At 36.4% G+C, this 138606-nt stretch overlaps 21 protein-coding genes, 1 long non-coding RNA gene and 2 pseudogenes across 29 annotated transcripts in view; 11 read left to right on the top strand and 13 right to left on the bottom strand.

Moving 5' to 3' along the window:
* Nucleotides 1-6566, top strand: part of LOC113781643 (agamous-like MADS-box protein AGL19) — a 10762-nt gene extending 4196 nt beyond the window's left edge. Inside the window, exons 3-8 of the mRNA XM_027327601.1 lie at nt 4303-4378; nt 5197-5258; nt 5389-5488; nt 5575-5616; nt 5737-5778; nt 6145-6566. Coding sequence (XP_027183402.1) covers nt 4303-4378; nt 5197-5258; nt 5389-5488; nt 5575-5616; nt 5737-5778; nt 6145-6249 — 427 coding nt within the window. The 3' untranslated portion in view covers nt 6250-6566. The remainder of the gene's footprint in view (nt 1-4302; nt 4379-5196; nt 5259-5388; nt 5489-5574; nt 5617-5736; nt 5779-6144) is intronic.
* Nucleotides 6567-9547: 2981 nt separating this feature from the next.
* LOC113779728 (protein STAY-GREEN, chloroplastic-like) lies at nt 9548-11661 on the top strand. Its single transcript, XM_027325427.1, has 4 exons — nt 9548-10045; nt 10178-10351; nt 10799-10966; nt 11054-11661. Exons 1-4 carry the CDS (start codon nt 9911-9913, stop codon nt 11399-11401), a joined length of 825 nt encoding a protein of 274 aa, XP_027181228.1. The 5' UTR covers nt 9548-9910; the 3' UTR covers nt 11402-11661.
* Nucleotides 11662-16955: 5294 nt separating this feature from the next.
* On the bottom strand, nt 16956-21464 carry LOC113779841 (protein FIZZY-RELATED 2-like). Its single transcript, XM_027325585.1, has 10 exons — nt 20746-21464; nt 20393-20515; nt 20194-20298; nt 19062-19241; nt 18887-18949; nt 18588-18782; nt 18155-18256; nt 17998-18060; nt 17852-17920; nt 16956-17413 (listed from the first exon to the last, which is right to left on the bottom strand). Exons 1-10 carry the CDS (start codon nt 21244-21246, stop codon nt 17360-17362), a joined length of 1455 nt encoding a protein of 484 aa, XP_027181386.1. The 5' UTR covers nt 21247-21464; the 3' UTR covers nt 16956-17359.
* A 3177-nt stretch (nt 21465-24641) lies between these two features.
* LOC113781272 lies at nt 24642-26244 on the bottom strand. Its single transcript, XM_027327181.1, has one exon. The coding sequence runs from the start codon at nt 25794-25796 to the stop codon at nt 24873-24875; it is 924 nt and encodes a 307-aa protein (XP_027182982.1). The 5' UTR covers nt 25797-26244; the 3' UTR covers nt 24642-24872.
* A 1275-nt stretch (nt 26245-27519) lies between these two features.
* On the bottom strand, nt 27520-28855 carry LOC113780872 (expansin-A18). The gene is made up of 3 exons (XM_027326655.1): nt 28681-28855; nt 27971-28286; nt 27520-27880 (listed from the first exon to the last, which is right to left on the bottom strand). The coding sequence occupies exons 1-3, from the start codon at nt 28853-28855 to the stop codon at nt 27568-27570; spliced, it is 804 nt and encodes a 267-aa protein (XP_027182456.1). The 3' UTR covers nt 27520-27567.
* A 1246-nt stretch (nt 28856-30101) lies between these two features.
* Nucleotides 30102-36890, bottom strand: LOC113779388 (PGR5-like protein 1B, chloroplastic). The gene is made up of 11 exons (XM_027324957.1): nt 36605-36890; nt 35545-35660; nt 35131-35227; nt 34910-35010; nt 34488-34544; nt 33604-33680; nt 33288-33339; nt 31574-31684; nt 31387-31484; nt 31214-31298; nt 30102-30445 (listed from the first exon to the last, which is right to left on the bottom strand). Exons 1-10 carry the CDS (start codon nt 36810-36812, stop codon nt 31238-31240), a joined length of 978 nt encoding a protein of 325 aa, XP_027180758.1. The 5' UTR covers nt 36813-36890; the 3' UTR covers nt 30102-30445; nt 31214-31237.
* A 5850-nt stretch (nt 36891-42740) lies between these two features.
* Nucleotides 42741-44483, top strand: LOC113781733 (leucoanthocyanidin dioxygenase). The gene is made up of 2 exons (XM_027327716.1): nt 42741-43369; nt 43644-44483. The coding sequence occupies exons 1-2, from the start codon at nt 42864-42866 to the stop codon at nt 44269-44271; spliced, it is 1134 nt and encodes a 377-aa protein (XP_027183517.1). The 5' UTR covers nt 42741-42863; the 3' UTR covers nt 44272-44483.
* Nucleotides 44484-44783: 300 nt separating this feature from the next.
* On the bottom strand, nt 44784-46439 carry LOC113781734 (transcription factor bHLH118-like). 3 transcript variants are annotated; one of them, XM_027327719.1, is made up of 3 exons: nt 45962-46439; nt 45444-45785; nt 44784-45339 (listed from the first exon to the last, which is right to left on the bottom strand). In XM_027327719.1, the coding sequence occupies exons 1-3, from the start codon at nt 46259-46261 to the stop codon at nt 45337-45339; spliced, it is 645 nt and encodes a 214-aa protein (XP_027183520.1). In that variant the 5' UTR covers nt 46262-46439; the 3' UTR covers nt 44784-45336. The 3 variants fall into 3 exon arrangements, with proteins under 3 accessions (XP_027183520.1, XP_027183519.1, XP_027183518.1); XM_027327718.1 differs by having other exon boundaries at nt 44784-45326; XM_027327717.1 differs by having other exon boundaries at nt 44784-45311.
* A 3900-nt stretch (nt 46440-50339) lies between these two features.
* LOC113779090 lies at nt 50340-52048 on the top strand (annotated as a pseudogene).
* A 391-nt stretch (nt 52049-52439) lies between these two features.
* Nucleotides 52440-53573, top strand: LOC113779092. The gene is made up of 3 exons (XR_003469436.1): nt 52440-52477; nt 52646-52715; nt 53427-53573. It is a non-coding gene; the product is annotated as an uncharacterized LOC113779092 (long non-coding RNA).
* Nucleotides 53574-57493: 3920 nt separating this feature from the next.
* On the bottom strand, nt 57494-59062 carry LOC113780871 (transcription factor bHLH118-like). Its single transcript, XM_027326654.1, has 3 exons — nt 58748-59062; nt 57681-58028; nt 57494-57571 (listed from the first exon to the last, which is right to left on the bottom strand). The coding sequence occupies exons 1-3, from the start codon at nt 59060-59062 to the stop codon at nt 57494-57496; spliced, it is 741 nt and encodes a 246-aa protein (XP_027182455.1).
* Nucleotides 59063-65059: 5997 nt separating this feature from the next.
* On the top strand, nt 65060-71544 carry LOC113781738 (YTH domain-containing protein 1-like). 4 transcript variants are annotated; one of them, XM_027327726.1, is made up of 11 exons: nt 65060-65272; nt 66667-66768; nt 67842-68080; nt 68164-68415; nt 68535-68611; nt 68694-68872; nt 68944-69065; nt 69942-69998; nt 70256-70313; nt 70552-70613; nt 70692-71544. In XM_027327726.1, exons 2-10 carry the CDS (start codon nt 66681-66683, stop codon nt 70590-70592), a joined length of 1113 nt encoding a protein of 370 aa, XP_027183527.1. In that variant the 5' UTR covers nt 65060-65272; nt 66667-66680; the 3' UTR covers nt 70593-70613; nt 70692-71544. The 4 variants fall into 4 exon arrangements, with proteins under 4 accessions (XP_027183527.1, XP_027183525.1, XP_027183526.1 ...); XM_027327724.1 differs by lacking the exon at nt 70256-70313 and having other exon boundaries at nt 65061-65272; nt 66637-66768; nt 70692-71540; XM_027327725.1 differs by lacking the exon at nt 70256-70313 and having other exon boundaries at nt 65062-65272; nt 67851-68080; nt 70692-71540.
* Nucleotides 71545-73171: 1627 nt separating this feature from the next.
* Nucleotides 73172-75298, top strand: LOC113781128. The gene is made up of 3 exons (XM_027326982.1): nt 73172-73421; nt 74211-74326; nt 74551-75298. Exons 1-3 carry the CDS (start codon nt 73308-73310, stop codon nt 75059-75061), a joined length of 741 nt encoding a protein of 246 aa, XP_027182783.1. The 5' UTR covers nt 73172-73307; the 3' UTR covers nt 75062-75298.
* A 1211-nt stretch (nt 75299-76509) lies between these two features.
* On the bottom strand, nt 76510-78928 carry LOC113781488 (annotated as a pseudogene).
* A 1635-nt stretch (nt 78929-80563) lies between these two features.
* Nucleotides 80564-82828, bottom strand: LOC113780870 (subtilisin-like protease SBT1.7). Its single transcript, XM_027326653.1, has one exon. It carries the CDS (start codon nt 82826-82828, stop codon nt 80564-80566), a length of 2265 nt encoding a protein of 754 aa, XP_027182454.1.
* A 4654-nt stretch (nt 82829-87482) lies between these two features.
* LOC113780869 (subtilisin-like protease SBT1.7) lies at nt 87483-89723 on the bottom strand. The gene has a single exon (XM_027326651.1). It carries the CDS (start codon nt 89721-89723, stop codon nt 87483-87485), a length of 2241 nt encoding a protein of 746 aa, XP_027182452.1.
* A 2814-nt stretch (nt 89724-92537) lies between these two features.
* Nucleotides 92538-94796, bottom strand: LOC113780868 (subtilisin-like protease SBT1.7). The gene has a single exon (XM_027326650.1). It carries the CDS (start codon nt 94794-94796, stop codon nt 92538-92540), a length of 2259 nt encoding a protein of 752 aa, XP_027182451.1.
* A 2944-nt stretch (nt 94797-97740) lies between these two features.
* On the top strand, nt 97741-101013 carry LOC113781551 (copper chaperone for superoxide dismutase, chloroplastic). Its single transcript, XM_027327507.1, has 6 exons — nt 97741-98112; nt 98250-98276; nt 98491-98563; nt 98656-98790; nt 99108-99328; nt 100610-101013. Exons 1-6 carry the CDS (start codon nt 97849-97851, stop codon nt 100841-100843), a joined length of 954 nt encoding a protein of 317 aa, XP_027183308.1. The 5' UTR covers nt 97741-97848; the 3' UTR covers nt 100844-101013.
* A 785-nt stretch (nt 101014-101798) lies between these two features.
* On the bottom strand, nt 101799-104813 carry LOC113781003 (nudix hydrolase 14, chloroplastic). Its single transcript, XM_027326824.1, has 7 exons — nt 104256-104813; nt 103893-103998; nt 103696-103773; nt 103475-103567; nt 103245-103337; nt 102936-103034; nt 101799-102195 (listed from the first exon to the last, which is right to left on the bottom strand). The coding sequence occupies exons 1-7, from the start codon at nt 104501-104503 to the stop codon at nt 101959-101961; spliced, it is 954 nt and encodes a 317-aa protein (XP_027182625.1). The 5' UTR covers nt 104504-104813; the 3' UTR covers nt 101799-101958.
* Nucleotides 104814-107761: 2948 nt separating this feature from the next.
* On the top strand, nt 107762-109864 carry LOC113780867 (geraniol 8-hydroxylase-like). Its single transcript, XM_027326649.1, has 3 exons — nt 107762-108397; nt 108494-108655; nt 109250-109864. Exons 1-3 carry the CDS (start codon nt 107762-107764, stop codon nt 109862-109864), a joined length of 1413 nt encoding a protein of 470 aa, XP_027182450.1.
* A 3901-nt stretch (nt 109865-113765) lies between these two features.
* On the top strand, nt 113766-115705 carry LOC113780865 (geraniol 8-hydroxylase-like). The gene is made up of 2 exons (XM_027326648.1): nt 113766-114659; nt 115094-115705. Exons 1-2 carry the CDS (start codon nt 113766-113768, stop codon nt 115703-115705), a joined length of 1506 nt encoding a protein of 501 aa, XP_027182449.1.
* Nucleotides 115706-121200: 5495 nt separating this feature from the next.
* Nucleotides 121201-124355, top strand: LOC113779550 (probable sugar phosphate/phosphate translocator At1g12500). Of its 3 annotated transcripts, none has more exons than XM_027325153.1 (2): nt 121201-122509; nt 124251-124355. In XM_027325153.1, exon 1 carries the CDS (start codon nt 121405-121407, stop codon nt 122458-122460), a length of 1056 nt encoding a protein of 351 aa, XP_027180954.1. In that variant the 5' UTR covers nt 121201-121404; the 3' UTR covers nt 122461-122509; nt 124251-124355. The 3 variants fall into 3 exon arrangements, with proteins under 3 accessions (XP_027180954.1, XP_027180953.1, XP_027180952.1); XM_027325152.1 differs by lacking the exon at nt 124251-124355 and adding an exon at nt 123539-124027; XM_027325151.1 differs by lacking the exon at nt 124251-124355 and adding an exon at nt 122895-123356.
* A 440-nt stretch (nt 124356-124795) lies between these two features.
* Nucleotides 124796-125832, bottom strand: LOC113780864 (mavicyanin-like). The gene is made up of 2 exons (XM_027326647.1): nt 125670-125832; nt 124796-125139 (listed from the first exon to the last, which is right to left on the bottom strand). Exons 1-2 carry the CDS (start codon nt 125830-125832, stop codon nt 124796-124798), a joined length of 507 nt encoding a protein of 168 aa, XP_027182448.1.
* A 2623-nt stretch (nt 125833-128455) lies between these two features.
* LOC113780863 (basic blue protein-like) lies at nt 128456-129626 on the bottom strand. Its single transcript, XM_027326646.1, has 2 exons — nt 129464-129626; nt 128456-128748 (listed from the first exon to the last, which is right to left on the bottom strand). Exons 1-2 carry the CDS (start codon nt 129624-129626, stop codon nt 128456-128458), a joined length of 456 nt encoding a protein of 151 aa, XP_027182447.1.
* Nucleotides 129627-138606: the final 8980 nt, after the last annotated feature.

Here is a 138606-nt window from a genome sequence, read left to right as displayed (position 1 = left end):
GCACTATTGGGGCAAAATTTGATAATCAATTTCATTTTTTCTAAATTTGTATACGCATATATATATAAATATATATATAGAATGGCAAGCGCTAGAGATCAAATGGATAAAGTAAATGTGTGAAACTACTTCTAAGTATGGTCTTAAGTTTTCCCATTAGAAGAATATGCACTCGTTTATTAGTTATTTGGCCTTTTTCCATGCACTGCCAAGTAATTTCATCAATATTCTCTCTCATTTCCTTTCTTGCTATTGAACCTATAGCTTTGGCCATTTGTTCTCTCATTTTCTCTCCATCTCAGCCGCTCTTTCTTTCTCTTTATGTGATTAGCAAAAAGGATGTATAGATAATGCAATAATGCAATAATGCAAGAAGTGGTAGGATTCTTCTCCTCCCATGTACTTGGTCTATTGTGGTCAACTTAGAGCTACAGATCCAGAAACTTAACATTGTCCTTCTTTTTTTTGGTAATAAAAAGTTTTTCCTTCTATTGGCCATGGAGAACTCATGTTTCCTTCGTGATTGACGTCCATTATATCAATATGGACACAATGTTTTCTAGGGGTCTTTTGAAACCTAATTTATAAGTCAAAGGACATAATAGACTCTTAATAACCTTAAAGAAACAAAATAGGATGATGAGTTAACAGTGAGGGACAAATGAGGTCATTTATCTTAGAAAGTTTTCTTTAAGTTTTTATCATTCCATCTCGCTCTCTTTAGTTATATACTCCCTCCCTTTTTTTATAACTGACGTTTAAGAAATTTGCTCTTAAGTACTTTTATCTGTCGTTTTACTATCCCCATGCAGCATTAATTATTTTTTCACAATTTTACCCTTTTATCTCTCTTTTCCAATACAGGGTTCTTAATTACTACTCCTAGTTAGTTTGCATTGCTTTTGGCCTAGTAAAACAGCACCATTTAGTACTCTAGTGAGAGAAAACATGGGTGAATTGGACAATTAATGAGGGTACAAAAGGAAAGTAGTGTATAGATTTAAACAATGAAAAACTTTTCTTAATTGGTGTGCAAAACCTTAAACGTCAGTTATAAAAAAAGGGAGGTAGTATATGTGTGTATATATATCTCTTTTCTCTTCTCTCCATCTCATTTCATCCCAAACAGCTATTAATGACATCGAGAACTGTTTATCCTCAAACGGCATATTGAAATGACTAGGTTCTAGTGCATGGGCAGCAGGTCTCCATATTATTAGCAGGCATTTTCCTCCGCTGACCCAAAAAAATACATATTAAATATGACATTTTCAAAATAAAGTTTGTTTTAACATCATTAATTTGTTAATGTGCCCAAACTGGTCAAAGAAAATTTTTTAATTAGGTATTAGATTTTAGAAGAATTTATAGTTTTTTCTTTCACTATTTTGTAGAAGGTCAATATGCAGGTGTCTTTTGATAACAACTGTTATTAAAATTACATGTATAATCCATATGTTTGATTATCATTACAATTGAAACCATTGTTTTAAGGGGTTATAGACCGCTAGTAAGTAACAAAAACTTTAGTAATTTGATAAGTTCATAAGACATTAGTGAGTTTCTTTTATTTGTGCCCCTAATATTTTCCTGGCTCCTACGGTGTAATATGGGGTGCATGTCTTTGCTTTATTGGTTTCAACTGTGTACTTGGTCTTAATGAAGAAATCTACTCTACTGCACTACCATTGCTGCCAAATGCCAACCTAAGGACTGAAATAGTGAACTGATTTGCTTTTGTGAGATATTTAAGTTTGATGACGAAGAAAGTAAAGTTTGACGGGCAGAAGTAAGTTTCTTGACAACAGTTAGAGAACTGATAACGAGAGGAAAAAAAAAAGAAACAAAATCTGGGGATAAAAGTTAGTTTAAAGTCTCTAGATCCATTAGAGAACTGATACAATGTCGGAAATCTGGATTAGAAACTTTATTTTAAAATTATGGGTAAAAAATAAAAAAGCTCCCCGTAGTAAACCCAATATACAAAAAAGCCTCCCGTGATTTCAAAACGTACAACACGACACCCCATATTTTGAACTAAATTGAAAAAGTGACGGAATCCGTTAAATTTAACGGAAATAGACGAAATGACCAAAATGCCCTGATATAATTAAACAAAAGATAGTTCAAAAAAATCATTTGTTTTATTCTCTAGATAGAGAGAATTAAGGGTTAAGGGGAAGAACAGATATATTTGTTAAAAATTAGGGATAAAAATTTTTTTTTAGGTTCCAATAAATCATTTCCGTTGAATTTAACGGATTCCGTCACCTTTACAATTTAGTTCAAAGCATGATGTGTCATGTTGTACGTTTTGAAACCATAGGGTGTATTTCTGTATATTAGATTTACCACAGAGATTTTTTTGTTTTTTACCCTAAAATTATTCCCTGAATAATACTAGTGCGTTGATGTAATTGCGTTAGTGTGATTTTACCCAAAATTTCTCCTGCTATTATTAGCATATTTCCTTTTACTAGTTGTCCCATTAAACAACAAAAACTAGAAGAAGAATTTGTTACCACGCTTAGGAACATGTCAGTTTTAAGTACGTGGATGTACCTTTAGCGTTCAAATAACACTGTTCGCAAATTTGCAAGTTCAAATCCTCTATCTGATGGTGAAGGATCTTCTCGATAGAAACTAGATGAAAGGCTAGATTTGGTTCACCACCCCAGTTTAGTTGATTTTAACATCACTGCTCAGTTTTAATCCTCTGTAGTGAAGTATAATACATATTTTAATCAATTTTCACTAAATTTGATCTTTCCGTCGTGTCGTGCAGTTTCATTTAGGGTCCGTTTGTTTCGGGTGAAAATGTTTTCCAGGAAAATATTTTCCTAATTTCCCGTGTTTGGTTGCACAAAAGTTACTGAAAACATTTTCCTATGTAAAATATTTTCACTCATCTTATGGAAAACAACTTCCCTTCCAAACTTACTGAAGTTGTTTTCCGAAATGCATGCATCCCGCCTGTAGTATGTTCCAAACTTACTGAAAACATCTTGTAGTATGTTCTTTTTTTTTTTTTAGTGTAAACAGGAGGACTCGAACCCAAGACCTCTTCCTTACACTCCCTCCCCCGTACCACCCAACCCAACTCTCCCCCTAGTATATTCAAAATAAAAAAAAATCTCATCCTGTTCATCCTATGTTAGTAATTAATTATGTATAATAGGGACATTCTTTTCTAGAGAAATTTTTAGCAGTGAGAGTGCAAGATATATGTCATAATAAGCATTGCATGTGATTGATATTTGACACTAAATGGCCAGCAATTTGTTTATTGCTTAAGGAGATATTTTTTATTCATATATACATTTCTCCAAGATTTTTTAAAGTTAAACAATGAGATAAATTTTCTTATTTTGCATGGGAAGAAGTATGTAGTTATAATGTGTAGAAAGTAAAGATAGAGATAAAAGTGAAAATATTTCAAAAGTTAAACAAACACCAGAAAAATGAAGTAAGAAAATATTTTCAATAAGCTAACCAAACACCTGAAAATGATGAAAGGGAAATGATTTTCATGGAAAATTACTTCCACGGAAAATATTTTCCCAAGGAAAACATTTTACATCCAACCAAACAGACCCTTAATGTGGTTTCTTTTAATTTTTGATAACAAAGTAAGAATGGCTGATTACTGTCTTTACTAAGCTTTGTTTAGATGGTTTGTGATTTTCACATACAATTTTTCAGAAGTTCCAATACATTCAACAAAGCAACTAGTACTATTATTTTCTACTTTAAATAAGCTACAAGTAGTAAGATGATACATCGAAATAACCTGAAATTTGAACTAAAAACTATAATTAGCTCATTTTTTAGTAATCCAAAAGAAGCCTTAAAAGGTAAAATGACTGTACGTATACATGTGTATCGGTGTAAAGGATAATTTTGAGGTACCTTGAAGGAACCAAGCAACCCCAACATGAGTGGCAAATTTTGTCAAGTATAGCAAGCTTTTTTCCTAGTTATGACGAAATTAGTTTCTTTTTTTGGTGATAAGTGGGTATATCCTGTCGTTCAATGAGACTTGCTAGTTGCATAACCCAACTTACTATCTTCTAAACAAAACAATCATTTGTTGTTAAGCAGTAAGCACCATATCATTTTCCTCGCGTTAAAGTACATACACATTTGTATCTTGAATTTCATAGGATTTGGGTCTTGCCGAATGGAAACTGAATCAAACCATTGATTGCTCTTTTGTTATTACATAAATTGCTACACAAGAAATAGTTTATTACTTGCAACTTGTCCCTTTGACCTCATGGCGGTTCCCTCAAATGCTTTTAGTGCCACAAGTACAATACAGCGCTACCAGAAGAATATCAAGAATCTATGTCCGAGCAGAAGAATGGAACAAGCACAGGTCAGAAATTGATCAGCATATCTAAGAAATCTCTTTCCATATATGATTTGCTGCTGCAGTTTAGTGGATATGGCTGCAACTGTTTTTCACTTGCGTTGTTTTATGGAGAATGATCATGTAAGCAGTAGCAACGGTATCTTTTTATGCTTATGGGATTAATCAGTATCTATAAATATTTTACACGGAGAAAGTTTCGTACTGAGAAAATTCTTCTCTCCACACCGTCCCCACACCCCATCCCCTTGACTGAACATATGTGCTTTTTGTGCGTCTGCTCTATGTGTTTACCATTTTGATGATATATAACTTGCTTTGTTTTTGGGGAAGAATGTCATCTTGTTGAGTTTTATGCACCATGTGAAATGACCTTTTGAATTTTCTTTGAACAGCGCATATTAAGGTTCAATTGTGTCCTGACATTGAGTTTCAAGAAATTAGAGGTCCTGAGTTTAAATCTACTTTTCCCTCTGGTACCAAATTTTAGTTGCATGAAAGCCTATGAATTGCGTTCAATGTCCAAAATAAGCTATTCCTTGACATTCACCTTCTGGCCCTCTCGAAATGGGAGGCAAGATCCTGTTGAACTATTATTGAATAGCGGTAATGTCTTGCATTCAAGATCCTTTTGGACCGGCGAAAACAACTATTGTTGAATAGCCGCAATGTCTTACATTCACTTGATCTCTTGATTCTGGGAATCTCATTCAAGATCATGGATGTTTACAGTGCCAACTGATTCTTTGACTTAAAGAATCTTGTGTACGAATTTATTCTGCTACCTTTTTGGATTCGTGCTGAGCTTATTCTTATGCGTGCAGCATTTCGAAGAAGAGGTTGCAATCCTGAGAAAAAAAATTGAGATCCTTGAGGAAACTCGACGGTTGTTGTCCTAACATTGACACATTTGTTTAAGTTTTTAAGCACGATTCATCCTTATTGTGTAACACCATGAATGATTACAGTTTTTGGTGATTACAAAAACCAATAAATGTAAATTTTTTATGTTGCAGAAGGTTCTTGGGAGATGGTTTAGATTCCTCCAGTGTTGATGAATTGCAACAGATAGAAAATCGGCTGGAGAAAAGTTTAAGCATCATCAGGTCAAGAAAGGTACGTTTTGCAATAGGCATCTCTACAATGATTTGATCAGAATGTAGAATTTGACGGTCAAAATCGAACATCCAATTCTTCTGCAGAGTTTATTGTTCAGGGAGCGAATGGATCAGCTGAAAGAAGAGGTAAAAAATACGCCTTTGAGTTGCTTATTCATTTATTGACATTTTGGTCAGGAATATAGTTTATGCATAACATGTTAATCGCCATTGTTAATCTTCTTTGCATGTCTTCTCAAAATTCAGGAGAAAATTCTCAGAAAGGAAAATGCAGAATTGCGGGGAAAGGTGGATTACTCTTTTTACTCATGACGTTATTAATTTATATATACCCTAAATGAAAAGTCTATTTTAACTTTGTGATGTTGGGTAAGTATGGATATATAATAGAAGCGAGTAAATTCATTTTAGAATAGTCTTTTTAACTGAATATCCAAATATTTTTTTTTTCAAATAAAAGAATTCCCACATATGGAAAAACTTGGGGGAAAAAGATATTACGTATGGTCTAGATCTATAAATTTCTATCTTAAATTCACCTCTTTTACAAGTTTTAGTGCTAACAGTAAAATTATAAATGCACCTTGTGTAGGCCAAATTAACCTATTTATTGAGTAACTTACATTTTTTTTTGAAAAAAAATAAAATTTGCAGTACGAAGAGCAACAATTGGAACTATCGATTAGTCCACAACCCTTGCCACTGAGACAGGTAAAGGAGGTAGAAACACAACTCTTTATCGGACCTCCCAAAAGTTAGAATTGTTCCCCCCAAAGAAAAAAGAACAATTTATCAGTCTATGTAATATTGTATGATTTGTTTTTCTTTACTTCTTTTATTGTTTTTCTTGCTTTTTTTTTAATTTCTAAAACACATTTTATTTCATGCTGGCTGGAAATTATAAAATATAAGGCAACAGCAACGTCTACATAATTGATAGATGGAGTATTGTATAGGCTACTTGTATTGCAACTGGTGATGTGTATGTAACATCAAAATTGTAGATTCTATGTATTGGTGTTGTAAAACTAATAAAATAAGCTATTATAGTAGGGATTGAAATATTAGAGAAAGAAGTAGAGGAATAGAGAATAATATGCTTATTATTCCTACTAATCAAAACCATCCCAAGAAGTGCCAGGGTACCTATATATATATATATATATATATATAAATATATAGGTACTACAAAATCACAAGTACATCATTTCTATTAAACATTCATTATAGGAATAGTCCTATGAATTGAAACCGTTCATCCAATACATGAATAGTTTTTTGGATTGAAACGGTTCATTCAATATAACTCCTTTACTTAATGTACTAATGAATCATGAATTAATCCTCTTGATAATACAAATGGACATTCACACCTTTTGTTATTTCATAACAATTGGTACAATTTTAAGGTAATTTTAGGGGCATGACATAATGCTTGGAAGATAAGAAGTATCTAATATGGGATAAAACAAAGTCGTGTTTGGCTACGTGCTTTTTGTTTTTGTTTTTTTTTTAAAGCCCATTGGCCTGTTGGGTTATTATGCCGTCAAAGCTTATTTTACAGAATTAATATTAAAATGATCAAGATGCAATAGCTTTAAAAATTGTGCTTTTTTCCTTCAAAAAAAGAAATTTTGTGCAAACTTTTATAGCCAATAAAAATGAGGGTGCAATGTGTCCCGGAAGATTGAGACAAAAAAAATGAATAAACAATTTCTACAGGATTAGGATGGACATTGCTAGAAGTTTCAAGGGCCACGTGTGGCATTTTGTCTTTTTCGCGGTTTATAATATAATTTGTTAAATTTAGAAAATTATCCATCGATTAGGTAGCCAAATCTTCTTCTCTAGTATCATATTCCCGTCATTAGGCACTCCAATGAATGAGAAAAGAAACAATATTATTTTTTTTTTCAGTTTCTACAATTAGGAAAAAGAGAATCCAAAAAAAGTTACCATGTACAAAATGCTTTTATGATACAAAAGCAAACCGAGCATGTCAAATTTTTCTTGGAGTCAATTTTACCTCCAAAAAAAAAAACAAAATTAATTTTCTATCGGATACGTAATAATAAGCCATCGTTAACACGCTTAAATAACACCCAATTTACCTAATACACACATTAAAATTGTTACCTTCCCTTACGTTTATACGCTTTTCCTAACTAACTTTACTTTTTTAAAAAATTTAACATCAAAACTGAACATCTTAATAAGTGTCCGACAGACACTCATAAAATATACCCAATAAGCATTAATAATGCCAACCCATTTGAATATGCAAAATCTTTTTCATTATTTGGTAACTACGTTTTCTAACAATCCTTTTTTTTTTTTTTTCAAGTAATCTTTAACTGAAACGTAAATGTACGTGATTGGATTTTAATTGAATGCAGTGGGACCTTACTCGCGGGAATAAATCAGTTAGGGGATTGGACAAAACACGCCTAACGTGTCTCACTTGGATCGTAACCGCCCACAATTCCCGCTACGACGTGTTCCAGTTTCCTTATTAGATAAAAAACTAAAAAAATAATAATAACAGACAATCAATAATTCGTCATAATTCTGCGTTATCAATTATAGGTAATCCATCAAAAAACTGTCAAATTTTATAGAATTCCCTGAATAGTCCAGAATTATGAAATTGAACCGCCCAAATATTGCCGCCGGCAACATCCTCGTTATTCCTAGCATTCTCAGGCCCACGGCTGCCGCTTTTGCTTTTCTTTTTGCTGATTCTGGCCGTTGTTGTTGGGCTACTAAAGGCTAAAGAAAAGTTGTGCATGTGAAGTAGTGTAAAAATGTATCAACAATAATCATGTGATCACGCACCATGCTTATACAATCTATCATGAATTAATTAACGTTAATTTTCTATGTTTTCTAGATTTCACTGCTAATGTTTTTTTTTTTTCCGTAAGTGAGAGGACTCGAGGTCACGATCTCTTGTTTACACTCCCTTTCACGTACGTACCACCCAACCCATCTCTCCCCCTTATTGCTAATGTTTGAATTGTTATTTTTTCTAAAAAAAAAAAATTTACTTTTTATTTTATATATATATATATATGAAATCGTTACAGTGTATTTTTTTTTTCACAAAAACGACGGAAAATAGCAATTCAAATGGGCTGGAAAATAGCACCAAATGTACTTTTACTCATGATTTGTCCTCTGTGTCATTACCTGGAGTTGTATATTAACGTGTAGTGGAGAATTCAATGCAAGAGCATTTCTTCAAACCGCAGAATAGTGTAGTTTTGGCAGCATACTACTTTGTACATCTCCTAATATACTAACTGTTTACATAAAGTAGGAGGTGTGAAGCACAAATTGCATGTGGAAATTGCATAAAAACAAAACGCGGGGCTATACCGACACATAGAGGGACAAAGTTCAAAGGAAAAAAAAGAAGGAAAAAGAAAAGGTATCCCAAATGTTCATCGCGATGGGCGCAAATTGCCAGAATTAAAGTGGGTTTTGGGTACTAAAGTTAAAAAAAAAAAAAAGAAAAAAAAGTGTCCACTCATTTCCCAGATGGTGAAACTAATTAGAGACAGCAAAATCCATATTCTGAGTTCATTTTCCGCTCAAGTGGTTGTTAAAAGTGGTTTCCATTCGCTAATTCATTAACTGATCCATAGACAATTATTAACGGTCCGTTATTAGTCAAAATCAGAAAAATGTTACGAATGTTTGGGTAGCAAATTTTTTTAAATAATATTTTGCTTACATCATAAATACATTTTCGAATCCACCTTTTATATTTTTAATTATTTTTTATCTCACATACGTCACATCACAAAAAATACATCAATAATTATTCTATCCAAACAAAAGCAATACTCTATTCAACCATTAATTCTAGAGTAGATTCTAGTCAAAATGAACAAAGTGACGTTAGTGCGACAAAAGCAAAGTCAAACTACAACTGAAACCCAACTAAACTACAAAAAAGGTGTAAGAAAAACAAAGATGCCATGCAACAAGAAGGAAGAAGTTTCATGCCCTCAAGCAACCTTTGCTTCACTTTGTAGTATTATATTCTTCATGCTTATACGCTATTCTCAGCGTCTCCGTCATTTTCCACAACTGTGTCCATTTTTCTACCGCTAAAACTCTTCTGATACACGTAATAACACATACTCAAAACACTTTCACATGCCTTGAAAGATACGCTCGCCTGCTTGCTTCGAAGAAAAGTTGATATCCAAAGCTTTCAAGCTGCAAAAGGTGAAGCATCGAAGCAAAGCAAACCAAACCAAACTGCCCCAAAATTCCCTAAAAAAGATTCTCGCCACCTATAACTAATAATCTGATGTACATGAGATATTTGATATATTGTTTGGGAGGGTGTCCTGTAATATTGGAGATTTAATTCAGAGAAGGGAGTCCAAGCTCAACAGAACTAGAAGATATGGGCACTTTGAGTACCAGTCCTCTGCTTCCAAAAGAGCTAAGGCCTTCTTCACTCTACAGAGAACACCGAAGCTCTGTTCTTGTGTACCCAACAACAAGAAGAAAATCCAAGAAAAGCCAATCCTTGAACCCTGTAAGTCTTACCATTATCACGTTCTGAATTAAAATTCTTAACTTTATAAACAAAGATCAAAAAGGGGCTCTCTTTGTGTTTATTTATTTTTATTATTATTATGTATTTTAATTATGGTGAGTTTTGGATCAGGTTGCCAGGTTATTTGGACCTGCTATTTTTGAAGCATCCAAGTTGCAGGTTGTTTTCTTAGGAGTTGATGAGGAGAAGCATCCAGGACAGCTACCTAGAGCCTATACATTTACACATAGTGATGTAACCTCAAAGCTCACTCTGGCTATCTCTCAAACCATAAATAACTCTCAGGTAATCCTTATCTTCTGGTTTAACACCACACTAGCGGTGAAGCGGTCAAGAACAGAGTACAACAGGGGAACCCATGTGAACTCCGCACTTGATTTTATTTGATATTATCTATTTTTGAACCTAAAACTGCAAATTAACAGCAGTTTAAGGGTTAAAACATTTTCTTGTTATTGTTTTTATAGTTCTTTTTTGGGGAGTTGTTATTATTATTATTATTTTTTGTAAACAAAAAAGGGTGGGAACAACGGAGGCATAGCGAACATCGAAATTCTGTTTATCTTTAGAACCCTCTTAACTATCTTGATTAGTCCTAATTTTCTCAGATTTTACTGCTAATTGCTGAGGGAATAGGAAGCTGGCTATGTTGTCACACTAACCATCCTGGGTTGATGAATTCTTTCAATAGATATTTACAGCAAAAGAGAACATGGGATTTTTGTGTTGCAGATACAGGGGTGGTACAGCAAATTACAGAGAGATGAAGTGGTTGCAGAATGGAAGAAAGTGAAAGGAAAGATGTCTCTTCATGTTCACTGTCACATAAGTGGTGGTCATTTCCTATTAGACTTGTGTGCTAGGCTCAGATACTGGATCTTCTGCAAAGAACTCCCTGTGGTAATTAAGCCCAAAAAGAATAAAATGATCATTCCATTACCATACCCCCAAAAAAGCTATTCATTAACTGGGGTGAAATCTGATCAGGTGTTGAAGGCTTTCGTCTATGCTGACGGAGGGTTGCTGAATAACTATCCAGAATTACAGGAAGCTTTGGTTTGGGTATATTTTCACTCAAACATTCCAGAATTCAACAAGGTAGAATGCTGGGGTCCACTTCAGGCTGCTGCTTCTCCTTCTAGCGGGATCCAGATGGAGAACAAGGAAATCCCAGCCAGCAATTGCTGGGATATGCCAAAACCATGCCAAGAGGCCTGTTCATGCTGCTTTCCACCCATGAGCCTGATTCCTTGGTCACAATCCTTCTCCTCTGGCTCTAAGGAGAATGATGGAACGAAGCCACAAGGCAAGAGCTTGCAGCAGCAGCAAAGCTGAGATACCCTATTTTTATGGGTTTAATCTCCAAGTGACTACTCCACGGATGATTGATTATGCAGGTGATTTGTTGAAAATGTAAATAGTACACAGAAGCAGACGCCCGTGCCCCCCTAATAGTGCAGCTAGATACTAGAACATAGCTTACCAATTTTTTCTTTATTTTGGGCCTTTGGGGAATGTGATACTTGAAAACTTTGGTACATAGTTCCAATATTTGTTATGAATGAAAGTAGTTCCAATATTTGTTATGAATAAAAGGGGATGTTGTTATTTTTCAAGTAAAAATGAAGGGGAATTGATGTTTGAAGTCAATTATGCTTCTTGAATAACTTACAGGGATAATTTCAGAAACCTCCACTGGGGTTTCTAATAGTTTCACTGCCATTGTTCGAAATTTTTGAAACTATCACTAACTTCCTTTAAAAACTATATCCTTGTAACTATTTATCCCATTCCCAAAAAAAAATGCAATAATAAAAAAAATGAATTTAGGTGTGAGAACATCATTTGATTCTAAAGAGTGCCTCTTACCTATAATATTAGTTAATTTAATCATTCGATCTGACTTATTATTTCATTTATCGAGTAGTAATTACACATGATTAACAAAAAAAATTCATCATTTGTAACCAAAAAGTAACAACTTTCGAAATTTAACAAAACAAAGTTTTTTCTTACCTTAAGACTATTGTTATCATCGTGGTGATAAGAAGAAGAAACAACGAACCGAAGTCTCCTCACGTCCAATTTGTTTTAATCTTCAAGTACATTAAAAAAAAAAAAAAGAAGAGCTAGCCTGGTATTGGAGCCCTTTTCTAAAGCTACATTAATTTTTCTAACATAATCAAATTATGATTAATTTATTTTGTAAATGACTCAATTATTTTTTATGTTTGAATCATTTTATTTATAAGGTACATCATATATGATTCCTTTTATCTGTCAAGTACATTAATAGAAAATGTGCATTAGTTCCCTTTTTATATAGCAATTAGTTGTTCTTTAAATTACAAAGTATGGTTAATTTAGTTAGCAAATGTTTTGATTGTTTCTCTCCATGAATATGTGTAAAATATCTTAAGTTGTAAGGATGGTAAAGTCATTTCATCGCCAATGAGGCAAGTGTTAGGTTCTAAAAGAATTGGAATGCAAAACATGTTATCTGAATGCTGCTTGAAGTGGAGGGGGCTTGTACGTCCACAGGTATTTCAATATTTTCAAGAATGTATGCTTTTTTTTTTTGTTCGTAACAGCATATCTATCATAGTCTACTCCGACTCGTACTCGTACTTTAATCTATTTTAAGGAGGTGGTTCAATTAAATCGAGAGAATCGACGATGATTGGACTATTATCGGATCATCCGAATGCACCACGTACCCGTATAGATCTAAAAGAAATCACATGTAATGACACGTTGATAGAAATAAGATTTGAACTCTTAACCTCTAATCTCACAATACACGTGGGGCCAATATATTTAAGATCTCTTCCGAACAGCACGTTTTTCCTGCCAAATAAGTTGGCTAAATTGTGAGGTAGACCTAAATGCTGCCGCCGACCGCTTTAGAGTTTAGACAAGCGTGGTGTGCTAAATTGGGATGGTGTCGCCATTAGATTCGGTCCCTCTGCCAAGTGTCAACCGCAGAGGAAAGGAAGTGCACAGATCTATGGACAGCTGAGATTCGGGACTCTATCGCAGTCGTCTACTTGAAAATTAGGAATTTGGGTTGCACTTGTTCGGTATTCATTTGAAAATCTGTATCACAAGTAAGAACCAGATACTTGAATCGAATTCAACTTAGTATAAGCTTAATTCACCAATTAATCAAACTAAGTTTGAATAGCATTTTGTATTCAATAAATATTTAAGTTCTGTTTAACTTTGACTTGTTAGCATAAAATTGAAATTTATAAGTTAAAAATTCAAATTGCTGGAACTTTACTTAAATTATGCTCGATAGAAGTTCGTTTGAATTCAGCTCCATCGATAAATAAACCAAACTTGAGCGGAATTTCAAGTACTATAAAATAATCAAATAAACTTAAATACTAGGATACTCGATTTGATCGGACTCGTTTACACCTGTAATGCCAATGAGCAAAAACACCTAAAAGAAAAACAAACACGAACGAGGCGGAGATGGCGCTAGGACTAGTGCTGCTGCCGTCCTCAATCCCTTTGAACGCGGTAGAGATCCGTGTATGTTATTGCTGCTTGTCAATCGTCATAATTCATGCAGGATTGTTAGATATCAGCGATTGAAGAACGAAGGCAGATTTTAGGGGTACGCCATTGCAAATTTTGTCAAACAAGTGGAAAATGACATTCGAAACTCCAAACTTCAATAGACGCCGCCCAAAAGGTACCTTGTGACTTCAAAGAAATTTTGCTCAATTTTCATGTGGCAAAACAATTAGACTCAACTAGAGGTGTTTCGCGAATCGAGCCGCTCGCGATCGAGTACGAGCTCGACTCGAACTCGTCAATATCGAGCTCGAGTCGAGCTCGAGCTAATTAAGTCGATCTCGAGCTCGAGCTCGAGCTCAAAAACATTAAGCTCGTTGGCTCGCGAGCTCAATTATATATTTATTTTTTATTTTTTATTTTTTATTTTAACAGTAAAATTACATATATATCCCTAATATTTTATTATTTGTTAAAAAAATTATTGTTTTATTCATTTTTTTTTAAAAATTTTTTTTTTAAAAAATAAAATAATAATAATTTTTTTTTTATTTTTTAAGCTCGAGCTCGAGCTCGAGTTCGACTCGAGATTTGACTCGAGCTCGAGCTCGAGTTCGAGCTTCACAAAATTAACTCGAGCTCGGCTCGATTAGCCAAAACTCGACTCGAGCTCGGCTCGTTTGCACCCCTATGACTCAACAATGGTACGTGATATCTGGCAAATTGTCATTGGACCGTCAAATCATGCTTGGAATATACAAGTGTCGAGGCCTAAAAATCCCTTGCTGCTGGATCTCGAAGGCCCTATCTTTTTTTTTTTTGTCAGCAACGATACATTTGTATAACCTACTCTATCCTAATCTAGAAGGAGGGGGAGCCTAAGGAGACTGTGATAGGGGGCTAGTGGGTATACAGATCCAACTAGACCAAGAGAGTGCTATGACACAATCCTTAGATTTTTTTCGCTGCAGGTGAGGTTTGAACCTTCACCTACAACCTAAGGAGGGACTTAAACCCCTCCGTGGTGGCCACTGGCCCAGTGGTTTGAAGCTGTGTTTTAAAACTCGGATCGGATCGGCCGGTTTGACCGGTCGAATCGGGAACCGGCCAAATGTCCGGTCCAAGTCATGCTTAAAAATCGGGCAAGTAAAAATCCGGTCAAAAATTGGGTTTGACCAGAAAAAAACCGGATTTTCCGGTTCAAACAGCATTTAAAAAAAAGGGCAAATTATCCAATTGGCCCTTTAACTCTTTGTCTAGGTAAAATTAAGCCCCTCATCTATTTTTTGCTGATTTTAAGCCCTCGAACTTGTAAAATGGGGAACCCGTGACCCTTTCAGCCAATTTCTCCGATTTTACAACTGGAGGACCAATTCACACGAACGCCAGTGTACTTCTTTCAAGGGCATTTTTGTCCTCATATTCTAAGCAAAAAGGGCACACATAGTCCACCTTTCTATTTAATTTCTCTCACCTCCCTTACTCTTCCCTGCGCAACCCCCACGCAATCCCATGGCCGTCTTTGTCGCCACCGCAGCAGCCGCGGCCGCCGCGACCTCCCAGAAGCTCTCTCCGCTTACAACCCCTCCTCATGACAAGCCCTTCTGCTCTTCCTTCTCAAAAATCCTCCTAAAACCCTGCCACCCCGTCACCCACACCCGCAAAGTCCACTGGACCGGTGTCTCGGCCGCTTCCAAGAATCATATCTCCGACGTCGTCTCCGATGTCTCCGACGATTATGACGACAAACCCAGAGAGGAGTGAGGCAAGCATAATTCAATTAACAAGCGCTTTGATTTGTTAAGTTTTTAAGCTGAAATCCCAAGTTGTTCATTGGAAAAAAAAAAAAAAACCTCATCCTCTTTTGTCAAACAAACTTCGTTGCCTGTTTTCGCGATCAAATTAGTGACTTGGCATGACATGAAAATAAAGAAAAGAAAAGAAAAGAAAAAAGAAAAAGGGTGCAGTTGAAGCAAATGATCGGCTCCACAAATCCTTAAAAGGAACAGAAAAGAAAGATAGGGAAAAAGCCAGCCATGGTTTTTTTACCTGCTGTAGCAAAATCAGCAGGCCAGCAATGGCTGAAGCAAAAATCGAAGCCCATTTCATCTTCTCAACAACTGCTTTTTCACCTCAAGAAATTCAATATATATCCACACGAAGAATGGAATCGCCAGAGTGTTCGAACCCTGATTTTGCAGTCTACTTCTGATTCCGTCAAGCTTCACAAACTCGATGACTTCGATTCCGGTAACTCCATTTTCCTTGCACGCTTTTAGCCATCAGTATGGTAAAAATACGATCTTTGTCTCTGAGTTCATCTTTTTTCAAAGCCCTTTTGCCCATTGGATGTAATGTTCAGTTTCTTTAATTTAATTGTTTTTTTTTTTTGAATTATTTGTTTACTTTATTGTCATGGGTCATATGCCTGCTACAGGCTCCATGAGTAAGGGAGGGATTAGCAGCATTTTGTTTTTTTTTTGTCCTTTTTTGTTAGAACGTCTACTATGTGTGCCCTTTTTGCTTAGAATATGAGGACAAAAATGCCCTTGAAAGAAGTACACTGGCGTTAGTGTGAATTGATCCTCCGGTTGCAAAACCGGAGAAACTGGCTAAAAGGGCCACGAATTTCCCATTTTACAAGTTCAAGGGCTTAAAGCCAGCAAAAAATAGACGAGGGGCTTAATTTTACCTAGACAAAGAGTTAAAGGGCCAATTGGATAATTTGCCCTAAAAAAAAACTCAAACTTTTTCAATATTATGTTTTGACCTCTAGATTGTTAAAAATTATTAATATACCTCAAATATTTTAGACTTTATCAATATTTTCTTAAAGTTTGGTATTATTTTTCAATTAAATCCATAATTTTAATTCTAAACTTGTTAATGCTCATTAAATAATATAAATTGTTACTTGATTGTTCTAATTTCTTTGTATTTTCTTGTTAAATATATTTAAAATATCAAATATATATGAATATACATTTATTAATATTTACATGTTATTAGGTATTTTACATATAATATTTTAATTTTTAAATAATTTTTATTTATGACGTCATCCGGTTCAACCCGTATCGAATCCGATTGAACCCATTGACCCCTGAGGTTGACCGAGTCGATACCCGGTTCGGTTCTGAAAACATAGGTTTGAAGGCCCTATCAAGCAGTCGAAATTTCAACTTTTGCTATTAGAATTAGGTGCAGTTTCTCTGAACTGCTGATATTTCATGAAATGGCATTGCATATGATAATTCCAGACACAGCAAAATTAGACCCGAAAAGGGACAGAATTTTCCAATGGTTACCAAACTAAAAGTGCTTGTCTTCTTTCCAAGAGGAAAAGGAGGACAACACACACGGAGGTGGCTAATTTGAGCAGTCTTGAATCTTGAATAACTTGTGAATTATTTACAATGTCAGCATTGAGTTCCATGCTACAGTTAATTTCCCGTACATAATAAGCTCTCTCTATCATACACAAGGCGAGGGAGAGTGCTATTGAGCATTAAATAACATCTCTCACTGTACAATTGGGATTAAAAAAACTAATAAATCAAGTTGTCACTTTGCCAGAATCTAGGCCTCTACTATATCTGGGCACTGGTGCTTGTTTGCTGCTGCAAAGCTAGGCTCCAAGAGGTAATTTTATACAACTTTTCCAGCTTCCTTCACTTAATGGCAAACAGACGAAAACCTCTGCTTGTTTGCATCAACATGACAACAAATAATTATCAAAGAGTGTGACACCTGAAAAACTTGCTAGAGTCACCGAATCTGAGTTCTTCCCAAAGATGATGCTCCAATTTCACTCTCCGTGTTCTGCACAGACAAGAAGCATGAGAACGTTAACCTTCACCACCACATTACAAAACAAGGTACTTCTCAGTCTGCAATTTTGGGGGTCTTCTTGTTTATGTATGGGTTGGGGGATGGGGTGGGCATTAGTCCTCATTCATCTGATGAGGTGCTGATAAGCATCCATAGCAACTTCATTTTAAAACCCCGAGTTATCAAAAATGGAAAATTAGTTTAAGGAAAACCAACTGCATTTTGTGCTGCAGTCTAGCACAGTGCCAGGAAAAGCTCCAACCAGCTCAATTTATCATGCAGATTACAGGATCAGCTTATTTTTATTAAACAACAAGGTTCAGCTAGACCAGTACCAATTATTGTCACCGTTTGTTTTTTGCAACTCAAATATCTCATACAGCATAGAGTATACAGGAAAGCGATTCTATTCATGCCTAGATTGCTCACCTGAGATTTTGGTGAAGGGAACACATTCCAGAATCTAAGTGTTTCATCTCCTGCTCCAGTAACAATTGTCTACAATAACAAACAAATAATAAGCAATTGAAATGTCAGCCAGTATGAAACTTAAAAATCATGGCATTGCACTTTACCTGTCCGTCTGGTGAGATGGCAAGATAAAGAACTCTGTAAGTGTGCCCCGTGAGGGTAGCCAACTGTAAAATTGACATGAGGTTACAAAATATCAACAGCAGGAAAAAAAAATTACACAGAAGTAGTAGATAATAAGTCATGGTTAGAGTACAGTACCTTTGACATTGTAGGATATCTCCACACTATTATTTGGTTTTGAGAGTACCCATGAGTGCTGACAAGTTCATTGACATTCTTAGACCACACAAGATTGCACACCTGCCAAGATCAACAAAAATTGAATGCCACAAGTAGTTATTAAGAGGACAAATGAGAGGTCTAAATTATCTGCAAGCACAGTATGGCAATTATGTATAGCCTTGATTGTACCATGTTTCCAGTATCAACATCATCAGAATACAAAGTTTTGACTTATTACAATAAGCAAGAATATGAAGTGATTTCTATAAGTAATCCTTTCATGATGTCATGCAACAACATACTTTTTTTTTAAGCCCAAAAAACATCTCTTGTGAATTCCAGATGCATGAGAAAGTAGCGCACACCTTAAATCTTAATAATGAACCAATCCAAAAAGAATCATGAATACCTGACTGCCTGTGTCCATACAGCTGAGATGTGAGTTAGTGGTGGTGTTCCAGAACCGTATGCAACGGTCAGCTGTCCCACCACCAGAAGCAAGAAGTCCATGCATATGTGGGGACCAAGCAATTGCTTTAACAGCAGCAGTGTGCTCACAGTATTTCAATACGGGTTGTGTTGAGTGCTGGTTCCAAACAAAAAGCTGCATTTTGCAAAAGGAAATTTTCATGAGTTAAAAAGTATAGAGCTTAAAGGAAAAGTATAAGAGATGCCACTATATTGCAAGCATAATAGGGGACTACATACTCGATTATCATTTCCACCTGATGCCAATTCTCGGTTGTCATAAGACCACTTCAGTCCACAAACCTAGACATAAAATGGTTGATATTCAGGTTACAGAATGTTGAGCACCGGTAAGAGGAACAAGATTAATAAATGATGTTCATAGGTTGATCCAAATGAGGAGGGGAAGCCTGACCTCTGACTTGTGTCCACTTAGCTTACTAACAAAATCTTCTTGAGCTCGTATATCACGTTGAAGAATGCTTTTGTCACGGCTTCCTGAAGACAACAAAGACGTACTCCAGGCTAATGCACCAACTCTCAAACGATGTCCCTCCATTGTTCTTACTCTCTTGCAACGAGAGGCATCCCAAATCTACATGCAGCAATGCCAAAGATTTGTCAGTTAGAAGCAAGACGCTAAAAAAATGTGACATTTTTTCAACTCTCATATTGTAAAAAATGCAGCTTAAAGATAAAATTTAACTCAATTGACAAAGCTAAAGCAACCCAAGACAGAATTTTGCATCTCACCAAGACATTTCAAATTGAGAAGCAGAACCAAAACCAGTTAAAGATGCAAAGCTAAAGAAAGATTGATTTCTTAAAAAAAGAACTTCTAGAGCAACTAAAGCTGAGAACAAGAAATTCATACAACGCTATTTGCCGCTCAATTTGGGCTCTCACCTCAGGGCATGCTTTATGATGATGAGTTCAAATGATTGTCTATGCACATTTTCCAGCGAGCTATTGCATTATATGTACTAGCATTCTTGCGATTTCTAACTAGAAGGAATTAAGAATCCTTATCAAGGCAAACTTAAGAAATAATCACAAAATAGAACTTGAAACTTGGTCTGTGTGGTTCTATGGTGTTAGATAGAGTCTAAAGGGGAATCATAGTTTCCTTAAGTACATCATGATCCTTGGTGTAGTAAATAGATGAACCCATGCCATACGCTAAATTATAGCTTCATTAGCAATTCAAAGTAATCGCATAAAAAGGATTGCAAACACGAGTTTTAATTAATGGACTTAAGAATGCAATTTTCACTCAGTTTCATACATTCATGTGCCTATCCTTTTCTACCACCTCATAATGCATTGACAAGTACTTACAGTCAGGAACGCTAAAAACTAATCCAAATTTGTAGTCCAATTCAAGGTTAATGGGAAAATGAAAACCAAGTCGAATTCTGATGCTCATAATGAAGAGGCATCCTACAATTAGAGAGAACATCGAAGCATGCTTAAGCTCAGTCCCTTCCAACAAGAATTCTTCAATAGATGTGTATCACTAGTAACAACATATAGCAATTCTGGATTACCTGGAGCTTCCCATTGCTAGTTCCAACAGCAAGATGTGTACCACGCTGTGCCCAGCCAACTGAACACACACTATCATCTATTCCCAAATCACACAACTTCACTACCTGCACAAAGAAACACCACAACAAGTTTAATCGCAGCATTTCATAAATCACGTGTCAAAGTCCAACCCCGAGAATTCGTATATCAAAGACTGACCTTGCTGCTAGAAGCATGCCACAAATAAACACAGTTCCCTAATCCCACAGCCAATACATTATGCGAGGACCAGTCCACAAGATTCAGATAAAAATCATCTTGCAATGCTGGTGCATCAAGAACCTATCCAAAAACAACCACACAACTTCAATTTCAAGCATCCCACATCACAAAAAGCAGCAAAACAACATCTTGTCCCTGAACTAAGGAAACCAAAAATTCTAACAATTTAACGCAATCCCTATATTTAATCAACATACAAACCCAAAATATGGCATCAAAAACAGATAAAAGCAACAAATTCAAGAAACCCAAATCAAGCAATCGCAAACAGAAGTAATCCAAAAGACTACCTTGTAAGGAGACCTAGGGACTTTTCTTGGAGTCTTAACAGGGCTATGGGAGACACCGGGGAGCTGATCATCAAACCCGAAAGGGGACAAAGAATGCAAAGACTTCCGGGTCTCAGTCTTAAACTTGAAAATATTACAATTAGGAGGATTAATCTGCAAATTCTTTCCATTTATCCCAGATAATTTATCCGGCGTGACAGGGGGCACGACTCCAGCTGAGTCAGGGCCGAAAAGGGCCGTGCGGAGGAGGGCAGTGTAGGCATTGGTAGAGTCATCGGAGGTGGAGGAATGCGAGGACGGAGAGAGGTTGAAGAGGGCGAAATTGGAAGAAGATCGACTGGGAATGAAGCGGTCACTGTAGATGGTCCGCGAGGGGGAGGGGTGGTAGGAATTGAGGTTTGGGATCAGGTGGTTTTTTAATGGGGTCTTAGGAGGAGGAGGAGGAGTGGTGGAGGTGGTAATGTCAGAAGTGGAGGTGGACGGTGGTGTTGTGCCGTCCATGGTGGTGGTGGAAGAGCGGGAAGAGCCCTAGACTGTGGGGGAGCAGGGGAAGCTGAAGAGGGTTGTGGGTACTGTTTTGATGGAGTAGGTGGGGAATGCTATGGGGGTGAAGGGGCTTGATTTTCTCGACGGAGTTAAAATTTCCCGGGAAAATTAGTAACAGAAGGGGGAATTTTGCGGGAAAATTGACCGGATTAGTGAAGTTCTAGTTTCTGGTATTACTGGTGGATCCCGGGAACTACTAAGGTTAGTGTGTGTGTGTGTGTTTTTTTTATAATAAATGGAAGGTATTGAATAAAAAACTTTCTATTTACAATTCTTTTCATTTTATTAATTAATCTATAATTTTTTGTTGATCTTTCCATCGCTGTGTTTGAATTTCACTACTGTTATTTTAAAACTATTAAAAGGAATTATTTTATAACTCAATCTAACTTTCCATCAGTCTCTCCGTTGACTGTGTGTTAGAATCCTCCTATTGATTTAAAAAACAATAAGAATTATTGACAACAGGTGATGTAAAACATAAAAATTATTGATAACAAGTGACATGAAAACTGTGTCACTGATTAAAAAAAAAAATCAATAGTTGATAATATCTCTAACTCTAAATCTATAAAATGACTGGAGTATGATCCCATTCCTTTACCTTTTCCAGGCGGAGGATGGATATCATTGAGTTCAATTTATAGAGAGAAGCTTGTTGGCCAGAAAAGCTAATAATTCTTTTTTGCATTTTATTTAATCGTTGATTCTTTCTTATAGGTTGATAGTAGAGGTGGCAAAATGGGCGGGATTTGCTTGGGTTTAAGATGGAACCGAGTCATATGGGTTTGGATCCAACCTTACCCATATGTGTTTTGAGACTAATTTGGGCGGGATCACTTTGGGATGGGTTTAGATTAATCCCGCCCAATACCCAAATCTATTTTCTATATATATATTTTCCTTTAATTCATTTTTATTTTTTATATAACTTTAATATTTTTGATTTATTAAATTTCTTTTAGTTTTATTAAATAAACATGCAAGTGCTTTATACTCAGGATTCCCACAAAAAATTGGATTAACAAATAAAGGAAAAGATAGATATAATACAACCATATTCCAACATATATCAAGATGGCCAAGGCACTTAGCGTGTTGAATATTTATCCTCATCATTGTCCAAGGATGACAGGTCTAAATTGACTGAAATGCTGGAAATTCTTATGAATAATGACTAGGAAGACTGCTAGATTATATTCGCTGGTATGACTATAAAAATTGTTAAAGATAATTTTTGAATCTAAGACTCCGTTTGGATTGACTATATTTTCAAAAAATAAAATTTTCAAATACAATGTTACAATAATATACAATAACTCAAAAAATATCTCATTCATATTAGTATATCAAATATTTCAAAAAAAATTTATAGTAAAAATTTTTCATATACACTGCAACAATAAAATATTTCAAAAACATCCCAAAAAATAGCTAATCCAAACAGAGCCCTTGCTATTTGAACCCAATGGATACCCAAGTATTTTTCAAAATTTTCCATCAATTAATGGGTACAATTGGGATTTGTCCCATTTTAAATCCAATATCAAATTTCAGTACCCATCCCGCCCAAAGTCCCTATGGGCATGGGTAACCCATTGGGACTTGGGACAAATTGCCACCTCTAGTTGATAGGGACAAAAATAAGACGAAACAGGAAGTTCAATTATGGATGAGACAGGGGAGAGCATGAAATTTGTGGTAGATGTCTTGCTTACTATTTTGAATCATTAAATCGTTAAGAGGAAAAATAAAACATTTCTCGTTTGTTTGTTCCAGCAGTTTGAGAGCGGTGGCTTGTATTCCCATTTTAATTAAATAATAAATAATAAAGAGCTGTAAATTTTCGACATATGTGCTTCATACAGTCATCATATTTGGCACGTATATGCAAAGAACTTATGTTCATGGCGGGACTTGAGCGTTTTGAGGCCTCAAAAACAACACAAGGTTCAAGCATTCCAGCCATGGAACAGATGTCAAATGGGACAAATAAGGCCAACCCTGAAACCCTAATGATGCAAATGTTAGTCGTAGATGTAGCATATTTCCTAATTCTTCTTGATATTCAAAATTTTCTGGTCAACTTTGAAAGTTGAAACCTGTTATGGAGAATCCTAACTTCATCAGAAGGTGAAGGTATTTTATCAAGATGCTGTTCACTGCAAGCTCAATTATTCTCAAGGCCAGACATAAATTTGACATATTTCACGAAGAATTGAGAAATTAGAGATTCTAACAACTTTATTATTATTATGTGAGTAATTTTATATACACTAACAATATAAATACTGTTACGACTAGTGGCATATATATACACGTACGCATGGCTCTTGGTTTCTTATTGGGCTTAGAGATTTATCCTGTGTCTTTTGCTGATTTTTCATGAAGTCTTCGAATTCTTGATTCTGGGCCTTGTGGATTTCAGACTTCTCAAGTCTCCGTTTTCTCGCTTGTTAAAACTCGGGTTCAAGAATTGTGTTAATGTCTATATTTATTATTTCAGTATCTATATTTATTTTTGCTAATGTTTGCGTTGCACATTACAGTAGTCATTGACAATTATTGAGGCCCTGATTCATCTACCTCTTTTTTTTTTTTTTTTTGGGGTGGACCAGGCAATGCTTTGCTGAGTACAACCAAAGCTACCTCTATTCTTGCTCTTGGGTAAAGTATTAAATTGATTGCAAGAAATGTCAACAACAATTATAACATTTCCTAAAGACAGAACTGTCTTATTTCGTACGTCATATGAATACTTTTTTTTTTCTTTTTGAGCAAGAATCGAAGTATATTATTAACATAAGCAAGAAGAGTTTGTACACAAGGAAAAGTCCTTATGTACATCAGTATAATTCTTCATACGGATACGTTCAAAGCAATAAACTAAAAAAAAAAAAAAACATCATTGATCGTTTCCTTTTATCATTCGTAATTATTAGCTGACACATTCCGTTCTGAGAGCAGAGCGTGGTTATATTCTAGTAACAGAAAGTAATGAAAGCGGACATCTCAAAAGAAACATGTTTCAAAATACAGGAATCAAATAACAAATTTTCCTGGTTTTTTTGCCTGCAACAAGATGGGAATTTAGTAATCCAAGGCTCCTACCAGACTCATTCAGGAAAAAAGAGACAAAAGAAAAAGAAAAGAAAAAGGGCTCCCATCTCATTCAAGGCCTTTGAAATTCTGACACCCTAAAGTTTGATTAAGGTTTCGGATCAACTGCTCCAATTTTGATTTATGAATTTGAAGGGTAATATCGAATATGACAGGCGGTATTTGTAAATTGTTGATGTAAGCCCGTATGTTAATGACTATTATGGCAAGCATGAAACATGGATAATCAGATCACTAGACAAGAGACAATTAATGAATCACAATAATGTTTTTCAACTCAATGGCGCAACAGAAGAATTTGTCAGATCAGAAGATTACATACAACAATTAGTCAGCTTGATTTGAGGTATCAAAGACTACGCAAATATTCCAAGCCTACGTTTCAATCTATAAAGATAAACCTATAATTTCAGATGATCTTACACAAAGAATGATGTTTATGGAGATAAACAACTAGCAGATCAATGGGGAGGAGGTGTATACTCGTGCTCGATTATAGGCACTGTTCGAGTGACAGATGCAGTAGGAGCTCTCACATGTCCAACCATTGATACTTGCAGAGCTTCCTCTTCATAAGCTCTTCTTTCCAACTCTTCCATTCTTGCTTTCTTCTTCACCTTAACAAATATTGCTATCAAAAGTAAAGTTAAAAGGAAAGCACCAAGTGCAGCTCCAATGGAGCTTCCTACAGCTATCTTCCACTTGCTTACCTGCTTTTTCATTGGCATCAATGGTGACTCGATGACCAAGCCAAAGTGCCCTTGTCTTGTGGAAACACATACATTTGGTGATGCTTGGTTGGCTAGCGTCACCTTTCCATCGCGTTCAAATCGAGCACACAAAGGTATGATCCCCGTTGTAGCGTTTAACTTTGTAGTGTTCCGAAAGTCTATCTTAATAGGGTCTTTGCCTGCTTGAATGCCGAGCTCAAATGGGCTGCTGAAATTTATGTTGTCTCCAGCATTGTAAGCTAGTAGGCCTAGAACTGGTGAAATCAGCTGATATCCTGATAGTTCATAGTTATCATAATATATGGATGACCAGTTGGATCCAAGATTTTGAGCGACTATCAATACCCTCTCTACACATGGATTCACAGTTACACCTGTCCCCAGATGAAATTCGCTAACTTTTGCACCATACCTTCGAAGACTGCCACAGCGGAATCTCACTGTGTCAACCTTGATTCCAGAGAGATTTGCTGGCAAACTTACAGTGTGTAGTTTGCCTGTGCCGAAGAATCTATCATAAGATTGGAAAGTGTAATCTCTGATCACAAGATCAAGAAGACGAGCTGATTTTATTCCCTGGGCTTCAATCTGCAAGCCTGTTGAAGATGCTAGTGAAAGAAATACTATCAAAGTGACAGTATGAAAAGAGCCCATTTGAAGAAGTGGCAGATTTAACCAGAAGGATCAAGGAAGTTCCTTATCACTGCAGTATGATTTTTCAGGTTCTTCTGCAGGGCGGAACATGGAAAGAAAGTTTTTAATTTGTGTGGAACCTGTCTGTTAAACAGGTTTAGTGCCCCTGTTGACTGATTAAAGATTATTTGGGATTGTAAAGAGTGCACTGGGATTGCTGGGGAAAGCTTTTAATATAGAAGTTGTTTTCTGCGTGAAAGGTGAAAGGTGAAAGTCGAAAGTTGAAAGAAGAAAACATATTATATCCTCTTCCATTACCGGTTGCTGAGGGAAAAAAGAAAAAGAAAAAACTATTTATTTTGAAGAACATCCTGCTGTGATAAAGGGGTTTGGAAGATCTGAATGAAACAGGACTTTGCCTGACACATGAGCTGATGGAAATTTTGAATTCCTGGCAAGTCAAGTGGTTGACCAACTGTAATTTCATGTTTCTATTTCCGGAAGAAGTAAAAGGAAAGGTTTGTAACCAATCAAGTTGGATTACATTCTGGACATGTTTATCCATTTAGTCTACGTAAAGAGGATAAGAAAAAATTAGCTAGTGCTTCAAGTTAACTAAGTGCATCAAATTTATGTGTATGTCTTTTAGGTATGCTTGCCTTTTAATGTAAATGTATGCGGTAAAGGGGGTCTAGAGTCAGGTGGCAAAGGTTGGGGGGAATGATTTGGAGCATGGCGTGATGATGACTTTTCAAGTCTAAAGGTAATAAAAAGGAAGGTTGGCGTGCTTAAGGAATGGAATGAAGGCAAGTCTTCCTGATGGATGGGGCTCAAAATGCTAATTGTTTTCGATAACATGTTCCCCACTCCAACTACCTGTGGGTTCTTATTATTAGCTAGCATGCATCAGCATTCAGAACTTAAAAAGACTCTTCTTTGCTCTTAAACGGCACAACCAACCCCTTTTTTCATGCAGATTGCGCAATAGGCATGTTGTAGATTTGCAGCAGTCTTTCTACGAACAGTTTACTGTCACCAAAAAAAGATTGTAAAAAACTTTCAATTGCATTGAAATGTGGTACCTAATCCATGGATCTGTTGTCTATGTAATGCGTTCTGTTGAAAGGTCCAAATAGTTGATCGACCTTCTTGTTTCAAGAGACAAGGAAAAATGTGGGCGAAAAAGAAAAGATGGAAGAACTATAGGGTATAAAGAGATAATTCATCTGACTAACCACGAATGATGTCTTTTCTTAAAGCACTTTACGGTTAGTTAGTGAATTAGATGTAGAGCACCAATCTAGAATTTCAAGTCGTCCCTCATATTGCAAGGGTCCTTGTTCCTTCAATTTTTATTTGGCTTACAACAGAACCCTTCATTAAATTTTAATGCCATCCATTGGATGTGTGCAGATTGTAAAACTGATCCATTTCCCTCAGCTTTTCTGGTGAACTAAGAGTACGATGATTGAATGGATGTCAACATTGAAATCAGCAGCGAAACTTAAAAAAAAAAAAAAATCCTAAAGCTCTACAATATGCAATGCAACAGAGCCAGGGTAAAATAAAGATTTCACTTTTGTTTGCACTGGCGCACATCATACGATATTGGTATTTAATGTTCACAAAAATTTTCGCAGCAAGAGACCTTTTACAAGGTAAGGAAACTTTACGAGGAAGGAAGGAAAAAAAAAAATGAGGCAAGAAAGGGTAAAGGAATCGAACACGATGATGATGCCTGCAGGCGACATACAAAGTTTTACGGATATGTTAGCTAGGTCTTTCTTGTATATCAGTGGAAGTTGACATTGGCCTCATAAGTCATTCCTACGTTCCAATTTGAAGGAGCAACATCGTATGCTAAGACAGTCTGCTTGGAAGTGTACGAAGTTACTCTGAAAGAAAGAGCCTGTCGTGATAGAGTTGCGAAAGCCTGGTACGAAGCTCCCCAGTTATGGCTCATGCTTATCCACCCTGTTTTGCTTCCCTTCACCGACAAGCTGGCGATGTCGCCACCTCCGCCGACGTTCATCACATACACCAACAACCAGTAGCCATTTCCTTGGAAATTGAATCGAAGTCCGCCTTTCCCCGCACATGGTACTCTGCAAGAAGCAAGCATGGCATTATATACTATTAATTTTACTACATGCAGCAATTAGCATTATTGTAACGTGGTCATAAAGCTTTTTTACCTGCGGTACGTGACGGGTACTATTCCGGCCTTCCACTGGGCAATTTTCATAAATGCAGGCTTGGACATGTCAAAGTGGGTGCGAGGCGGGTTGCACCAGCCTCCATTGTTGGAGTCTAGGGACCAGTTAGGGGGGCAAAGATTTGTGGCAGTCACGGTGGTAATTGGGGACCCTTTAAAGCAAAATGGTGATTGAACGCAGCGTATTTGGAAACATTGGCCGCATGCATATCCATTGTTAAATAGTACTGAGCTCAGGGCTGCTGTATCTGTTCCATAACCATTGCTGAGCAGATTTCCATATCCACAAGCCCCACCTGCCGATTCAATGATTCACAGTTTTAGTATAAACATAGAGCTTTGGCTAATAGCATTTTGCCCCCTTCAATTAAAAACAAATTTCAAGGATAAAAGAAGCAGAAAGAGGCCAAGAAATCTCGCATGTATATATAAATAGGATAGTGCTTCTGTTACTTCGAAAAAAGTTTTTTTTTTTTTTTTCATATAAAGATTTCATGTTAAAAATGTTTTGACATAACTCTGATTTGTACCATTTGTGGCGTAAATTAACATCACTCTTGCCAAATGATAATAAGCATGCAAAATTTGAATGGATTCTTGAACAGTGGTAAATATCCAAAAGAAAAAAAAAAGTAGAAAATTGTTGCACACTAGATATTGTCACAAACTTGAGAAATTAAAGTAGCGCACCCATTGTTCCAGAGCCAGAATCATCTCCATAAAATGTGGCATGAGCAAGATGCCATGGGGAAGGCCGGAATACTGCTGGACTGTAACCAGCAGCTGATATTCTGCTCATGATTGACAATTTGATCAATGCCATCAAGAAAAGGATAGAGCTCAGAGATTGAAGAAAAGGGGCCATATTTCTTCAAACTTTTTTTTTTTCTTCTTTTCCTCAATTTGCTCTTTCAGAGGAGCTTTGACATAAAATTGGATGCCAAATTGACTTCTAAACATATCCCTTATATAATTTGTGCCTTGGAATGAAAAAGAGTGGCTTCGTGATCCTCACGAACATTTTGTCTCTCAAGTCAACTGATCATTTGTGTTTAAATGATTGAAAGGTTCAATTTGGTAGCTATTCTACATGAAGATTAATATATCTTTGCATGTCTTAAGTGTACGAAATATTTGGGAACGTGGAGGCAGGTTATATCTGTGCTTTCTGCCATACCCTTTTTTTTTTTTTTTTTTGGGTTACGTTGAGGAAGAACTACTAATATATTAATGTCTTGGTTTGTGTTGATCAACACAATAGTTGTTTTGCTAATGATTGCAGACTACATCCAAGGAAAATTAGGGACATATTTAATGTAAGCTCATTGGACACAAAAGTTCAGTTCAAGAATGAACACTAAAAATAGGGGTATGTGAATTCGGCCCTCGAAACAGTGGCTTGTGTAGACTGAATCCCCCCAAAAATTAACTGTCTAAGAATTTGTGACTTTGGCATGAAGGACCATTGAAGTAGTCATGTCATTGCTTTGCAGTTTGCTGTGGACTTCCAATTGTGGTTATTTATGGAGTTATGATGACTTCAAAAAATGGCTCCATTAACAAAAGCTACTAATAATTTGAGGATCTTATTGCTTATCTGAAACCAATATCTATAGAACATAACTAAATTAAATATCTCGAGAATATAAACTTTTTTCCTAAATTTTTTTTTTCTAGTAGGGCAAAAGTGAGATTTAAAAAGTGGGAAGGGGAAAGAGATATTTAAACTTAGAATCTTTAAGTTTTGGATCAATCTTAGCCACTAACATTTCGAAGTATATGTTTTTGCTTTATCTATATTTTAATGATAAAATACGCAATTAACGATAGCATATGAGATTGTAGATTGGCAATAAGTCTACCACCATTCCTAATAATAATAATGTATGGAGAAAATTGTGAATAACATGGAATGTTACATCAAATAGGTACAGCTTAGAACTGATGGATAATTAGCGTTCTGAGTAATAAGCCATAAGTTATGTATTTACAAAACAAAAAATTTCTTGCGTCTAGATTTATCCGTCTAACCATGCATAGATTCTAAGTATGTATGACCAAGTAAAACAAGTATGGACCGTTAAATTTACTCCATTATAAGATAGGCCAGATGCAAAATATACAGCCATCCATTCATAGATTGCCTACACAAACACCTGAATTTGTAAATCCAAAATAAGAAAGATAATGATTTACACAAAACCAGGTTTTCTGTTACAACTTTGTTGCGAGAATTCATGTTGCTCTCCCCTTTACAAAGCATGTTCCATACAACATGGTACTAGAAGATTAAATTACACATTACTGCTATACAGGCAAATATAAAGCAGCCAGCAATTTGAATATTGGAATCCTTTTCCACTTCCACAGATTCATCCTGGATATAGTCTTCCTCTTTGGCAACTCATGTTAGTGATGGACTTGCTGCATATTTCTGGTGCAAAAACAGTTCATCCTGCATCACCAAAGTTGAAGCTGATTTTTATTTATCTGTCTATACTATTTTTGAAACAACAAATCAAGTTTCAGTGGAAATTGCTAAGGCCACTTAACAAATCAAGTTTCATCACTTGGAACAACAACCATCTCTCAATGAAACACTGCAAATTACAAGATCATTCTATCAATGCAAGTTTCAGGAGCGTCTGTGGGTTGCCTCGGGTATGACTTGCACAGAGCCAAGAAAATGCAGTTCAATCTTTGCAAGTAATGTCAGAGTACAGTATGAGCACACTGAGCATCCTCGAATGAATTGACATCCAGAAAGAAAGAACTGAAGGGAACGGAAATAAATGAATACAATGGGGACAATCCCTCCAGTTGTTGCAATAAAACTTATACATGCTTACTAGCACAATTACGTGCCTCTTTCTGTGTGTAACTTCAAGAAATCTATAATTCTACTATTAGACATTGCCAACTGCAGAAGACAAAAGATGCATCCTTCAAATCCGGTAAAGCTTGATAAACTTTGATGTCGAGAAAGTTACTTAATCAATCAAGATCTAGTGTAATACTAGGAAGGCCAATGACATTCAAAGTTGATCATATTTTATTCTATTCGCAATCTCTTTCTTAATTTGCACTATCTGCAACCCACTGCCTATCACCATCACGTTGAATTGCATGTAGTTAAAAACAAAGATACAATGAGGAGTTTACTCTTTCATATTATTGTTGACTTGTATCTCTTAGTCAGAATTGTAGTGTAGAGAATTTTTACCTTGAATCATTGCTTAACTACCTCTCAGGCTTCAGGCAATGTAATCAATCTTGTTTCTGAATCGTATATCATCACTGTCTCACAACTAAGGAAAATTTTGTGTCCAATATCAGCATAAGTTCAAGAAATTAGTTAGTCAATTCAAAGGTTAATATCAAAATTTGGTAACTTACTTTGAGCATTGTACAGTGTTGTTAGATCCACCACTGGATATAGAAAGTATGGTTCCAAAAAAGGAAGTATTCTCGGTGCCACAGTTGGGGCATTGGCCCTGAAAAAACAAAATAATTAGCTGATTGCAGATACATAACAATTATGGTATAATTGTTCTTATAACAATGGTACACACCAAGCTCTGACCTTTAGGATCAAAAAATCCTTCACGATGACCTTTGTAAGTGAAGACGATAACCATAATATAACAGGTATAGCAGCAAACCACGTGAAAATAAAACTGAAGGGTTCTGGAAGCTGCAATATAATAGATCAATAAGTTAATTGCTCGTTAAGGTTTCTGGAAGATGATTCAATGAAGGAAGCATGCTGATATCTCTGGTGTGTGCATGTGTGTGTAGGTCACACACATCCACAATCACCTCATCTCTGAACTTCAACAGGCCAAAATATGTAGTAAGTGCCTTTGGTTGTGTAAGTGAGCCCATGTGTTCTCGTGTACTTTTGAGTGTGCTTGTGTGCGTGTGTCTGTGTTTGAGAGAGAGAGAGAGATAGTTTAAATCATGTAAAATAAGGACATTTTTGTGGCTTGTCAATGCTTATGCATTGATATGGAAGTAATTAAATGCCCGAAGTGATGCTAAAGAAAGAAATATTGACAACAGGTCATAGAAAGGAGGAAAAAACATGGAATTGCAGACTTAAAGACAAACTAGACATGAAGCTGATAGTAGCAGGCATACTGTCAGTATGTTTGCAGGTATTGGTAACAAAAGCATGTTAGGCAAGAGCTAGTTGCACATCGGGACCTTTTGCTCACATAGACTATCTGCTTTCAGTCATGATATTCTCTTCTTGGTTCTTTTTTGCGATCTAGGATACTAATAAGCATTCTCAATAATGTGCCATCTATGGTCAAATGACAAACAACAGCAAAGTCAATAGGACACCTTCCATTGGATTTTATTCTTCACATCACACCTTCAGATTTCCTGATAACTTACCTTCCTCTTTACAATTTTTCTTGCAATATTTGGTTTTTTTCTCATAGAGACTGTTCTAGGAAGCTTGTGGAGTTAAACTTCAAAGTGAGTTCAAGTAAAGAAATTTATCTTCCCTTATTTCTCATATTTCAACAAGATATGGATCATCAAAGCATGTGACAATATCTACTTTTGGAACATTAACTTATGCATTTTCAACTTTCTTTACTTTGGATCTTCTCCCTTCCGACGGCAGAATTCCTGCAGGTATAAATTGAGATAGACCGCTAATTCCTTTTTCGTCTTATTTTTTGTTTTATTTGGACAGAAAGATAATTCACAATTTCCCTAAAGAACCCTCAGCGATGTAAGAGGTAATTACCTATGCAAACATTCAGATAAGCATGCCTTCGCAAGTAAATATGTTGTTGAGGCATCACCCCAAAAGTGATGATTACTGATACGTCATGTACAGGATATTTAAGGATGGTTCAAGTAGGTTCCGATTATGACATCTACCAATATTATTTTGTTATCAAACCCGTCATTATTTCCCGTCCAACCATCCTGTTTTCTTTTTTTTTTTTTTGGGTCTCCCTTTATCAACATTTCTCTACAGTTAAAAATGAATGCAAGCTAATGAAATGATAGTGTCAAAATTTGCGTTCATACACTAGATCTTTCATGATAAGACACTTGTTATGCTGCAAATCAATGATATGGTAATCTGAAGGGAAAGAATTTAATGATGCAATTGTTTGCCTGCATATTCACAATTTGTTTCCTTTGAGCAATATATGAAAACTTAGGGAAATTAGATAGATTAAGACTATCATGATGTCATTGGCCAATTACATTGGAAAATTGATTTTCTTCCACACCACCTAAAGCAAAACACAAAATGCAACATTTCTTACCTCCAAAAGGTAAGTTATTTCAAATCCAGTCAAATCATCAAGGAAGAAGAACCTAAGAAGACACAGATGAAAATTACAATTATCAGCACGTTTGCAGTTGCTACAAAAGAACCAGAAATTAAATACTACATGAAACCTCACCTCAAGCTAAACTACCAATACTTGGAAGTGTGTTTATAAATTTACACACAGAAATTAGGCAGTGATCAAAATATGATGATCAGCAGCAAAAAATCAAAGTAGCTTAAAATACCCATATAATTTCTCTCTATGAGATTGTGAATATGTGCACTAATGAGATAAAAGTCTCACTCACAGTGCCAGTGCAACAACAGCCGCAGGTACATTCAAAAGGAACATCTTGAGATAATCAACAGAAAGATCACTGTAAACCTGAGTGAAAGAACATTATCAGTAAGAAACACGTTTATCTACTAGCAGGAGACAAGAAGTGATAGAACACAGACAGAAAGCATGCCTTCAGAATCCAAATTTTGAAACTAACATAACCAGATATCATCAAGCTTACCTTCACTAGGAAAGGAAAGCTGGAATGAGGCTAGAAGTAACTATGTGAATTTACCTCTTTTCACTGTGTCAAATTATCCACTTCAGCAATCATGTTAATAATTCTTCTTTGCTATTGTAATAATAAGTTTTGTGTTTTCTCACCTTTGTATGTGAACTGATTCCAAGTAAACAATATACTCAATTAACAGACAACTAGTATCATTTTCCGCTTGAACTACATATCCATACATTTAATTCTGTATATCCATTATCAAAACATCAAAATATAAACCACCAAACATTTGACTTCCCTAGCATCTATACTCCATCAAGCCAGCAGTTAAACCTGTCTTGCGATACTCTTAAAAGCTTAGAACATGTATCATGCATATCCACTATTGCCACTCAAGAGAGAGAAAACTCATAAGACAATTCTCCTTTTCACCAAAGAGATTCAGAACTGTTTGTGCACTAGAGCAAAAAGTCCATACAGACAAGAGTAAATTAGTCCCACTTAAATATACACTCATTTTTGCTAATATTTTGAAAAGTTTTCATCTATGGAACAAGTTAAGCAACAAATATATGGCATAAGACACAAAAGAAAACTCTCAGTGTGTGTATTCGAGGACACAACAGATGGAAAAGCCAAGGAATTGGTAGTATAGGATATAGAACTGAAGTACAGACCTTTCGACTGCGAAGGCTGCATCGTGGACCCTCAACCACAATCTCACTCCCATCGATCTACAGAAGAACAATTTCACATGATAAGCTGTTGAAAGAAGAATAAAGAACAACACCAGAAACAATGTTCATGCAGCTAATGTTTAGAGGACAGGCATATTTCACAATTTCTCATATTCCAACATGTTGAGATGGCTCCACTGAAAATTATCTATGTAATCTGACATAGATGTCAACAGAAAACCCTATATCATTATTACCTTGTCGGAAGAATAAAATTGGGCTTGAAATGCTCATAACATGCTACAGTAAAAGGTCCACAGCTCTTTTTGAACTCCAAATGGAAGTAAACTTTTATTATTATTTTTTTATCTAAGTCATCACAGTAATACATGATTCTGCATACCATATAGACGGCTACACACCTTAAGTTTCATCTTCAGCTTATCATACTCTTCGTCTGACATTATTGGATTCCCAGATACATAAGCAATCGAAGCTTCCAAAAACCTTTGCTCATCGGAACCTACATTAGAATAAAAGACTATATAAACAGAACCTACAGCTTACAGATTCCAAAGTGATAACAAAGTCAACATTCTAAAAAGCTATTCGATCAGATCCAAAATACTGAATGAATGCATACTTAGCATGACAACACTGCTTCCTTCCCACATTAGTTCTTCCTTGAGGTTATCAAATTCCTCATTTGACATTATGGCTTTCCCCTCATAATAGAATGCCTGTAGTGCAAAGAAAAGAAACAAAATGGACCTAAAATGTCAGCACTGGAAACTATGAAAACTTTAGTTATCTTCAAGTTGCAAATACAAATGGATGTGCCTAATGAGCAATTCTGGACGATTAAAGTAATATCCACATGTACATGTCAAAGAAAGGAAAAAGAAATAGAAGAGAGAGGGAGAGAGGATTTTCTCTTACAAATGGATGTGCGACCTGTTAAGCAATTCTGAAGGATTAAAGTACTACCCATATCTACATGTCAAAGAAAGGAAAAAGAAATAGGAGAGAGAGGGAGAGAGAATTTTCTCTGACATACTTGTAGTGCTTGCAAAAAATCTTGCTCCATCTCCCCCAGGGACTTCTTTTCTTTCTTATCTATGCTACAATACTGCAGGATCTTACCATCAACTACTTCATCCTCTTGGACGGGACCTGAAGTCAATACCGAGGAAAATTAATGTGGTACAGATCTTTAGGGTCCTCTTTAGGATGTAAAGTGAAGAACATAGAACTCCAATAGATGCACCAAGAGCACAAGTTAGCAGAGGCAAGAAGGCATTTCAGCACAAATTATTCACACATGATATGATAGAGATGGAGCGCCAAACCATGGCAATGGAACTAATGTAATGCATATCTCAATAACTCTTGTTCCTTGGAATGATTTCATCATCTCTCCAGGTTAAACTAACTCAATACTTGGTAATGGGCAAAATATATGGCGAAACAAGCAAAAGGTAGGTTCAGAATGGAGACATCTCGATGGACGTTGTACATAGAGATTGAAGGTTGATATAGCAAATAATCTTATTCAGGAAAGGAGAAAGATAAGTATTTCCTTAGACCAGAACCTTGGTTTTGTAAAGGCATCTGATTTAAAATGGGGAAGAACAAAGTTGCACTCGGTAGAAAATTATGGAACTGATCATGAAATTTGAGCATCTCATTTTTGTATCAGCAAAAATCTCCAATTGAGCAGGTTGTGAAATAAAGTAATAACCAAGGACAGTAAAGTTATTTAGTTGAAGTGTAGCAAGCCGTAAAACCTGTACAGAAACTATGCATGATTCAGTCCAAGCATATGCTCTCCCAGTATTAGGAAACATGTTTAGATAATTGATGCCACTAGGTGCAAATTCCCGAATGGAATCCAAGAATAGGCCCAAAGGATGATCTTTCATAGTACTTCATTCGTTCTACATAAAAGAAACGCCAAACAAACCTCTCTTGTGCCAATCATGGAGTGCGAAAGAAAAGCAATTAAAATCTAGCAAATTGATCAAGTACTTTATCTTTATTAATCCAACCGAAGCCAGTCATGCAACAACAACAAGAATAAGATCATGAGTAAATGAATGCAGGCAGGCCAACCAAACCTGGCTGATCAGTAGTGGTCTTTGGAGACAGAACCAGCTGCCTTCTTCCCCCATTTAAATTAAAGGGCTGTTGATACCTTGAAGCAGAGGATGAACAAGAGTGCAGAAAAGGAGAAGAAGGTGAAGAGGGGACACAACTAAATGGTTTTCTGAAAGGGGCAGAGTAAAAACGAGGAATTGTTATAGTAAAGGCAAGTTTGGTGGCCATTTGTGATGGTGGCGGGAGTGGCAGCAGCGCTGAAGCGAAGGAGGCCAAGATTTTACAGATGTTTGCATGCTGGAGGATTTGATGGTTTTGGTTGAGAAATGGGACACTTCTGAGGATAAGGCAGATGAAGATTTGTGGAGGGAATTTGTACAGACACTTTGGCCTGATTTTCAAGAAAATCAAGACTGATTTTTGTTCCTGTACTGTAGTACTGTGTCTGATTGCCAAATCAGCATTCAGCACCCAGTTTTGGAAATGGGGCAGGGACTGAACGGTTAATGCCATGATTTGGCCTCAAAAATTTGTGCGGCTGAGATCACAAGTTGTAATTCAATTTTCACGTTAAGTGTGGGACTCACAAAAATTTGCTCTAAAGTTACGCGATATGTAAAATAAATTACGTGATGTACAAAAAAAGTTACGTGCAGTTGAAAATGGCCAAAACCGTCCGGGACGGTTGCAGGTCCGTGCCCCTTGTTCCCCAGTTTTCCCTTAGAATCTCAAAATTGCTGACACGTTATCGAAAGAAGCAAATTGGCTATAAACCATTTCTTGATAACTCTACTTGCTCATACAATGACAAGCTAATTTCCACAACCACTGGGCCAATGGCTAAGTGGCCACCGCAGAGGGGCTTCAGTCCCTCCTTGGATTGTAAGTGAGGGTTCAAACTTCACCTTCAACGAAAATAAATTTAAAGGTTGTGTTACAGCACTCCCTTGATCTAGTTGGGTTTGTATTTCCACTAGCCGCCTACCACAGTCTCCTTAGGCTTCCCCTTCCCCCTAGATTAGGATAGAATAGGTTATACAAATATATCGTTATTGAAAAAAAAAAAAAAAAGACAAGCTAATTTCCACAAAAGTTACATTAGTTACGCTGCTTATATGTTTTTTTTTTTTTTTTGGTGTGGAAGGACGCTGCTTATACGTTCAATTGCATGAGCAAAACTAAGCATCCAAGGAATTGGTCATGTTCATGCGATGTCTTTTGGTTTTTTTAGTCTGCAAGTTCAAGCCATTTGTGAACGTAGATGTATGGTAAATTATACTGTACAATGCTTATGAATCTAGGTGCCACCGTGGCGAATGCAGCGATTTCACGATTGTCAAGAGTAATTCAACTATATATAACAGCGTGTGTTTTAACTTTTAACTAAATAAATGTAGATACTAATATAATAAATTTAAATACTAATATAATAGTAATAACTTTTGATGCAAATTTCAATTAATTTTTGAGGAAATCTTATATACATTGACGGTGTATACACTATCACGGTTGGATATACAACACATAGGCAAAGTTTGAGTTTCAAATTCAAATTTGGATTATAGATCTAATAGTGAAAGTGTATACATTGTTAGTGTATAGAAAATTAATCCTTAATTTTTACGTGTTCATATACTTTTTTATGCACATATATATATATTATATTTTACCTATATATTTATTTGACCTATAATATGTGTGTGTGTGTTGAGTTTGGACCAAATCAAAATTAGAGTCGAAGCTCCAAAATTTTTGTCAGCTAAGTATGAACATTGTAAATTGAGCCCAAAGTTTAAGTTCGAAAGTCCAAAAGCTATGCTTTATTTTGTGAACTGAATTTGGACTTTTCAAAACCCGACCTAAACTTCTCTATTAGCTCCCCAAGATAAGATAAATGGCAGCAACGCCAGATGGGCGTTACATATCTGGGCCTCAAGGATGCGGCTCATCGGGCAAGTGTAGTGTGGGTTTGATTTAGCTTGGTCCTACCCAAGTCTCATAATGTCCCATTTCTATGCATGGATCAAGTGAAAGTGAAATGGTCAATTTTTAATTGCCACGATAATTATGGAATCCTTTTTCTAGGAAACTCGGGTAGAGCTCCACTCGTTAATGAATGGAAGTTTTTAGAAACCTACTAGTGGTTACAGGTGTAAACTAACCGAGCAACTCGCGAGTTACTCATGAACTGATCGATCAAACGATTTACTCAACTTGGCGTTGACCGAGTTCGAGTCAATCTCGAGTGGCTCGTTTAGTCAAACGAGTCGAGTATCGATCATTTTTAATTAAAGTCGATAGTTCGTTGAGTCTTATCGAGCAGTACATATTATATATATATAAATATATATAATAGTGTATGTTAAATTACATATATAGGTATTAAGTTCTTGTAAATTTTCAAAATACCTCCTTTTCTAATTGAGCTCAATACATCAAGTTTGAGTCCGAACTCAATTGGGCTTGAGTTTGCTCAAGCTTAAATGAGTCGAACTGAAGCAATCAGGATATTCTATTTATTTATTGGGTTTATCTAATGGGTGGCTATTGGACAATCGTTAAAATATATTTCAATGTCATATTTTTAGAAATATAAGATTAATTAGGGAAAATAAATAAATACAAAAGAGAGTATCTAATATTAAACAGAAAAATATATAAATGTAAGAGATAATAATAATTGTTAGCATTTGTATATATATGGTAAGTCAGGTAAATTTTAGGTGTGTTAATAAGTGCTAGTTGGACACTCATTAGAAAAATCCTTATTTATTTATGATTTGAGAGAGATTCAAGTCTCAAAATGGGAAAAGGAAAAGGATATGGGGCCTGTTTGGAAGTGAGTTTTTTGACCAAGTTTTTTACCTACTAGTTTTTTAACAACTTTTGCTACAGGAACCCCAAAAAACTTCTCAAAACTTTTTACCTACACACTTCAAAAATACACAAAAAACTTTCCCTTCAACTTTTCTTCTTTTTCCTCCCCCACCAAACCCACCACATCCTCCGCCGCCGGCTACCACCTCCACCACCACTTCCGGCGCCGGTTACTATTCAGGCGGCCAGTTCCGGCCATACACAAAGTTTTTTTTTTCTCTCCCTCCCCCCTCTCTCTTCCCCTCTGCCTCCCCCGTCCCCTTCCCCCTCCCCTTTCAGGCGGTTTTTAAATCCTTCATTTTCAAACACAAAAAATGAATATAAAACCCCAAGAACCAAACAAGCAAAATCATAGCCCAGAAAAAGGCAAAAAAAGGGAAAAAAAAAAGTCCAGAATGGAGGAATTGAACATCAAATTCAACGTGATGGTTTCCTTATTCAATTGGATGCAGAAGAGCAAATCCTCCGTACCGAAGCGTTCCAAGTTCCGCAAATTCCTCGATGCTTTTTGCCGGAAACCGGGGTACTATTTCAGCGCCGTCCGTTGGGTGGCGGGAAGAGGGGGTCGCGTTGGGGAAAGGGCAGGGGGGTGGCAGGGGAGGGGGTCGCGTAGGGAAGATGGCGGGAGAAGCTGGGGAAAGGGCAGGGCGTGGCGGGAGAAGCTGGGGAAAAAGCAGGAGGGTGGCGGGGTGATGGGTGTCAAACCACAAAAAATAAAATTTATATTAGACCTATTACCAAAACTGAATGAGTATAGTGGTGAGTAGGGTCGTCTCCTCAGGGAACCGGTAGATTTATTACACAGGAAAATCGGGAGGGAATTTTAGCAATAGTACCAACTAATTAAAAAGGAGTAAAAACTGAAATTCAAAGTTGAGTAAGATAGCGGGAACTAAATTACATAACTAACAATTAATTAAAACAACCTAGTCAAGGAATTAATCTTGGCACCGAAACACACAACTGATCACGGATACAAGGGATAATTCATATACTCACGAATAAATTGGTTATAGTGGTCAAGCGATGCGCCCAACCACCAATCTTTCCTTAATTTTATGGTAGTCAAGAGACGCTCATAAACTACCCTCTTATGACTAGACAACCCCAGAAACGCTCACAGAATTTAATGTAGCCACAGCATTAGGAATTAGAAAGGCCCAATTCTAGATGACAAACACATATTGCGGGTTTGTTTAGACTAGATTAATTATCCCCACGATCCAAATTAGACCGCTTGCGAGGCGGTGAAATTGTCTCGTTTGCCACTAATCAAGATGCTTAAAGGCGATGCGCCAACATCTTAATTGGCTATCAATTGTTTAGACTCTCGAATAACAGGCCTAATTATCCAATAAATCTAAACAATAATAACTCAGGGAAAAATAGAGAATAATCAAATACCCATGAACATATAAATTAAAAATAAACAATTAAAACGATCTCACAGTTATGGTGCCCCGATTTTTGATTTATTTCTCGACTAGATAAACGAGTTAGCCTTGCCGAATAATGATTATGCGATTCCAAGCTTCAAAGTAATTTTGTCTATGAAGAAGTAAAAGGGTGCGGCCGCTAATCTAAATCTTGCGTTGAGAAGTAAAAGACAAAGACGAAAAGATGATTCCTAGTCTATTGCAGTCTTCCTATTTATAGTGTTGCTGCCGCTTCTCTTTCCTTGTCAAATTGGAAATCGCTTCTCACAAGATTGCTTCCTTATTTCTCTCCTCAAATTGTTGTCAAAAGTCTCCTTTGACTCTATTTCCTAATCCCACGCAGGTTCAGACTTTGTCCCTAAAGAATAGCAAAAGCTCCAGGGATAGGACCCGCGATTCGTCTTTTTCACGCAACTCTGCTTTGTCTGGCGTGAGCACGCCAGAAAAGGCCTAGTCTTCTGGAATTTGTCTCTTTTTGTCACTTTTAACACCGGTTGCCTGCAAATAACACAAATACCAAATATGAGCAGAAACCCGTTACTCTGGACAATAAATGGCCAAAATCAAGACCAAATATCAATGAATAAAGCGCACAATTATCTCCCTATCACAGGGGGAGGGGCTCGCGCTGGTAGAGGAAAGGGCAGGGGGTGGCGGGGGGAGGGGGGTGGCGGGAGAAGTTGGGGAAAAGGCAGGGGAGTGGCGGGGGAGGGGGTCGCGCTGGCAGAGGAAAGGGCAGGGGGTGGTGGGGGAAGGGGGTCGCGGTGTCAGAGGGGGAAGGGGCACAGGGGGTGGCGGGAGGAGAAGGGGAAAGAGAGAAGAGGGGTGGCGGGCGTGAGTGCTGCTGGGAGGTAACGGAGAGGAAAGAAAGAAAGAAGAAGAAGAAAAAGGAAGAAGTAGAAGAAGAGAGGAAAGTAAAGAAAAAGGAAAGAAAGAAAAAGAAAGAGAAAGAGAAAAAAAAAGAAAAAAAAAAGGAAAAAAAAGTTTTTCACTCTACAAAAACTTCTACAAAATTTTTCACCTTACAAAAATTTCTAAAAAAAAAAATTTCACCTTACAAAAACTTCTACAAAATTTTTTCAAAAACTTCTACAGTGCACTACAGTAAAATTTTAGACAAACTCCAAAAAAACTCAGGTTCCAAACATGCCCATGGTTTGGGAGTAAAATCAGAAACTTTACTGCCACTTATCTAATGTTTTGCCAATTTAACCAAAATGATTTGAGAAGAAGAGAGTGGGATCGATCTTGGCCAAAATAAACTTGCAAGTCGTTTTACCTAAAATTGACAGCACCAATTTTGCAAATAGCGTTTTGATTACCCACTCAATCCAAAAACAGTAATAGTACTTACAAGACTAATAAAAACAAAGATTAGAAGTTGATTTGTTTAGCAGGAGAACCTGCCAAGTTGCAAGCGTAGGTGGGCTTGGTTGTTGGACGTCTTAAGCCCCTGATGCAAACCTCAAATTTAGTTAGCTAACACGTGAATGTAGTTGGTGCTTTGCTCTGCTGCATCTTCTGGTATATTTTTATTTAGAGCCATCTATCAATCGCAAGGTTACTGCAAGGGGTGTGTAATTTTCTTCTGTTAGTACCATACATCTGCAAGAATTTGCCAAATTAGTTGGCTGGCTGACTGCCTGAGTTTGAAGGATGGTCATGGTCAGACGCCCCTCGTGCCGTCACCAGCCAGTCAATTAACCTTAGCTACAATTTGGTCGTATCTAGGATGACTTCTAAGTACATTAGTGCTCAACTCCATCACGGAATAACCTACAAACTACGCCAACACATGGAAAATCAAGAAACTTGCAGATAAATTTAGCAGAGGCATAGCTTATATATAGCCCGTGTCAAGAATTTTGGGCAGTGTTAAAATTGGTTGGGCAGGCTATAGATATACTGTTAAATAGAAAAAGCGATATCAAAAGTAGCTAATCGCGTAGAGTAACATACAGGAAAAATGACCACTGCTGCGGTGACTTCAAGAGTTGAGAGGTTGGCCAGCAGTGGGATTCAATTAATACCAAAAGAGTATGTGAGGCTTCAAGAAGAGCTGACGAACATGGGTAATGTCTTTGAGGAAGAGAAAAACAACGAAGGGCCTCAGGTGCCAACCATTGATTTGGGGGACATTGAAGCAGAGGACGAAGTTGTTCGTGAGAGATGTCGCAACGAGTTGAAGAAGGCTGCCATGGAGTGGGGAGTAATGCACCTTGTCAACCATGGCATATCAAATGAGCTCATTAATCGAGTCAAGGTTGCTGGAGAGGCCTTCTTCAATTTACCCGTTGAGGAAAAGGAGAAGTATGCCAATGATCAGGCATCAGGCAATCTGCAAGGATACGGCAGCAAACTAGCAAACAGTGCCAGTGGTCAGCTTGAATGGGAGGACTACTTTTTCCATTGTGCTTTCCCCGAGGACAAGCGGGATTTGTCGATTTGGCCCAAGACTCCAGAAGACTATATGTAAGTACTTCTTAACATGCCTCAAAATTTACAAGGAAAGATTTAATCAATCTCAAGCTAAAACACAATTTAAATACATGGACATTAATTTGGTGCTTTCAGATTTCCTGAACTTCGAAGACATTAGCATATATTCTCGTGTAGATATCATCTGAAATAGAACTCTTATGCACAAAATGTCATCAGCTCATAGTATTTCTGCTTTCTGCTTTCAAGTTCAATTTTTATCCCTCTTGATCAGCTTTATTAAGTCTCCAAATTATGCCACTTCCAGCCCTGCAGCGAGTGAGTATGCAAAGCAATTGAGAGGCTTGGCAACCAAGATATTAGCTGTGCTGTCTCTTGGCTTGGGATTAGAAGAAGGCAGGCTAGAAAAGGAAGTTGGTGGTATCGAAGAGTTAATTCTGCAAATGAAGATTAACTACTACCCCAAATGCCCTCAACCGGAGCTAGCATTGGGTGTTGAAGCTCACACTGATGTCAGTTCTCTGACTTTCATCCTTCACAATATGGTGCCTGGCCTGCAATTGTTCTATGAGGACAAGTGGATTACTGCCAAATGTGTCCCCAATTCCATTATCATGCACATTGGGGACACCATTGAGATTCTAAGCAATGGAAAATACAAGAGCATTCTTCATAGAAGCCTTGTGAACAAAGACAAAGTAAGAATCTCTTGGGCAGTTTTCTGTGAACCACCAAAGGAGAAGATCATCCTCAAACCACTGCCTGAGACAGTTTCAGAGACTGAGCCCCCTCGCTACCTGCCTCGAACGTTTGCGCAGCATATTGACCATAAACTGTTCAGGAAAACCGAGGGAGCTGTTGAAAAAAATCAATCCACTGAGGACAATAAATCTCCTGAAGACAATCAACCTCGTGAAGATGGTAAACGTTCGTGAATGGAGATCCCTCCTACTTTTTCTGCTAATCCAAGTTGTACCAAGCTACTTAATAACCTTTTCTACTTGTTCTCTTTTGGGAGTCCGGTTTGCAACTGGTTCAAGCGCCATTTTGCTGTGTTTCATTATTCCTTGAAGTTGGTCCTTATGTCCTCTAAAGTTATTACGTGCTTTGCTTTGCATCGAATAAAATCATGTATTTATTGATCATCTGTTCCTGAATGTGTTTTAGGCTACTAATATTCTGTTCAGGCATCAATGAAATTCAATCAACTGCAATCCAGTTGGATATTGAACAAAGAAAAGATCCAAGCAATCCATTTTCAGAAACACAACACAAAAATTTGTGTCTGAATTTGAAAAATTCTAAGACATATAAAGGTACCATTTGAACTATTCGATTCTTATTACAACTGGAATTTCAGTAAATTTCCTTCGTTTAACTGAAACTTCAATTTTGTTGGTCATTAAATGTTCACTATCTGGTACTCTCTGCTGACATCGAAGGGAGCCCATCTATGTCCGTGAACCATAAAAACAAGTGGGTACTTAAATGCATAATTTATGGAGGCCAGGCTGAACATGCAGCAAAATGTATATTCATCCAACTACGCCAATCAGTTGTTGAGGAAAGACTCGAAATGATAATAATTTTGAAATCATGCGGTCCATACAACCAGCAACCTAGAGCAAATCAATTTTGAAGTTCAATTGGACGGCAAGCACAAGAAACTATACTATTTATGTACTTGAATCAGAAGAACATCCTTCCATGGTAGCAGATCTTTGAGACTCTTAAACGAAGCCTTTCTTGCTGTTGGAGAATTAAACAGCTGTGTAACAAGATGCACATGAGAAGGCTCACAAACTATTTGCGTTCGATTTAACTGCACACATTGAAAGTTCAATTTATTCAATCCTTATATACTCGAAAAAACAGAATTTCAAGAATGAGAATAGGTTCTGGCTTATAGGTTGTATAGCAATTCCTTCAATCTCTTCTGCAGCTTAGTTTGATCAAAGCTCCTCCCCTGATCCACCTATCATACGAGTTCCTATATAAATTTACTATTTATGCTATCAGAATCTAAAGTAAATCAAACAGTAATAATAATATACATTCTACACGAAATAAATAACTGAGGACATTATCATAATATTTCTTACGGTACCTCGGATTCCATAACATGAAGTTGTCCTTCATTGGCGTTGGTGGAAACGCAACTTATAACTGATAAGCCTTCTCCATTAAGAACGCTGAGAAATTTTGATAGAGGCAGCCCTCCTCTTAAAGTAGTCTTCAAAATTATCTGCATCCCTGTAGTGCTACTTTGCACTCTTACACTAGTCTTGTTGAGACTAACTGTAAATTCTGTTAAAATACTGAAACTGCAGCCAGGTTTCGTGAGTTCTTGGAGTTCGTCTCTCTTACTTATCAGCTCATCTACCTTTCTTTTCATATGTCTTACATATTTAACTGTCCCATGCATGTGATCAGATATCGATCTCTTTCCCTAATCAAGAAATTTTGCGGCAATAAATTTATTATGGTTTTCAGCATATTTCAATGCAAAAAAGTTCCAGTGATGAGACACCGAGAGTCGAATATAGCCCAGTTAAGTGCCTGCGAATCGAAATTTTCTTTTCTTTTCTTGTTGTTATAAAGTCAACAGAAGAAAAATTAAAGTACCTGGAGATACTCATCAGGGACCAGTGATCGGAGAGATTGATAAAGAGCAGCCATTTCTTGTCTTCTTTGTCTTTCAACATCTCGGTGTATAATCCGCTTTTTGTGCTCTACTGGACTCTCATTGTCAAGAACATTATTGTCACCAAAAGCAACCGATGACTTCCTTTTCTTCGTGCAAGATTTTGGCTTACCCGAGTTTGGATTAGGCGCCCGAGCCATTAGGGGTGTATCCTGTGGGATCTGCTGCTGGGGAGGAATAGAGAGGAAGTGGAATAGTTCATCGTGTTCCATTGAAAACATGATTGTTAGCTAAAACATCAAATCTTTCTAGGCCAAAGGTGGAGAAAAAAGAGCAGAAGATGAATATTACTGGTCCAAAGTTTTTGAGGATCTGGGAGAAAACGATTGGCGACTTGACTTGGGTTTCTTCCTCAAGTTTTTAAAGGGGACATTTTACCTTTCCTCCATTATGTTTAGTGTAGTCTCAGTTTAATCCCTTATGTTTTGAAGGCAATTTACAAAAAATTTTGGTTTCATCCTACTTTTGTTGTTATAGTATGCATTTTGACGCGGAGCATTGAACCCTAGATTTTGGACCTAACTCCGTACCATCAATAAAGTTGCTCATAAAAAGCATTTTAGGGTTTTTAATTAGTAGTAAAATTAGGTTAGCCATCACATATTATTAGATAGTTTTCTAGTGCTATTATTTATTTAATTTGTAGTTGATTCTAATTTGATATTAACTAGCGCTCTGTCAGCAAGTACGTACCACATTGTCGGATTATCTCAGGTTTGTAATCCAATGGGCTATCCAGCGCCAAATCTTTTAAGGGATACTAACGCCTATTCCTGAATTAAATGTACATCAATGCGTGATTTTACTGATTCTTGGAGTTTTTTTCGTTGTTTTCTTACCTTTCTTCCTGGCAACATATGTAGGCCTTAGTCAATTAGGGTAATTCATACAAATGATATATTATATTAGCATACTATTTTTGTTGATTTTGAATCTTTTTTCTTTTTTCTTTTTTGAAGCATTTCAAAAGAAAATTATTTGCCCTTCTTTTGGATCACTTCCACCTCACATTTAAGAGATCTCTTATCATAATGGCAGTTGAGGATATATGGTTTATTGCATATTGAAGTTACGTACACAGATCATTGAAACATATGGTTAATTTAGGTGATTGTGAGTGAACTAATTAAAATGTTTATTTCATAAAAGTAGGAAATTAAATTAGACTTTTTTTTATATATATTCTGCCATTACAAAAACTCTAAAAATGGAAAGACATTTAGATTCCTTTATTGGAATTGCAACAATAAGAAGAGGAAATTTTTTGACACATGTCAGATGAATACGTGCAATCAAACTTGAGCAAAAAGATGTTCATTAATTTGTAACCGTTCCCAGAGAGATTTTGAAGCAACTACTTTTTGGTTACTGCATGATCACAGATGGGTGAATCAATTTCATTCACAGTTCAATATTAAAGTTTGATCCCTTTAGCATAATTTGATTCCGCCACAGCTCAAGATATATAATCATTGATGCACAGATGAAACGAGAGAATGCATGCAAATGGAAAGATATATAGTAAGTAGAAATATTATGTCCCGAGAAAATTAATATTTGCTTATGATTAGGCAAAAAAGGACAGAAATAATAAAGAGTTTGGTGATTAAGAACTCTGAAAGTCGCATTAAAGCAGTTGAAAAGACGCATAAATCATCATCTTTTAGATTTGTACTTGCTTTGAAGCAACCTCGATCTGTTAATTAAACACTGCTAATCAATTTTTTAATCTCACTAGCTATTACTACGTAAGTGGGTACGTATGTATCATTGATGGTTCTTCACTCAGGAAAATGGATAAAAGTAGTATTTTATTTTTGACTTGTCAGAAATAATTATTATATAGTCTGAAACAGATATGGTTTCAAAATCTGCATTATTGGAAGGTGCACGTGACAATAATGACTATTGTATTATCTCAGTTCATGTCCCATTTTGTGCTCCCAAAAAATAACAACGATTGTGTCGGTGCAGGGGAATATTACAGTACTACCCATCCTTAGACTTTTGTTGTTTTCCGAATTTAGTGCATACGGCTGCAATTTTAATACATAAAACCTAGCTAGCTTGACCAAATTATTCCCAATTCATTAGAGTTCTATTTTTAAAGACAAAAAATGCAAAAATTTTACTATGTTCTTTTCAATTTGCAATCAACTAATTAACCGTCATTAGTTCGATGAGTAAAATTTAAAACTATCAAAGATTCATGTATTTAGAAGAAAGCATAAAGGATAAATTTAAATTACAAGTGAAAGTTTAGGGACGAGAAGGTTAATATCTTCTATAGAACAACATTTCTAGTGAGCAATGACATCTTTTACTCTGAGTGTTAATCTAACTTTGTTGTGTGCTTTGCAGTAATTTCGATTGTTGAAAAAAATGACATCTTTTACTCAGTGCTATTAAGCACACATTAGAAGAGAATCTAGTAAAAACTTGACCCCTAAAATTTTATAAGTAAAACTTTAGCAAAATCGAAAAGTAGGCACCATCGTAAAAGCTGATCACTTCAAAAAGAAGATACTAAAATCAGCATAATTCGAAAGAAAATTCAACTTGATCACTGAACAATTAAGTGAACGTGCATTTAATGGTGACTTGGTTTCAGCATTCATTTAAGGAGGACTTATGGAGCTGGTCAATTGGGTCCAGTATTCATTTGATGCCAATTACGAAGAGTAGAGGACCCATGGAGCTAACGTGTGACAGAGAGATCTGAAATCTGAAGTAGCTGGCTGATACTGCACATTGCTTAAAAGTTTGAACTTATTAACCATATAGACTAAGGGCGGAGCCACGGGATCCACGTCGGACGTGGTCGTCCTCCGCGTGGCGAGAGGGGATTGGCTCCCTGGTGACATGGCGTTGGTTGATTGGTTGGCAGCTGTAGTCGTTGCACCTGATCCTTCCTCTCGGTGTGGTCCTGCTTCTGTCTCTTTCGTTGGCACTGTTTTCCCCTGCTCTGCAGCCGGTTTGGTTGAGCTTGTCAGCCACCTTTCTGCCACTTCGTCAGTCTCCTCTCTACCGGCTCCACCCACTCGAAATTTTCCCTCCTTCTGCACTCTCCCCGTCTTTCGTTAGTCCTGTTTGACTGCACTGTACTTTTCTGCATCTGTTAGGTTGAGCCCGTCAGTGTTTTTCTCCACCACAAATTGCTCTTCTTTCCCTTTCATCCTCTGTCTTCTCTTCTCCTTCTTTTTGGTACTATATTGCTTTGTCCACGCATCTTTTCCCCTCTCTCCCCCCACTCTGCAGCTACTCCCCTTCGGAACTTACTGTGCCTTTCGCCCCCTTTCACGTCTTCTCCGCCTACTGTCTCCTCTTGCCTACTGACCGTTTAGGTGGCTGCCATCACGAACCATGTTGTTTCTTCTCCTTGCCTCTCCCCACAATCGGCCATTTGCTCTTTCGTTCCTGTTTTGCTATTGTTGCTGCTGCTCCTCCTTGCCCGTTTCACTGCGCCAGGTAACCTCTCCTGCTGCTTTTATCTCCTTTTTTCATTTCCCTCCCCTTTCCTCCTTTGACCCGCCCTCTGATCTCCAGCTTTTGCCTTGCATTTCCCTTTCTTAATTGATCTTTTATTTTCTATAATTTTCCCCAAATGCCTTTTATATGTTGCTTTTACACTATTTTTTGCTTTAGCTTACCATAATTTACTTACTGTTGCTTGTGCCTTTGTGCAGCTGCTTCTTAGTCTTTCATGCGGTTTCTTTTCCGCATCTTTTTTATTTTCGTCTCCTATTACTTATGCAGCCCCGTTTCAGCTGGATCCTCTAGCTTGTCCTTTCTGCTTTCCTCTGCCTATTACTTCAGGTAATTTCCTTTCTGCTTCCTTTCGCATCGGCCTATTGTGCTTTTTCTGTTCTTGTTGTTATTGTTGTCGGTTACTTCTGCATTTCCTTCTTCCTTTGTTCTGTTGGGTTAGATGCTTTGCAATGTGTATTCTTGTGATCCTTTGTGTGCGACTTTATACTGCCTTCCGCCTACTCGCAGAGAAATACCTGCGCGATTTCTATTTTTATATCTTTCGGATGCTAAGAGGGATTGGTTGTACCTTTGTAGAGCACCGATTGCGGTCTATCTTCTTTGTCATTCATTTTCTTTTCATTTTTTTTCCCCTTCCTTTCCAGTTTCCACACTACACGAATTTTCTTTTAGGCGATAGGTTTAGTCTTATCTTTTGAGCTCCCTCATTTTTTTCCCTCTCTTCTGTCTCTCCTCTTCAAAAACTGGTGCTCCATTACAAAACCTCAAATTAGCTGAAATACAAGCCGAAAAGAAGATAAGCCTAAATCCATGGAAGCTCATAACAGTAACAAAGATTTCACAATAGGATGCATACTCTCCATCAAGACCCCTATTGGAGAAGAATTTCAAGGCCAAGTCTTGACCTTTGACCGCTCATCCAACATACTTGTTCTTAATATCCTTCTACTCCTGTTTTATCAAGATTTTCCTTTAAAAAGTTTCATTTTTTCTTCTCAGTATTTTCGCATGCATTTACAGTATTTATTATGAATTGGTAATTTTTCTTGTGGGTTTTCAAATTCTTTAACTTTGGATTTGAGAAATACAAGAAGTAATACATTTAGGGTCAGGGCCAAACAGGAATATTAGGCTATTGAAAGCCAATTACATCAAGGAGTTTACCTTTTTGGGTCAAAGTGAAGACCCTCTTGATCTCAAGAAATGTTTTTATTGATCTTAATAATCTTCAAGCCAGAGAAGACTCTGCTATTACGTATTTCGAATTTTTTATTTTTATTTCTGACCAAGTTGTGGATTTGGACTATTTTGTGATTATTGTGGTTGATTTTATAAGTGGCATTTTTCAGGCAAGCTGAGTTAGACGCTGAAAGATTTAGGATTGCTGTTACAGCTGAAACTCAGAGCATTTTTTATGCTCTGTCCAAAACGTAAGTTTTTATGTTTGTCATTTCTTTATTGCTGTTTCTTGATCTTCTATTACCTGTTTGACTTTCTCAATATGATTTTTCAGTATATTTTATGAATTTTTTCTTTCCTCTTGTATTGGTTGAAAATATTAGTTCTTTGCAGTCTTGACTTATTATTTCTATTTTGTGATAAATAAGTTCTGGTAATGCAAAAAACAGATTTTTGCATGAACTAGATGGCATATTATTTCAATTCCTGTGCGGAATCTCCTTTTTAATTCTTCAAGTGCCATTGTGCACTATATGAATGTTGTACGCAAAACAAATCCATCCATCATGTCTAAATTCACGAGAAGACTAACATATTTCTTCTTGCTACCTTCTTGCCAACACCACTATGGGAGACGTCAGAAGATGGTTAAGGCCTTTTTTAGTGAAGCTGAAAGAAAAGAGTCAAAAATATATACTAATATAATAGCTGTTACATGATTCTAGAAAATGCAGCGTTTAAACTAAGATCATGTGTACGAAATATTATCAGTTTATTTTACCATGGGAGATTATTATATTGGGGAACATAGCAACCTTACTGACAAAACAAGGGAGAGTTGTTCTTGCAATTCTTTAGCTATACTGTTTTGATTCCACTGCAGTTATTCTTCGTGCTTATTTAGGGAGTATAAACAATCAAGTTTCCTGAATCAGAATTTCTGTATTATATCCTAATTCCTCGTCCTTTATTGCATAGGGTTTGCCACAAGCTTTGTTAAGCAGAATTGGATTTCTAAAGGGAGTGCTTTTTCTTCCAACTCTTAATACGGGAGACGAGAAAGTGATTGCTGATATTGCTTGCTTGATGTCAGAAATTGGTCAGACAGTAAGTGTTCGAAGTTCTCTATTCAATAGGAGTTTTCCTTCTTCATGGCTTGCTTCTTATAGAATCTTGATTCCAATTTAGATTTCATAAAATCATAGAGTGGTACTAGTGCTCGTCGGATGTGGCCTAAACTGGTTTTTTCTGATATGATGTACCTAGGCACCATCTTTGATTTTGAAAGCAAGTCCTGAGGCAGTAATACTCATGGATGCTCTGTTGAGGTTAGATCTTGAACGTTTGACAATGATGTGCTTAAGGAGATAACGTGTATCATAGCCAGAGGTGTGTGGGTCATAATTTGATGCATTAGCCTTAAAATGCTAACTTAAGCTCTCTGCATTTCTCCTGCTCATCAACATTGTAACTTTTTTTGAAAATCAGAACTGTCTTAGTAATTAAGGATGAAACAACCAGATTGGCAAACAATTACATCATTGGAGTATGAATGTTGAAGATGTTTGACCATATGAGCCTATTTCAGTAGATTTAGGGTACTATACATCTCCCTTGTGGCATGCAAAGTGCATACTTACGTAAGTCCACTGCAAAATGTCCCTTGTTTGATGTTAACTTGTAATTTTCTGATTTCTTATCTATGCGTGCAGTTGTTCTACTTTTCCACACGAAGATTGGGAAATTGCTGACTGAATCTTGCAGTTCTGGTAGAAATAGTTCTTTGTTTTCCTATCTTTCTTATCATTGCCTTTTCCCATAGTGTTAGTTCCCTGATTCCTGATGGCTCCGATGTTGCTAAAGCTGGGTTCACAGTTTACTTTATGAATTAATTATATCTCATGCAAATTCAGCCTTTTGTTCTCTTTACATGTCAGGTCAAGTCTTGCAGGTTGCATTCTTGGGCATGATTTGAGTGGTGGAGGGGATAGAAAGAATATACAAGAAGTGTGTCTCCCTGCTCACTTAGCTTTACTTGATGCTCTTCTCTTGCGGGCACAAGTTTGCTTCATTTGTTTCCACTTTCGTTGGATGCAGATATTTGGTTTGTCCATTTTTGTGCAAGTCTTAGTTCTATTGGTTTATGCAAACATGCTTAAAGTATGTGCAGTGAAGGAATATATTGAAGAGAACATTGTATAAACATGCTTAGATCATTCAAAGTTGAAGAATAAGTTGGAATAATATATTAGTACCTGTTACACCTGAGCTAAAGAATAATCTTAGCGGGTAAAAGTAGTTTATCTTTTTCCAGGGGTGGTAGTTGCTTACAAGATTCATGGTCACTGTGTATGCTTTTAAAAGCAAGTCTAGAGGCCTGTTCATCCTTGGCTAAGTTGTTAGATGATGGAAGGTTTTTCGTATTAGTGAGGACAGGGAAAACTTGAAATATTAGTGCTTCTGCTGTAATTGTTACAGAATCTTTGCTATGTTGCAATGCATGTGTGACCTTTTCATCCTTTGTGCACTTCCCTGCAGATTAGAAAATAGGCCAGCAGTGGAGAAAGAGTCCATATGTCAGTTCGTTTTTGGTCATATTGCCATTTTGAGAAAATAGTTTGTGGCAATAATTTTGTTTTCAGATACATGTATTGCAAGATTCTTTCCTTTTCCTCATTTTTTGTCTGGATTATGATTAATTTGGAGTCTTTTGGACAGGTGAACGATTCTATGTTTATTGATGATGGAGAAGCTATTGATTTGCCTGATGGCCTTGTTCAATTTCGGATGAATCTTGGTGGAACTTTGCGTTGATATCTGTCAGATTCTAGGCTCTGCTGCATTCAGGCTATCTCGAGCTACTGTGTTCAGCATTATAACTTCATACTTTTTTGATGCTCTTCTAGGCGTTGATCAGCTCAGCCTCAACAACCTAAACATTCAAGACTAAAATTGAACTTGTTTGATTTTCGTATTTAGAATGCCTGTAGAACTAGAACCTCTTTCGGATGACTATTCAATATTTATAACAAAACTATATTACTCAGATAATTTTACTCTGTTTAGTATTTCACTAATTTTCATTCTCACCAACATTACTAGCTAAACATTAATTGGGCATGTATTCCACCGCGCACAGCGCGGTGTCACCACCTAGTTGGCTAAATAAGTCATATTATACTGCATACTCCCTCCGTCCCAGTTTGATAGTCCTGTTTTTCTTTTTCGTCTGTCCCAAATTGTAGTCCATTTTCCAATTGAAAAATATAGTTGTATTTTAATTTTCCTAAAATACCCTTATTCAATGTAAGTTGTTGTTACTATAAACCTACCCCATTTAATGAGAGTTGATTCTATTTTTACCATCAATTCAAGTTCCCATAAAGTTGTACTCTAATTAATGTGAGGGTATTTTAGGAAAATAGCTACCTAAATTGACTGTTCCAACAAAATTAACTACTTTTTATTAAACTGTATGAAAAAAGAACCAGAACTATTAAAGTGGGACGGAGGGAGTATTAATTTACGTTGCACCTAAAGGGAAACCTACAAGTGTAGAGTCTTTCTAGGCCCTAGTTGGAGGTGTATATGTAAGTACATTTGACATATATCTGTGGAACAAGAAACAATTTGTGCTACATCCTAATATACCTCCCAATAATAGAGTAGAAGTAACCATCAAATGGAAGATAAATAGCAAGACCAAATTAGATGAGGATGGATTGGTAATGGCTACTTGGCGTTCTTGGACTGAGATGACACTGTACAATGATTTGCCACGAGATACTGGCATATGACATTATTAACAATTATAGATCATCAAATAAACCAATGTTTCAAAATTCGAACTGGATTTGTGGTTTAATTGGTTCGATCAGTTGAATTTCGTTTTAAAAGTTTAATCATTTTTAATTTATTTTAATATTAAAGTTTCAAATATAGTTGAAATCTTTTTTTTTAAATAAAAATTTACTGAATGAATTTCGGTTGAACCTACCAATTTTTATTGGTCTGACTGATTCTTGACTGAATTTGACCGATTTAATTTAACTTTCTGGTTAACTATTGAACTGGATCACAAACATGGTCGGTTCGTGATTCGATTTTCAGAACACTGAAATAAACAATGCGAGTTTTTCTTTTGGTTCCATAATTATGGCAAAATAAGCTCACCTTGTTATTTGGTAGAATATTGTCATTGATACTGGTGGAGGTGATATGTCATAATGTACCACCAACATTTGATATTTCTCCGACATTAGGGTTAAAATAGTTCAAGAAACAGCTACGTTAAACATATAGAGCCCACTATTATACCAAGATCAAGTCATTATGTGCTTCCAGGACCTACAACAGATTTTGGAAGTCGATTTTGGCTACCTGAATTACTTATTTGAGAATAATGCCGAGTTGCAACCATATTCCTATTTTTGGTGGATCTGCTTACCAATCATTATTATTTTGAAAACGGACTGCCGGGTGATATTAATTTACTAATGACAATCAGGGTTTGGTAACACGTTATTAATTGTGTAAGAGAATTGACGACCACACCGAAGCAATACTTACAAGTGATCGACCATTGCAAACGAATAAGTAACAACACAGCAAGCTTTGTAAGACCACTGCAAACGGTTCCACTTGTTATACAGTTAATGCATTCTTCTCAGCTTCATACAACAATAACACAGCAGCAACCTGTATAACGAATTAAAACTGCTGGTTTCACATAAATATTAAAATTTGAAAGAAAAACTGGTTAGTGGCCTCACTAGATGAACCACTACCTAGTTTAATTCTTTTTCTTGTTTAGAACGAAATGTTTCGAGTGATTTTGTCTGCTGGATTAATGCAGTTTGGCATAGAGGTTGTGTTGCTCCAATCAACATTTTAGACATGATAAGATGTCTAAAATGTGACAGATGTGACGGAACCTTGCATGATTATTAGGTATTAAATTGCTTACCCAAAAAAATTTATATAGAGATCTTTTAAAGAGATGTGTCCCAGTGTCAATGAACTGTCCAAATTTTATCATTTGATTAAATTAAAGAATGCACAGGGCTGAAATATGTACTTGCTAAAGTTGGAAGAAATTGCTGGCCGGATGCACCTCTGCCCATCCCATTTTCTGTATGCATTTGATGACGGTACCCTGAAGTTAATCAGCTCGTTAATTACTAGGTTATCCTTTGATTCAATATCCATCATCTTTGGATTCTAGGGTTTGTTATTGACTTGTTTGCCTAATTTATTTATTTTTTTCGTTTTTGGGGTAAGCTAGCTGCTCTTAAGTTCAGTTCCACGTTCCGTGGAGCATCCATGCAAAGACCATTTCAGCAGCCGTAACGTTCCCTTTCGGTGGAGTGGTAATAGTTCAGTTCTTTCTGCAAATAAACGTTTATAGAGAAAAGGAACCATATATATCTGTTATTATTGTACTGATCCGGTTGATTTACTAAAAAGCCACACCAGGATCAGGATGAGATATTAAAACACGCAAAAGTTAGAATGTGCTATTAACTTCTTCAATAATCAACATGGTTTACCTAATTACGTTACTTGCATGGTTTTATGATATGGCATTCCGATTAAACATCAAATATTCCAAAATTAGCATGAACACTTACTATTTTTGCTGCCACGTTGAGGCTAAAAAAACGTTGATGCACAGCCATCGTTTTCCAACAGTAGAGCCAAAGGAGGAAAGGAGATATTTACAACAATAGACTCAAAATACTGAGGTATTAACAGAATCTACCATGATCAAAAGAGTCAAAGTATAAATTTATGAAAGGTTTAAAAATTTTATACCACTTAGTCATGTATTTGTAAAATCTGAAAATACTTCAAACGCTTCAAATTTTTACCCAGCTGTTGTCAACGTGAAGGGTAATGGTTGATCAATGATTATAATGATACTCAAAAAGTTATTTAACCGAGAAAAAAAATTGAAATTCAACAGGGTGAAATAATGGATATTAAAAAAAATGTTGTTTTCATACGGTATTCGGTACCCTAGGCATGCATTTGAAGAACTTACTGATTATTGAACTAATTATACGGGTGTAACTGTATCTGAACTATGCAGGTTAAGTATGATTTATTTCCATTTGCTTTTGGAGTCATAAGTGATCTTTCTAGTTCAGAAAAGAAGTCAATATTTCAGGCTAGTTAAAAAAGAAGTTATTTTGGACGTAATACAAAGTGATGCCTTTATATCTTTTTTTTTTTGTTTTTTTGGTGGGATCACCTCTTTATGCCTGATTTGGATGAAAGGCGTTGATCCAAATGGCTAGTCGTTTGAGCTGCTTTTAGGAAGACAAAATTCAGTAAGGGGAAAAAAAAGACAGAATTCAGTATAATCCATGTTTCATAAGAAAGAGAGATAGATCTTTAACGAGAGTACAAAAAAGGAAAAAAAAAAGAAGAAGAAGACTATCAATTGCCATGATGCCAGAGATCCTCATGCAATGGCTTCGTGGAAGCCAAGCAACAAACAGAAGACAAACTTTACAGACCGCATTTCAAATCATCGAAAAGAAGAGTTTGAAGCCATCCAGGTGGTGGATCAAAGCAGAGTTGGCCCTCGCCCTGTAGGGCATATTAGTCCATGCCCGATCGAAAAGTAATATTTTTGCAAGATAGTATATCACCTCAAGCATATGATCCTATGGTAGCATCACTGTTTCGAGTTCAACATCAAACTTTTTCAGACCTCACCAATTTATTTTTCTACTAAATAAAGAAGTAGAGGAGACCCTTATCTAAGTTTATATGGTACTTCAACTGATTTGATAGCGCGCTATCTCCGTCAATTTCTCCTGCAGCTCATTTGGACTTATAATTTTCTCGTCATTCACCTGCATTAGCTAGGAAGTGATAGTAAGATTATTGGATATCTCATCTGGAAAAAACCAAAATGTACATCCATAAAAACAGACATATATAAATATGACAGAAAATTAGTACCTCTGATTCAATAACATGGAGTAGCCTTTCATTTACTCGTGTGGAAATGCAGCTTTTGATAGACTTGCCTTCTGAAATGAGAAAATTGAGGATTCTGGAAAGAGGAAGATCTACTTTGGATCCAGTGGTTATGGTGATCTCCATCCCTGCCCTACAAGTTTTAACCACAATACTAGGTTGCTCAAAATCTTCCTGTGGATTTTCATTCTCTACAACCTTGGAAGTGGTCGGATTGATAAACCATTCCTTGAGCTTTGCTCTCTTGCTCTTCAGCTCATCTACCTTCTTCTTTTGAAACCTAATATATTTCACGGTCGCATGAATATGATCTGATATGGACCGCTTCCCCTAGAACAATGAGAAACCAAAACCGTTAGAAATGCTCACCCTCAATATGATATGAACTCAGTATGTTATGTTACATAAAATGAGTGAATTTTTTCCTCCCAATTTTCTTTAATTTTTAGACAAGGAAGGTTGAGATGGAAATGGAGAATAAATTGACGAAAGTCACGTGCGCCAATGATATTCAAACACTCGTTTTAGTTTATTGCACACCATTCACAATGTTTTTTTTAGACTAAATAACAAGCATATTACGCGCTATGTGGTAGTTAAAAAAATAGTGAAATATTAGTTTGAATTTAACTTTTTGCTATTGACTGTTAATTTTAACAGAAAAATAAATGATGATACTTTAATTCAAACTATGAGAGAATTATATATAGATTTTTAAACTATAGAAGAGTCATGTGATAAAACACCAAATTACAGGAGGTAAAAGGTAATTTATCCTAAATAAAATACATAGTAGAGTCAGCAATGTGCAAAAATCTTTTAAAAAAAATAATAAAAGGTATGTTAATGTCATTTTCTTAAAAATTAAAAATCCTTAATCTTAGGGCTATGTTGATTTTCCTATCTTTTGTTTCTGTAAGCGACGTTTGAGGATTTGGAAGAGAGGCAGTAAAAGGTTCAAAACCCTCTAGCATTCGTCTAAGGTATGGAAATAAGATTCTTGATCATGGAACTATAAATGTTTGACACAACATATGACCGAGCTTTACCTCGAGATGTTGAGAGGGGATCAGTGAACGCAGAGTCTCGTGAAGGCCAGCCGTCTCTTGCCTTCTTTGCCTTTCGACATCTCTATGTATGATCTTCTTGATGTAGTCTCTAGGGCTCTCCTCAATGTTTTCCAAGGCACTAATCTTCCTTCGACGGCCCTGTTTTGGCTTGGACTTGGCAACAGTACTAAGATCCAAATCATTAAAGGGAGGTTTATTCACATCCACCAGAAGTTTATCGTTTTGTTGTTGAGGACGAGGAGGTGAAATAAACTTGAAAAGTTCATCTTGGTCACTTAGCCATTGAGAAAACATGGCTAGCTAGAAAAACCAGTTGCCTTTTTATTTTCTACTTCTTCTTGGCTCAAATTCAAATAATCAGTGGCTGTGTCGCTCTCCTGCTGTAAGTATATATGCTACTCTTTATAAAGGTGGCAGGATGGCAGTGAAGAAGGCTTCGCTTGGGCGCCAAATCATTGTGGGGACTACATGATTTTCCCAGGTTTTTGCTAGCTAAATCTTGTTGGCTTCGTTGCTCAGTCCATCCACATTGCCAACAACGGTGCACCCGTCGTAGCAGCACGAAAATATATATATATATATATATTCCTAACTTTCGTGGCATATTATTACTAATCAGAAAGTACCAAATATTGTTTTGAATCATTTCTTGTATAGTATTTGTTAGCCAAGTACTACTTGATCATACGGGATCCTCAGTGTCACTTTTTCAGTGGCAATTCAGTGTCTTCTATATATATTTATGGCAAGTGTTTTATTTATTTAATTTATCATGTGTTGTTTATTTAAATTTTTTCTACCATCACGTGATAAGTTGGATTGGCACTGGACGTGGCACCGAGTAGTGGCATACAGGATCCCAACTGCTGCTTGACAGTGAGTGGTCAATTTTAATGCACTACGTAACATGTCGCGTTTTGTAGGTGCTCTGCTCTATTCAATGTTTTCTCATAATTTGCTAAAACCAAACATAAGGCTAGTGGGGAAGTAATATATATACCTGTAAATTGATATCATTAAGCCATGCATGAAGAGCAGTTTGCATTAAGTTTATTTATTTATTTTGAGTTTCTACTTAAAACTTTTAAATTTATTTTTAATTAAAATAGCATTCAATATTTATTTCAATAACTCCAAAACAATTGTATTGTGGGAGAGACGTCAAAGAGAAGTTGATTGCTTAGTGAGGCGATGTAAGGGAATATAGGAATTTTCCAAACTATAAGGTTTCAAGTCGGGGGGAAGGGTAGTTCCTAATACTTATTAGGGAAAATTGTGACAAAAACTTTAAAATTCTTATAAAAATTCTAAGCATATTCTTTAATTTTTATAAAATTGAGGAGGGACAATTGTCCATATCGTGAATGAGACGTGGCTCTGCCACTGCATAGGCTTGCAATCATTGCTGGCTTTGTTACCCTTGTGCTGTAATATTATTGGTATGGCAAACATATTCGTGTTAAAAGCTCTATATTAGGTTTACCACGTGTTGAGAGCATGCATAGAAAATGCACAGATGCTTATACATACATAAAGATACGTGTGTGTATATATATAAACATATATATATATATATACATACATACACACAAATATATATATATAAGCGTGTGTATCTGTGTGTGTGAGGGGATAAATCAACTTTCTACCATTCCAATTAAGATAAAAGGTGTTGTGAATTCAGCTTCTCCCATTGTATTATTTTTTGCTCACTATTTTTTTCTCAACAATTTTCATGGATGCAACCAGAAATCAACATAACCAACAGGTCAAGTAAACCAACAAATTTTAAAAACCTCAGAATGCAAAATTTAAGGTCAACCAATTTCGTATGTGGACTGACAGAAGTTATCATGACTATGACATTCCAACAAAACGGTCAAATTATTGAAAAAAAAAAATAGAGGAGAAAACTCTCAAACAGTCATGCTATAACTTCCACAATTAGCAATACCCACATTTTGACAAAAATGCCAATAATAGTTAGGGTTAAAAGATAAATCAATTACTTGATACTTAAATCGAATTCGGTTTCATAAGAATTAGTTCAAATTTGGTTCGCCAACTAGCCAAATCAAGATTGAATAGTATTTTATATTCGATAACATTCAAATTCGATAAAATATTTGTTCAAATTCGATTCGGTAAGAAAAAAAATAAAATTTGAATAAAATTTTAAACTCATTAAAATAATCAAACAAACTTGAACACGAGAGTGTTTGATTTGATTAAACTCGTTTAGACCTCTAATAATGATAATAGGTTTCACCCATATCTTTCACCGGATCTCTCTCTCACTCTGAACTTTTGCCAACTATGATTCTAAAAAGTCAAGGACTTCTCTTTCGCTAATTGTGCTTGTCGGAATTTCATTTACAGCTCTAACAAAAAAAAAAGAAAAAGAAATAATAACATTTTATTTATATTACTTGGCAACTGCAAAAACAGCCACCTCATACGATTGATCCTTTAAAAAATCATTACGGCAGACAGAAGTAATACTAATTTTTGGAAGATTAGGGAATATATTGAGAAATATAGAGATATGCGATCTATCTGATATGGAAGCAACACTGGCCATTGAATAAGACAGTGAAACTGATAGAATTTGCATCTGTAACTGTAGTAATGAAAACTAATTTACTTGCACTCAGGTTAAAATAAGCCCGCTCACCACTGAATTACCCAAAAAAAAAAAGGAGCCCTTGTACCGCTGAACTACCTTTTCTGTAACAAGAATTACATGGAAAATGCCCCATCATAGCATTTGTAAGAAAGTACTTAAACGTTTTTAGATTAACTGTTTTCATGTCTTGTCTACCTCTCCTTACAAATGATTTCAAAATGTTGTCCACTAATAAAGATTTACTGCGTGTAATTTGTTTTTAATTACATGTTCTTTTCCACTTTTATGGACGTACAAGTACAACTCTTTATATGTCCTTCTTTTCCTGGCAACTCTTTATACGTCGAAATCATATCTTGTGTGGACGTTTTCATTTTAAATGGATAAATTTCTATTATACAACGACTCAATAAAGGATTATACTTGACCTATATTGAGTATCAAGTTAGGTAAGATTACATAATTGATCAACTCTTGATACAACGACGCAAGTAAAGTCTAACTCCTTCACTCGTTTAGTGTACATGCTCACAAATGAGGTAACACGAAAGCATCGTAGGCAGTCATTAAGGCTTGGTGGGGTGGGAGTTCAGGGAGTTAAAACTTTGATTAACCCAATGCCAATATATAGTTAATAATACTAGCACAAGTTTCCTAAGTCGGTGGTGGACGATTGCTATTCATTTGCCATAATCCGTCACGTGATTGTAGTAGCGGAAGCAGTCTATTTGATGCAACAACTGATTATATAAGAATTCTCGCTCAGCGCTGACAATCAATTTCCGACAACTCAAAATGCAGAAATACTTGAACAACATAAAAGAATTGATTTTTGTTTTCTTGACGATTCGTGACACCTAAATCGAGCATCCAAAATTTGGTAGGGAATTTGTTATAGTATTTTGCTCTCTTTTTTACTTGCCAGAATATATAGTAAAACGGAATGTTTGATTTTGTGTCCACATTAGTGAACTTTGAAGTTTGAACTTATACTCCGGGCTCTTGATCAGGGGGAATTTCAGGTACATCTCATACTATTAGCCATGCAAACAAATTGATCCCTGAGGCCTAGGTTGGAAGCTTGGGTGGGAGGGCAAAGAAGAGAGAGAGAGAGAGGAAGGAGAAGAAGAAGAGATGATTCTAATTATATAAGTCAGCTTTTGTATCTTAACTATACAGTCATAGGTTATCAAGGAACATTTGACCTAGTGGTTAAAATTGAGATGTCAAAAATTAGAAATTATATGTTCAAAGAAGAAAAGAGAGAGAGAGAGAGAGAGAGAGAGAGAGAGAGAGAGATAAAAAAAAGTTAGAGATGATTCTAGTTATAACAGCCAGCTTTTTGTATCAAACTATATATTTATATGTTGTCAAGAAGGTTTTGATCCGATGGCTGAGATTGAGATTTCAACAATTAGAGATTATGTATTCAAATTCCCTATTTTCTCTTCTCGCTCGTTAAATCTCTTCCTTCCCTGATTCGAAATACGCTAGTTTATTAGTTGGCATAGCATAAATTTTAGCTACGACTTGCTCGAGAATGACTACAGTTTCATGTATATCGCATACTACTAAGAAGAATCTATGTTTAAATTTTTTTTCCGATTTAGGAAAGAAATGATTTCTATACCTCACAAGGTAGAGGAAAGGTTACCATACGCGTGAAAAATAATGATGTACTCAAATGAAATTGTTTGGCATTACAAGGTTTAGAAGATAACAGATTACATGTAATTATTGTTTGGAAAAAAATGTCATTCTATGCGATACACGATTCTATATGATAGGAACAAAGTTAAAATGATATAATTCCTTGATTTTAAATATTCTCACATTTATATTTATCACTTAAGCATGCTGTAATTTTCAATCGCTTTCCGTGAGTGAAATCTAAACTTAATCCTCTAACAACATTCTAAAATGAAAACACCAAAGCTATAGGTTGTGGTTAGCCAATGGAAGGATGGGCGCCAGGTGCCAACCATGCCTGCTGACGAGCGTCAAGATTCGAGGACAATAGGACTTAACCACTGGTCAACCTTTGCACTTGATTAATATTGACCGTCTCGTAGCTCATTTGTCTGGTGTTGGAAAAAGACAGTATGCATCGTTATAGACATTTGGGCGTGCATAATTCTGGCAGCCCTCTGGGATGGTACCCATCTTACCGTTGCATCTTGTATTTGAAATGCCTTGTTTGTAATTTTCCTCATTAAGACTTTTGTTTAGAGTTTACAACGTTCTGCTTTACAGCAAATAATTTGTTGTAGACTTTTAGTGCATTAATTATCATCATAATTTTATATCTCAATTTCTATGAAATTTAAAATCTCTCCATTTCTTTGATTTCTTAAAATAAACCGATGGCTCTAAGTAAGAAATATGTTTTTTTCTTCTTCTTCTTCTTCTTTTTATTTTTTTTTCCTTTGCTTCTCCTTCTTCTTCTTCGTTCACGGAGTTATAACTGGACTGGACCTATCCTAAATAAATGAAAACTCAATCTTTTTATGAGCCTTTTTCCCACAACAAATAGCGTCCATCTTCAAAAACTTAATGGTTAGAGTAGTACTAGTCCAAAAAATTCTTGGAACGCATAAAAATTGCACAAAATATGTTATATGACACTAATCTATGCCATGTTAAATCATTACACATAGACGAGAGTTTCTACTGATATTCCAAGCTTTTGGTTTCTTGTCCAGGCTTCGTTTGGATTGAAGGAAGGGAAGGGAAAGGAAATGAGAGAATATCAATGGAAAAGAAAGGAAAGGAAAGTAGAGGAAAATGGTTTCCTTCCATCTTATTTGGATTAAATATGGAAGGAAAAGAAAAAAAATACTGAATTTTTATTTGGATTGAAGAAGGAAAAAAAAAAAGAAAAGGAAAAGAATAAGTATCAACTTAGTGAAAAAGATAGAGAAAAACAAATGATCTTTTAAAAATATTTAAATTCATTTCAATTTTTTTTTTCCAACAAACGTTAAATGGAAGAAATCTAAACCTGATCCTCAATCCAACCCAAAAGGCAATTGTTGATTTCTGGGTTCGACCAAGGGACTTAAATCTCACTCACTCAACCCTCACTGGACCGATGTGGGAGAAAGGGGAAAGGGAAACACTCGCACTTTTGGTTTTACCCTCAACATTGGCTATTACCCTCTCCATGACTTCTAAACTTGATGAAATGTTAAATGGAAGAAATCTAAACTTGATTCTCAATCCAACCCAAAAGGCAATTGCTGACTTCTGGGTTCGACCAAGGGACTTAAATCTCACTCACTCAACCCTCACTGGACCGATGTGGGAGAAAGGGGAAAGAGAAACACTCGCACTCTTGGTTTTACCTTCAACATTGGCTATTACCCTCTCCATGACTCTTGTTTCTTTCCAACAAATGTTAAATGGAAGAAATCTAAATTCCGCCCACTTTGGGCAGAAAATATAATTTAACAAAATAAAATAGTTAGAGCCTTCCCCTCTCTTTTCCTCCTTATTCTTTTCTTTCCCTCTCAAAAGTCAATCGAAACAACAAAATCATGTTTCTCTCCTATGCTCCAATCCATACTCCACAGGGGAAAAGTGTGACTTTCCTTAATGTTGAGGAGGCAAATTGTAATTAACCCTTCAAAAAATCAGAAACTAATACCTGTCTTCTTTTTTTTTTCGTTTTTAATTTGAACAGAGAAAAACCGGTTTGTGTTACTGTTGGGGCCTAAGAAAGGGTTTCGTTCTTTCACTCTACCACTATCACTGGAAAAAGACTAGGGCTGAGAGCTTTATCGAAAATCTTCCCAGAAAAAGGTTCATTCGCTTTCTGTCTCTGCTTCTTCCAAAATTCCCCAAAGTTTTTGTTCCGACCCTCTTGTGCCTCTAATCAGGTAAGCTTTTTTCTCCGGCTCTGAAGTTGTTAACTACTTTTATGTATTATTCAGCATTTGTATGTAGTATGAATTGTATCTGCTTTGTTTTCTTATTGGCATGATTTTTATATTTGTATCAAGTATGTTGAAAATTTTGATAACTTTTGGTCTTAATTATTGCTTCTAGTAATTAATGTTTAAGTAGGGGCTAATGAATGACGGAATGGATTTTATGGTTAATTCGAGATGTTCTTTTATTGGAAATCTGTTCTTTACTTGGGTTTTAAGGGTTTAAATAGGCGTAATCTGGAGGTGGATTGTTCATGGAGCGTGATTGGAAGTTAGGATTTAGCGTGATTGGAAGTTATTGAGGAAGAGGGGGTGGGGAGAAGGTTTTAGCTTTTACTTAGTGGCAAAATTACGGAAGAAATGGTTTTGTAGGATTTATATGGTGTCATTGGCTGTGGGATCTTTGGTTTGGTGGTGGTCCTAGGTATAAGAGTTAAAAGGATGGAAATGTTTTGACTGCTTAACAAGAATATACGAAGAGAGTTATGGAAATGTTGTTGTCTTGAGGGACTTGTTGAATTAGTAAGTGTTTGGCATTGAATGTATCTCACTTTAAAGATTTCTAATTAAGTCAGGTTATCAGAAAATAGTAACAGCTGGAAACAAGGCAGGTTTGCGAGGTTTCTTGGTTGTGTTGAGTTTCTAACTTCGGAACCGATTGTAAATGGAATCGCTTTTATTATGTAATCTGAGTAACTTGCAATTCCAATTCCAATTCCAATTTTGTTGGAGACCAAAGACAGCTTTAGTTCTCGTCCTATGGACAATTGAAGAGGTTAAGCTATGAAGAGGGGCATCTAGATTTGCTTTTGCGAGGCTGATGTTGCAAGTTTCTCATATCTTCCTTAGTGACAATTGCTTGACTATCGGAGTTTCTCATTTTTTCCTTCTGCGAGGCTGATGTTGCTTGACTATAGGGATTGCCTTCTACTGATATTGATGCGCATAATCTTACTAAGTTACTTTTATACATGGTCTTTTGTTTAGAAAAGTAGAGATGGAATTTGTATTACTGTTGTGCTTGATTGAGTTTTTCCATTGCTTGGGCAGTATAATTTTGTAGATTTGTAATATTTTGGCTTTCTGGCTTCTATAGTAGCCTAATTTGCAATAGTTTGGCATGTGCCTGCTAACGTTTTTATAATCAAGATTATATGTTTTTTAGCATGAGCTTTTGGTAATAGTTCCACCAGAAAGGATGTGTTTACTTGGGTTCTTTCCATGATATGTTTTGTTGGTTGATTTTTGAAAATTTCTTGTGGTTATTTTCTAGCTTCTGGCTCCATAATGATATTCCTTGATATTAAATTCAGTTTCCCTTCATCTGATACCTGATCGTATAGGTGGTCAACAAGACATGTCATCTGATACTGCCAAAGAAAACGCATCTGTAGTTGATTCATCAGTGACTGAATGGAAAAATGACAGGAATCTGGATGGTCCAGGTACAAATAATTCTAATAATTTACATGTCAGCAGCATTATGTTAGATGATTGTGCTGCATCTGAGTTCTGACTTTTCATGATTATGTGCATGTTTTGTCAGTTGGAGTTTGCAAAGTATCCTAGACCAAACATTACCCCCCTTACCATAAAAAGGCAAAAATGGGTATTCTTAGATTAGTTGATTCACATGTAATATGCTTATAATGGAAAACTTTGTTTCCCTGTCATTCTCTTTTTCCCTCTGTAATTTCTTTTTCTTTTCACCTATTTTTTCCTGAGATGCATTAGATTATTGCATATGCTAAAATGTGTCTGTTTTCAAGGTTTGTCTTTTACTTCAGAAATCTCTGACCTGTTGATGAATTTCTGTTATCCAAATTGGGTCCTCCTATTGAGACTTTAGGTGGATTTGGCACGTTTTCTGATTGAGGGTTTTGTTTTTCTTAATGTGAATTGCTACTTTTCACTCCTTTCTGGAACCCAGGTTTGAGTAATGAGTGAGAACCTTATACAAAATCCCCAATTTAATTAAGTGCGAGAAAATAGGCCTAGCAACCTCCAGCATGGATTTGAATACTTTTGTAAGTTACTTTGGCTCCTATCTCCTAAGACCATGTTTAGGTTGAGTGATGAATTTCTGATACGACATGAAAGCACGATAGGAAATTAGCATTTTTGGGCTGAAAATATTTGACATGGAACATGTTATTGAGTTTATGAAACATGCATTTATGTTTAGGGGAAGAAAAATTCTTTAGAGTTTTGTTTGTTTGAGAAAAACCTCAATTATTTGTTAAAATTGAATGGTTCATTACAAGATTGGTTTTGTCAGGCTCTTTTATTTCCTTTGCTCGAATACATTATTCCTAGATTTTTCCTTTACAGGGAAGATTGGTAAATGTAAATATGTGATATGTCAAGTTGCACATAGTTGGTGACTATAATGGATGTGGTTACTAAAGTCCGCTGCTCCTGATGAAGTTTATTTATCTGTTACACTGGGGCTATGGATAAAACAATTCATACCTTTGTTGCTTTGCATTAGCCATTCAAATGAATAAAGTTGTAATAGTTTTGTCAGAGAGCCATAGCTATAGATCCAATGAGGATGGCTGTCAAATTGGAGCAGACGAGCAAGTTCACTCTTATGAACAGCGTCAAAATTGTAGTGAAACTAAAAAGGGTAAACCATGCAATACAAGATACTTCATTATCAAGAGTTTGAACCACCAAAATATTGAGTTGTCAATTGAGAAGGGAATTTGGGCTACTCAAGTCATGAATGAGCCTATTCTTGAAGAAGCCTTTCGTGTAAGGATTCCTTTCAGTTTATTGGAACATTTCATGAAGATTTTCTTACTTTTCTTTAAAGGAGGATTGTACTCATTTTGCAGAACTCTGGAAAAGTAATTTTAATTTTCAGTGTCAACATGAGTGGGTTCTTCCAAGGGTATGCCCAAATGATGTCTTCCATTGGTTGGAGACGAGACAATGTTTGGAGCCAAGGAACTGGTGGAAATAATCCTTGGGGTCGCACTTTTAAAGTCAAATGGCTGCAGTTACATGATTTGCCTTTTCAAAAGACTCTGCATCTAAAAAATCCATTGAATCAATATAAGCCTGTTAAAATTAGTAGAGATTGCCAGGTATGAGTTATAGTTTCTTCTACTTAATGCCCATCTAATTTTAGTGTGTAAAACTGCCTGTCCTTTGGTCAATTGGGAGATCTTTTGGATAGGCGATTCTGATTCATGTGATCTTCTAGGAGTTACCTCAGGATATTGGTGAAGCCCTTTGTGAGCTTCTTGACGGGAAGGATGATGTGGATGTCAGTTTGAAAAGGTTAACATTTTTTCAATTTAGAATATGAGCATACTGCAGATTACTTGTTAGCAAGTTTATATGCTGTACCAAGGTGATGCAGGGTTGAATTCTCCAAGGTTGATCTTCCTTTGAGGAGGCCTTGTGTGGAGCCTTCTGGTTCATTAAGATTTGAAGACTTTGTGCCTTCAGTGCATATGGCACCCACACTTTATCCCTCATTAGTCTACCACCATCAAGCTGAAGCTAGTAGATTTGACCAAGGATATCAGAGACCAAGTGGTATATTTCGAGATTCTCGTTCTTCCTTCTGAGAAGAATAATGCTTACATTTTCACCATGACCTTTTGCAGCTGGAAGCCATGGGAATGTACGCTCTGACAGTGATACATCTGCTCAGTTTATTGGTTGGGGAAAGTCAACTGAAAGGAGCCCCCTTGCTAGTAGTTTGACTGAAGATGATCTCCTGGAAATGGTATGGTTTTGTTACTGAAATTTAAATTACTAATTTGGGAAAAGTACTGCTATAGCATATAATCCTTGTTGAAATAATTTAATTCCCTTGAGAATGGGTGCTTTACCCTTTTGAATTTAAGTAACATTAGGACAAGGGGTACTTCTGGAACATTAATAGTGACACAAAATCGTGGTTCTCAATAGCTGCTCTTGCTTTTTCAGCTGTGAGATGAATAAGCGGGGAAAAAATGAATAGAGGCATTGTCTTGTCTTAGTTTCTTGGCTAGAGTGTATTGTGTTATATTGTCTAACATTCTGTATCCAATATTCTGAATCTGTTCCGTGAACTTGTATGGAATACTTCTAGGTACCTAAACCATGTTTTTTGTAGCTAATCAACTGTAATTTGCTATTGGTATGTTAGCATCTTGTCCATATGTTTCTCTAAGAAAGCTGAGATTGTAATGATTTTGGTTACCTGATGGCTGATATTCTTTTAGCTTATTGATCATCATAATTTGCTTAAGCTACAGTTTCCTCTCTTTACACCATTAGCTCCTCACCAAGCCCCTTAACCCCCTACCCCCACCCCCACCTTCCCAAGGAAAGAAAAAATGAAGTATCCCAAAATTTTTTTCCTCCCAATATAAAACAAAAGCAAAGATTAAGTAAAGATTAGATAACAAGATAATACCCTGTAAAGATGTTGCTTTGCAATGGTTTCTTTTAAATGTTGTCGCACTCCTGTTATTATTGTTCCTTGTTTCTTGTGCATTGCATTTTGGTGGTTGCTATACTCTTCCTGAATATTCATGATATTACAGTTGGTGTGCCTTTTCATTTTAGATTGTTTTCCTGATACTTTTTTTTTTTTTTTGGTTATCTCATTGTGTAGACATATGAAGAGTACCTTGAAGCTCATAGCAGACACAACAAGAAACTATACCAGTCGGTTAGTAGTCTGTGTACCGCAACATTTAAGTATATAGTAGAGAATGAGATGATGAATATATTGTGTGAGTTACTACGGTTTGAAAGATCGACAAAGTTTTAATTAGACCAGGCTTATGTGAACTCCTGTCTTCTTGGAACCTTCTTTCCTAAAGGACATGATTGGGCTGCATATGAATCCTGACATGAGCACATTGGTTTATTACAAGCAATTAAAATCATGAATGTTGCTAAAGCCATGCTGATGTTCTATTTTAGGATATCGGAGATTTGTTTCCTCAAAAGACTCTTTCGCCAGTGAAGATATATGATACAAGTACGAGTAAATGATATATCTGGTTGGAACTTGCAATTGAATGTTCTAGTGTATAGTTGGAGAAGTATGGAATAGTAAAATCAAAATTGCTGAGTGTATGGGCTGAGAATTCTTTGAACTGACAGACTCCCCCGCCTAATTTGTGCAGTTGTATTGATCTGCTCTTGTTTGACTTTTCTTTATTTTTGCATACTATGATTTCAAACTGACCCATGTGCAATGATGCTTTATCTGACAGGGTGCTGTGCCAGCCTCCAACATTCAAAAATCATCAGTTAAAGCTGCACGTTTTGATGATGTGTAAGGCTATTTACATTTTCCATAAATGGTCACTTTGCAAGGCAGATGTGTTTATAATGTAGGGCACACAATTTGCAGGAAGTTGGGCAGCAGTTCAAAGAAGAGGCCTCGTCACAGATCCCCAAGACGATAACTGCTTTTTCTAAGAAAAGACTGCTGTAGTTAGCCCAATGATGAGACTGAAAATGTCCCGGGTTAGAATTGTTCTTTTTGCACAAAATGGCTTTGCTATGGAGTTACTACTTATTTTGTAATTCCTGGAACTAGGAGTTAACTGTTGTAACGTTGTATTATAGTGTTGACCTATTATATGAATCATTAGCGAACATCTTTTTAGTAAATTTTTTGTATGGGTGGTAACAAACTTGTACAGAAAATGACTGTTGCCTGCCCATAACCCTAGATACGTTTTGTCAGTTTGATGTCCTCTCTTTTTTTTTTAAAAAAAAGAAAACTGGGAATATTTCCTACTGTACAAGATTTGATAATTGTCCTTTTGTTATGGCTTGTGGTGGTGGACTGGTTGATAAAACTAGGGCTGAAGGTGATGCTCACTCTGAATACTGTACTGATGGAGGGGTTGAAGAGGATAACAGCTCAAGCTGATGGCTATGCAATTCCTGTTGCTGATAAGAGCAGAGTATTTGGTGTTTTATGTTGAATGGTTGTAATATGGACGAGATTTCATTAGATAGCTGACTGAGTTACTATTTCAAAGGGTATAGCTAGGATTATTGTTTGCATACATAGGAACAGATGTGCATATTGGATAAATTATAAGGCACTTGATGGATTTTAGTATCAGATTAATTGGTCTCTGTGTATCTGGAGCCTACTGGTTGAGGGGACAGTTCTGCTGTTGGACTATTCTGGGTTGTTTTTTCATGTAACTATGAATATGTATGAAGTAAAAGCTGGCCTTCTTGATGTCTGTCATCAGCTCCTCGCTGCAATGACTTGTCTTCCATCTTATGAGAACAATTAAAAGCTAAGGCAGAGGGTTGTGTAATTTCGACAAATTTGATGAGAGAATTATTCAATTCAAGCCGGATGAATGAAGATTGAAAATCCACTGTTGATTATGGTGGTCGATCATGTAGATGGGATTTGTGCGAGTGGTAGGAGGAACTTCGTATTGGACTCCTACCCCAACGCTTACTGAAGCCCGACCTGACCTGCGTATATGCATTTATCTCACTCTTTGCTTTGTTACCTTAATTTGCAAAAATTATGGACTTCACATTTTTAGCCAGAATTGGTTTTGTGGCACTCGACTTTTCAGCCGAATTTTAACCCCTGGAAAATGGTTATTACCTAATCCTTCCCCCGTCCTTTTGTTTTAAATTGCGGAAATACTCTGCTACTGATATTTTCACGTCTTGGTGAATAATGCAATGTTTTCCATTCATAACTCTTTTGAAAAGATATATCACTATTTTTTGTTCTAAAAAGAACACCCATAATGATCCGTATCGTTTATGAATGTATGTATTTTAGAACATTTAAACTTATCATGAATTATCATATCTGTTCTTGAATCCCTTTAAGTGTATTTGGTAAGAGTATTTCCATGCATATAAACCAGCCTCTTGTTTTTTTTTTTTTTTTTTTTTAAAATTAAATGTTTTGTTAGGATGGGCAATAAAATGGATTTTAATAACTATGAGATTATAAAATTACTTACTAAGTTCTAACTCATCATAGAAGAAAAAGTGAGAAACATATCATCACATAAGCAAACCTTTTTCTTTTTTCCCCTACAAATTAGTAATTAAAAAAACCTCTCTAACTTACTCATGATCTTACTCATTAAAAAAATAAAAAAGATTTATTTATGATCTTACTGTCTTATGACCATGTACCCCTATTATTTACCATTTAAACTTTGCCTATAAAAATTCCATTCTTCTGAAAATAAATAAAAAAAGAGGAAAATTTTCTCAATTGGCACAGTAAAAGCCTAGGACATTTTGTTTAGACCTGTCAATCGGGCCATTTGAGCCGAGTTTTCGTAAACTTAGACTCAACGCATTTAATTTGTAATACTTTAAGGTTTCGGGTCGTGAGATTCGAGTTAATTAATGCGCTGATCACACTCAGTTCACAAAATATTCAGGTTTTGAGCCTTATTCTGGCTTAACCCAAATTCACTTATTACTCCACAATTTTTTTAGCATAATTACTATAACTATTAAGTTGTAAAACTAGTTTAACATTCACATGACTACAACATTAAAACTAAACATGAACAAGTAATAGTTCTTAAAAATTACATAAACTAAGAATTTTTCAATAATATTTATATCTAATTCGTTCAAAATACATGGGAAATAGTAATAAAATATGCGGTCATAAATCCAATACATCTTTAAAGGTTGAAATCTCGGCTCATATTTAATTTGGGTTAGATTCAATTTAAGATTGGCTCACTAAAATGTCGGGTTTATTGGGCTTTTTTTGGGCCAAACAAGCCGAGTTCGGGCTGGCCGGCCCGATTGACCGTCCCCATTTTGTTCCCTTCATTTTTCCTATTAGTCCTTAAACCTCTGCTTTTCCTCGTCAATTCTCCCACGTAAAAACAAAACCCAGAGATCGTTCTTCAACGTCTCAAGAACACTCACGGGCACACACATGTATGTGAATTTGTTTCTGCGGATTTCTTCCAGTAGATATTGAGCAGGACAAAAGGTATCGATGATGGATAATAATAAGGCGAGAATTAGTGGAGAGGAAGTGTTAACGAAGCTCAAGGACGACGGCGATTTCGATAAGCTACGTCTCAAGATTATTCGCACACTCAAAGATGATGTAAGCATACAATTTTTTTTCTTGTAAAAAATTTATGATATATGTCTCAAAGATTATGCTTTTTCAACTTTGACGAATTACGATTTAAAAAAAAAAAAAAAACTTTGTTGAATTATGTATTGGTTCGGGCTATGATGAGATTTTGCCTGTTTGTGATATGATGTGATGCATTTGTTTCCTGAATGATTGCAGACTAGATAATATGCTTCATATTAGAAAAATTAGAATTCTTCTATTGTGCCAAAAAAAAAAAACAAACAAACAAACGGAGTCCTTGCAGGATTTCTAGTGGATTTATATTGTTGTCATTTTGGAATGATTCAGTAAAAAGGTTAATTGATCGATATGGATCAGACATAGACAGTTACATTCACGGGAAAGTTGGAATTTATCTGATATTCAACATTAGAAGCCCCTTCGGTGAGTGAAAGATTAAAAAATAAGTAAATATCAGTTCAACGTTGGTTTTCCTGTAACAAATTTTTGGACTAGTACCATGGCTGACTGAAGGGAACTGATTGCGAAGGCTTCTGCCCTGTGGTGCTGAGGTTTTGGTTTTATGCATGCTGTTTTTAGAGTTGAACAATGTATTCCTTTGTCGTGAAGGATTTGAACAGATAAAGTGGAATCTGTAATGCCTAAGTGACCTGCCATCAATTTTTTGAATGAATTGACATATTGAAACACTAACTCTCGGAAGCATAAGGAAAAAAGGGTACTTGTTCCTGGTTTTAAATATGCTACCAAAATGTGCTACTATTTAGTCATCAACGTGCCAATATTTTGTAGGCTGAACTGCGGGACAACATTATATCAATGGTGAAGCAATCAGCTGTACTTAACCGTCCCGGTGCTGAAACCATGAAGCCACGGCAACTTTCTGATGCCATACATGAAGAAATTGGGTAGGTTTCCTTATGATGTTCAGATGTTTGAATGGTGTTTTCCACTGCAAGGTTATGATATTTCTCGTCTTATTTGATGCAAACTTACGTCATGTCACAAACGTGAAGTAATGTGGTTATTCTAGTACTGTCATCTGGTTGTCCTATTAAGCTCTTAGAAGTTATATTCAACCATGATTGCTGGTTGATGCTCAGAAATTATACCTTTTTTTCCTGCATTCCAGGGACAAAGTCATGAGCAAGATTTCTGATGGTGTCTGGCAGATAATTAGGTCTGGTAGTGAAATGAAAGCTGAAATAATAGAAACTGTGCAATCAGTCTACAACAAGTTATTAGACCCCAAGGTGAATGAAGATGGTGAATCACCACTGCATTCTGACTTGTTACTACTACGCAAGAGACATGATGTTAATGGAAGTGTTTCAGCCAGTGGAGTTGATGTCAGAGAGCCTGAGGGGGAGCCAAATGAACCACCGGGGTTCAGTCTACATGGTCAAGGTTGGAACAACAAAAGCAGCTATGAGAATGATCAACCTGGAAAGAGACTACGGATGTCTAGGCCTTGTGATGGTAAAGCAAGAGTGGAACCTATAAAAGAGACCACTTCCTCGCCTGATAGATTGGAGCCTCAGAGTGTATATAACAATGTGCAGCCTGGGTTTCATGAAGTCATTGAGCAGCATTTAGATGGTGATACTGATGATGACCCAGATGTACCTCCAGGATTTGGTTGACGAGTCGTGATGTAATTCAACCTCTTAGTTTCTAAGGGAACCTTATATAACTCTGCAAGGCATAGGTTTTCAAATTTTTGTCCATGACAATGACGATACACGTAGTTTTCTAGTGTAAGAAGTCTCAAATTTATTAACTCAAAATTATATTGGTGTCAAAATTTGTGACTTTGGAACTTTTCCACAATGAGAAACTCGAAATGATGTTAATCAAAGATTATTTTGGTTTTTCTCCTCTATCGGTCAGGTTATTGGCATATAACTTTTTCTTTTAATGCATATTTTGGATTGACAAATGCAAATTCTTGTGCCAGAAGTATCTTATGCATCGTGCTTATCATCATCTCTCTTTTTGTTTGTTGTGGTAAGTTGCAAAGAATGTTTGCCTCTTGGACTCTACTTCGATGTCCTGTAGTTAGAATATTTTGTTAGTGATGTTTTTTACCACAACTGGCGATATTCTTGCATTACCTTTTTAGCTTGAGGTTCTACTTTGAGATGAACTGGATTTGTTTTTCCAAACGCTTTAGGATCTTATTGCCTTGAATAATGAAGCAAAAGTAGTGTGCTAATCTGAAAAGGCTGCTTAGAAGGAAGCTTGACAAGAAGGTATAGCATTCTGATTTTGAGGGATATGCTAATTTATTAGTCACATAGTGGTTGGATGAGTCAGTAGGCAGCCTGAGGTAAAGTTGTTTTCTCTTCTTGCATCTCTTGCTGATCTTCTAATTGGTATACTAATGTGATTGGATTTTGAAGATTTCATACAACTGTTTATCAACTTGGAAGTAAGCCTGCTTTGTTGTCTGCTATATCATTATTGGATAGTTCAACTGATGCATTGGATCATAGCTTTCCACGATAACACTGAGGCGCTCTGCCTTGTCTATTGAAGCAGTCAACTGAGTTCTGAACGGATTAGCTCCTTTGGTGATGGCTCAATCATTTCATACTTATCCGTGACTTTTTCTGTCTTTAGCACAAACAATTGATGAAATGTTGAAAGGTAATATAAAAATCTTAAATGTAGTTTTCTCATTCTCATAAGTATGGTGTTGCGTATTCCAGATACTCAATTACCCACGACACTATCTGGCAGGTTACCTTGGAATTGATAGGCAATGTACATGTGCTTATTGTACGTATTTGATTCTTCTCAGCTCCAGGACCAAAAAATGGTAATGCTGGAAAATGGATTTGTCTACTGACTGCATCCATTGTTTCTTCCTATTCCGTGGAAGCCTGCAGACATCTTGTGGACATTATTTCCATTTTAAGTACTTTTGCGAAACCTAATGATTAAGAAATTTGACAAATTGATTCATGTTGGGGAAAACAAGTTTAGCTCTTTACTGTTCTGAATGAAACCTGTTTCATATGGATGACTTATTATTGAAAACAGTGTTTGGAGTCTAATCTGCTAGTTTTCTAGAACTGCTATTTCTGTCTTATATCAATTCAATAGATATTGGGCTTCTAACTCTGTGCTCTTTAGAAACCCAAGTAATTGCTCCTTGCACGTAAATGTTGTTGATGGATTTGTCTGATCTGCCAAAACTGATGTGATAGGTCAATTTTTGCTTCACCTCTGTAAAGTTGAGTGTACCAGGCTGGACATACACATCGACACCTGGAATCAACCCAATGTCAATGTAATAAGTTGAGCTAGCTTTTCCGATATTTGTTACTGTCCTTGTGTACGTCTTACTAGCAGATCCAAGTTGAAGGGAAAATGACGGATAATTTAGCTGTGCTTCTGGTATGCTGGAGACACTGGCACACGTTACAGGGTCCCGCACGATAATTGCAATTTCTTTGTCTGTGTATCCCAAACCACACAAATAAGGAACGTAGTCGACAGGTTGAATATCATATATGAGCCCAGGATCAGTAGCTCTCGAGGGGTTTACATGGCCAGCTCCAGTGGCAAATACATCTGCAGGAAGCATCCTTTCGTCAAGGATGAGGTCATTATTGACATTCAAGAGATTCGCAGTGGTCATGATAGCAGCAAGTTTGTGTTGTTCTCCAGAGAGATAGGCCATGCAGCAAGAATGCTGACACCAGGGCCAATAATGTCGGGCTTCAAAATGCCTGGGCTTGACAAGCTGTGGCCTCTTGAGGAGAATGATGTAATTGCAGGTGCATCCTGTCCTCCTATAACTGTTCCTTTGAACAGTATCATTGCTACAGGTGTTGACATGGAATTTATGTAAGCCTTGATTGCTTGTCCAGCAGAGAAGCTCACATGTGATGCTGGAAGGACGTGAGCATCAGCTAAAGTACTATATCCATCGGTCTCCTCATTCATGAGAATCATGGCAGCGCCTCCAGCATCCTTCACGGTATGCCCTTTGGCAAATCGAGCAATCTGACCACCTCTCTCACATAATACTACTTTTCCTCTAAGGTCAGTGTTATTCAATGACCCTGGTGCACATAGTGCCGCATTTTGGTCGCCATTCATACCTGCATAGACCAAAGGCAATAATGTCCTGGGGAAACTTTTGGGCTGGAACAGTGACTCTCCTTCAAATTCACCATTGTTTTCTAATAGGGCAGTTGCTCTTATGCTCCTATCCATGGTGCTTGCACCAACTGTTAGTATCCAGGGAGCCTCTTTCGATAAAGAAGCATTAACTGGGCCAGAGTTTCCTGCAGAACAGCTAACAAAAACCCCCTTTTGGATTGCACCGAAAGCTCCAACAGCGATGCCGTCATCGAAGAAAGGAACAGAAACTCCAATTGATAGAGACAGCACATCAATACCTCCTCAACAGCAGTGTCCATTCAGCTAGCATTTCACTAACTGCACATTTATTCCCAGAACAAACTTTATAAATTGCTTAATGTGCATGAGGAGCCATACCAACAGCTGTTCCGTTGGCATTGCCAAACACATTGACATCTTGCACAAAGTTTCCTGCAGCTGTACTTGCTGTATGAGTGCCATGGCCATCAACATCAAGAGGCTGCCCGGGTACATCACTGACAAAATTCCTGGCACCAATGAGTTTGTTATTGCATGCAATTCCATTTAATTCACATTTCCCTTTCCATATAGCTGGTGGAGGTGGCACGCCTTCCTCATCAAAGGAAGGATAGCCTGGTGTAATTCCCGTGTCTAAAACCCCCACAATCACACCTTCTCCCTAGTTTGAGCCTGCCCATAACCCAATGTTCTGGTGCAGCCCCAGGAAGACTGGACTGTGTGTCGTATGCAGGTAAAAGATTCTTCGTGGTCTAGCATATAGAAATCCTTCCTTCTTCTCCATTTCCTTTACTTCTTCTGGTGATAATCTGGCTGCAAAGCCAGTGGCAACATGACGATAGGAATAAACCAGGCGCGATGCATCGTTCGAGCCTGTGGTAGTTTTCGGCATAAAAGAATGGTACCAGTATTGCAGGTCTTCTAAGTTGGTTGAACTTACCCCAGCAGGTAAACTTACATGGACTATATATGTTTCTAAATCTTTCAGCGAAAAGGTGTTACTTGCTGGTACTATTTCCAAAGGCATGACTTCAAATTCCTGAAAAGCTGCTCGAGAGAAACTAACCATGAAGATAAAAGAGACAACTGGGAAACGAGCCATCATCGGCAAATTTCGATATATCCTGCCTTGCATGGTTATAGAGAGTGGCACAGGGTGTGGGACAGAAGATCCGTTGCGGAAAGTATCACTCTGAGTCATCCCAGCTCTATGAACTACTCGCATAGATACATACACGATTATGGAACGTGCCAAGGATAGAGATTTGAACAGAATTATGGGTTTGAACGATGGATGGCAAAAGTTTTTCTGATATTATCACTCAGGATTGCAAACATCGCTTAACAGCGGTGATATGTCCCCCGTGCATAAAACAATTACATTGGCAATTAGTCTTGAGTAAAGTATTAAAAGTTCTATGGCCCCTCGCTGCATCAACTTGCATGATTACCCATCTTTCTTTTGATTTCAGTAGCTGTTAGTTCATAGTTCACAGTCCTGTAAAAGCCTAATTAGAGCGTCCGCCGCCTTTTGAGAATCTATAATGGGGAAGGCTTTTCGTCCTCGTCTCAGTGCTTCGCTCGGTTTCTTGCAGCCAAATAGCACCACTTCTTAAATCAGCTAATATCTTTACGAAGTCTTGTATTGAGAAATTTTTCAGAGATACTGTATGGAAGGGACCAGATTTCCAGAATCTTAAAGATTTCATCAAGAAAAGACGAATTTGTCTTTGTAGGATCTCTTCGAGTGCTCTAGCACAAATTAGTTGCATTTCAATATCTTCACGTTAGGGACAGGCGATGAAAATATTAAACCAATAAAGGAAAATATCCAATTACGTCGAGATCATCTTTGATGGGATGGTGGGAGGTTGCACGTTACGTTGCATGCATTTGAATGGCAGCCATTTGCCTGAACTGGGTCTAACCTAACATTGTGAACTACATCTTGATTTGAAACATTTCTTAGCAGTATCTGAAACGGAAGATCAGAAGTTGGGCTGATTTAAGTTTCCGATATGTAAAGATACATAGCATCTGACGACTAAGATGCTATATGTGGAATCCCTTTTTGCACATTTCATTTCAGTGGTTGAATAATTGAATGAAGAGAGAAGGTTTAACCACTAAGATTTCTTTAATCTAAATTTTGATTACTTTAGTCATAAGATTTTGAAGTCTTGATTAACTGAAATTCAAAATTATCACACTAATTTTACTTTAATCATAAAAATTTTGATTATTTCACATTAGAAATTCGCTGTGCTGTGGACTGAATCTAGACTTCTCTTTGACATGTTAGTTTACTGATTTATTCTTCATGCTGGTCTTGAAGATTTCTTCTCTTTTTCATATTTGTTTCAGACTAAATATAACTACTTTAAAATTGAATACTGGATTAATATTATCATGCTTTTGGATATGGCGCTTATTATTCTAACCTCCGTCCACTTGTCCAAGTAAACAGGTAAATTACCTTGACGTGAAACTTGGAATGGTGAAATCATGAAACTGATAGGGTAACGTAGAATAATTCTATTCTGTGCTCTAAAAGAACAAAATAGGCACCAAAAAAATAAATAGTAAATAAAATCGGTGGACTCGGTCAAGTTTTCATCAACCACGTCCTCCCTGAAGCCAAAATTCTCATACCGCCTATGAGCTCGGCAAGGAATATATATCTGAAAATTCAAGCCATGTCTAGGTGCATTTTTAACCATGTAGCGATTTTGAAAAGAACTTAAATGCACTATATTGCCTGAAGTGTTCACCAAATGCATATCATTAAAAATAAAAAAATGAATGGTTCTTTGCCGCTTAAAAGTGTTGTCATGAAACTACGAGCTGAGTGTGGTTATGCCTCTGATACTTGAAAAATATTGCTACACAAATAGCTGAACCTTCAAAACAAATCTGTTGTAATCAATTCAGTGGGTAGTAATTTGATTATTTAGAAAGCAATTGGAACTTTAGCTGCTAGATTATTACAGGATAACAGCCAACTTCTTCGTTTAGGCAAATTTAACAGAGATTGGACTTCTGACTCTGTGCTTTTCAGAATTCCATGTGATTGCCCCTTGCTCATACCAATTTCCAACGGACATGTTTAGCCTTCTAAAACTTATTTGGTAGGTGATCTTCTGGTTGACCTTTCTGAAGTTGAGCACTCTAGGCTGAACATCGATTTCAACACCCTGAATCTTGTCAATGTCAACATAATATGTTGAAAGAGCCTCGCCAACATTTGTTACTACCCTTTTGTATGTCTGCTTACTAGACTTGAGTTGAATCGCAAATGAAGGATAGTTCAACTCTGCTTCTTGAATTCTGTGGATAGCTGAACATTTAACTGGGCTCTGCACAATTTTCATAATTTGGTCGTCTGTGTAACCCAAGCCACATAAATAGGGAATGTAATCATCTGGTTGTATGTCATATGTTAGCCCGGGGTCAATAGCTCTTGGGGGGTTCACATGGCCAGCACCAGTAGCAAATACGTCTGCAGGAAACATCTGTTCATTGTGGATGTGGCCATCATTTCTGTTCACGAAGCTGGCAGTGGTCATGATAGCTGATTTGATAGCAGCTGGGGACCAATTAGGATGTGCACTTTTTAATAAGGCGGCAATGCCAGTAAGGTGAGGACATGACATTGAGGTACCAGAGAGTATGTTGAATGTTGAACTTGTGTTTGCGATGTTCTCGACAGACTGAGGCCATGCAGCAAGGATGTTAACTCCAGGCCCAATAATGTCAGGTTTCAAAATGCCTGGGCTAGCATTGTTGGGTCCTCTTGAGGAGAATGAGGCAACTGCAGGTGCATTCTTGACTCCTAAAATCGTTCCCTTGAACAGTATTGTTGCTCGAGGCATGGATGTCGAATTTATGTAAGCCTTGATAGCTTGTCCAGCAGCAAAACTCACATGTGTTGCAGGAAGAACATGAAGATCGGCAATAATGGTGTATCCTTCAATCTCCTGGTTCATGATAATCATGGCAGCGCCACCAGCATCCTTCACATTTTGGCCTTGTTCAACTGTTGCCATGAGATCACTTGTCTCGCATAATACAACCTTTCCTTTGACACCGGCCTTTTTCAACGAGTTTTCAGTACATTGTGCAGCAAATGTGTCACCATTCATTCCTAGATAAACTAGAGGTAATAAAGTGGGAGGAAAATCTGTTGGTTGGTATATAGACTGACCATCAAATTCATCGCCGTTGCCTAGTAAGGCTGTTGCCCTAATGTCCCTGTCAATTGTGCTTGCACCAACCGTGAGAATCCAGGGAGCCTCGTTTGATAAAGAACCATTTTCTGGACCAGAGTTGGAAGCAGAACAGCTCACAAAAATGCCCTTTTTATTTGCTTGGAAAGCTCCGAGAGCAATGGGGTCATCAAAGAAAGGAAGTTTAGAAGGTCCACCAAGTGACATGGACAGCATAGTAACATTGTCTTGGATAGCAAAATCCATTGCAGCTACAATGGCGCTCTCAGTACACATTCCAGAAGGATAGCAGGCTCTGTAAATGGACAAGTGTGCACGAGGGGCCATCCCAGCAGCTGTGCCATTGGCTTGGCGCAATACATTTGCACCTTCCACAAAATTTCCAGCAGCTGTGCTAGCAGTATGAGTGCCATGACCAATTTCGTCAAGAGGTTGTCCAGGTTTAGGGCCGAGTAAGTCCCTTGCGCCAATGAGCTTTTTATTGCATCCAGTTCCAACAAACTCACATTTGCCTTTCCAAGAAGGTGGTGGAGGCTGCATACCTTCATCACTAAAGGATGGATGGCCAGGTGTAATTCCACTGTCTATAATGCCTATTATGACACCTTCTCCACGTCCATATTGCCACTGAAATTGGTGGTTGGTATACAGACCCAGGAACTTAGGACTGTGGGTTGTCTGCAGGTTCAAGGTTTTTTCAGGTCTAGCATCTAGAAATCCTTCTTTCTTCTCCATTTCTTTAACTTCCTCAGGTGATAGTTTGGCTGCAAAGCCGGTGAAAACATGTCGGTAGGAATGAACCATGCGCGATGCATCATTCAGGCCTGTTGTATTTTTTGGCAAAAAGGACTGGTACCAGCTTTCCAGGTCATTCAACTGGGTAGAATTATCACCAGCAGGCAGCCTTAAATGAACAATGTAAGTTGTTAAATTTTTTAAGGGGTCTCTCGCTGGCTGTGTTTGGACTGGTACTGGTTTTGTTTCATCAGAAAATGCTGAAGAGAAGTTAAAAAGCAAGAAAGCAATAGGGAAAACAAACATGCCAGCCATGTTTAAAGAACAACAGAGTTTTTCTTCGAGTAATTACAGCTAAAATAACAACATATTTATATACAGATGGGCTGTGTTTTTCTTTGATACGATTCTGAAGTGCATACCAAAAACTGCAAAATTGGGAAAGAGAAGCAATGAATTATCAGGCGTGGCATCTGCATCTTCTAGCAAAAGATATCAAAGTGTGTCAAACTCTAGTTAGAATTTGGAAACACCCCTCAGAATCATCCTTGATAGAATATCTTGTTGGCCATTAGTCTTAGGTAAGTCACTACAGAATTAAACAAAGAATGAATCAACACGATTACTGTTTCTATTTTGATCGTTTTCATTAGTTGTCAATTGCTAAATTGCAGCACTCCAGCTCTGAGAACCACTGATGGCCCTGATTGTTATTTACTTGTATTTGAGAAACTCTTATCGTGATCATTACTTGAATCCGTTATTCGTTTGCTTCATGCCAATTAAAAGTTATTACAATGTCTAGGCTCACTAAATCAATATTACTCTTTTTCAAGTATCATGCTCGATTCTATTTATTCACAAAACTAATTGCGTAACTCAAGAAAAAATCAAGGTTACTGATAATTTGAAAAACAACTAAAGGAGCTGGTTTTATCTGGAACCATTCTACTGTAACGTTAAATTATAGCCTAAAAGAGGAAAAGAAGAAGAAAAAAAAAAACTTCCCTTAACCAGCTACGTCAAAATGGTTTTTCTCATGTATATGTTAAAAAGTATGCGCATATATGTGAAGAAATTAAGACATAAACAAATTGACTAATTTCACATGATTTTATGTGTATGGATCTTTGGCAGGATGGTAGTACGATGAATCTCTCTATAGGCGGTTTTGCGCCTTAAAACACAACTTTGCGAGAGCAAATCAACATAATATTTAGGGTTAAATATAATTTTCCTCTTAAATTCTACTTGTGTTTGAGTGTCATTTTCCACTTTAAAAGGGCTAATGGATTGTCAAGTTACGAACTTTGCCATCACATGATTGATTGTTCAGTCTTGTTGATACCTTCGAATGTTGTCGGGAAATTAAATGCGTTTGACACATTAGTTATTAGTTAACATCCACTGAATTTTCTCTCTTTGGCTAGCTAGCTCTAGACTCTAGTTCGTTTTCTTCCTTGTGCTGTGTACGTCGAAAGCACCTAAACAATAAAGAGAATTCTAAGGTAATGATGTTCAAGCCTTCAGTTCTACGACTTGAGTGCTTGTGCTTTTATGAAATTCAATTCACAAGTATTTTTGTCAAGAAAACGTATTATAACGACACACAATACTAAAATAGTCAAAAAAAAAAAAAAAACACTTGGTTGATTCTAAAATGTAAAAGTTGTGTTGGTAAATATTTTGTAAAGTTATGTCATGGTCTACATTGATAATTGGAATTGAAACCACTTAAACTTTTTATTGTCAATTAAAAAAAAAACAGGAACTCTTGTCATGTCGAAAAGAAAATGAAAATAGTTAAGAAGAAGGCTCCACCACGTCGCACAACGAAATAGAGACAAAACTGAAAAGAAGCAGCGAGTTAGGCACATGTAGAGTGCATCGTGACATGGGATGTCATCTGCGTTACGACTAGGGATGCAAATGAACCTAGTAACTCGCGACCTTGTCGATCAAATGAGTCGAGTATCGATCATTTGTTTAAGTTCGATAGCTTGTCAAGTCTAATTAAGCAGTACCTACTATATATAAAGAAACATATTTATAATATATATATGTATTTATTTGTTTATTTATTTATTCATTCATTTATTTGTTAATATAATATATATATATATATTAGTGTGTACTAAATTACATATTTAGGTATTAAGTTCTTCTAAATTTCAAAAATACCTCTTTTGCTATGATAAGGAAAGAAGGGTTAAAATGTAAATTAGTGCACAAATGACAAAACAATGTCAAAAAACTCTCAAAACATCGACCATAGAAGCATTTTAACACCTTTGAAAAATGGAAAGAACCCTAGCTGCCATCTCACCACCTCAGTTCTCTTTTCTTACTGCGATGTGAAATCGCAAAATTTTCACAAAAAAATTTTGACTTCTACTCACCATGTCAAGAACCCTAGCTGCCGTCATCCAGGCTTTGCTATCATCAAGCTGAGCTTGGGATTAGATATAGGCTTTTTTTTTTCCTTTACTTTTATTCTTTGATATTATTGTTGATATTAGATATAAGAACATTAATAAGTTTCTTTTCGAGCTTTTGAAGAGAAATTTTGTAGTTGTATGAACTCTTAATTAACATATGAAATTTTAGCAAAAAAACCCTAATTTTTTTTCTGATTTTCGAATTTTCTGTGGAAATTTATTGGAATTGCCTACTTAATGGCTAGTTTGTGAGTTGAGGATAGAAAAGAAAAGAAGAGAAAGTTTAAGTTATGAGAGAAAAGAAAGGATAAGAAAAGAAGAGAAGAGATTTTAATATTATTTGGGAGTTTATGAAAGAAAGGAGGTGATTTTGGACACATTGATCAATAAATATTTCATTCAATAACTTTTTAACGATAAAATGGGCAATTTAAAAAAAAATTGCAGCCTTTCCTTAGCTTTCATTTGCTTTCTGCCCGATTTGGGTTGGAAATTTTTTTAAACTGTAGCAGCCTCTTTTTCCTTCCAAATCAGTCAGATTCTCTTCCTTTCTATTTCACTTAAAACTCTCAAACATGGGAAATGCTACCTTTCTCTTCCTTTTTTTTCTTTTTTGCTCAAATCTCATCTCCCAAACTAGGCATAAGAGTTAAACCCAACGAAGGAAGGAAGAGTTTACAAGAAAATCATGACTAGCAGTGCTCCCTCAACTAGTTGTTCTGCATAATCCACAAGGATAGGTAAGTCTTTGATCTCCTTCAACTGCACATTTTAGTTGATTTTTGCACTTGATTTTACTTAAAATATTGACAGTCAAAATTTACAAGCTTTATTTCTAGTAGAACTTTTTAAAAATAAGATGAATCTGAATATTTGCCTTGTTTGCTTTTGGTAAATAATGCTGGAACTCGTGAATTTTGGCAAATACAACTTCATTTCCTTGTTCGATGGTAGTTGGATTTTGGAGGATGATACAAACTTTAGGTCACCTATAGGACCTGAAGTTTCTCACTTCTGTGTATGGCTTTTCATAACAAAAGGATAGCATTATAATATTCTTGTTTAAATAGTTTTTACCCAAGGATGCGGTTCCTAAGAACCTTAGGCTTTTATCTTTTGGCTTTGGGAAAGTTTCTTGACTAGTAATTATCCTTTACAATTCTTTTTGGTCGAAGACTGATCAGTAGCAATATAATAGTAGTCCAACATGGGAACGTGGTTTGGAGTATAAATATGCTACTTAGAAGTTTTTTCGTGGAAGAGTTGACAGTACAATTGTGTAGCGTGTAATGTTTTTAATAAGTTGTAATTCATGACTAATAACTTTCATAATTTTATAGTAGGGACATAATGTTCTGGTATGATTCACAAATATTAGTTGTTCTAGTTTTATATGGCATGATAAGACTTACATTTAAATTTTCTGTATTTTGTCCACCAACCTAAGCCTTCTCCTGCTGGACTTAATTTCTACTAGCCATCAAATATATGAGGCCCTAAGTCGCAGGTGGGAGAGGAAGGAAACGAATAGTATACAAGTCTAGGATTCATGAGATACTAATAATTTGAGTTAATCATTTTGAGTCCGTGAATAGCTCCAAAGCTGTTAGGCCAGCCCTCAACTTCGTAATGTGACATTTAATTTGATATAGAACGAACCTCACATAGTCTTTGCATCCGTTGATCTAAGGATGGGAGCCATCAGTGGAATCCTCCATTGCGGTAGGATCAAGCCAGCCGCACAAATGTGGCATCTAATCTTCAGGTAGAATGTCATATACAAGACCAAGAATGGCAGGCATAGTGGTAGGATCAAGCAGCACAAAATGTGTCATCTAATCTTCAGGTACAATGCCATAGACAAGACCAAGAATGGCAGTGCCAGATAACATGCAAGAGTGGATTCAGGACCTCAAACATTTGACTTCTACGAGACATGTTATGCAAACGTACGGCTTTCAGATTTGTAGCTTTAGAAGGATATTAGCAAGAAAAAAGAATAGTACCATAAAATTCAGTTTCTTGACTAATAACCAAAATGCGTAGAAACTTTAACGGGGGAAAGGCATTACTTTCACCATGTAATAATATATATTGGAAGCAATGACCAATGATTAACATTTTTACTTCCTTGTAATCATCAAGTTAAAACAGCATCAGAATTTGTTGTAGTTATTAGGGTTGAGCTCATATTTAGAAAATAAGAATGTTTTGAACGGTAACATGTATATATATATGAGTACTTATACAAATTCTTCTAAATTAATTATAGAAGCCCTTAAAATTTCACTAACTTCGAGCCCAAAGACCAGAAGGATTAAATACTTCCATTGAAATATTTATTGACAGATCGATGAGTGATTAAGCAAGCGATCTTGCTTAGTTATTGGAATTTAACATATTCTAAAAAAATGACAAATAAAGACAAGAAAAGTACAGACGTGAGATTATTCAGAATCCAAAAAATCGTGAAAGAAAAAGATTAAAATCACAGATGATAAAAGAAAACTCTTCTATCTTGTCTCAGAGAGTCAGAGAAAAGTAGCTGCTACTGGGCTCCTGACGAAGTGCTTGGCAGAAGACCAGATAACAAATCCATGGACTGTGCCACTGAAGCTATTTGCCGTTCGGCTAAAAGTCACTTGATATGTCAACCTCTGGTTCTGCTCTGAAAAGTTGAGTGTTGAAGGCCCAACAGCTACGGAAACACCTGTTGGTGGAATAATCTGGACCTTGTAAGATTCATTAGCATCACCAACATTAGTAACGGTTCTTGTATACGTCTGGGGAGTGCTTGATGATCCTAGTCTGATGGCAAATGAAGGATAATTCAGCTGTGCTTCAGGTATGGTTTCTGTGCAGTTCACCTTTCGTTGTAAAATGATAGCAACTTGTCGACTTGTATAGTTCAAGCCGCACAAATATGGAGTGTAATCTTCAGGAAGGATGTCATAAACAAGTCCAGGGTCATTTGCTTTTGAGGGATTGACATGGCCTGCACCAGTGGCGAAAATGTTAGCAGGAAGGTATCTTTCATCCTCAATAAGCCTGTTCTCAATGTTTAGTAGATCAGCAGTGGTCATGATTGCTGATTTAATAGCAGCCGGAGACCAATCAGGATGGGAACTTTTGAGAAGTGCAGCAATACCGCTAAGATGAGGACAAGACATTGAAGTGCCAGAGATAATGTTGAATGTGGATGTTGCGTTGGTGTTGTTCTCGACAGAGACAGGCCAAGCTGCAAGGATGTTTACTCCAGGACCAATAATATCAGGCTTCAAGATCCCTGGGCTCACCAAGCTAGGACCTCTAGAGGAAAACCCCGCAACAGCTGGAGCATGAACATCTCCAATTATAGTTCCTTTGAACATGATTGTAGCAGTAGGATTGGAAGTTCTGTTTATATAGCTTATGATCTTCTGTCCATCTGCATAACCAATGTGAGTAGCAGGGAGAACATGAGCATCTGCTAATGTAGTATTGGCTCGGGATTGAGTGTTCATGAGTATCATTCCAGCACCGCCAGCATCTTTTATTAATTTGCCTTTTTCAATTCTTGTTGTTGATCCACCTATCATGCACAACACGATCTTGCCCCTGATATCAGTCTTGTTCAGTGTGCTTGAACCACAAGTTGGAGCACCGAAATCACTTGCATTCAATAATCCGGGGTAAATGAGAGGCAGTTGTGTGTGACGGAAATTCTTAGGCTGGAAAAGCGTCTGGCCATCAAATTCTTGATTGTCTCCAAGCACAGCAGTGGCCGTTGTTTTTCTATCAATGGTACTTGCACCAACTGTGAGAATCCAAGGGGCCTCATTTGCCAAAGAGCTACTGAATGGACCGTTGTTTCCGGCTGAGCAGCTCACAAAGATCCCTTTCTCCATTGCACTGAATGCACCAAGTGCTATGTTGTCATCATAGAAAGAACTAGAAAACCCACCAATCGAAATGGAAAGAATGTCGACGCCATCATCAATTGCAACATCCATTGCAGCCAGTATGTCACTTTCTGGGCAAGAACTTGAACATACTTTGTACATGGCCACATGAGCAAATGGTGCAATTCCAACTGCAGTCCCGTTAGCATTGCCAAATACATTAGCCCCTTTGACAAAGTTTCCAGCTGCTGTACTTGCAGTATGAGTTCCATGGCCTTCTTCATCTAAGGGCGTCCCTCCTCCAGCACTCCTAAAAAACCTTGCTCCAATGAGTTTGTTGTTACATGCTCCAGTGAAATTGAACTCACATCTTCCCTTCCACTTAGCAGGTGGAGGAGGCATCCCTTCGTCCGCAAAAGACGGATGATCAGGCCTAATTCCGGTGTCCAACACTCCAATAATTGTCCCCCTTCCATAATTTGACTCCTTCCAAAAGCCAAAATTTTGGTGCAAACCAAGAAAATCAGGAGAATGAGTTGTATGTAATGATACAACTTTTTGAGGCCGCGCGGATACAAATCCTTCCACATTTTCCAATGCTTTCACTTCCTCAGAAGATAATTTGGCTGCAAAGCCTGTGAAAACATTGTGATAGGAATAAACCATGCGTGGCTCCTCATTTGTGTCGGCTGTGGTGGCTGGTAAAAATGAGCTGTACCAGCTGTCCAAACTTTCCAAGTCACTTAAAACCTTGCTTGCAGGAGGTTTTTGTACGTGAACAATGTAAGTTTCTAACTCAATCTGGTTAGAAACATCACTTGCAACTAGTATTGCAAGCGATGAATGTAGGAAAAGAATGAAAAAGAGAGTAATTGAAGCCATAGAAGCCATGAATATTGAAGAAATTGAAGATGGTTAAATGTAATGAAAAATGTTTTTGGCTGAGAATTGCCTTGGAGAAGACTTACAAACTACTACTATTTATAATGTGTTTGATGATATTAATTTATGTGGAGAGTCTTTTTCATGCACCCCCAGAAGTTATAGTTGAATAGGTCCCGGTAACTCGTCGGGCTCCGGGGAATGACTGTACTTGGTCATCGTCGTGGTAAGCCATCGTTTTTAATTCCTTGAATTTTCGGCGCCTAATTGTTTTGGCTTAGCCTGTATAAACATCTACCCCAATTGCATTTATTTGGTCTCAAGTGGACAACAAAGTAATACTTCTAGAATGCAAAAATTGTAAACATAAAGGCTTTCGAGAGCCTACCCTAAGTAGAGTTTCAATTTTTAAAATGTTCATCATTTTAAAAACTGTGTTTATCACTGAATTTCTTCTTCTTCTTCTTCTTCTTTTTCACTTTGTTGGGCGGAATGCAATTTACTGTAGGATATATTGCTCTTCTATCTAGTTTTAATTCGCCCACTAAAAGTTATGCGTAGATTGATAACGAAGTATAATTTAATTAGTAAAACACTTCATCAATTGATTATCGGATTCAAGACATGAGGAGCTAGTTGGTGGAGTTCTATTGTTGATGCTTTGAAAAATTAATTGAAAATAAAGTTCTTGGTAAATTTTCCATAGGCAATCGACAGAAAATAAAATCTTAAGCTGGTGTTCGGATTGCAGTTCGCTATCGAAAAATCCTTGCATTTTTCATAAACACATTTTTCATTCATTTTTCTTATCTCACATACATTAAATTGTTACTGTATATTTTTCTAAAAAAATGTCAAAAAATAGCAATCCAAAAGTATACATATACACACAGAGAGCAAAAAAGCGCTAATTTTCAAGTGAAGAAAATATATGTCATTTTGCAACTCGGCGTTTGATTACCTGCATCATGCAAGATTAGCTACTGTTAAATTCATCCGGAGGAGATTATAAGGTTGAAATGGTTAATGTAACTATGTCAAAACTCGCGTCATCTTGACTTGGCACAAGGAGAACTAATCTTCCACAACGGCAAGTTTGCCAAGTTGACTATTCCTGCAACAGCTTGTTTAGTATAACTGATATCATCAAAGATTTGACCTCACAAACAAGCATGAATTATTCGGTATAAAGGGTTTGACTTGGGGTAGGTTTTAGTTGTGAAGAACTGACGGCAGGAACTGGTCGCTCAAATTGCTGACCATAACTATTCTTTCTCCCTATCTCTCTTTTTTTCTTTTTCTTTTTTTTTTCTTTCTCCCTAAGAAGATTTAAGCCCAAGGCAATTCAGACATTACTTGTCCTTCCTCTCCAATTGCACGGATTCAGCAGATGCATGTTTAAGGGAAACATTATATTATGGGTCATATAAAGTTGTTTATTCTGACTGGAAAACGTATAAAGTTGCTGTCCAGAAACTCTTTCGCTGCCCTGGAACATAAAATGCCCTCCACAAAGCGGGACTGCTAGAGACCGTAACTTGAGGCGCCAATTTTGATAGATTACAACATCTAGCCATCTCATACTATTCTAGAATCCATGGACAAATGGAGGGGACTTCAGTGAATTCACATTAGAAAAAAAAAAAAGGGAATAATTGCAGAATCACGCTTTGGGACTTTGTTTGAAGTTCAAACAGATCTTGACAGAAGGTTTGGAAAATAAACTGGAGACATTTGGATTTGATCCGATAACTGGAAAGCGGTATGGAGAGTTGGAATCGGTTTTAGGGTATTCGAGCATTGAATTTCAATAATTTTGAATATAGGTAATAAGTTTCTAATATATTGGGTAAAATACACTTTACCTCTCCTATGGTTTAGCGCTTTTTCACGTAACTCCCTTGTGGTTTGAAAAACTATATCTAATCACCTCATAATTTGATCTAAAGTGTCAAAGTCATGGAATTTGCATTCCATAACGAAATCAACTAAAATGTCAAAAGTATCCCTTTTAAAGTTAAAAATTATTAATTAACTACACAAGAGTTAGGTATATATTTTAAAAACCATAAGGGGGTTATATGGTAAATCACTAAACTATAAGTGGTTATGTACTAAAACATAAAACCATGAGAGATTAAAATGTCATGCATATTAAGTTTATATATTTTGGTCACTTCAGTCATTTTAGTTTTTAAACAAGAATATTCTCGACATTTCTTTAGATATTTCCGTCACATCGACACTTTAATACAAACTATGAGAGGCTTATGTATAGTTTTGAAACTACAGGGAGTTATATGAAAAATCACTAAATTGCAGAGAGAGGTAAAGTGTATTTTACCCTAATATATTTGGTACTATAGGAGTGGTAAAGTTTGTTAATTCGCTAGAAAGTTCCAGTTATTTTTACTGTTGTATGATAGCAAAGCTTTCCAAACAGATGGTAATAAGTAAAACTGGTAGTAGGTAATTTCTCTTCTAATACAGTCAGGAATTACACATTTGGTTCAGAGACCTGAAGGAAATAAGTAAAGGACATTTAGTTCAGAGCGTGGTGCAGCATGATTTAAACAAATACTCCATCTCAGATTGTCAATTAATGAAGATTAGAACTTTGTACACATTCTTGGAGCAACTTATCTTAGAATCAGTATCAAGAAAATAGAATACATGTATGTCAGATATCAATCAATCACTTATTCAAGCAAGCCTGGATTACAACTCAGGCACAAAGAATTACTAGTAGAATTCAACAAGAAAAAATTTACACTCGTGATGCCGGAGACGACGGCAACAGTTCAATGCCATCCCCCCATGCTGCTAGAACCTCTGCGTTGCTCCAAAAAGTGCTACAATTGGGCTCCTGACTGAGTACTTTGCTGAAGTCCATGCAAGGGAACCTTGAGATACTGTATTGTTAGCAGAAGATGCTAATAGGCTAAATGTGACTTCATATGTCAATTTTTGGTTCACCTCTGAGAAACTAAGTGTATTGGGTTTGACTGTAACATTGACCCCTGCTGGCGGAGCAACCTTAACTGTGTAAACCGATTTAGCCTCACCCACATTGGTAACCATCCTCGTATACTTCTGAATACTGGATCCAAAAACGATTGAAAATGAAGGGTAGTTCAGTTGTGCTTCAGGAATGCTTGATTCTGCCGTGCAGTTCACCTTGCGTTGTACAAGGTGACTAACCTCCCTGTTTGTGTAATTCAATCCGCACAAATAAGGGATGTAATCTTTCGGTTCGATGTCATAAATCAGCCCTGGATTGTTTGCTTTAGCGGGGTTCACATGGCCTGAGCCAGTGGCAAAGACGTTAGCAGGAAGGAGCGTTTGATCCTCAATTGGATTCTTGGCCAGGTTCACAATATCAGCTGTAGTCATGATCGCAGACTTAATTGCAGCTGGAGACCAATCCGGGTGCACACTTTTGAGAAGTGCGGCAACACCACTGAGATGAGGACAAGACATTGATGTCCCAGAGATTACGTTAAAAGTGGCTTTTGTGTTGCTGTTGTTTTCGACAGAGCGATGCCAGGCTGCAAGAATGTTGACACCAGGGCCAATAATATCAGGCTTCAGAATACCAGGACTTGTCCTGCTTGGACCTCTAGAAGAAAATGCAGCAACCAATGGAGCTTGATGGTCTCCAATAATAGTCCCTTTAAACGAGATCGAACCCATGGGTGATTTTGTCGAGTTTATGTAGGCCAAAACCTTTACTCCATCAGTATAACTTAAATGTGTTGCAGGAAGGACATGAGCATCAGCTGATGTTGCATATCCTTGTGACAATTGGTTAATAAGGATCATACCGACACCACCAGAACTCTTGATATTTTGTCCCTTCGCAATTCGTGATACTCCGCCACCATTGTCACACACCACTATTTTCCCCAGGACTCCAGTGTCGTTCAATAATCCTGAGCCACAATATCCAGAGTTAAAATCGCTCTGGTTCATGCCAGTATAGTACAGAGGGAACAATGCCGGAGGAAAATCCTTAGGCTGATAAAGCGACTCGCCATTGAATTCCTCATTGTTTCCAAGCTTGGCACTTGTCCTGATTTTCCTATCAATGGTGCTTGCACCAACAGTGAGAATCCACGGGGCTTCATTTGATAAAGAGCGATTAAAAGGACCGCTATTTCCAGCAGAGCAGCTGACAAAAATGCCCTTTTCCATTGCACTATATGCACCCATAGCAATATTGTCAGCGTAAAATGGGCCTGATCCTCCTTGGAGGGAGAGGGAAAGGATGTCAACTCCATCATGTATGGCAGCATCCATCGCAGCCAATATGTCACTCTCCGAACAACCAGGGGAGCATACTTTGTAAATTGCCAAGTGAGCTAGAGGCGCAACACCAACAGCAGTGCCATTAGCATTTCCGAAAACATTAGCACCCTTCACATAGTTTCCAGCAGCAGTGCCTGCAGTGTGAGTACCATGACCATCCTCATCCATTGGCGAACCATTTCCATCGCTGAAAAATCTTGCTCCAATCAATTTGTTATTGCATGCTGAAGTATTGAATTGGCACTTTCCCTTCCATTTAGCAGGTGGTGGAGGCATTCCTTCATCACTAAATGATGGATGGTCCGGTGCAATTCCAGAGTCCAAGACTCCAATGATGACCCCCTTACCGTAATTCGATTCATTCCAAAATCCCACATTCTGATGCAACCCCAAAAAATTAGGACTGTGGGTAGTGTGCAAAGATAGTAACATTTGAGGCTGAGCAGATATGAAACCAGGCTTCTTCTCCATCGTTTTCACATCCTCAGCCGATAATTTTGCAGCGAAACCTTTGAAGACATTGTGATATGAATGAACAATTTGTGGTGCTTCATTCGAGCTTGCAAATGTTGTTGGCAGAAATGACCTGTACCAACTGTCCAAATCTTCATTTGGGCCGCTTGAACTTGAAAGTTGAATATCAGAATATTCAGGAAACTCAACATGAACAATGTAAGTCTCTAAATTGCTCTTGCCAAGAAAATCATTAATAGCAACTGCCAAAGAATGAAAACTGAGTACAGAAATCAGAATGAGAATTTCCGTCAATCCCATGTCTGAAGTGGCTAAAAATTTCAAAAAGCCAAATTGCAGCTTGCAGCTGCCAGTGTTCTGCACCGAAAAATGAAGGTATTTACTCAAGGGAAGTGAAGATTCAGTTTTCTGAGCATAATTCTCAAGGTTGCAGCAGAGGCATATTTATATAGCAACACCAATCATAGCTTTCTACTGGTGGGAAATTCGTCGTTAATTCATCTTCTTTGAGAAGATTTTGTGACCAAGTCTTCTTTGGGTCAGAGGACGCGTTGAAGTAGTCATGATCGTCGATCAGGCTTTTCATAAACACGCCAAACCTGCAAGAATAATCTACTATATAAAGCAAAAGCTGATCAACAATTCTCGCATTTGACTTCAATTTCATAAGCCACTATATCAGTACTTTTAACACTCGCGCATCACTTAGTATGAAATGGGATCTACCCTATTTGGCTGCAATTGATTCTGATCTATCCGACAGTTAATCTTTGAGCAGAATAATTTAGAAGAAAAGCACTTCACAAGAATTACGCGGTTGTTCTTTTAACCAAATAGTCCTCTCTTTTTTGCACAAAACAGATATAACGAATTTTGGCTATTTGTTATGCAGGGAACTTGTCCAAAAATTTTTCTTATTTCATTTACCATTTTTTTTTTTGATGAGAACCTAAATTCATTGTTATTTGGTTATTTTATTGATGGAACATTTTTAATGACTTAAGTATATACAATATCTTATCAATCGGATTAATTGGGTGTCTTCTCAATACTTGGGAGTTGGGAGGATTCTATAGGATTTCTTCTTTATAATTATTTTCCGTTTGTCTGAATTGAACCAGAACACAATGGGTCTGTTTAATAACATTAAAATATGCTGAAAATGAACTTTTTCAGACATTCAGATGTTTTGAGTGTTTAACAAATGAAAATCTATCTACTGAACTTGTTAAGCAGTGCTGAAATCGTATGTATTTTTTTCAGCACAAGAATCCTAACTGAATGCTTAATTTTGATAAGAATTAATAGAATTACTTCAACTACCTTATCTTATCTACCAAATCTACTATTATTTGTTAATTATGTTCAAAATTCTTATCTAATTAAACAACCTGATATTCTCTATCTAAGGATTTTCTATTTCTCTTTTCTCCTTTTTTAATGACTTTCACATCTTCTCCATACTCTTCATATAATATATTTCATCTTTTATATTAATTTGATTTAAAAATAAATATTATCATTTACATACCTAACAATTTTAAAATAATTAAATTATAGGTTCTATTTCTTTTTTGGATGAAAATATATAACGGCAAAATTGTCCAATTTAATTTATTAAGCATTCAGTTATAAATGTTTATCAAACAGTATAAATAGGTTTAACATTAAAATTCAGACATTTATATATTTCTTTTCAGTGCTTAAAATTCAGCAAATTAATTGTTTCAGTATTCAGATTTCAGAATTCAGACTTCAGAATTCACATTCAGTTTTATGAAACGGAACCTAAATGACATGGTTCACGATTATGTGTCAAACGCTTTTAGTCCACTGGGATTCATTAATCATCATGTTCATAAATTCATTTGTAAGTAAAATAAAACAGTGAATATTTTGAACCACCCAATATAAAATGCTGGAGCCAATCACGAAAAATTTATAAATAATTTTGAGAGAAATTAAAAAAAAAAAATCAGTGCTTTTTTCTTTTGTGTTGTTGACTATATTCACATTCTTCTTTTTCCTTTTCTCTCTGTTGACCAGTCACTTTTCCTCTCTTTTTACCAATTGCTATAGGAATCTGGTGACATGTTATTACATACCGGCAATTAATTTTTTTAAAAGAATTAAAAAACTTAATATAAATATTGTTGGTCATAATTTGTAGTGAAAGAAGACTAATTACTCCCATACTAATCACATGAATAATTACTCTTTAGCTCAGAAATACAAAAATAGTTAACAAAAAAATTAAGTTAAAGATTAATTACTCGCATGACCAGTATATGAGTCATTAGTATCTTTTGTTAAATATTAAGGCTAGCAACTTTCTATTATTTTTTTCTAATTTTCTGCACAATTAGTTGTTGGCACATGACCAGATTCCAATAGTGATTGGTAAAAAATCAACCATTAGAACTAAATGTATATAAAAACTAACTTAAAATTACATTTGCTTTTATTCAAACTTTAAGGATTAAAACACTCGATACCCAAACATTTGAAATCAAAATTGCAATTCTCTGTCAACAATATTGAAGTACTGGATACCCACGTTGGTACATCATTCCATTTTGTTTGCACATGAATGGCTTAAGGATCCAACGAACATCAGATGTTCTACAACCAAAGAGACACAAAAATGCTTCTTTTGAGCCCAAAAGTATTGGGCTAGTTTCCGTTTTAGGTTCATTTGGGCACTTGTTGTGGGCTAAACCCATTTATTTGGTCAATATTTGCTTGGATTCTGCGTCATGTGTCCGTCAATTGGGATAAATTCATACAAGGAAGATTTGGTAAAATGGCGATTGAGAGATCTGCTCGTAAAAGAATTTTTATGTAGATTAATTTTATATTCATAAACAGTATATACAGTATGAATGTATAAGGTTAACTGCTATAAAAAGGAAAATTAATTTTTTATATATTGACAGTGTATGCACTATCACCATTAGATGCATAATAACTCTTCTGCATTTAAAATTAAAATCCAAAATTTACTCATATGTCATATATTCAACTGTAATAGTGTATGTACTATCAATTTATGTACGATTTACTTAAAAAAGAATAGAGAGTTTTTTCTTGTTATATTAATAATAAGATATGTTGCTCTCCTTGTTATCTTAATCTCCCAAACAAGGCCGTAGTGACCGTGATGTGGATGCATCTAGAGTCATGACCCTTGACAACTCTCTATCTTTCGAAGGCCGCATCGTCAGTAAACAACAACGTTGAAACTTGAAAGTGAGGATCAAAGAAAACCCAAATGGTCAGACAAAGGCAATACCCTCCATAGCCCGGAGGGGGAAAGGAAAAACTCAAAAAAGCCGAACTATATATATTAAGGATGGCATTTCTGAGGTCGATGCTGAGACCAAAAACAGCTGCCATAGCTTCTGCTGCTGCCTTCGTCTCTTCTCTACCTTCATCTTCCTCCTCACATTCTTCCTCACAGTTCCCAGGATTCCTATCGAAAACCTTAAACTCTGGGTCAATTCCCTTGTCTTGTAAAGATAATCTTGGACCATTCAGATTGGGGGTAGTCAAGAGTCTTGCTGCTTCTAAGATGGAGCCCCCCTCATCCAATCACAAACCCTCTTCTTCTATTCAGGTGCCCACATCAATTTTCGTGGAATTTTTCTATGAAAGAGAATATTCTTATCGTCTCTTTCGGTGTTCTTAGATTCTAAGGCCTAGAGAGCTTCGTTTTTTTCTTTTTTGCTAATTTTTTGCGTTTTTTATTCGCAGAATGGCGCTTTCTTGCCTGAGCTACTTGTAAGTTTGATTCTTTGGTTGTTTTTACTGCATGTCTTGTATCAATTTGATCAACATAAATATATACGTTGCTGGTGGGGGCAGGGGGGGAGGGGAAAGATCTAAGATTGTTACTATTGATGAAAATGGATGTAATAGAAAATGCTTTCTGACAGTCTTTAGTGGGAAAAATGGAGTCTTGGTACTGAGAGTTATGGTATTACTATGGTAACAGACAGAGTATATGGTGGACATGTCATGTGAGGGCTGTGTTGAGGCAGTGAAGAATAAATTGCAGACGGTAGCTGGTGGGTGCCTGAAAGTTTTGTAGTATGTCATTTTGATTCAGTATTTTGCTGCGGTGTTATTGACTTCTACATTTTTTGATTGAGTTTTTTAGGAGTTAAGAATGTGGAAGTGGATTTGACCAACCAGGTTGTGAGGGTACTCGGTACTTCACCTGTGAAAACCATGACTGATGCTCTGGAGCAGACTGGTCGAAAAGCCCGGCTGATTGGACAAGGGAGCCCTGATGGTTTGTTTTGGAGCTTTATTTTCATTTATCATGTCGTCCATCAACTCGTTCGTTTCAAATTATTCCTTTGATGGTTACATGATATTTTGAATCCAACATCCCACTGTGAAATTGTTTGCTCATTTCTTAATTTTGGTTTGTGGTCCTTGGTGTCTTGTAAAATTCATAATGAGTGCTACGGGTTGTTGCACTTGCATATTGCCTTTTATCTTTTGTATTGGATGCTTCAGTGTCCTTTCTCTTCAAAGGACTGTTGGTCTTAATGCAATGATATTGCTCATGTTCTAGACATAATTCAGCATTTTGATGTGCTGCAGATTATCTGGTTTCTGCTGCTGTATCCGAATTTAAGGGTCCACTGGTTTTTGGTATTGTACGCTTCGCTCAAGTAAACATGGAATTGGCTAGAATTGAAGCTAATTTCAATGGATTATCACCTGGAAAGCATGGTTGGTCCATTAATGAATTTGGTGATTTGACCGGGGGTGCGGCAAGTACTGGCAAAGTTTACAACCCAGCTAACTCTGCTGATAAAGAGGTGTGCTTTTTTCTCACTTATGTGCTGCTTTATATCGTTCTTTTGCCTGAGATAATTTCATTTATATTAAGTGCTAGTCTTTAAATTACTAAAAAGCACCTTACTATTTGTGGCCTGTTCTTATAAGTACAATGCATCTTGCTTGTTCTAATTTGTTCCTAAACTATTCTGGTTATGACATGGTTGTTCATTGCATTAATAGGATGTTAGATTCCTTTAGGAACTGTAACAAACCTAGCAGTAACATTCAAAGCATGGAACACAAAAAGGGGGGTTGCAGAAGAAGAAGAAGAAGAATCGGAGAACAGCTTGTAGAAATTTGATTCTAGGAACCTGTACAATGGGAGAATAACATTTTGTCAGAGTAATACTTTGTATTTCTTCTAGCAGTGGCACAAGAATGTATGCACAATAAGATTTACAAGGTGGAACATTTAAAAAGAAGAGATTCAAAGTTGCTGTTAGAAATCTTTTGTGTGTGTGTGTGTGTGTGTTTGTCTATTTGAGGTTTAGTTGGTTGTCAACACATTCACGAGTTGATTTTTATCTTAGTGATACCTTGCCATATTGCTAAAGCTCTGCCTGTGCAAATTGTAGGATACAGGACAATGGATCCTAAAGCAACAGAAAAATCCTTTTAGCTCAAGGTCACGAGTTTGAAATGCCAATGAGCTTAATACCACAAAAACAAGGAACCCATTGCAATCCAAATACTACAAAATCTCTTTTCACTATTCTCTATTTCTAGTGTTTTATGTCTACATGCAGAAGAGGCTGCAATAATCAATAGTACATATATTGGCAAAGCTTGAGTCTCTATTTTTACTTGTATGGATCTGTTGAAATACTAAAGTTGGACAAAAGGTGGATGCAATATGTCAAAAGGTTGTGATTGCTTTGGTTGGTATGAACAACTCCTGTGATATTAATGGTTTTTCAGAAGATGGATTGATTATGTTAATTCTGTAGAATAAGAGAGCATGAGATGCCACCAATGAGAGATGTTGTTCTGCATAAGCAGTACAGTTTCTCTCACAGCATCATTACCCTTTTGAAATAGGCAGTAACTTCTGTGAAAGCACCCCTTTCGGAAATTTATGTTCTAATTGATTCCTCTGCAGGGAACCTCAATTTATGTTCCTCATGGCTTTTCTAAATTTCATTCTTTTGTGCACATGCAGTCTGTGTGTGGGGTCCTCTCTTCATTCTTTTGCCTTTTCTTTTTCCTGATATATGAATACATGGTCAATGCTGCTTCTAAAATTTACATTCATTTCTCAGCCACTGGGTGACCTGGGAACATTAGAATTTGATGAGAAAGGTGATGCATTTTTCTCCGGTGGTAAACAAAACCTGCGAGTTCTTGATCTCATTGGGCGATCTGTCGTGGTATATGAAACTGAAGATAAATCAGATCCAGGACTTGTAGCAGCAGTGATAGCTAGAAGTGCTGGAGTGGGTGAGAACTACAAAAAGCTTTGCACATGTGATGGTACAACCATTTGGGAAGCCTAGTAAATTTATGATTCATGCATCATCCATGCGTGTAGAAGCAGTTGATCCTGCAGATGTCATGTATGTACTGTATTATTATTGGTGATGCAAGGATAACTTGTGAGGCAACTAAATGTTTTATTTATTTTGCTGCAATAAAGGAAATGCAAAAGGCTCCTTTCTTTTCTTTTCTTTTTGCCTAAGAGACTGGCAGGAGACATGGCCAAAGCGGAGTGATCGGAAAAGGGTGAAAGTTGATGGCTGTTGCTGTTTTCCAATGGAGATCATGAAATTGGAAAGTGAATTTTTTTTTTCCTTCTTTTGTTGGGGTGGATCGGACATGTCTAGATCGGTGGTCATAACAAAGAAGCAATGCGCTCAAATCATTGGTTCTTTCATAGAATTTTTATGAGAATGAAGTGACTCGTGAAGATGTGGATTGGAGAATCGAACTCTCAAGCTTCTTAAATGGAGCTAATTACTGCTTAAAACAACCGCGGTTAACACAATAAACTTCTGTGACTCATTGAAGCTTGCGGTTAATTCTTGATCCTATTCATCTAAATTCCGAATCAGATCATCCGTAACTACAACTGATTATACTCCTTTAACTTCATTATAGACATTGATTTACTCGTCTGCATTACACATCATAAGAATCCTCGCTCTGCCTTTCATTTAACCTACCCAAAATGGAGAGCCGATAGTTCTACAAACGGCAGCATGCATGGCGATATCTCCCTGTTAGTATTTTAAAGTTCACTTTTTAAGATCCTTTATGTAATATGTACAGAAGTGTTCGACCAAAACAAACCAAAAATATGCATTATGACAACAGTCAACAAATGAAGTGCGAGGAAGAAATGAAAAGAAAGATAGGATAACAACTTCTTACGCATGAAACGCGAGGGAAAATAGAAATAGAAAGAAAGTTTAATGAAAAAAATTCGTCAAAAGGCAATTTTGTTGAACAAAATTTATGAAATATATCTTGATGAACCAAATTGATGATTGATCTCAGCAAAGCTGTACAGACTTTTTGCAAAAAGGTGAGTCACACAAAAAACCTCACAGCTGATAAGTCCATAAACAGTATAGATTATGATTTTATTCGGTGGAACAAAACTGGAAAAGACTCAAATTTTCAAAGGTGGCAGCAGCCCTTCCCTCTGAGCCATTTCATACAAAGCGATGGCCATTAGAGCTTTCGCATCCGCTGTGGCACGCCAGAGTTTCTGATATGGAACTACATGCACCTTAATTAACTCACCATGGTCTCGAAGGCCCGTTTGCTTCCCTTGGAGCTGCGTGATGACTTCTTTACTCACATTTCCTCTGTACAAGAATAGACTGATTTCCTCATCACAACCACCCTACGATTGAACAAACAGGAAACCAGGTTGCCAACAATGAGATGACTAGAGAAAATAATGAAACCATCCAACAGGTAGACATTCGAAAACAAATGAGAGAATAAAAAACTGAGTGAAAAGCTTGAAATTATAGTATCTTCTGAAAATCTTTCTAGGAATGAAGTGTGTGATACCATTACTAAACAATTCTATTCCTTGTCCATGTCATATTATGAATAAATCTTTAACATATATGTTTAAGTTCAGAGCACATGTAGTTTTACATAAACTTAATCTCTATAACCATGCCACTTCGATGATGGCTACTACTGCAGAATTCCAGTAAATGAGTTGTATGAAACTGTTCTTTTGAATGGAGGATACAGAAAGATGGCTTATCTTGCAGTAGTTTCTCAAGAGAGCCCAAAAAAAGAGAGAAGGAATAAATATCATTCAAATAATCTGAAATGGCAAGAGAATCAGTAAGATAGTATGGGTTGCGGCAACTACTTTTATAACATTTGATTTGATTCTTTTTCGTCTTTAACAATCCTTCTATTCTACAAACATAATACAATATTATATACAGCCTAAAAATCTTTTCCAGGGGGAGCTGTTTTAGTTCCTTGAGAAATACTCAGAATTCTCAAGTTGATTGTCAACCTCTAGAGTGATAGGTCAGATTAAACCATGGAGATGGAAAGAAGATAGGTCAGATTAAACCATGGAATGAAAGTTCAAACAAGCAGGTGCCAACTTACTGGAGAAGGGAAAGCTCTGCATCCGGTTGATGGATCTAAAAGGGCAGTGAGATCAATCACATCATCCAGATTCAAGTGTATTCCTATCTCCTCCTGCACCTGCCACAGACTTAAAAGCAAAGTGTTAGCGTACTTCAATGCATAGATCTTTAACAGAATACCGAATAACATGATTAAACTCTGAAGACCATCTCAGGTAAAATGGACAACGAACCCCGGTTTATTTCATTCTTACGTAAAAAGGAGCAGATGAGGCAGAAATGCACTCAAGAAATTAGAGAGAGTTCCCAGAGCAAAAGAAACAGAGACCTCACGAACTGCTGTTCCAAGGAAGTCACCTTTGTCATCGTCCAACATTCCAGCTGGCAATTCTAAAATAAGCCTCCCAACAGGAACCCTAACCTTTACATTAGAACTATTATCATTAGTTAATACTAGCTCAAGTTTCTATATATACAGTTCGGTTCTTTATATGAGAATTTTATTCAAAATTCGCAATGTCATTAATGAGGTAGAAAGTCGTTCTCCCAGAAACTTACCTGTTCAGTCAGCACAGCATATGTCTCGCCTTCTGAGACTAAAAGGACCAGCACCGCAACAGCTGGTCCTCTTGCGAACACAATGCCTGGAACCTAGTCAAATATTAACATAAAATCCACACATAACAACAACAAAAGAAGATTTTGAATCCGTACAGAAACTCCATGAAGTTAAACACATGGATCCCACCCTTATAAACAAAGAATTGAAAATCAGGTACCTTATTCCCAGTTTCCTTATCAAAGATATCTGCTTTAAATTTGAGAAATCCAACACGTTTCCCAAACATATCTACACCCTGCACCAACAAGACTAGACTCACAACTCCATTGGAAAAAAGGGTACCAAGACAGCAATGCATCACTTCAAAAAATTCTTTGAACTTATTAAAGAATGAAAGTAGCTAAGCTAGCTAACCTGGATAAGTACTTGTTTCAACAACATCCCTCCATTAGCCAGAAGTCCTGTATCAGTTTGTATGTTTTTCAACCACTGCTTGAACAAAGATGATTCAATAGCATTCCTGCAACAAACCATATCCAATATACAGTTTAGTCCCGAACCCCAAAAATTCTTGCACACATTCAGATGAGCAAGTCTAACAAATTCATTTTATGATGACAAGGAAAAGTTTAGTCTTGCAAAAAAAGTCTGCCCGGAGAAAATAAAATAGAAGTGCAATCTAGATATAAATAACAAAGCACTGCCAATTATGCGGGATTTTTTTTATCCAATTTTTGATTGCTAAGTATAAAACTTTGAGTAGGGGGATAAACGCACCGGAAGTCGGAATTGGAGACGCCCGGTGCGGCGACGACATCAACGGGTTGGCCGAGCTGACGCGGGAGGTTGATGATGTGGGTGAATTGTCGCGAGCTGGAAGGTGACTCGGTTGACATTTTCGTGGAGTAGGTCCGACGAATCCTCGTACCGTGTGAGAGTGTGTGAAGAAGAATGGGAACAGTGGGGAGCGTGAATTTCTTGAAATGCCTGGGAGACAGGGATATGTGAAAAGCCAAATGCTGCATCGTTTTCCCCTTTTTTTTTTGGTACAGGGGAAGAGCAAGGGCTCCTAATTACACAAAACAAGGCTGGGGGTAGTCACCCAATCATATCCCTTCTCTCCAAATGTGTTGTAGCTTGCCTTCCCATTGTTTTTTGGACCTTCAGGTTAAAGTAAGGAGATTCCTATTTTGCTTCCCGGACTAAATTTAATCCCCTTTAAATCTTTCTTTGAATCTGTCTCCAAAATTTAATCCCACCTTTAAATCTGTCTTTGAATCCGTCTTTCTATATCCCTTGTCCCAAGCTAACTTCAGTCCACTCAGTATCCCCCACAGCTCCGCACCAATATTCAATGCTACTCCTAGATTCATCATGTCTCTGGTTGTACCTGCGGTTCTTGCTTTTCCTGGGTTTGCTCTCGAAGCTTTATCAACATTCACTCTTTCACCCAATATTTTAAAATCCAGTCCGATCGGTCGAATCGATTGAACCGCTGATCGACCTTTTTTCCAATTTGAATTTGATTAAAAAATCAGTTAGTATCAATTTATATTTAAATCAATTGAACCGTTCGATTCAACTATTGAATTATTGACCTAGAACGGTTTTGTGAGAACCGATCGATTTAATATTCAACCTTAATAAGCCAACAATTTTGAATTTGGTCAACCAATCTCGTTGATGGCATTCCAAATATAATAGTTTACCAATTATCCATAAGTAATTATCTTCAATTAATTAGACAATAACAATTATTGCCTTATTCTACTCATTTCTCTCTCTCTCCCCTCTATAATTACATATTAACTCTTATTTAACATTTATAACATACAATTGACTATATTAGTTTTTTAAAAAAAAAATTTTGATTGCATTTCATTTATTTGTAAATGCCTTTTAAGTGTTTCAATTTTTATCATATAAACTAGTACTCATATAATTTAAGAAAATTAAATATATATGAAATAATAATATTTAAAATCCTTTAACTTATAAAAGCAATTTTTCAGTCTCAAACAAATAATGCTACTTATAATAATAGAATGAGAATTGAAGCGATTACATTTAACAATATGACTTAAGTTTTTACAAATATTTGTTTGTTTTTTAGATGTTTAATATTTATTAATAATATGTATGACATGTTTATAATATCACTAGTTAATAACGATCAGCCCAAAACAGTTGAACCAGTTCCACTCATTTTTCTGGATCAATGAAGAGTCTGGGTTTCAAAACTTTGCTTTCGCCCATCCCAGTGGTGGTGATGACTATTTTATAAGTCTTACCTCTTTCATTTCCAACCTGCGTCTTTTTTCAATTGCCTGTTGTACTTGACCCACCAATTCCTTTAGTTTCCCAGACTGTAATTTAATAATTTCCTCTTTTCCTTGCCTGGAGTACTTATTCCTTCCTTTCCATGCCAAATATGCTATGTACTGAAAAAGAATATGCCAATTGCTCGTCCTATCCGTGTTTCCCTCTTTTAGCCTTAAATTCCAGTCCTCTTTTAGCATCGTATTTTAATTTCTGATGATTGTTCCCCATATTTGGGAATTTATATGTTACTATCAGAGTTTAATTGCATTCAGACCCCCCAGAGATCGGGCCAAACAGGTTTTGCGCCACCTAAACTTCACCAGATAATTTTACGGTGCACCAAATATTTGTGAATGCAGACGTTGTTTATTTCAAAACAATCTCTTCAAAAGTTTGATAATTTCAAAGGGTGAAATTGAAGTTCCTTTTTTTTTTTGTTGGTAATTATAGCCTACGTATTAGCAATATTATCGTATCAATTTGCTTTAATGTTGGAAATTGTCACCAACAAAACTTAAAGAAAAACTTCAGATGATTATACAACTAAAGATCCAACCTGGACAGATTCAAAAAGTAAAATCCTGAAAAAGAACCAGCCTCTACTTTTCTTGATGTTTCAATCGACGAGGTCATGAGAGGCAAGGAACCCGAAGTTTCAACTTGATTATAGCAGTAATAAATTTGTTAGGGAAAATGACCTGTTTCATCCCTCACATTTCACAAAAATATTCTTTTCATCCCTCACTTTTAAAATGAAGCAATTTCATCCCTGACATTTAAAAATTAAAGCTATTACATCCTTGAACCTAATTTTCAATTTGAATCAAACCATCCAATAACCCAGTAATAAATTTCGGAGATAGAATTGATAGGTCACTCGGTCAATTTCATCATATTCACATGACATTTATCAAACCAAAAAAATAAACATTATAACATAAAGGCCATTATTTGTCTTGGAATAGTCGGGTTTTTCTTTTGGGTAAATCTTTTCATGCATCGTTAGTATATTCGCTTGCGAGTCTAGATGTGTATCATAAATACAAAATTTGGTGTTTAAATTGAAATTGAAATGATATGGTAAGTACATAAAACCATCAGTGTATACAATGACAATGTAGGAATTCAAGTTGAGTTATATTCAAGTTGAGTTAACCAAGTGATCTACCAATTATACCTTCAAAATTTGTAATCGAGTTGATAGGTGGTTTGATTCAGATTGAAAATTGGATTCAAGGATGTAATAGCTTTAATTTTTAAATGTCAGGGACGAAATTGCTTCATTTTAAAAGTAAGGGACGAAAAGAATATTTTTGTGAAATGTGAGGGATGAAATAGGTCATTTTCCCAATTTGTTATAACATGTTCTGCTATCAATGTTTGCCTGAACGTGGAAGGAAAAATGCCAACCACAAAGGTGTAGATTAATCTGTTGGTTTGTAAATCTTGGGAGTTGGAGCAAGAACAACGTTTATTGTTAATTCAAAAAATTGGCTGCCTTGATGGATGAAATGCTTCAAATTCAAAGTGCAATGCTGGATGGAATTTTTTTCTGAGACTTGGAAAGTGCAGACATGTAGTGTATGAATTGCTTAGTATTATTTTTTTTTCTTATGATGGTTGAATTTGCATATTTAAAGGAAACTCAAATTGCACTATCGTTTAACATATTCTAAAGATAGTTTCTATTCGCTTTCCCCTAGTTTAAAGTTAAAACCCACCATAACCCTTAAATTAATTTTGCTAAACTTGTCTAATTTCAACTTTAGCTGTCTTTAATAAGCTGCATGTTCAAGCCCACCTATGCTGCCCGCAGCACATGTTGGAATGGGATCAGGTCTTCCTTCTCTTATTTATCGATTTGTGGATATCACACAACTCATCAAGCTGTCGTCTCGTCTTCTATTTAAGGCCCTGGCTTGTTATTGCCAGAGGTCACGACAGAAACCCGAAAGTTGGCCATGGAGTTTAACAGTTTAGCTTTCCTTTCTCCCCTCTTATTCTGCATTGCCCTCATCTTCCTTTACGTAGCTCACAGATCCATCAACAAGCAGAAGAGGCTTCCTCCAGGCCCCAAAGGCCTCCCCTTTATTGGGAACCTCCTCACAATTGGTGACAGACCCCATGAGTCCTTAACCAAGTTAGCCAAAATTTATGGTCCGCTCATGACAGTCAAACTTGGCTGTGTCACAACTGTAGTTGCATCTTCAACTGAAATGGCTAGAGAAATTCTCCAAAAGAATGATCATGCCTTCTTGGGCAGGACAATCCCGGATGCAGTCACTGCAGAAACTGATTACGAACACTCCATGGCTTGGCTTTCTGGAGGTCCACAATGGCGAAAGCTTCGTAAACTTTGCAACAGTCAAGTTTTCACCACCCAAAGATTGGATGCGTTGCGCGGATTGCGGCATCAAATGATGGAAAACATGGTTAAACGAGTTTCAGATGCTCGAGAAGCTGAAGAAGCTATTTATATTGGGAGGTTAGTGTTTGGGACAACGTTGAACTTATTGTCCAACATGATGTTTTCGATTGACATGCTTGATCTGGACTCCGAAGAGGTTAAAGAACTAAAAGAGTTGATTTGGAGGATTATGGAGCTTTGTGGCAAGCCAAATCTTGCAGATTTTTTCCCTATTTTGAAGCCACTTGATCCCCAGGGAATAAAAAGGGATATTAAGCGTTCTTACGATCGTTTGCACGCGTTAATTGAGAACGCAATTGATCGTCGCACGAAACGTAGGGCTTCTAGATCAGAGAGGTCGGGAGATTTCTTGGATGCTCTTCTTGATCATAGTGAAGAACATGGCCCGGATGAACTGGACCGCCGCGATGTTAGGCTACTGCTCATGGTAACGATTAATTTAGTTTGCAGTTTGCGTTCATCTACTTTGGTAATTGAATCTGGCTAGAATAATTTGGAAACAGCACTCCTGAGATATGGTAATTTAATCTCGTATTGAAGTTTACTAGCAATAAAAATCTGTTGACCTGAGAACTCTTTGGTTTCATGCATGCTAAAAGTTTAACATGTATTCTAATGGTATGTAGGCATCTGCACATGCACTAGTGTTTCCAGAACAATGGCAGGATCATATAATACCTCTGCTTAACGTTGCTTACAGAATTTTCTATTGAATTAATAATACCCTTAATTTATCTAGCCAAGCAAGAATCACAGACTATCATAAGCATATCATATAAGCATATCTGCTTTTCTTATTTCGGAAATTTTTGTCTGGTCAAAACTATTATGAATTAGGAAATGTATTTGAGTTAGACGCAATTATCAATGAACTCTTGCAATACGCCATTGTTAGGGGACAAAACAGTGATAAGGTGACGAATAGCTTGCTCGTATAACCAATTAACCAAAAATGAATTTCTCCTTTCGCATCCAAAAAATTCTCCAAATATTGACAGCATATCTATGCAACCAATTGTAGGATTTGTTTATAGGCGGTACAGATACCACCTCCGCCACTATGGAATGGGCAATGGCGGAGCTTCTTCACAATCCAGACAAGATGGCAAAGGCAAAGCAAGAATTAAACCAAAAAATTGGCTCAGGATCTAGCGTGAAGGAGCAAGACATCCTGCAACTTCCTTATTTAGATGCAGTCATAAAAGAAACGATGCGGCTTCACCCAACAGCGCCCCTTCTGTTGCCCCACAGAGCCGAGACAGATGTAGAACTTTGTGGTTATATCATTCCAAAACATGCTCAAGTATTTGTGAACACATGGTCAATCACAAGGGACACAGCCTATTGGAAAGAGCCCACCATATTTCGACCGGAAAGGTTTCTGAATTCAGATATTGACTTCAGGGGCAGGGATTTATCTTTCATCCCTTTTGGCGCTGAAAGGCGAATTTGCCCCGGAGTGTCACTGGGAGTGAGAATGGTGAACTTACTGTTGGCTACTCTTATTCATAATTTTGATTGGAAACTCCCCAGCGGTATGGAAACAAAAGATATGGACATGAAAGATAAGTTTGGTATCACACTTCAGAAGGCTGAGCCACTTGCTGCCATTCCTGCAAGAGTTGCAGCAAGTTAAAAAAGTTGTCTTTAGTAATGAATGATATGATCCATTCCTTACCAAGCAAGTCCTGGTCCTATAAGGATTTACAACATGTATGCATGTTGAGTAAAGCAATTAATCTATCAATAAGAAAGTCAAGACCATGATTTCTGGATGCGGAAATGATCATGTTTCATGTGATCGTATCAATTCCACTCGAGGATGTTTTCATGTCTAGGAAATGATTATCTCATTCTTCTGAGTGTAATAAACTAGAGTTCCGCACAAACCGCAGCCCTGTACGTTCAGATATTAAATTTAAATTCTGAAATTAAATTAAAATATACTCTTCTGCCCCCCAAAAAAAAAAAATTAAGGCATACTTTTCAAATCATGTGGTTTTTTATAATACTGATATTAGGCGATCAAGTGGAATTTTCAACTTTGCAGACACAATTACCCTAATGTGAGTCATATCTTTACATAGCGGGGCTAAAACTACAGGCTATGTACTTCATTTTAATTTGACATGCATCCGCTTATTTTCTGCATGACAATGAAGGTGCAGCAGCGCTTGACAACGATTATTAGCTCCAACTATTAGTTTCAATCTAGGTTATTACCTACATCCAAACGCTTATCTCCATAATGAAATTCGAAAAAGAAAAAAAATAGAAAGGCACGCAACCATGTGTTAGTGTCTGTTTGGATTGGTATTTGTAGGACTTTTTTTTGTGAAAAAAAAAAAAAAACATATTGACGTGATTTTTGTAAAGTGAAAAGATAACTGGAGAAGGGTTGAGTTGGATGATAAGATGAGAGGAATTTTAAGTAACAGGTTTTGAGTCTCACTTATTAAAAAAAATTCATAAGTGAAAAGATAATTCGGAACTTGTCAAAAGAATATTTGTAAATTTTTCCTTAGAAAACTCGCAATTCAAACGGACCCAGCCTCAGAGGACTGCAATTGCATACATGCGGATCTAGGTTAGACATGCTGTCGATGTCATCTAGGGATGTCAACGGATCGGGTTCGAGTCGAAATTGAAAATTGCAGACTCAGACCCATTTTTATATAGTAGATCTGGACCTGATCCTTATATCGAACGAGTCTTGACCTTAGAGTCTCAGAATCGAGTCCGACAGGTCCCGAGTTAGGTCCAGGTCTACATAGAAAGAACATCTCCAAATTTAAACATTTCAAAATTAAATCCAAAATTAATCGCAAATCCAATCTCCAAACTTAAATAAATCAAATTACACAACTAAATCACAAATAACTCGTAATAGCCAATCCAAAACTAATCACAAATCAATCTATAAAGTCATTAATAAATTGTTAATTTGGTAAAAGAATGTATTTAAAATATTTATTTTATAATTATTAATATATTGTTCGGATCCGCATCAAATATGGGTCGGAATTTTATATTTCGTATCTGTTCCTTTTTTTTATTACAATAAACAGGTACGAGTCCGAGTATCAAAATTATTTTTCAATCTAACATCGAAAAAATTTATCGAATCCAGATCGAGTTCGGATCCAAACCCAACCCATTGACGCCCCTTACGTCATCAGGGTGCAATTTTTGAAAAAGGTAACTGGGCTGGTCCGGCTTTGGTTGAAAATGGCTTGGAGAAATTTCAATTGTGGACTTAATTTCAGTTGAAAAAGGCTCGGAGAAATTGTGGTGGAAACCCAAATCAAGAAAACATTTGGATTCTTCAGGCCGATTAGAAAACGGAGAGTTGGGCTGCTGACAATTATCCTTTTGAAAAAAAATCTCAACAGTCACTAAACAATTATTATGTTTTTTTTTTGGTCAAACTAAACAATAATTATTATGTTAGTTGTGTATTTATTATGTTAATGTCACTGTCTGTTGCTCTTGTACCTACACTATACGGTGGTCACATGTCCCGAATCTGACTGCAAGTACTTCTTTTTGCGGTGGCTATCCAACTCAATTTTAATATTTGAATAACCATTAAATGGTCAGTTCACATGGTAGGAATATTATTCACATAAATCCTTTACTCGACTCTCAAACTCGTCATAGTTGGAATATTACCTATTGACAAATATCGTTTATTCGACTCTAAAACTCCTCATTTCCTTAGAGGATGATTATTAATACTTTAAGAACTTAAATTAGCAAATTGAAACTGTCCATACAATTACCAAATTGAAATTTCCATGTAATTAGCTATTGTTTGGTTAAAATGCAAATAGTTGTGTTCTTCGTTTACATTCCCTTAAAGAAAAAATCGAAATGCAAACAAAGAAATTACTACTTTCTTTGAAACCCTTTACTATTTTCCCACCCCTTTCTGTTTTACCAAATAGGAGAACGAATTAGAGGTTTCAAAGGAACTTACCTTTCATTTCCTCGCTCTTCCTGGAACTAAATAAGGCCTTAATGTCCAACCTGAGATCCTTGGCAAACTCTGCTAGTACTATTAAGGAACTTTACTTTCTTGCTTACAAAAGAGAAGGAACAAAGAACTAAGCGCCTTTGTGTCACATTTGATAAAGTTGAGTGCTGAAAATCCTTTTGCCTGCAATTGATCAAATCATATCCTTGCAGTAGGTCGTTGGTTACTCAGCTCAACAGTCAACATTACCCGCTCAAGCCCTCACGGGAGTCGTTCAGTGGTAAGCGGGTTATTAAGGACTCCTGTGGTCGTGGGTTCGAATTTTATCCTGAGCTTGAATTCTCGTAACTCGTCCGGAATCGCTGCGTGAGACCGTGGCGCACTCCTACGGTTTGGTGTGCCGGCTCGGATCCTAAGGATTCAAATCAGGGCATGTTCTGAATTACCAAAAAAAAAAAAACATTACCCGCTCAATTAAAAAAAAAACTGGAGCCCCGACATGGTTGCCAGCTCGTTTGTAGTAGTATTATTAACAAAATGACGCCATGGGAAGGAATAGAATCTCCGGACCAAACCCAATGATCATTATAAAAATATGTAGGAGACAAACTACAAAGTCATGGATGCCCTACTTCATATTTTACCCAAACAATTCTCAAAAGAAAATCAACGGAATCCTTCTTTAAAATTACTAAACAACAATAAGGACAAGAAACAAAGATGGGAAGAAAATATAGTAGTAAAATCCAAGTTGAAACATAAAAAAAAAAAAAGCAAAAAAACCTTTAGAATATCATTTTTGTCAGACGCCTTCTTATCTTTTGAGGAAATGAGGATGCTTGTAAATATATCAATCACCTTGTATGCTGAAGACTACGTCAATTTGTCCCTAATGAGGTTTCTACCAGCTCCCCTCCCAAAAAAAAAAAAAAGAATCCCAGAACTCGGAAGGATGCTGGCTATATACAAAGACAAAGGTTAATGTGCTACAATGCAAGTTCTGGGAAGAGGAGTAAGAGATTTTCTTTTTTTTTTTTTGGTCCAAACACTTGCTATACACTCATTCTTTCAATGGATAAAATTGATTGTAAATTTTGAAGTTCATTATTAATTTATTTTACTTCTTTTGGGTACATTTTACACATACATGCATTGAAACAGTATTGTACAATCGTCTCAAAAGTATATCACCAATTATCTAAGCCCTTATATTATATTATCAAAAATTGTTGGTAACTTCACATATTCTAAGTTTTGCATCGTTGTTTTGTAGTATATAGTTGTTGGTATGATTCCTATTGCTTTGCTGTCCCCAGCTAATTAGACAGCCGTCACCTCACCCTCCTAACTTGCTAAAGGTCTCTAATTTTGTCTTCGTCCGGTCTTAGAAGGTATTGTTCAAACCCAAAAATGGGGCAACCAAGCAAGCGTTGGATCAGGCCCTTCTTTCTTTCAGGAATAAATAACTACTCAACACTTCATGTCGTCTTTTATTTAAGGCCTTGGTTTGATACCGGATTAGCATAACCAAATGTTCCGGTCGGTAACCCCAAAGTTGGCCATGGAGTTTAACAGTTTACTTCTCCTGTCTCCTCTCTTATTCTGCATTACCTCCATCTTGCTTTACATAGCAAACCGATCAATCAACAAGCAGAAGAGGCTTCCTCCAGGCCCCAAAGGCCTTCCAATTATTGGGAATCTCCTCAAATTAGGTGACAGACCCCATGAGTCCTTGACCATGTTAGCCAAGATTCACGGTCCACTCATGACAATCAAACTTGGCCGTGTCACAACTGTAGTTGCATCTTCAGCTGAAATGGCTAGAGAAATTCTCCAAAAGAATGATCAGGCTTTCTTGAGCAGGCCAATCCCAGATGCGGCAACTGCAGAAACTGATTACCAGCATTCCGTAATTTGGACTCCTGGAGGTCCAAAATGGCAAAAGCTGCGAAAGCTTTTGAACAATCAAGTTTTTACCCCCCAAAGATTGGATGCGTTGCAAGAATTACGGCACCAAATGATGGAAAACATGCTTAAACGTGTCTTCGAAGCTCGAGAAGCTGGAGAAGCTATTTATATTGGGAGATTAGTGTTCGGTACAACTTTGAGCTTATTGTCCAACATGTCATTTTCAGCTGACGTGCTGGATCCAAATTCAAAAGAAGTTAAAGAATTAAAAGATTTGATTCAGATGATTTTGGAGCTTGTTGGCAAGCCAAATCTCGCTGATTTTTTTCCTATTCTAAAGCTATTTGACCCTCAGGGAATTAGAAGAGATATTAAGCGTGGTTATGATGGTTTGCACTCGCTAATTGAGAACAATATTGATCGCCGGATGAAACAAAGGGCTTCTAGCATAGAAAGATCGGAGGATTTCTTGGATGCTCTTCTCGATCACAGTGAACAATATGGCCCGGATGAACTGGATCGCCGCGAAGTTAGACTACTACTCATGGTAATTAGTAGCGTAAATTGCACTTTGCATTCATCTACCAACTACTCTTTTTTTTTTTTAATCTAATTCTTCTTTTATCAGATTAGTAACTTAAGATGCACTTTGCATTCATCTACAGGTTTTTTTGTTACCCTGAATACGTAATTCTTATCTGTGTATCTACAATTTATTATTATGATATATGACATTAGATGCATCTCACGTTGACTTTCCTACGTACTCCATACATAATACAGCTTCTGAAGAGGGAGGGGGGACTATAAGGTGACAGATAAGTGATTGGCTGGATGTGTTAGAAAGCTTACGCAAATACTTGCTTGTAGAACTTTTGAATGACAAGTGCTAAATGAAATTCTTATCTCAAACATCCAATTCCCACATATAATATTATTACTCTGTGAATATTGACAATAATATTTCTGCGCCACCAACAGGATTTGTTTATAGGAGGTACAGATACCTCCAGCGCCACCGTGGAATGGGTAATGACAGAACTTCTTCACAACCCAGAGAAAATGGCAAAAGTAAAGCAAGAACTTGTAGAAAAAATTGGCTCAGGGTTTAGTGTCAAGGAGGCAGACATCCTGCAACTTCCTTATCTAGATGCAGTCCTAAAAGAAACAATGAGACTTCATCCCGCAGCACCGCTTATCACCCATTCTGCCATGACAGACGTGCAACTTTGTGGTTTCGTCATTCCAAAACATACTCAAGTAATGGTGAACGCATGGTCGATCACGAGGGACACAGCTTACTGGAAAGATCCCACCATATTTCTACCAGAAAGGTTTCTGAATTCAGATTTGGATTTCAGGGGGAGGGATTTATCCTTCATCCCTTTTGGCGCTGGACGGCGAATTTGCCCTGGATTGCCGCTGGCAGTGAGAATAGTGAAATTGTTGTTAGCTACTCTTGTACATAATTTTGATTGGAAACTTCCTAATGGTATGGAGCCAAAGGATATGGACATGAGAGATAAGTTTGGGCTTACACTTGAGAAAGCTAAGCCACTTGCTGCTATTCCAATGAGAGTTTCAAATTGTTGAAGTTTTCCTTATCAGACTGTTGGGGTTGGGGAATCCCCGCATATTTCAGTGTCCAAGTCGATGTCCTTTCGTATTGATCAATTTGTCACTAAGCAAGCTGGCTTTGTATCTTCTAATGGCTAACTAAAGCCATATGTGAATAAAATGATCAAGATTGATTTCTGTTCAGGGAAAAGATTGACCATTGCTATTTATTTTCTAGCTTTATTTCATTTTCACCAATGGGAGGCCGCGAATAATAGACATTTTTTGCAAGTCAATAAATAATCAATAATTAACTTTCAAATTTACATCAGAGAGCATATGAAAAAATTCCTCGATTCATACTCTCACAGCTCGACCAATATTCATGTAAATATATGGTCATCTCATTGCCTCCCAAGGATGGCACTGTCCATTCCCTGAACTCTATGCATATCTTTTTTACATCTTAGGCAAAAGGACATTTTATTATTCTGAAGAATAGTAAATTAAATTAGACTTTAAAAATCATGAGAACGTTACTGACAATGATAGTAGACCATCCAAGGGTGGTTTTCAAAGTTTCAGTAAACAATTCCATTAATGTCAGTTATGTCCTTACACAGAGGGATTAAAACTATAGGCATTAGTGAACTTTTGGCATTTCGTGCATTGATTTTCTGCATGATAAATGATGGTTCAGCTCTTGCTTGCGCTAAGGAACTTCTTTTGCTATTCCTTAATCTAGGTTTTGGCTTTTGAGATGTGCTGTTATATAATTCAGAACACTTACGCTCTAATGAACATTGGGGGCAAAGAATAGCAAATTCTCTACCTTGATTATGGAATTGATATTATTAAGATTCTCTTTTTTTTTAATGTGGGGTTTTTAATTCAAGGTAATGTCAACTCATTTATGCGCGAGTTGCATTCAAATTTGCTGATATCTAGACCTCAAGACTACAATAAGAAAGCCGAAGGGCCTTGAGAAACTTGATACTTATGCTAAGTAAATGTCTCGCCAAGTAAATTAAACTTGGGAGAATGGTAAAAGATTAAATGCTTTTTCTATTATATGGCTTAAGGCATAAGATAAACACCCATTAAAATATTTTGAAATTATCACCATCTCTTAATTTACATATACTTTTGTATCGAAAGTGGCCTTGTTTGGATTGCGATTTTCCGTCGAAAAATTACGTGGTTTCCCGTGATCACATTTCTCTATTAACTTTTTTCCTCACATACATCAAATCGCTACAATAATTTTTCCATGAAAAATCATGAAAAATGCAATCCAAACACAACCTAAGCTTTTGTGGATAAAAGTTAGTAGGTCCTACCTTTTTTATTCCGCGAGAACTTGAGATTTAAGGATCTGTTTACAACCAATTTTCATGGACTTTCTTTAGTTTCTGAGCTTGAGAAATATATTACGTGATCTTCTCAATTACTTAGTCTTTTAGCTTTTGAATTTAAAAAATAAAAATAAAAAAAGAAGCCAAAATGAGAAACTACTATAAGATACGTATTTTTTGAATTCTAATTTTGACCACAAAAACCAGAATCAATGGATGACAGAGCTGACAAAGCATTTAATGAACCGAGCTATTTAGGAACGTATTTGTGTTCAACTTGTCCGAGTTGGAAAAAAGTTTGATTGTATAATAAACGAATCAAATTCGAATAGAATATTAAACTCGTTTAATAATTAAGTCGAACACGAACTTATTCGATAACTATTCGAATAGTTCGCGATAGGGATATAATCGAACCGAACTGTTCGCGAGCAGCTCGCTCAAAAACTTGACTTGAATTCGGGTTGACCGAATTTGAGTCGAATTCGAGTGTCTCAATAAAGCGAGCGAGTCGAGTTCGAGTATTCAGAAGCAATGGTTGAAAACTCGTCGAACCTTATTGAGCTTTTTAATTTTAATTCTTTAATATATTATTATTATAAAATTACTTTTATACCCAAAAGAGTTGTTGAATTTATGAAATGTTTCATGTCGTATAAAAATTTTTAAAAGGCAACAATGCCTTTTTGCTAAAAAATTGTCAAGAAAATAAAATTTTCTAACTCGAACTTGATAAGTCTCGCATTGACTCAAACCCATGTGAGTCGAATTCGAATTCTGTAAGCAAGCATCGAGCTCGAGCTCTAATAATACTACTCACTCGAGCTCGAGCTCAAGCACCCTTCTTGTATGTCGAGTCGAGTTTGAGTATCAATTACATCCCTAGTTCGCGAACATATAAATAATTATAAAAAATAAATACATTTAATATTATTAAATATATATTATATTTTACTAAAAAATAATTATACATAAATTAGCATTATTTATTTTTAAAAAAACCAATAAATGCAATTAAACTTATTCTAAATAATGTATTATTTATTAAAAAAATATAATTAAATCATCTTCAAAATCGAATTCAAGCTCGAGTTGTAGTTTGAATTCAACCCGTATAGTTTAACGAGCCGAGTTTGAATATTTATACAAATAAACAAATTGAATTCAACTAATATCTGTAACTCATTAATATTCATGTGAATTCAAACTTTATTAGTATAATATACGAGCAGGGTTTGTTCAATTCGACTCGTGAAAAGCTCTAGATAACAGGCCTTGGAAGTCCATCCAATGCCGAGAGTATTGTAGATAAAGGTTTCATACCAAGGTAACCGGGCTGGGCTGGGACAGAATGAATCAGGCCGCCATGAACACACCCGGGTCGATGTTTCTCATTTAGGCCGAAAGAAAGGAATAGAACCCTTGACAAGGATCCTTGGTTGTTCATGAACTGGGCTTTCGAGACATTTTTCCTTTTCTTTTTAGGGAGATGTACCCAAATCAATTTTGCAGGGACCACTTGGTCACAGGGAAATGGAGACTTCACAGTTACGTTTCCTCCGTTTGAATGATTGTTTGTGGGATGTCATAGAAAGTTTTTTGTGTAGCACTTTTATTGATTAATTGTTTTTGAAAGAGAAAAAAGATAGTGTAAAAACGTATTTAAATTTTCCAAATGTATGTCTTAAAGAAAATCGAATGAAACAAACATAATTTAGATGGGTCAGTTTGTATTTATACTTTTTGTGGAGCCATTTGGCATCAAACAAGAATTCAAGAAAGTTAATTCCTATTTTGTACAGAAGTTTTTGCCAAAACACATTTGTCATTGATGAACGAGTGGAAAATAGCATATTTGAACCCATGTATTGTCCAACCAGCTTTTCTTTTCTTTTCTTTTTTTTTTTGGTTAAAAAATTCCACGTATTTCTATAGACTAAAGCAAATATGAAGTCTTGAAACTTAAAGAAAGGTTCAATCTGTATTTGCACAACAAAAGAGCAAGAGACGAAAAAGGAGGCAAAGTTCTTAATCCACCCCATTAGTTCAATAAATATGCAGAATAGCAGCGTCTACGGAGGAGTGCATCATGTACCCGTTAAATTATCAATATTTTGATATTCTAGTTGAAGAAAAAATATGTAAAATTAATTTTTTTAAAGTTTCGTTAGATGTAAATCCAAAAGTTCAACAAATTCATCATTTCCATCCTTTTTTTCTTTTACAATTCAGTAATTAGCATATATCAAATTGGCAAAAAGCAAATAGCATGTAACAAATGATGCTTCGGAATCTTCTGAGTCACTTTCTTGTTCTCTCTTCTTCTTTCGAGTTTGATTACATCTAATCCTTTAAGAAATCCAACAAGTATCAGAAAACAAGAACTAATCAAGTGGGAGTCGCCCGATTGAGAATGATATCCTGAACTAATCAAGAACTTATGTCTCGTTCGAATTGCCATTTTTTTTTAAAAAAATTATTATTCATAAACCTATTTTTTAATCATTTTTTTATTTCAAATATATTAAATTATTATAATATATTTTTCTATAAAAAAACTCAAAAAATTACAATTTAGATGGGCTATGGAAAAGCAAACCAAAAAAGGGTCTACTATATTTTTTTTCTTACAAATATAATATTGTGTTTTTAATAGCACAAGACGGGGGGTTTGCAAAGGGCTTCTTCTTGAGCATGTTTCTAGATTCAAATTGCCAACTCAAGTGAACACAGGAGTCCCATAAACCAACTATTCTTAGAGTAACTGACCATCGAATCCTTGATTTATATTTTAAAAATTCAGAATTTCCTGAAATATTTTGCCAGTGAGGGCGTAGGTATCCGTCTGGATCAGTAATAATTCAGTTCCCCCCCCCTCGAATTTCCCCATTGGTCCAATTGGATCATCCATTTTTCCATAATATAAAGTAGGAATAAGTCTATCATATCAGGTAAAAAAAAAAGAATATAGTAATCCCATAAATTATACTACAAAAAAGAAGTGTAGTGTTGCTGGTTGTGTTGTATACAAAGGTTGGGCAGTGGAAGAGTTTACAGTTTGTTGCCATCCAAATTTTTTTTTATTTTATTTTTGTCAATACAGGGACTACTTCCCTCTTTTTTTTTTTTTTTTTTTTTGTTGCCATCCAATTATGGACAGATGCTCGGAACTAGGGCTGCAAACGAATCGAGCTGCTCGCGAGCCGCTCGATTTGAGCTCGAGTCGAGCTCGAGCCGGCTCGAGTCAAATTCGAGCTCGAGCTCGAGCTCAGAATATTAAGCTCGTTAGCTCGCGAGCCGGCTCGCGAGCTTGAGTATATATATATATTTTTATTTTTATTTTTATTTAATAATAAAATTACGTATATTATATATATATATATTTTTTATTTTTTATTTTCATAGTAAAATTACGTATATATCCTTAATATTTTATTATTTATTAAGAAAAAAATATTATTTTATTTATTTTTAAAAAAAAATAATTATTTTTTATTTTTTTCGAGCTCGAGCTCGAGTTCGAGCTCGACTCGAGATCGGCTCGACTTGATTCGAGTCGAGCTCGAGCTCGAAAATTGCCAGCTCGTCGAGCTCGAGCTCGAGCTCGAGCTTGGTAAAATTTAGTCGAGGCTCGGCTCGATTAGCTCAAAACTCGACTCGACTCGGCTCGTTTGCAGCCCTACTCGGAACCAAGAATCACAATCTAAACCACTCTCTTATTGGTCCATGAATCAGAGTCAACATATTCTCAACTGCATTAAATTTGTAGGGGCCTAGCATTACACTACAGGAAAAAAGAATCTGCAGACCCGACCCGACCCATATAAAGAGAATATTAGTAGTAGTAGTAGTTTTTCCAGGAGCAGTAACCCCACGAGTGAAAATACCTTCTCTATCTCTCCATCTCCACCAACAGTAAAAAAAATAACACACACACAGAGAGGGTAGAGTACACACAGTGACGTACATAACTTACCGAAGTACCCAATCCAAGTCAAGGCCGACACAATTCAGAAACCATCTCGAGAAATCTAATGATGTTATTGCCATTAATAATTTATTCCCCGCCATCTCTCATCCAACGGCTGTTGTCCTCATTCCCTACCCAAATCTAAATCTCCACCTTCGAGTCAAATCCGATCCATCAGCGCCCCCCAAGCCCAAAGCCCACATTCCCACCTTATCTTTCCCCTCAACTCAACGCCCCCTTCACACCTTGTCACCAGTCACCACCCCCAGATCTAAGACTTCTAACTCCACTGCAGTGTATAGTGTATACAACAAAATCTCCTCCACCAGCTCTGCACATACTACGCACACTGCACAGGCCTAAAAACACCAGACTATTCAATCAAGCAAGGGTGACGTTTGGGAACTGGGATGGTGGAGGCACAGTCATGGACAACAAGGAGGGGAAGCAACCCAAGATTGGAGTCCACAGACCAAGTCCTGGATATCCCAGTTACGCCAACTGCTGAAATAAAACATCAACAGGGGGTGGGATCCTTAATCTCTCCAAATTTGCTGACAGCACTTATCATTGCATCATGGTACTTGTCAAACATTGGTGTACTTTTACTGAACAAATATCTCCTCAGCTTTTATGGTTACCGTTACCCAATCTTCCTTACCATGCTGCACATGATCTCTTGTGCTTCTTATAGCTTTGTAGCCATCAGGTGGCTAGAAATTGTCCCTTTTCAGCAAATTCATAGTAGGAAGCAGTTTTTCAAGATTCTTGCTTTATCTGCTATTTTTTGCTTTTCTGTTGTCTGTGGGAATACTTCTTTGAGGTACTTGCCTGTCTCGTTCAACCAAGCAATTGGTGCCACTACCCCTTTCTTCACAGCCATTTTTGCATTTGTGATTACTTGTAAAAAGGAATCTGCTGAGGTTTATTTAGCACTTGTCCCTGTGGTTCTTGGGATTGTTTTGGCTAGCAATAGCGAGCCCTTGTTTCATCTTTTTGGGTTTTTAATGGCATTAGGTTCCACTGCTGGGAGAGCCTTGAAGTCTGTGGTTCAAGGGTTGTTGTTAACGTCTGATGCTGAGAAATTGCACTCGATGAATCTCTTGTTGTACATGGCTCCGATGGCAGCTATGATTTTGTTACCCTTTACTTTGTATATTGAGGGGAACGTGACTGCCGTGACAATTGAGAAGGCGAGGCTCGATGGGTTTATGATCTTTTTGTTGGTTGCCAATGCCACTGTGGCTTATTTGGTGAATTTGACTAACTTCTTGGTGACAAAGCATACTAGTGCTTTGACTTTGCAAGTGTTGGGGAATGCCAAGGCTGCTGTGGCTGCTGTGGTTTCAGTCTTGATATTCAGGAATCCGGTGACCGTTATGGGGATGACCGGATTTGCTGTGACACTAATGGGGGTGGTGCTTTACAGTGAGGCCAAGAAGAGGTCTAAACTTACAGCTCATTGATAGCAAATATCAGCTAGTTGGTGGTGGTGCCGGCACAAGAATACACGGGGTGAGGCTCTTTTCCAATTGTTCTATGCCTTTTTTGTCTTTAATTGGTTGATTTAATTGTGGGATCAAAAGGAGAGAGGTTCACTGATTTGTTGTATAGGAAGTTGGGCTAGGGAGAAGGGATTATGCTTATTCTCTTTTTCTCTTTCTTTTCCTGCTTTATACAATTGCTTCTTCAATAGGGGTGGTTTAAGAGAATAAAGTTTCCTCTTTTACTATCCCCTTCGTGTAACTTTATATTGTTTTATGATATTACCACAGAAGGAAGGACAAATTCTTTTAGTTTTTTTATTAAATCTAAGGGGGGAAAATTTATTCTTTCTTGTTACTTCTGTTAGACATGCCCTTTGTTTCCTGATCTGGTGCCATTTATTCTATATATACAGTAGTTGATTTCTCAGTTGGATTTGCAAAAGTTGGGATTGGATCTTATGTAATGAGAAAGCTTGTATGAGATCATTGCATTTGGAGTGATCCTAGCATAATTAGCTCAGATTATAATGGGAAATTGTCGTGGTTTGTTGAAGATGATGATGCAAGATTAAAACAGTATGGTGGCACGTCGGTAGGAATGTAATATAGCTATTGCCTTCATATGAGATCAGATGTTGTGATCCATCTAAGTTGAAAATTAGGATGTTTGAGAAATTGTTCGGTAATTTGTTAAGAAAATGTATTTAGGTCTTAATTCGTCACTAGCCATCATAGCATGTGCAATCAATTTGATGTCAATAAACAGCAGAAATTCAGGCTGCTATCTATATTCAAGGATATTGGATGCATGACTCTGGAAATGTTATTTGTCCATTTCCTGAATCAACTCCTATGGATCGATCTGTCACGCTTTATTTTGTTGAACTTTACCATTTCAGCTTATGTCAACCTCTTTCCTTGTGCTTTAGAGGGATGTTTCGTGCTAAACAGGAATTTAGCTGGGGGGAGGGGAGGGGAGGGGAGGGATGTGTCACTTGTCAATCTTGAGTTGATCTAAATCTGCCAGCATGTATAATCTAAGTTTTTTATTTGCCAGCCAATGCTACATGCTTAACTGTTCTAAGCTGAAGGAGAAGGTACCCAGTCTCTTAATAGGTCGCAAGGATAGTCCCAAAGTTGGGTCTGAATTCTTCTGCTTTTGATCTGGATTAGCAAGTAATATACATCTCTCAACTACTGTTATGATTTTGCTCTCATGTCATGGGAGTTGGGAATTCTTTTTGATATCAGCTGTTGCTCTGTCGACTACAAGTTAGGAGTGGGACCATTTCCACATGGAGAAAGCAACTTAGCACTTACGACACTAATTGGTGGTTGAGACTTCTTTTTCAGCATAGCTAGCTCAGCTTAATGATAATCTTGTGAATAGTTAACGTAGTTGCAGACAGAAGTAAGATTTTAGGAAGACAGGTCTAAGCACTTTTCATGCAACCATTTTGCAGTTTGTAGGAAAAGGAAAGCATATTTACTAGAAAGTTAACATGCTACTATATTAATTTCCTTTTAAATGGTAGTATGTTTTTAGTAGTGCGGAAGGACCCAAGGTCAAGAGGTAACTATGCTCATAATGAAAAGAGTTCAATTTAAAATTATATACTACTACTTTATATGGACAAATTTTTTCAATAATGATTGCTATGTTATACCCTTTTTTTTCTTCTTTCTTTTCTTGTGATTGACGATGAATCCTGCATGAAGTTCTGCAATAGCTGGAAATCTTTGTGCATTTAATCTGCCCTGTCTTTCAGGGACTTCTCTTTCGATGAAGGATTGCTTGATTGGTTGGTTGAATCTTGACGAATAGGAGAACGGATATTAATTCTTGCATGTACTTGTTGTCATTGATGTCATCCCCCCTTCCTTACCTATGGCCGTGTGTGGTTTATTTGTTGCAATCACTACGTACAAGACAATATTTTATTATTATTGACCCTCCATCTCTTCAAAGTTTTCTCCAATCTTATTATACGGATTTGACCAAAATTAGAATGATTGAGGATGACTTTTGTGAAATGAAAAACGGGTTATAAATATTTAAGCCATCATTGTTATTCTGATCAAACTCCTACAGTAAAAAGTAATTACTCAAATGAAGCTACAATGGGATTCAAATGGGATCAAGATGCTGTATTATTCAAAGCTCGTACAAAGCCGCATGCATTAACTGACTGATGTGTTACGTAAACAAGTAGAAATAAATGGATTACAAGGACTGAAAAAAAAAATGAAACCTGTAAGTCTTTCTGCTTTCAAACAAGTATAAATAGTAGTAAAGGTTACTCCTGAATCTCCGTCAAGCCATGATCATCATGAAGGCGGCCAATGCAGCAATCAGCCAAGAGAAAGTTTTTGAGGGACCAAATCCGGTGGCTGCTCCAGCATCGGGTTTGGGAGGAGTTAGAGCAGGTGCAGGTGAAGGAGATCCTAAACCGGGCTGGACAGTAATGGCAAACTTCATTGGTCCAGTGTGACAATGGTCGGCAACGCCACAAATGTACCATTTCCTTCCGGGAGCGGCGAGGGTGATTACATCGTGACCGGAGGTTAAAGGAGCAGCCCCGAGTGGTGCTGCGCAAAGTTTGAACTCGGTTCCATTTACTTTGATGACATTGTGTGCTCCAGGTTTGTAGTTAAACACTATATATGTTGCCAAAAAAAAAAAAAAAAAACCTGGTTAGTGAATTACACACATGATGAAACTTTAAAAGATAAAGATTTCTTTTCCTTTTTTTTTTTTAAATTTCGGGTCATAGAAAATAGAAGGTTTTAACTAATTTCTAATCATTTCTGTCGTCCATATTGTCGGGTGTTCTTAGGCTCTGTCATCCCAAAAACTAGCCAAGATCAACTAAGCTCTGTAAAATTGCTTCCTGGAATATCAGTGAAAATGTTTGTGCATCTGTCTTAGACAAACTTAACCTTATTCCTCTCCAATCTGTGTTCTTGTTAAGGATTATGCTTTTTGAAATATTATACCTCTCCTGAAATTTGAGCAAATTATAAAAAAAAATCAGTACAGAAAGTTCTTTAGCTTCGAGACATTATTATTATTAACTCATTTAACGTTAGTGAGTTCATAGAATCAGGATTACGTTGTAGAATGGAACACAATAAATGGAAATTGCAAATCCCTAAGGTATCTGTGGATTCAAGGAATTTTGACATACCTAAGGTATCTCCGACGTGGAATTCGATTCCATCAGCCCAGGCCTGATAATCCATGCCCAACATCCAACCATCTTTACCTCCGACCACAATTTCCTTTGCCCTTGTCGGAGCAACAATTGCAGCAACAACAGCTAATGCAATCAAGAAAGCTTTCGACGCCATTTGTATATTATATTTCTATGTATTCTGCTAAAGCTTCCTTTCTTTTTATTTTGCCTTAATTGTGAGCTTGGAGGAACTGATACATGGTACTGCAACATTTATATATGGAGTGTTGATTAAACTTTGAGAAAATCAGCCGGCATATGACGGCAACCCGAACATCGAAAATAGATATGGCAAGTGGAATGCGTTTCTCGAATAAGTCAACGAATTAACGTTAAAAACATAACAATGTGTGCTTCGTAAAAGCTGTTCATGGATTCTCGACTAGGTCATACGTGAAACTTCGAAGCAAGCAGCTGTTTATTTTCAAGAAAAAAAAATGTCAAGTATTATAACTATTCTGTACCTAATGCAAATATCATTAATGTACTTTGGAATATCAGTAATTGGATTGATTGAGACGGGAAGGGGGATGCCTTTGTTCTCGGCTTGTCGGATACTCGGTTGGGATAATATCAAAAACCTCCCCTGAAGTTTCTCTTAATATCACCTAGCGCCCTTAAGATTTTAAAAATATCACTTACATCCCTTACATTTGATATTTGTGAGACAAAATTCTTGTTTATCTCCAATAGTACTACCACGTCATAATGCTATATAGTTTATAAAAATATAAATCTGAAAAACAAAAATGATATTTGCAAAGAACACACTAGCACCAATTTAGCTTTATATGCTCAAAATCGATTTCTTATGAATCTTATTTTTTTTTTCAACTTCTTCTCAACCTGTGCTCAAGCCTTTAAATTATACTGATCATTATAAAAATCAACTTAAAATAAACAAACGTATCAAACCTCACTGTATGACAATCACATAAAATAAAAAATAAAAAAAATTCAATTTACTGTAATTTATAAATAAAAAATTGCATAGTCATCCAAAAAAGAAAAGAGTAAGAGAGAATGTTGGAGAAAGGAGAAAGGGAACAAAGTTACTTTTTTTCTTTTTTTGTAATTTTTTGAGCTCCATTTATTTGATATGTGAATTACGTATCAAGTAAGAGTAAATATATTTTTTTTTTGCAATTATTAGGGGAGACAAGTGACATTTTAAAACTTCAGGGGTGTCAAGTGATTTTTTCTGATTTCTTGTCAGCAGATACCTCTTTTTGTTGGACGTTAATAACAAGCCTCATCCCAGATTTACAGTACTGATTTCCAACTCCACAAATATGCCATTTCTTCTCTGGAGTAGCAAGAGTGACTATGCATCCTTCCCACTTTCTAGGGCATTTTCGCCTTTGGTAGGTCAGCTGTTTGAAACGGTTTCCATCCACTCCACTTTGTATACATTGTGTACTCCTTTTTTTGTAATTGAATACTGCGTCATCATATATATATATATATTTATTTATGCATACATATATACATACACCTACGCGTGCGCTCACAACCGATACTAAACATTCTATACAAGAGGCTTATGTCAATTTTTTTTTATATCAAATTGATTAATTGTAGCGTGTACATAGGCCAAGTCGAATCTAAAGCTATGCCTTCTTTACCACTTTTTTTTTCCTAAATCTTGGAGCTAGCTTATTTTAAATCCTGGAAAAAGAACTGTCTTTTGAAATGTACTTTTTACGTTGCGTTGTGAGAATTCATTTTGAGAATTCCTATCTTAGACAATAAATGTGTACAATCATCCATTAACATGAACCTTTTGCTTCTACAATGTGGAAGATGTCATATTGGCCGTAACTAAGTGCAAATTTTCGTACAATATCCTAGTACAAGAAATATATCAATGCATGTTTGATATCAATATATATATGTTTGATTCGATAATATCTTGGATTTTGAATATATATATATGTGTGTGTGCACGCGCGCGTGTGCACATAAAGTATGAGGTTTCTCTGTTTCACTTTGAGTAATTAAGACATTATAGACCAAGAAGTCAGTCAATTCATGGGTGTATACTTGTGCATTGGCTTAGTGAAAAAAAAAAAAAAAAAATCTAGATACGAGAATTTAAATTCTTGTCACTGATTACATGATTCATTGTAGTGAATCAGGAACAATACTTGGTAAGTTGAGCACTTTGGTGCTAAACTATTTTCTTAATTACTTGGGAAAAACTACTCCATTTTTTTTTAAAAAAAAAATTAGTGTCTATATTTCTCAAATGATCCACTAAATAGAATAAAAATTTAATTTTCCTACTTTAAGAAATATGGCAGGTAGAATATTGACATCAAACCGATTCCAAAGAAAGAAATGATATACACTAGACGGCCTTCTTCATACCCAAAAACATTTGGAAATAACCAACCAAAGTTGAATAACCAAAGTCGATAAAAGTGTAATAATAAGCTATTACAAGGCACAACATACTAAATATGATTAAAGAACAATTAAGGAAGCTGCTCCAACAACTCGTCCGATTATTGTACTAGTAATTTAAAACTTAAACTCAAATACAACTGGAAAATGTAATAACAATATAAGACCACGACGGTTACCCCTCCCCTACTAAGAAATCCAAATGACTTCTTGGGCAACTTTATTGACAATATCCTATAAGCCCCTCATCCGTAATGGATGATGTTCGACATCAAAGGGTGTGTCCCATAGAACACAATCTGGAAATAATTTGAGGAAGCAATTCCAGGATTTCAAGAACACGGGGAGGCAGGACTTGGAGCAGATGCAGGTGAAGGAGATTCTGGAGCAGATGCAGATGGAGGAGATCTACCTCCCTGGACCTGGACAGTAATGGCAAACTTCATTGGTCCAGCCTGGCAATGATTGGCAACGCCACAAATGTACCATTTCCTTCCGGGAGTGGCGAGGAGGATCACATCATGACCGGAGATTAAAGGTGCAGCGCCGAGCGGCGCCGCGCAACGTTGGAAGTCGGTCCCATTTACTTTGATGACATTGTGGTTTCCAGCCACGTAGTTAAACACTATATGTTGCCAAAAGACTTGGTTAGTGAATTACACGATGAATCTTTAAAATATATATATATATAGATATATACAGAGATTTGTTTTGTTTGGTAATTACAAAAGAAGATTTCAACTGATTTTAATTTGATAATTTCTGCCATCATATTGTTGGATGTTAGAAAATCCAAAAAATAGTGACACTTTGGATCTCTTGCCTTAAAAATTAGCTAGACTTTTCCTCGCACTGGTCCTTTCACAATCAATGTGAGATAAATTTCAAGCCAACATCAAGAAAATTGAGTAAAATTGGATAATAAGAGCTTTTTGTGCATCCATAATGGATACACAAGCATAACCATTTTCCTGTCCAATCTGTGTTAGTTTTTAAGGATTACTTTTTGAAATGCTATACCACTCCTAAGAATTGAGCAAGCTTTGATAAATCAGTACAGAAAGCACTTTGGGTTCAGACATTATTAATTCACTCAGCAATCGTAATCTACATTTTTACAATGATATTTTCATTATTTTTTATCATATAGTCTAATAAATAAATAAAAATTACGTGACAAAAATGATGGCAGGATTGTCATTATTAAAAAAAAAAAAAAAAAGAGCATGACTAATATTTGTCTAATATTACTGACTTGTTAGAATCAGAATAATGTTTTAAGATGAATGTATGAAAGTAAGAATCATGATCGAGATCTGGATTGAAGGAGATTGACATACCCAAGGTATCTCCAACGTCAAATTCAATTCCATCAGCCCAGGCCTGATAATTAATGCCCAATCTCCAACCATCTTCACCTCCAACCAATATTTCCTTTGCCATTGTTGGAGCGACAATTGTAGCAGCCATAGCTACTGCAATCAAGAAAGCTTTCGACGCCATTTGTATATTAAATTTCTCTCTGTCTTCTGCGAAAGCTTTTTTTTTGTGCCTTAATTTTGAGCATGGAGGAACAAATACACGGTACAACATTTATATAGATTGTTGATTAAACTTTGACAAAATCAGCCGGCTTTTGACGGCAGCGGCTTTTGAAGGTAATTGGAAGTATACCGGAAGAACATTGCCGTATCTCGAATAAGTTCACAGATTAACGTTAAAACAATATTAATGTGTACTTCGTGAAAGATGTATATAGATTCACTTTTGGCCGATGCAAAATCCTAGGCCAAACATGAAACTTAGAACCAATACCATCTATTTGCGAATTCAAGACAAAAACTAGTAATCCTTTTTATCAGGCAAAACAAAAAGAAAAAACTAGTAATTTGTTGCAATGACATAAAAAGAATTTATCATTTTTTTTGGGTTGTTGATTGTAGTTATCAAATTGTGTACATAAGATATCAACAAGTCTATGCTAGACATAAGGAGCAGGATCTTTAGTATGATTTGTAAATTAAAATTAAAAAATAAATTCTTGATTAACATACCTTGAGATATTGAAGACATTTTGGAGAAGAATTTCACAGCCCTTTCAGCAAGTCTTCCAATCACCAAAGTTGTAAACTATAAACCTTCGTTGTCTAGCCTTCCCTACCTAACTCTCTATTATGTTATTTTAGTGATGGGTAAAAATAACGAACGTCAGAGTGGTGAGAGAGACCAGGCGCCCTAGAGTATTTATAGAGTCCTATCATAAAATTATGATAGATTCTAATATCTTCAGATATATGATACTTTATTATGATAAGATACAGATTAATAATCACTGTAATTATTAGATAAAATACTACATATAATACGTCTATATACAACGAATATGAAACTCCTTACTTCCTCCAATTAGTAAGGATTTTCATATTCGTTGTATGTTGATAGTTTTAGAATCCTAAAGATAAACGAATTAGAGGAAGTAAGGAGTTTCATATTCATTGTATGTTGATAGTTTTAGAATCCTAAAGATAGACAAATTGGAGGAAGTAAGGAGTTCCATATTCGTTGTATACGTCTACTTTGAGTCTTTCATTCCTGTCCCCACAAAGGGGCAGGGAAGCCCTTCCTTATTTCGATGAAAGCAATAGATTCGCAGACGACGGAGACACTCGCTTTTTTCCTAAAACCTATAATGCAACTCGTGACTCGAAAGTCATGCTTTTTTATATATTTTTTATAAAATAGCTTGATTCAGTTGGTAGAGTTTGGGCGCTTTCACCATTCAACCATGGATGCAAAAAGACTCAGCGAGTGAACTGGTGGCTCCACACCTTCGCGAAATTAACCTATACAACGAATATGGAACTCCTTACTTCCTCCAATTTGTCTATCTTGAGGATTCTAAAACTATCAACATACAACGAATATGAAACTCCTTACTTCCCCCAATTTGTCTTTTTTTAAGATTCTAAAACTATCAACATACAACGAATATGAAACTCCTTACTTCCTCCAATTTGTCTATCTTTAAGATTCTAAAACTATCAACATAAATCTATTCATGTGGTTACTTATCTCATGAGCTAGTAAGATAACAATTGAATATTGAAACAATATCATGTGTAGAGCTGTTAATCGAGCCGAGTCGAACCGAGTATTTGGCTGCCGAGCTCGACTCGAGTTTAATTCGAGCCGAGCTCGACTCGAAATCATTAAGAAAACGAGCTTTAAAATGTGTTCGAACTCGACTCGTTAAATATACATGTGGCTCTAGCTCGAGCTCGAGCTCGACTTGTTTATCACAAACGAGTCGAGTTTCATGAGCTCGAACTCGAGTTCGTGCAAATTAACCTTAATAAAAATCTATAATTTTTAATTTTTATAATTTTGATTTCTAAAATGACAAATATGCCCTTCATTAACGAGTTCTAACGAGTTACTCGAGTATCAAATTCGGCTCGTTAACTAAACGAGCATGTTCGAGTTCGAGCTCGACTCGTTAACCAAAATTAAAGAGCCGAGCTCGAGCCTTAACGAGTCGAGCTTTAACGAGCTTTCGAACTACTCGATTGACTTAACAGCTCTAATCATGTGGTCATGTAGGCCACACTAATATTCCAACATCCTCCCACTTGGACAAATGACCACATTCATTTGATAATTCACAATCCATAAACAAAATAAGTGGCCACAACAAAATGTTTACCCTACATTGTTATCAAAATGGATTATGGCGGTTGTGTGTCAATTGACAAACATATTCCCTTCCATATATCACAATTTTAATAACCAGATGTAGATAAACTAATTGAGGAAGGAATGAACAACAAAATAAGAATGTTCTTTAATGGTCTATATATTATATCCTGACTAATTTCTTTCGAAAATACAAAAATGTGCACAAAACAGAAAATAATATATAAGCAATTATATGTCCAGAGTAATACATAATATTCATACAATAGCAAGACCCATGGAGTTGACATGTTCTTGAAATTTCTTTGGTGCCAATGCTTTCGTTAATGGGTCTGCACGCATCAAATCAGTGTTTATATGCTCCATGGATACCTTTTGCTGTTGAATCCTCTCTCGAACAACATGAAATTTTAATTCAATATTCTTAGATTTGCTAAAGCACTTGTTATTTTTCGAGAAAAATACAGCTGTAGAATTATCACAATATACCATACTAGGTCGGGATATAGAGTCCATAATTTGAAGACCTTCAATAAAATTTCGCAACCAAATAGCTTGAGAAGTAGCTTCATGACAAGTTATAAATTCTGCTTCTATTGTGGAAGAAGCAGTTATCGTTTGTTTTGCACTTTTTCGTGATATAACTCCACCAGCGAGCATGAAAATGTATCCAAAAATAGATTTCATACTATCAACACATCCCATAAAATCCGAATCCGAGTACCCAACAATTTCAAATTGATCACTATGCTTATAAGTGAGCATTAAATCTTTGGTACCCTGAAGATATCGCATCACCATTTTAACTGCAGTCCAGTGATCAAATCCCGGATTACTTCGAAATCTACCAAACATTCCAACTACAAAACTAATATCAGGCCATGTACAAGTTTGAGTATATATCAAACTTCCTACAGCTAAGGCATATGGTACTGCTTCCATTTTATGTCGCTCAGGATCATTCTGTGGAAATTGATTTTGACTCAATTTATCACTTTTAATAATGGGACATGGAGTTGTTGAACAGTTTTGCGTTTGAAATCTTTCAAGAACTTTGGTTGTATAAGATCTTTGAGATAAATCAATAACTTTCTTGAACCTATCCCTATGAATCTCAATGTCAAGCACAAAAAATACATTTTTCATATCTTTGATTTCAAAGTTCTTAGAAAGAAAGCTTTTAGTTTCATGCAATAAACTCAACGCATTAATAGCAAATAATATGTTATCAACATACAAGATCAAAAATATGAACTTACTCCCACTAACCTTTAGATATACACAATCATCAAGTTTATTTTCTTGAAATCTAAAGAATGTAATGGTATCATGAAATTTAAGATACCATTGACGGGATGCTTGTTTAAGTCCATATATTGATCTTTTGAGTTTACATACTAATTGCTCTTTGCCTTCCTCCTTAAACCCTTCGGGTTGTTGCATGTAAATTTCTTCATCTAGATTTTCATTCAAGAAAGCCGTTTTTACATCCATTTGATATAGTTCTAAATCATAATAAACTACAAGGGTCATAAGTATACGGAAAGAATCCTTTTTGGATACTGGAGAGAAGGTTTCATTATAATCTATTCCTTCTCTTTGAGTGAATCCTTTAGCCACTAGTCGGGCTTTATAACGGTCAATATTACTTTTTGAGTCTCATTTAGTCTTAATACCCATTTACATTGAATAGGTACAACACCCTTAGGTAATTCAACCAGTTCCCAAACTTGATTAGCCTGCATAGATGCCATTTCACTTTTTATAGCATCCATCCATTCATTTGATTCACTACAACTTATGGCTTGTAAAAACGTCAATGGATCATCATCAACACCTGTGCCATTTTGTTCTTGCATATACACTAAATAGTCATCTGAAATCGCATTGATCTTTGTTCTTTTTGACCTTCGTAGAATCTGATGATTATCAGACTGTGTATCTGTGAGAATAATGGTATCGTTATCACCATTAGGATGTGATGTTTCAGAAATTTCCTTTGATTCTGGAATTAACACCACATCTTTTTTATCACGACTCCCACTAAAATTCTCATTTTCAAGAAATTTAGCGTTATTCGATTCCATTATTCTATTGTAATGATTAGGACAATAAAATCGATATCCTTTGGACTTTTCTGGATAACCAATAAAATAGCAACTAATAGTCCTTGGATCCAATTTTCTTTCATGTGGATTATAAAACCTTGTTTCAGCAGGACAACCCCAAACATATATATGATTTAAACTTGGTTTCCTACCAACCCATAATTCATAAGGGGTTTTAGTAACAGCTTTGGTAGGAACTCTGTTTAAAATATACAGGGCGGTCCTCAAGGCTTCACTCCATAAAAACTCAGGAAGAGTTGTGTCACTAACCATACTTCGAATCATATCTAATAAGGTTCGATTACGCCTTTCAGCTACACCATTCTGCTGTGGCATCCCAGGCATTGTATATTGAGCAATAATTCCATTATCTTGAAGAAACATAGCAAATGGTCCTAAATTACGATCAGTTTCATCATATTTTTCATAATACTCATCACTCCTATCAGATCTCACAACTTTTATTTTTCTATCTAATTGATTTTCAACCTCTGTCTTGAAAATTTGAAACATACTCAAAGCATCGGATTTTTCCTTAATCAGATAGAGATAGCCATAACGTGAGAAATTATCAATAAAGGTGATAAAGTATTTTTCACCACTTATGCAAGGAGGAAATGGACCATAAATACCTGTGTGTATCATTTCAAACAGCCCTAAACGTCTAGTGACATTTTTCTTGGTACTTTTAGTTTGCTTACCCTAAATGCAATCTATACAAGTATCAAAATTTGTAAAATCAAGAGTTGGTAAAACTTCATCTTTTACAAGTCGTTTAAATCGGTCATTAGATATATGACCTAAACGTTTATGCCACAACAATGATGAAGTCTCATTATTACGGCTGCGTTTAGTGCAAACATTAACATTCATATGCAGGAAAAGAGATTGTGAAAAAATAGGATCAAGATTTATTTTATATAATCCACCAACTAAAAAATCACTGCCAACAATACTATTATTTTTAGACATAGAAAAAATTTAGTCCCCAAATTGAAATTTATAGCCATCTAAATCAAAACGGGATAAAGAAATCAAATTTCTAGAAAAATTAGGAACATAGCAAGTGTTTGGAAGATCTAGTAAAATGCCAGAATGTAGAAGAAGTCTATAGGTCCCAATAGTTTCAACTTTTACCCCCATCTTGTTCCGCATTAGTATTGCCTTTTACCTTGTCATTAGTTGGCTGGTTGTAAGGTATCCCTGCATATTATTAGAAATGTGAATAGTTGCACCAGAGTCAAGCCACCAAGTATTAGAAGGAACATCAACTAAATTGGTTTCAAAACAAACAAATGAAAGGAAATTACCCTTCTTTTGAAACCATGCCTTGCATTTTACGCAATCTTTCTGCATGTGCCCCTTCTTCTTGCAAAAATGGCACTGCCTACCAATACCTTTATGGTTGGATGTCTCTTTATTTGGTGCCTTAGGATACTTCCTTTTGTGCCTTTTAGGTCTATTTGCATTATGATCTTGTGAAATCACATGCACAGTCTGAGTCTGCAATCCTTCTTTTTTCAACCTCTCTTCCTCTTCGTGACACATAGAGGTAAGTTGAGAAACATTTCACTTATCCTTTTGTGTATTATAATTGATCTTGAAAGGACCAAATTGTGGAGAAAGAGAGTTGAGGATGAATTGCACCAAAAAGGACTCAGAAATAGTCATATCTATACCCGTAAGCTATTCAGCAATATTGTTCAATTCCATGATATGTTCACAAACACCACTCACCCCATTATATTTCTTAGTTGTCAAAGTAGCCATAAGAGTACCTGCCAAAGCTTTGTCCGATGTCTGAAATTGTTGCTCAACTGATGCCAAAAACATACGAGCCCTATCAGAATCAGGAATTGATTTCCTTATGTGTTTTGCAATTTTACTCTTAACAATCATTAGGCTTAGTCGATTGGAACACTCCCAATTCTCATACAGGATCCTTTCTTGTTTGGTGCTTTCAGAAGTAGATTGCGCGGGCTCATCAATATAGAGGCATAAGTCCAAGTCTAGCCAATCCAAGGTGATAGGCACTTGGTCTCGCCAATCAGAAAAATTGGACCCATTCAACTCCGGAATATTAACTGCAATCCCCGAAACTGAAACTGGAGTAATAGCTATAAATACAAGTTAAGCCATAAGATACACATATAGAGTAATCAAGTGCATCATCGTATTCTACCTTTGGGCTAGAAAAACGACGTGCTAACGATTCACTCAGTAAGTGATAACAATTATTCACTTACAACTTTAATAGAGATATCATATTCCTTTGGGTAATATAATAACTCATGACTATAGAAACTAAAATACCTTTGGGCAAATTTTAATAACCATAATCATCATATAAAATAGATATAAATAACTATTGCATAAACTATCGATTAGGCCACTTTGGTGATAACTAATTGATAATTTTTTTTGAAATGTTTATAAAGGTTATTTAATCTTGTCAACTCACCATTGAGCACATGTTAACTCAATATTCAATAATTTGAGTTTTACAAATCAAGTTTGAATATTTAAATTCAAAATAGATATGCCAATAAAATTTATATTATTCAAAAATCAGTGAAAAATAACAAGGGCATATCGTAATTATAACATTAGAGCAATATATTACAAATATTCCAAAAATTCACAAACAATAACCTTTGATATAGTCTAAGGCCATGTGAATTTGTTATGTTAAAATCGAAATCATAACTTGATGCCACGTAAGAAACTTCAACTCAAAACATTAAGGGACTACAAAACATAGTACTCGCATGAACCATAAGGAAGTTTCAAAATAGCATTACCAAAAATTTCCAAATATATATATATATATATACACATTAATATCCGATTAATTTATACATGTAAGCACAAAGTCATTTATTGACTTAAACAATTAAGTGCCCATTTAAGTGACCAGTGATGTTGAAGCATGCTGGCCTTATAAGAGACGCCCATTATAGGCTTTTCAATTATTGAATTTATATATCTCAGACCATTAAACTAACCCATATGGTATTCACAAGTAAAGATCGGGAATTCAATGATTAAAAAATATATATAATCTTATATAGTATCTAGATAGTTTATGATGCCGATAGACTCAAAACAATCATCAATACCAGATGCTTATTCCTTTTACGAGTCAAAGATGCAAACTCGTTCACGTCATTTGATTAGTACCATTAAAGTGATACCAAGTCAACCCATTAATAATTGGTTTGATATTATGATATGTTAGAACTTCAAGTACGGTGCAATAGTTATGTGCAATACATAAATCACCAAAAAAAGTACTACCCCAATTATAAACAGTGAGCTAAATTCAAACAGTTCCTGTTAGACATAAGGAAACGAAAATGGGTCCTTCAATTCTAGACCAAGTCATTATGGTGAAGTAAACAAATAGTTAGGTTTACATTTGATTGTCTATCAAATTTTATACAAGTCCAATAAAATTACTAACATAATAGATTTACAAATCATAAATGTCAATCCATAGCTCTGATACCAAATGTTAGACATAAGGAGCAGGATCTTTAGTATGATTTGTAAATTAAAATTAAGAAATAAATTCTAGATTAGCATACCTTGAGATATTGAAGACATTTTGGAGAAGAATTTCACAGCCCTTTCAGCAAACCTTCCAATCACCAAGGTTGTAAACTATAAACCTTTGCTGTCTAGCCTTCCCTTACCTAACTCTCTATTATGTTATTTTAGTGATGGGTAAAAATAACGAATGTCAGAGTGGTGAGAGGGACCAGGAGCCCTAGAGTATTTATAGAGTCACAATCCCTCCCATCATAGAATTGTGATAGACTCTAATATCTTCAGATATATGATACTTTATTATGATAAGATACAGATTAATAATCACTGTAATTATCAGATAAAATACCACATATAGTACGTCTATATACAACGAATATGAAACTTCTTAATTCCTCCAATTTGTCTATCTTTAGGATTCTAAAACTATCAACATAAATCTATTCATGTGGTTACTTATCTCATGAGCTAGTGAGATAACAATTGAATATTGAAACAATATCATGTGGTCATGTAGGCCACACTAATATTCCAACCGTCTATACTTCCCAATCATACATACTTTAAAAAATCATTAAAAAAAATTGTCTATATAACATTCTAATTTCTGTACCTTGAAATAATCATCAATGTACTAAGGAAAACAGTATTTGGATTGGTTGAGCCAGGAAGGGTTGCCTTTGTTTCCAGCTTGCTGGATATTCGCTTCGAAATCTCCATTTGGACAATAGAGCAGGGAAGTTAGACCGATTCCCATCAATACTTTTGGCCTCCTTGTCCTCGCATATGCTGGACATGCCTTTGGTTGTTTCTGAGTTCGATCGATCCTTGAGAACCCTTTTTTTTTTTGTGGCAACTTGCAATTGTTGCAGACTGGACACCGGGAAAAAAAAAAAAAAAGAAGCTTCTCTTCCGGCATAAAGCAACAGGCCAAAATGAATAAATAAAGCTTCTTTTTGGTATAATGAAAGGTATTTAACATTACCAAAAAAAGCAAAAAGAAGGGGAAAAAAAAACTAAGACTAGACGTACAAATCAAACCAGCTCATCCCAATTCAATGTGAAGTGATAACATAGGCAAGAGTTTTCTGTGAAAGAGTTCTAATATCGAGTTAAAGTATTTAAACATGTAC

Source organism: Coffea eugenioides, chromosome 8 (assembly GCF_003713205.1).
Source record: "Coffea eugenioides isolate CCC68of chromosome 8, Ceug_1.0, whole genome shotgun sequence".
NCBI classification, from domain to species: Eukaryota; Viridiplantae; Streptophyta; class Magnoliopsida; order Gentianales; family Rubiaceae; genus Coffea; species Coffea eugenioides.
This window is presented reverse-complemented; position numbering and strand designations above follow the sequence as displayed.

Coding starts and splice junctions, on each gene's coding strand:
- LOC113779728 (XM_027325427.1), top strand. CDS start 9,911: ATGGGCACTTTGAGTACCAGTCCTCTGCTTCCAAAAGAGCTAAGGCCT. Junction 10,352..10,798: donor AAACCATAAATAACTCTCAG/GTAATCCTTATC, acceptor TTTGTGTTGCAG/ATACAGGGGTGGTACAGCAA. Junction 10,967..11,053: donor TCTGCAAAGAACTCCCTGTG/GTAATTAAGCCC, acceptor AAATCTGATCAG/GTGTTGAAGGCTTTCGTCTA.
- LOC113779841 (XM_027325585.1), bottom strand. CDS start 21,246: ATGGACGGCACAACACCACCGTCCACCTCCACTTCTGACATTACCACC. Junction 20,299..20,392: donor GGCATGCTTCTAGCAGCAAG/GTCAGTCTTTGA, acceptor TTCTTTGTGCAG/GTAGTGAAGTTGTGTGATTT. Junction 19,242..20,193: donor CTAGCAATGGGAAGCTCCAG/GTAATCCAGAAT, acceptor TGCTGCATGTAG/ATTTGGGATGCCTCTCGTTG.
- LOC113781272 (XM_027327181.1), bottom strand. CDS start 25,796: ATGGGCTCTTTTCATACTGTCACTTTGATAGTATTTCTTTCACTAGCA.
- LOC113780872 (XM_027326655.1), bottom strand. CDS start 28,855: ATGGCCCCTTTTCTTCAATCTCTGAGCTCTATCCTTTTCTTGATGGCA. Junction 28,287..28,680: donor TTCTGGCTCTGGAACAATGG/GTGCGCTACTTT, acceptor TTGAATCGGCAG/GTGGGGCTTGTGGATATGGA. Junction 27,881..27,970: donor GTACCCGTCACGTACCGCAG/GTAAAAAAGCTT, acceptor TGCTTCTTGCAG/AGTACCATGTGCGGGGAAAG.
- LOC113779388 (XM_027324957.1), bottom strand. CDS start 36,812: ATGGCCACCAAACTTGCCTTTACTATAACAATTCCTCGTTTTTACTCT. Junction 35,661..36,604: donor GACCACTACTGATCAGCCAG/GTTTGGTTGGCC, acceptor TATTGACTTCAG/GTCCCGTCCAAGAGGATGAA. Junction 35,228..35,544: donor ATTTTTTGCAAGCACTACAA/GTATGTCAGAGA, acceptor TTTGCACTACAG/GCATTCTATTATGAGGGGAA.
- LOC113781733 (XM_027327716.1), top strand. CDS start 42,864: ATGACCACTGCTGCGGTGACTTCAAGAGTTGAGAGGTTGGCCAGCAGT. Junction 43,370..43,643: donor AAGACTCCAGAAGACTATAT/GTAAGTACTTCT, acceptor TGCCACTTCCAG/CCCTGCAGCGAGTGAGTATG.
- LOC113781734 (XM_027327717.1), bottom strand. CDS start 46,261: ATGTTTTCAATGGAACACGATGAACTATTCCACTTCCTCTCTATTCCT. Junction 45,786..45,961: donor TCCCTGATGAGTATCTCCAG/GTACTTTAATTT, acceptor TTTCTTGATTAG/GGAAAGAGATCGATATCTGA. Junction 45,312..45,443: donor TTCATGTTATGGAATCCGAG/GTACCGTAAGAA, acceptor CTCGTATGATAG/GTGGATCAGGGGAGGAGCTT.
- LOC113780871 (XM_027326654.1), bottom strand. CDS start 59,062: ATGTTTTCTCAATGGCTAAGTGACCAAGATGAACTTTTCAAGTTTATT. Junction 58,029..58,747: donor TCCCCTCTCAACATCTCGAG/GTAAAGCTCGGT, acceptor TCATTGTTCTAG/GGGAAGCGGTCCATATCAGA. Junction 57,572..57,680: donor TCCATGTTATTGAATCAGAG/GTACTAATTTTC, acceptor TAGCTAATGCAG/GTGAATGACGAGAAAATTAT.
- LOC113781738 (XM_027327724.1), top strand. CDS start 66,681: ATGTCATCTGATACTGCCAAAGAAAACGCATCTGTAGTTGATTCATCA. Junction 68,416..68,534: donor AAATTAGTAGAGATTGCCAG/GTATGAGTTATA, acceptor GTGATCTTCTAG/GAGTTACCTCAGGATATTGG. Junction 69,999..70,551: donor ACAAGAAACTATACCAGTCG/GTTAGTAGTCTG, acceptor TTTATCTGACAG/GGTGCTGTGCCAGCCTCCAA.
- LOC113781128 (XM_027326982.1), top strand. CDS start 73,308: ATGATGGATAATAATAAGGCGAGAATTAGTGGAGAGGAAGTGTTAACG. Junction 73,422..74,210: donor TTCGCACACTCAAAGATGAT/GTAAGCATACAA, acceptor AATATTTTGTAG/GCTGAACTGCGGGACAACAT. Junction 74,327..74,550: donor GCCATACATGAAGAAATTGG/GTAGGTTTCCTT, acceptor CCTGCATTCCAG/GGACAAAGTCATGAGCAAGA.
- LOC113780870 (XM_027326653.1), bottom strand. CDS start 82,828: ATGGCTGGCATGTTTGTTTTCCCTATTGCTTTCTTGCTTTTTAACTTC.
- LOC113780869 (XM_027326651.1), bottom strand. CDS start 89,723: ATGGCTTCTATGGCTTCAATTACTCTCTTTTTCATTCTTTTCCTACAT.
- LOC113780868 (XM_027326650.1), bottom strand. CDS start 94,796: ATGGGATTGACGGAAATTCTCATTCTGATTTCTGTACTCAGTTTTCAT.
- LOC113781551 (XM_027327507.1), top strand. CDS start 97,849: ATGGCATTTCTGAGGTCGATGCTGAGACCAAAAACAGCTGCCATAGCT. Junction 98,277..98,490: donor CTTTCTTGCCTGAGCTACTT/GTAAGTTTGATT, acceptor CTATGGTAACAG/ACAGAGTATATGGTGGACAT. Junction 98,791..99,107: donor TGGACAAGGGAGCCCTGATG/GTTTGTTTTGGA, acceptor GATGTGCTGCAG/ATTATCTGGTTTCTGCTGCT.
- LOC113781003 (XM_027326824.1), bottom strand. CDS start 104,503: ATGCAGCATTTGGCTTTTCACATATCCCTGTCTCCCAGGCATTTCAAG. Junction 103,774..103,892: donor TGAAACAAGTACTTATCCAG/GTTAGCTAGCTT, acceptor TTGTTGGTGCAG/GGTGTAGATATGTTTGGGAA. Junction 103,035..103,244: donor TTGGAACAGCAGTTCGTGAG/GTCTCTGTTTCT, acceptor AGTCTGTGGCAG/GTGCAGGAGGAGATAGGAAT.
- LOC113780867 (XM_027326649.1), top strand. CDS start 107,762: ATGGAGTTTAACAGTTTAGCTTTCCTTTCTCCCCTCTTATTCTGCATT. Junction 108,398..108,493: donor AAGAGTTGATTTGGAGGATT/ATGGAGCTTTGT, acceptor AAGCGTTCTTAC/GATCGTTTGCACGCGTTAAT. Junction 108,656..109,249: donor ATGTTAGGCTACTGCTCATG/GTAACGATTAAT, acceptor AACCAATTGTAG/GATTTGTTTATAGGCGGTAC.
- LOC113780865 (XM_027326648.1), top strand. CDS start 113,766: ATGGAGTTTAACAGTTTACTTCTCCTGTCTCCTCTCTTATTCTGCATT. Junction 114,660..115,093: donor AAGTTAGACTACTACTCATG/GTAATTAGTAGC, acceptor CGCCACCAACAG/GATTTGTTTATAGGAGGTAC.
- LOC113779550 (XM_027325153.1), top strand. CDS start 121,405: ATGGTGGAGGCACAGTCATGGACAACAAGGAGGGGAAGCAACCCAAGA.
- LOC113780864 (XM_027326647.1), bottom strand. CDS start 125,832: ATGGCGTCGAAAGCTTTCTTGATTGCATTAGCTGTTGTTGCTGCAATT. Junction 125,140..125,669: donor CCACGTCGGAGATACCTTAG/GTATGTCAAAAT, acceptor CAACATATATAG/TGTTTAACTACAAACCTGGA.
- LOC113780863 (XM_027326646.1), bottom strand. CDS start 129,626: ATGGCGTCGAAAGCTTTCTTGATTGCAGTAGCTATGGCTGCTACAATT. Junction 128,749..129,463: donor TGACGTTGGAGATACCTTGG/GTATGTCAATCT, acceptor GGCAACATATAG/TGTTTAACTACGTGGCTGGA.